This window comes from Pseudoliparis swirei, chromosome 7 (genome assembly GCF_029220125.1).
Source record: "Pseudoliparis swirei isolate HS2019 ecotype Mariana Trench chromosome 7, NWPU_hadal_v1, whole genome shotgun sequence".
Lineage (NCBI taxonomy): Eukaryota > Metazoa > Chordata > Actinopteri > Perciformes > Liparidae > Pseudoliparis > Pseudoliparis swirei.
The window spans coordinates 20695195-20837653 of NC_079394.1; the positions used below are offsets into that span (position 1 = coordinate 20695195).

The 142459-nt window shown below is 43.1% G+C and overlaps 8 protein-coding genes and 2 long non-coding RNA genes across 22 annotated transcripts in view; 7 read left to right on the top strand and 3 right to left on the bottom strand.

Annotated features, from left to right (window-relative positions):
• The first annotated feature begins 15537 nt into the window (after window positions 1-15537).
• Window positions 15538-29106, top strand: LOC130197036 (excitatory amino acid transporter 1-like). Of its 3 annotated transcripts, none has more exons than XR_008832361.1 (10): window positions 15539-15688; window positions 16208-16537; window positions 17543-17680; window positions 24045-24249; window positions 24339-24381; window positions 24964-25232; window positions 25328-25561; window positions 25842-26036; window positions 26412-26575; window positions 27143-27232. XR_008832361.1 is itself a non-coding variant. In XM_056419500.1 (10 exons), the coding sequence occupies exons 2-10, from the start codon at window positions 16354-16356 to the stop codon at window positions 27348-27350; spliced, it is 1611 nt and encodes a 536-aa protein (XP_056275475.1). In that variant the 5' UTR covers window positions 15542-15688; window positions 16208-16353; the 3' UTR covers window positions 27351-29106. The 3 variants fall into 3 exon arrangements, 2 of the variants coding, with proteins under 2 accessions (XP_056275476.1, XP_056275475.1); XM_056419500.1 differs by having other exon boundaries at window positions 15542-15688; window positions 26441-26575; window positions 27143-29106; XM_056419501.1 differs by lacking the exons at window positions 25842-26036; window positions 26412-26575; window positions 27143-27232 and having other exon boundaries at window positions 15538-15688; window positions 25308-25442.
• Window positions 29107-42101: 12995 nt separating this feature from the next.
• Window positions 42102-43682, bottom strand: LOC130197081 (uncharacterized). Its single transcript, XR_008832375.1, has 2 exons — window positions 43485-43682; window positions 42102-42915 (listed from the first exon to the last, which is right to left on the bottom strand). It is a non-coding gene; the product is annotated as an uncharacterized LOC130197081 (long non-coding RNA).
• Window positions 43683-45351: 1669 nt separating this feature from the next.
• LOC130197080 (uncharacterized) lies at window positions 45352-48360 on the top strand. Of its 3 annotated transcripts, none has more exons than XR_008832374.1 (3): window positions 45352-45989; window positions 48010-48084; window positions 48203-48360. XR_008832374.1 is itself a non-coding variant. In XM_056419579.1 (2 exons), the coding sequence occupies exons 1-2, from the start codon at window positions 47127-47129 to the stop codon at window positions 48080-48082; spliced, it is 687 nt and encodes a 228-aa protein (XP_056275554.1). In that variant the 5' UTR covers window positions 47029-47126; the 3' UTR covers window positions 48083-48360. The 3 variants fall into 3 exon arrangements, 1 of the variants encoding a protein (XP_056275554.1); XR_008832373.1 differs by lacking the exon at window positions 45352-45989 and adding an exon at window positions 47029-47740; XM_056419579.1 differs by lacking the exon at window positions 45352-45989 and adding an exon at window positions 47029-47740 and having other exon boundaries at window positions 48010-48360.
• Window positions 48361-49643: 1283 nt separating this feature from the next.
• Window positions 49644-50924, top strand: LOC130196107 (phospholipase A2-like). Its single transcript, XM_056417970.1, has 3 exons — window positions 49644-49692; window positions 49807-49954; window positions 50744-50924. Exons 1-3 carry the CDS (start codon window positions 49644-49646, stop codon window positions 50922-50924), a joined length of 378 nt encoding a protein of 125 aa, XP_056273945.1.
• Window positions 50789-57485, top strand: LOC130197079 (kelch-like protein 10). Of its 3 annotated transcripts, XM_056419578.1 has the most exons (6): window positions 50859-50877; window positions 52823-52980; window positions 53721-54204; window positions 54310-54942; window positions 55506-55655; window positions 55762-57485. In XM_056419578.1, exons 2-6 carry the CDS (start codon window positions 52832-52834, stop codon window positions 56113-56115), a joined length of 1770 nt encoding a protein of 589 aa, XP_056275553.1. In that variant the 5' UTR covers window positions 50859-50877; window positions 52823-52831; the 3' UTR covers window positions 56116-57485. The 3 variants fall into 3 exon arrangements, with proteins under 3 accessions (XP_056275552.1, XP_056275553.1, XP_056275551.1); XM_056419577.1 differs by lacking the exon at window positions 52823-52980 and having other exon boundaries at window positions 50789-50877; XM_056419576.1 differs by lacking the exon at window positions 50859-50877 and having other exon boundaries at window positions 52696-52980.
• Window positions 57486-58352: 867 nt separating this feature from the next.
• Window positions 58353-60437, bottom strand: LOC130196816 (uncharacterized). Its single transcript, XR_008832327.1, has 2 exons — window positions 59651-60437; window positions 58353-59526 (listed from the first exon to the last, which is right to left on the bottom strand). It is a non-coding gene; the product is annotated as an uncharacterized LOC130196816 (long non-coding RNA).
• A 4482-nt stretch (window positions 60438-64919) lies between these two features.
• LOC130196411 (nipped-B-like protein A) lies at window positions 64920-93641 on the top strand. 4 transcript variants are annotated; one of them, XM_056418510.1, is made up of 50 exons: window positions 64920-65263; window positions 66818-66891; window positions 67165-67201; window positions 68493-68642; window positions 68927-69092; window positions 69772-69872; window positions 69987-70098; window positions 70397-70557; window positions 71067-71215; window positions 73212-73302; window positions 73513-73734; window positions 73928-74170; window positions 75219-75964; window positions 77438-77651; window positions 77799-77981; window positions 78215-78388; window positions 78560-78721; window positions 78844-78953; window positions 79052-79138; window positions 79396-79624; window positions 80253-80404; window positions 80516-80596; window positions 80731-80831; window positions 81056-81185; window positions 81313-81395; window positions 81887-82019; window positions 82397-82540; window positions 82652-82738; window positions 83072-83292; window positions 83384-83486; window positions 83686-83784; window positions 83959-84105; window positions 85098-85232; window positions 85393-85491; window positions 85881-85934; window positions 86032-86140; window positions 86297-86427; window positions 86891-87031; window positions 87159-87252; window positions 87490-87644; window positions 87861-87951; window positions 88175-88348; window positions 88490-88680; window positions 89026-89133; window positions 89620-89820; window positions 90197-90343; window positions 90434-90795; window positions 90924-91098; window positions 92090-92287; window positions 92387-93641. In XM_056418510.1, exons 4-50 carry the CDS (start codon window positions 68579-68581, stop codon window positions 92732-92734), a joined length of 7608 nt encoding a protein of 2535 aa, XP_056274485.1. In that variant the 5' UTR covers window positions 64920-65263; window positions 66818-66891; window positions 67165-67201; window positions 68493-68578; the 3' UTR covers window positions 92735-93641. The 4 variants fall into 4 exon arrangements, with proteins under 4 accessions (XP_056274485.1, XP_056274484.1, XP_056274486.1 ...); XM_056418509.1 differs by lacking the exon at window positions 67165-67201; XM_056418512.1 differs by lacking the exon at window positions 67165-67201 and having other exon boundaries at window positions 64921-65263; window positions 75219-75394.
• A 666-nt stretch (window positions 93642-94307) lies between these two features.
• On the top strand, window positions 94308-109088 carry ndc80 (NDC80 kinetochore complex component). The gene is made up of 17 exons (XM_056419901.1): window positions 94308-94453; window positions 94901-95002; window positions 95758-95841; window positions 96394-96520; window positions 96915-97087; window positions 97334-97436; window positions 97572-97661; window positions 97791-97884; window positions 98038-98138; window positions 102787-102931; window positions 104571-104776; window positions 105438-105587; window positions 105823-105912; window positions 106014-106106; window positions 107139-107269; window positions 107469-107571; window positions 108518-109088. Exons 1-17 carry the CDS (start codon window positions 94446-94448, stop codon window positions 108644-108646), a joined length of 1929 nt encoding a protein of 642 aa, XP_056275876.1. The 5' UTR covers window positions 94308-94445; the 3' UTR covers window positions 108647-109088.
• A 14396-nt stretch (window positions 109089-123484) lies between these two features.
• On the bottom strand, window positions 123485-125247 carry LOC130197140 (glial cell line-derived neurotrophic factor-like). The gene is made up of 2 exons (XM_056419653.1): window positions 125013-125247; window positions 123485-124178 (listed from the first exon to the last, which is right to left on the bottom strand). Exons 1-2 carry the CDS (start codon window positions 125245-125247, stop codon window positions 123622-123624), a joined length of 792 nt encoding a protein of 263 aa, XP_056275628.1. The 3' UTR covers window positions 123485-123621.
• Window positions 125248-132266: 7019 nt separating this feature from the next.
• The window catches only part of LOC130196663 (pikachurin), a 25552-nt gene continuing 15359 nt past the window's right edge, over window positions 132267-142459 (top strand). For 2 of the 4 annotated variants that reach the window (XM_056418968.1, XM_056418969.1), the window contains exons 1-6: window positions 132267-132766; window positions 137409-137518; window positions 139057-139143; window positions 139950-139976; window positions 140163-140280; window positions 140380-140515. In XM_056418968.1, coding sequence (XP_056274943.1) covers window positions 132661-132766; window positions 137409-137518; window positions 139057-139143; window positions 139950-139976; window positions 140163-140280; window positions 140380-140515 — 584 coding nt within the window. In that variant the 5' untranslated portion in view covers window positions 132267-132660. Of the gene's footprint in view, window positions 132767-137408; window positions 137519-139056; window positions 139144-139949; window positions 139977-140088; window positions 140291-140379; window positions 140516-142459 lie in introns of those variants that run through there. The other 2 variants (XM_056418972.1, XM_056418970.1) reach the window with 2 other exon arrangements.

The window sequence follows — 142459 nt, forward strand, 5'->3', positions numbered from 1 at the left end:
CTTTTATTATTATTTGATATGGGTCATTCCTAGCATTCAGTGCCATTTAGGTCCCCAACACATTATATCATATATTTTGCATGTAAAAGGTCAAATGCTTATTTTTAAAAGCTTGGTTTTACATGTTTATTCCCCTCTACTATAAAACATCAATGTTATTTTCCCAGGATATTCAAAATGCTAAATAATTACTCTGATTTTAGCACAAGTAGGCCAAATTGCTGTGTCCCAAATCATGTTTGCTCAACTTCTCTAACGGATATAAACAAAGAAATCAAACAAATACAAACAAATTCTACATTTGTGTCACTGTTATGTAACCCTTTTATTGATATTCATCACAAAATAAAAAATAAAAATGGTAATTCATTTTTATTGATTAAAGTTTTTTAAAAAGTGTGTGTCCCCTGTTTTAATGTCCCCCCTGTTACTGTGATTTGAATCCCTCTGGACACGCCCCTTTACTATGCTACTATTTGTATGACTCAAGAAGAAGGATACATTTTAGGCGGGAAAATCATCTTCAAGAAGCAGAGTAAGTATGCACTCTTCCTTCAACAATTTTTTAATGTTTTTTACTAACTTAACTGTTGCGGTAAAGCATAACATGTCCACCCTGTTATGCTCATTTTTTGTGGAAACTGATCAAAATGTTTACATTTAGAAAAAAATGTGAATAAAGCTATCAAATATCTTTCTCTGATGTCACAAGTGCTAGCTTGATCATCATCAGACATGTAGCAATAGCCAAGTTTAGCATACAATGTCCACCCTGTTACCGTCCACCCTGTTACTATGTTTCACAGTAACAGGGTGGACATACAGAGGGTTGTTAAAAGCCTAGATGATTAACTATTTCCAGCATGTGCTGTTATGTATTGTTTGTTTAATATGCATATATGTTATATATATATATATATATATATATATATATATATATATATATATATATATATATATTAAATTATATGATATCTAATGGTATGAATGTATTTATCAGGAAATGGCAGCGTTGTCTAATGCAGAAAAGCAGCGACGCTACAGGGCACGAAGGGATTCAGACAATGAAAGAAGGAAGCAGTACCTGGATAAAGAGAAGGCAAAGTGGAAGAAAGACAGAGAAGAAGGGAAAAAAAAGAAAGTGTCAGACCTCAGTGAAAGAGAAAGGAGAGAACAGAGAAAGAAGTGGCAAGAAAAGAAGAAAAAGCTTAGGGATAAAGCAAGAGCCAGCGTAATGACCACTCCACCTCGAAGTCGAGACAATGCAGCACAACAAGGGCCCTCAAGGTTAGAATAAAGTTATGGGTTAAATGATTTGCAGATTGTGTGTATCTGGATTTGAATTATCTTACATGATAAAGCAAACCATTTTGTGTTTCAGTGATTGTAAATTGTGACAATAAACTTTTTTTTGTGTTATAGGCAATACGTTGTTGGACGGAACAATGTCAGAAGGGGAGAAGGAGGCTCCAGAACCAGATTGAAAAACTGGAGGCCACATTGAAGAGAGAAATTAGAAAAATGTACAAATACAAAAAGAGAGACCAGCGTTTGGCTGGGAGAACAAATCTCGGTCTAGGGTGAATTACCTGCTTCGCAATCAAATAGTTAAGGACACAATTAGAAAAGATTGTTATTGCAGGAAGCCATAATTGAAGACATCAGAAATAAATACAAAAACACCCGGAAGGAACGAGAGAAACAAATAATTGCTAAAACAACAATAGGAAAGATTATCGAGAAATACAGGCTGCAGAGGATGCACAGAAAATTCTTGGCTTTTCAAAAGCGAGGTCAAAGACCAGATGGAGCGCTGTTGACATTTGAAAGAAAAGTGAGCAACAGATTACCTGCTGAATGCAAAGCAAAAGTAAAAGCATTCTATTTGAGAGATGACGTCAGCCGGATGACAACGGGACGAAAACAAACTGTCACTCAAAAGAAGACGAAAAATCAAAAACGTTTGCTAACTGACACGATGAAAAATCTGCACCAGAAATTCCTTTCTGAGCATCAACATCGGGTCTCTTACTCGTGTTTCTGCACCTTGAGACCATTTTGGGTTGTGGTGCCAACAGAAGCTGATCGAGAAACCTGTCAGTGTAAAACTCATGAGAACCTACAGTTCATGGCCAACACTCTAAACAGCCAAGGCATGTCAGCTACAAAAAATATTGAGGAAATGGTAGATGCAACCATGTGCAATCCAAAATCCAAACTCTGTGCATACGGCGAGTGTAAAGACTGTGTTTACACAACACATAAAATGCTGAGAGCTCCTGAAAACATAGAGGTAGGTATTACCCAGTGGTCTTTGGAAGCCAACATCCATAATGGAGAGGAGCCAGGGAAAAGGTCAACAATCACTGTCAAGAAAAATGTGATGACAACAGAGGATGGACTTGCATGTGACTTTCATGACCGACTGTTCAGATTTAGAAGGCACATATTTAACATTCGGTGGCAGTATGGAGCCTATAGACAACTAAGGGAAAACTTGAGGAGCAATGAATGTCTAATTCATGTAGATTTCAGTGAAAATTACTCCTGTAAGTACTCTAAGGAAATTCAATCTGTCCATTTTGGAGGTTCCCACCAGCAAGCAACCCTGCACACTGTAGTGCTTTACACAGCAGCTGAACTGTCTCCAGTGACTTTCACCACCATTTCACCTTCCAGACGCCACGATCCCCCAGCCATCTGGGCCCATCTTGACCCTGTTTTGGACATGGTGAGGGAGAGACACCCTGATATCAATCGCCTGCATGTTTTCAGTGACGGCCCAGCAACTCAGTACAAACAGAAGGGTAACTTTTACCTACTATCTCAAGAGCCGTTCAAAAAAGGCTTTCAAGCCGTCAGCTGGAACTTTTTTGAGGCCAGCCATGGAAAGGGTGCTCCAGATGGTGTTGGGGGTACCCTTAAAAGATCTGCTGACAGAATTGTCAAACATGGAGAAGATATCCCCAATGCGGAAACCATGTTCCACGAGTTAAAAAAGTCGGGCACTTCAGTGGAGCTTTTTCTCGTGGGAGAAGAAGTTGAGAAAAAAGGGCAGGAAATGTTGGATGGGCCGCAGCTTGTGCCTGTGAAAGGAACTATGAAAATTCACCAAGTCATTTGCCTCTCCAGGGATTATCAAATACAGGGACATAACCTGTCTTTGCCAGGCTGACAAGGGCAAACTGGACTGTCCGTGCTATGGGCTGAAGGAGGTGAGCTTGGTAGAAGGGCCGATTCAAGAATGCACCAGAGAACCAACCCGGCCTGAGGTCCTCACTAAAGAAGAAATTGGGCAGTGGTGCATCATTAAGTATGATGGTGAACCCTTCCCAGGAATCATCCTGGAGGTGGAAGAAGACCTGAAGATCAAGTGTATGCATAGAAATGGCATTAACAAATTTTACTGGCCCAGTCCACGAGAAGACGTCAGTTGGTACAGAGATGACCAGATTGTATGCCTCATTACAGAGCCGCAACCAATCAATAAGAGGTCTGTCCAGCTGGAAAAGTCTGTTTGGAGTTTCTTAGAGAAGCAACTGGGTTGCTGGCTAATGGAATAGATCGGTTGATGTATAGATGGAGAATGTTGGTACTACATATGTATTAACTGTTGAATATGTTCATGAATATTGTATTGGGTGGACTTTTATGGTTGAAGTTTGGAGTATACGTATTTGTCAGGGCCTGGGAGATGCAGGGCGGGTGGGCTGTTATTGTTAATTATAATAATTCTTGTTAGTATTCTTGGTAAAATGAAATGTAATTAAATAATATATAATATAACATTTTGACACCATTAATTAAATGTAGCCTAATGTTTAAGGATTTATGTTCTTAATTAAATATGTTATTGTATTCACTGATACAAGTCCTCCTGTTACGTCCGTTTCTCTTGTGTCCACCCTGTTACCTGTGTTTCTTTTATAATAATTAAATGAAATGAACAAATATGACCCATGTCTTTGTAGTCCTTTGCAGGGAATGATTTGACAAAATTAATTTACTAAAACATGCGGCCACATTCCAATTAAATTATGTTTTATTCTAAAACAAATGGGTTGAACTTACATTGTGCCTCAAAATAGTAGTATTTTTCGAAATAATGCATTTTTTTAAAAATGTTTTGTTAAATTATTTTTGACAGGTTAAGTAAGGAACATTTCAGCTGTTAGATAATTAACATTTATAATGATTGTGTAGTCAAAACACTTTTTCATAGACATGACAATGTCTGTAACAGGGTGGACGTTTTGCCTCGTTTGCATCCGATTATTAGGTCACAATTATTTAAACATAATATCCTGAGCTTGACCAAAACCTTTTTCTTATACTTTAACAAGCCATCATTCAGATTAAATAGAAAAAAACATGGAAAATTATGTTTTTTTATTTTTGATCAACCTAGCTGAAATGGCACCGAATGCTAGGAATGACTCATATGTTACTTTCTCAGTTCAGCTTATTGCTACAAAGTATAAACATCAAATTAACTATGATGTAATATACATGAATGATACTTTGTTAAACCCAAATATGATATTCACAAGCAAGCAACCCAGCAGAGTATAGAGTAATATGTATTTCCATGTTCGTCTTCCACCACTGCATTTACATATGGCAACATGTATGTACAATCACAATTAGTTTTCATAAATGCAAAAATATATAGAACATAATAATAATAATAATAATAATAATAATATATACCTAATAGATGTCCAGCTGTAACACATTGTACACATATTATTCTTGCATTACATTTTTATATAACTACAAAGCCAACACTAATTTCAGGATTTAACTTTTGTTGGCAGATTTTATGCCATCATATTTTTTTGCTATGAAACAAAATACTGTTTCTCATCTCATTCAGATTCCCTCATTTTTTATCGTGACACTCCACAATTATGCAGAAAGCTTTTCAGCAGTATGATGTTTTGTGAGTCACACACACGATACACATTATATCCGGGGATGATCTAAAAATTTGATTTCGGTTTAGATAAAAATGGATTTTCTTCCAGCAATCAGGGGCAGCCTATAGACAAACGGATGGTTGTCTTAATGAAATTAGATGATCACGGCAGTTTCACATCAAATCAAATCATCATCATATACTATAAATGAATGACGTTTCTGAAAAAGCTGAAGAGGCTACTGAATTAAAAATGTGTTTTATGTTTTCAATTATTCAAGGTTAACCACAAAGCAGCCGGTAATGAGAAGAATATCCAATCTCAGAGGAGATGTTGCCTCAGTTCTGTGTATCTTCCTCTCCTTTCAACATGTCGTCCATCGAGGCCACATGTCTACCAGCGTGTGACAAATAAAAGCAGCCGTCTGAACGTGCAGCACAATAACACACTTTTATAGAATCTTTAGTTATATATTCAAAGCAAGAAATTACCCCATTAGTGGATGTCAGAATAATATACACTACATACTCCAGTACGGTAGGTGGCGCTCTTCGCTTAGAAAATGGACTCCATATGTGAACAAACACTCTCCGTTTCTGATTCTGAGCAGGTCTCCTCATGTGTGGAAAAGTTAAAGTGAGATGAAATGATGTGCATTTCACTCTCCACTGCTTGGAAGTCTTAAATGGCCTTAAACTCCCCATGCATGCAGCGCCCCTAACATGATGAGTGCACCTGTGGAGGTGATCAGTGGATGCTGTGGCTCCTGTCAGGGTTTGAGAATGGTACCCTCCATCTGGCTTGAAGGAAACTGCCACCTCATCATGAAAGTCTTCCCCAGGATGTAAGTCATGTGCAAAGAGGCCCTTGCCTTGCCGTTAGGTATTTACATGCATTCATTCCTGCAGTCACATCAACAGCAAATGCAAGATGCCACACGGTTTCCATCCGAGAGCTCTGGGACGTCCTCGCCCTTCTTCTCTCAAACCTCTTGAATCTCTGCTCTCAGGTTTCATGCTCATTAGAGCACCTTGTCCAGGCTGAGCCTCGCGGACGTACGGAGATAGAGAAAGAAAGCATCAATAGTCGCCTGTAAAATAAAAGCAATGCAGCTGTATTCCGTCTATGATTACTCACACTACTTGACATTTTATTCCAAATTTCCCGTTGACGTCCCGTGGGCCGGTTATGGCCCGGGGGCCGTAGGATGTCTCATCCCAGATGTAGTGGAATTTGTAACAGTTCTGATTGGAAACTTTACAACTTCCTGCAATTAAAGACAAATACGACTTGGTAATTAGTCCTGATCATATTTCTATGTCACACCCGCCACTCCAGCACCACTAACAACATTCGCAAAACACTCAGCTTTAAATGTTTGGAGTTTGGGGATGTGGGACAGCCACGGGCAAAAGTAAAGTATCTTGTATCACACTGTTTTTTCTTCCCAGTACTGTTCACTTCCTGTTACATTTAGTCTGTTTCTCTTCTCTGACGCCTCCATGCAAAGCCTTAAGTAGGGTCTGTCGCGGCGGCCCATGAACGTTGTTCGTTGTCAAGCCGATAAAGAGCTGCAGACTGACCTCCTTTTCGCACGTGATTTACAGGAGATCGATTAACTCTTTTCCCTTTATCTTTATTTCATGCAGCAAAGGGTTAACTAAATACACAAATCATAAACTCTCTCACGCGATATACACACTGTATACTGCATTGCCGATAATGCAGCTCTTTGTTTTGCACCTGCTGCCGTCATCACAGCTTTACATCATGTGCCTTTCAATATTTTTTATAAATCTTGGTTCCTGCCCAATGAGCATAATTTAGAAATTAAATTATTAATATTAAAACAATGCCAATTAACCGATATTAACTTTAAGAGCCATTGTTTGGTTTTTGTGTGTGTTTAACCTCCCACCACTAGGGGGCGTAGCGCCAATGTCAATTAACCCTTGTGTTGCCTTCGGGTCAATTTGACCCGATTCAATGTTTCACCCTCCTGTCGCCTTCGGGTCAATATGACCCGATTCAATTTAATCCTCCTGTTACCTTTATATTTACTAACATATTTTACCCTTGAGGTCAATCCAGCTATTAAAATCTCCAAAATTATTAGAATTAATATTGTTTTCCAAGTTTAAGTGTGAGGTACTTTATGTTGTTTGTTGACTCGAGAAAGAACGACATTAAACATTGAAGGTCAAATTGACCCGGGTTAATATTGAATCGGGTCAAAATGACCCGAAGGCAACACAAGGGTTAAGACAGAGGCCAATATAATCAGGAGTGGACCAGGGCCAGGTTTTGCTAAATTGGCAGGAGCACACAGTGTTTTGACTGTGTGAGAACAGGCGACAATGTGTTTTGATTTATTTCATCTTTTGGGAACAGACAAATGGGTTTGGAAAATGAATGTATATTGTGGTTTGTGTTGGAAACCATACAACTTTAGAAATAAATAACCTTTGACATTACAAACTGGACATTGCATTGCACGTGTTGAAACTAAACCTCCAAGCAACCATAGTGACTTTTTTTTAAGGCATACTACATTAACCAAAGAGTAAAGCACACTGTGGAAGTGGGCATGGTCTGTGCTCAGCTGCAGGTCAGCGGTCTGTGAGAGTGGTTCAGGTGAACAGTGCCAGGGTTGCTGATGATCCCTCATTCCTTTTAGCAGAAGCAGGCTGGAATTTTTATATTTATAGAACATCATGTCATTTGTGTCCAGCTGTGTAGTGGAGGAGAAGTGTTGTTCAGGTACACCATGACATCCTCATCTCCATCGTGTCTTTTATCTGAGAGACAAACAAATCAGATCCTTAAATGGGTTTCAATGTCAGCTTCAGGTATTCTGAACATCAGAGACAATGATAATCTGTCTAAATCACACTTAATGGTGACTAAATGTCCATATCTATAAAACACCATGAACAGAGGTTGTACAATGAGAATGACAGAACATCTTTGATGGAGAGCTATGGATGTACCTCAAGGTTTGAATGCTTTCTAGCCGACATAGTTGGGGTAAAAAAGAAGATCTTTGATCCTTTTCAGTTGTAGAGAAACATCCACACATACGGGTCGTCGGCGTACAGAGGGCCCATGTTGAAGCACACAGCTCGGTGCTCCAGTAAAATGTCCATCTGGCTCATCAGGTCCAGACACAGATGTTCTACAAGATTCAGACAAACAGACCAGTCTACGAACCCTCTGGACACACCGAGTGCCTCCAACCAAACTGACCCAAAAATATCCAGAGATTGTGGCCAGTCCAGTAGAAGATTGTCCATCAACTCCATCTGGTTCATAAATCGGTATTATAATGCTCGGTGTGGATCAGCGCTTGACTTCAGGGACTCTGTTGTCACATTACGCGTTGCCTCCGTAAGAGTGCAGATGCAACCTGACTGCATTGGCAGGTACTTAGTGGGGCCATCTGTCAACCTACTTTCTCACTTTAACCCCTTATATCGCTCTCTTTCTCGCTCTGGGATTAGTGGGATAAGCTGTGTGACCATTTAGACCCTAATGCCCTAATTTTATCCTCAGCGTTCTCTGTGATACAAACGTGTGAGTGAGATTTAACGCCAATGTATAATGATCCTATTTTTCTGAGATTGTCACAATTCTGAATTGGGCTTAATTTATATTGATCACACAAACTACACTCGAACACACATTCTCACATCCAACACAAAGACAGACAGGTGTGCTCTCATCTTCATACTCTGAAATAGTCTCTGTTTAACTACCGATCATAGTGCCACTGACTTAAAAGAACCTATAGAATCAGTGAACTGTAACAATAATTTCCACCACTAGATGGAGGTAATGAATGTTTCTTTTAACATCTTCGGCATCACACAAAGACAACACAGATTTCTTCATTGTTATTTGTTAAAATGCTGCAGCAGAATCTTACAAATAACTAACTAACATCAACATGCACTAACTCTAGAATGATGAATACTCAAACCATTGCTCCCAATGCAAGTGTGCTACTGCTGCTGCTGATTGTGTGGATTCGTCATCGTCATGATTATGAATGAAAACCGGAGTTCACGGTGTCATGCATTCGAGGAAAACAATAATGATACTAGAATTCAACCAAAAAGACAAAACAACTAAATGAGTTCAGAGCCAGAGCTGAGAAGTGAGCCTGAAACCGAATTGTGATACGGTGAGATAATAGCTGCTCTCTTTCAAGCTATTGTCTGCTCTTTATTCTATCGCCATTGAGCACTTTCATCTCATATTGTCAAAAAGATGGGCTTCTTTGGCTAGTTGTTTACAAAAAAGGAGGGTGTCATACTTCAATCGTTGAGAGCCTCAAACACAAATCTCGGTCATGTTTCTGGTAACTCCCCTTGGCATCACGGGGCACCGATTATTTCTGAAACTCAAACCTTGTTCAAACCAAAACCGTGTCCTTTCCCAGATGCAGTGCTAATAGGACAGAGCAGAGTTCAACGTTTCAGCCTTTAGAGCGAGTACTTACAGAAAAGACACAGCTGAACCTGATTGAGGTCATTAACACTGCACCTGGCACGACAATCAGACATTTCTACAGCAACCAATCAACATTTAGCACTCGAACACTGAAGAAGGTAAAGATCTCCTAATATCCGGAGAGTTAAAATCATTAAAAGACTATATTGGGCACACATTAAAGATAAGGTGGGATTTTTGCGAAGTAGATGCGATGGCACACTGATGAACTTTGTCCCTGCATGTGACAGTTCTGAACTTCTATTTGTGACACTGCAGAGAACATTTTTGTTTTCTAGATTTTCTCAAAGAGTAATGATCCTATTAACCCATGATTCTCTGTTATTTTGTGATTTCAAAGTGAGCTCATTTTGCTCTTGTGTCACATCAGTAGTGTGGAACAGCAGAAGTTCCTTGTGAGCAAAGGGGGAAGCTTGTTTTCCTGTGTGGTAAAGTCGCTGAGCCCCTTCCACTGCCCTCTGTCTCTCTCTCCCTCACTCTCTCCCCCCTCGTAGTTCAGTCAAAGTTATTTTTAATCAACGCGTCTCTACCCCCGACGAGCCACCGGGACAACGTCCAGCACGGCCTCATTCAGGTCAGTGAGAAGCGGTGTGTGAACAGCCTCGTCTCCCATCGTGCCCATTGAACAACTGCTATGAGTGCGCTGAGACCCCTGGGTCTGAAGTCTGTGACACTTGATCCATGGGAAACCCTTGTGCACAATGATGCCGTTGAACAAAGTGGCCTCAGTTCTATATGTCCCTTGAGGGCCACTGTAGACCACAGATCTTATAACCTGTCCTGGATACAGCACTCCCCTGGGAGTGGATCTCTCCCATTGGAAACAAGTGGCCTGGTGGAGCAGCCTGGGACAGCTAAAGTTGCACACACTCAGTGATGCTGAAATGGAGGGTTTGACCTGTGTGTATTTGGGTATAAATTGTGTGTGTGTGTGTATGTGAAGGGGAAAGTTTGTGCCTTTTTAAAGTAAGCCTACAGTAGAATGCTGACGGTGTTGTTTACCGTAGTTAAAGCACAAAAGCAGTTGATTAGAAGATGCAATTGTCAAACTATCAGCTTCATTTTCTTCACTTTCTAGAAAAAGAAAAGTGCCTGTCTCTAAACGTTCATACAATTTTGATGAAGGATTTCAGAACAAGGCAAACACTATTTTCTTTTTACCCGAGAGGCTGAAACACACGCAAGTCCTTATTTGAATCTTTTCAGGCATCATGTCTGTCATGATCTGAGTCTCCACTTTTATCCCTTTTTAAAGTAAATCCCTAGAACATGTAATACCGATGGCACATGGCTCCTGTAGCCGACAATGAACCATGCGACTGTTGCATCAGGATGGGAAAACAGAAACCCATTTTTTTCCACATTCCTCCTGTGATCTATTTAGCAGAACTCAAACCAGGATTCTTCTTGAAGTATTTTAGACACTGCGCTCTTGGTAACGTTTTATGTAAGAGCAGGGAAGTTGTTTCATCCGTGGTAAAGTGTGGGTGAGAGAAAAGTGTATAATCTCTGTGACCAATAAAAATATCATCTCGAGATATTAGGGAGATTGATTTACTTTCTTTCCTTGGAGAATAACCTTAACTTTGACCATAACCACCCTAATATCACACATTTAAGACTCTACTTTGAATGCTAAATTGTATCCAACATTTTTTTCCCTCAATAACTTCAATTACTTGTCCCTTGTTTTTTTTTTTTTTTTTGTCACTTACATTTTTTATTTGTTTAGTGATATAAACATAAAAATGTCAGACATATATATACACCCATATACATACCCATACACACACATACACACAGACATACATTCATATACACGCATACATACACACACATACAGGACTGTCTCAGAAAATTAGAATATTGTGATAAAGTTCTTTATTTTCTGTAATGCAATTAAAAACAAAATGTCATGCATTCTGGATTCATTACAAATCAACTGAAATATTGCAAGCCTTTTATTCTTTTAATATTGCTGATTATGGCTTACAGCTTAAGAAAACTCTAAAATCCTATCTGATAAAATTTGAATATTTCCTCAGACCAAGTTAAAAAAAAGATTTATAACAGCAAAACAAAATCAAACATTTGAAAATGTGTTTCCAGGTGTTTCGAGTTAATTAGACGATTCAAGTGATTTGTTTAATACCCTACTAGTATACTTTTTCATGATATTCTAATATTTAGAGATAGGATATTTGAGTTTTCTTAAGCTGTAAGCCATAATCAGCAATATTAAAAGAATAAAAGGCTTGCAATATTTCAGTTGATTTGTAATGAATCCAGAATGCATGACATTTTTGTTTTTTTAATTGCATTACAGAAAATAAAGAACTTTATCACAATATTCTAATTTTCTGAGACAGTCCTGTATATACACACACACACCCTCCCCTCCTCCAAAACAAAACACAAACAACAACAACAATAAAAAAAGAACAAAACAAACAAACAAAAAGACAACAACAACAACAAACAACCCCGGCACAGCCTTAATTATCTTTTACTTGTAAGTGTGTATACACCACCCTGCATCTGTATTTGCAATCCCCTCCAAATCCAAATCTTACCCCTGAGTATTTGACCCCTCCTCCTTGTCCCTTGTTGTCGTTTCTACACACAATGCTTTGTACAGATTAAACAAACTCAATATAACGTATTAATTAGTGAGCTTTAGTGGTGCCAGTAGACATATGTTGTTCCCTTAGAGAAACTCACCCTCAGCAGATGAATGTGAAAACGGTCTTCTAATGTCACTCAATAAGCAAAATACAATATTGATTGCAGGGGGACTTAAACTTTGTGGGGACGAACTGTTTCTTGTCCACAAAAGGGCGGTGGGTCTCCACGATGAACCCCATCTGCGTCCCCCACAGAGTGATTCATTCTATACGTGAACTCACTCCAGAGGCGACACATTTTCTACCCAGCGTCCATGGCAATGTGTACCATTCACCTGTTTCTCCGTTGTGTTTGTGCGTTTTACAACAGGAGGCCCGAGGCTCTCCTCCTTTCTTCGGTTTACAAGTTCTGCTCTTCAGCTGACCCCATCAGCCGATCCCTCGCTCTGCACGGGGACAGCGAGACAAAGGGGCCTGTTGCCTGCTGTTGCTTGTTGGGATAGCTGTGCGACGGGATGCCATGTGGGTCGCTGCGGTGAGGAATGACGAGGTGCTTATTTAAGACTTTTCAGATGAGCTGATGTTCAATGATGGGAGAGACAGGAATTTGGTCCCCCAGTATTGCACACGCAATGGTCAGGAATCATTTTGCTTGATGATGGACATTATTATGAAAAACTTGTTGAAGCAATAACATCTAATCATTATTTTAGTCCTCTGACCAAATTGGATGATGGATGATAGAAAGGAGTAGTGTAGTAGTACTTTTTTTTGTTTTCACTGCACCATAAAAAGGTGTGTAAGAGGGAAAAATCTTCTTTACTTTTTACTAGAAATAACAACTGGTGATGGTGCAGAAGAGAACGCTGCAATAACAGCGACTAACTCCATCCTTGCTGCTATTTTTGTAGCATTGTTCGCCCTTTTAGATCTGGTGATGGGAAGAGCGAGCGAGTGTTTCTAAATCCTACACATTTCACGGGGGACATTCAAGACCTGACGTTCTCCACCTGTCCACAATATTTGACTCGGACTGGCCCACCAATCCCGATCACCAGCGACGTGGTTTCAGTCGCTGCCTGTTCACGATCAGCTGGCCCGCCCCTCTGATTTGTTTGCGTGTCTGCAAAGCCTGTTAATTTTAACATAGGTCCTTTTGTTTTCTGCCCTAGTGTCTACATTTGGGTCCTCAATGCCGATACAAACTGGCCTAACGTGGTCCCAGCCGGTCAGAAAACTACCAGGATGAAGCAGAAGGATTGTGTTCAGCTGCTCTAGTCCGGCCCGGTTGATCTCCTTTGTCCAGGCCCCCCCATGTCTTCCCTCTTTTCTGCATGATAACTGATACCCCTGTTTTGCCCTGCTGGTGTAGCGAAGACCTTTTATTTCCACTTTGCTTCGCCTCATTGTCTGCAAGTGGGCTCTCAATCCTCTTGCCTTGTAACCAAACTATTAACTTTAACCTCGTCGTGAACATAGTTGAATTTATTACTGTAGACTGCATCTGTATCTAATTTGGTGGCCAGGGAGAGTACATTGTCTTCATTAATATATGAGTTAGTGAATGATGGTCCAGATTTAACCGCAGCAGAAGTAACAGGAGCGAAGCCGCTGACAATGACAGTTGGTCTGTGCACTAATAGGCCAGAGACTGAAGTGTTGAGGGGAGCTGCTCACTGTCTCTGAGGCCCAGGGGAAGACGGAGGAAGACAGAAACACACATTCTCTCACACTGCAATTGAATCAGTAATTGCCCGTTTATTCAAAGCTAAATAAGGGTTATCGAAGAGTCTCCGAGGAACTCTGTGTTTTTCTTTGTTGCGCCACTATGTTATGAATAATGATTACAGTCTGAAAGTATTTACTCTCTGATTGGAAACATTTTGATCTGCTGAATGTGTGTGTGCGTTTGTTTTCAGACTTAAAAGGATAGTTTAAATATAATACCATGTTTCATTTTAGACCAAAGACTACGGAGATACCTTCTTTTTTTTTACATTGTCACTAAATCAAGTTTGTTTCAGTTTAGTTTGCCTAAATTTGGCTTTGGCTCAATCCGTGGTAGTTGCATGTGCACTGCGGTGTCGACCACTAAAGTAAAAGTCAAAGGAGCAAAGAGAAACATGTTCTACAGACATTTCTTACAATAATCCACATACCTTTTGACATTTATATGTATTGCTACAAGCTATTTATATCTAAAAGTAAAGCAGCAGCCCACAACACTGTCTGTGGATTATTGTGAGTAACTGTATCCTTATGCGTTGCTGCTGAATTTAAATATTTGGCGCTTTGAATAACTTGATTTAAATGACTATGTTTACTGTCTTGAAATAATCTGCACTTCTGATCTCCACATCAAAATGAATCCTGGATGAATTCTGACAATTATGGATGAGCGAAAAAATGCTTTATTGCCATTTTGAGTGAACTTTCCCGTACACAGTCATGCAAAGTGTAACTCAGTTTATATAGTCTAAACTTTTTCAAGTTATTATCTTTGGAAATTATTTGAAATTTTTAATTGCATAAAAGACACATGCCAAAGTCAGAGGTTATATGGTTTCCTTTGGTATGAGTAAGAAAGTCTTTATTTTTCCAGACATTTGCACAAATGGACGCACACACACACACACACATATTTCCGTATGCGTTCATCACATTCCAAACTGTGAATTCCTGAATTTTGCTGCCAAAACAAACTCCATCAGCCTGCTTGTGTTTGGATCATCCTCAGTGGAAGTGTTTATTTCCCGGCCTCTGTTTCTCCTGTGTCTGACCCAGGTAGTCGTTCCGTTTAATGGGCACACACGCAGCTAGTCACACAGTAGTGAGTTTCCAAAGAACATCCCAATTTCAAATGCGTGTCACTGCTTACTCAGATTGTTTGTGTGAAAGTTACAAGTTGCACTGGCGCGTGCTAAACATTTACCACGCTCTGTTTAGCTTAGCCAACGAAAGACTCCACTGTCTTTCATGAAAACAAAGAAGACCTTTGTCTGGTGTCAATGTTTAATGAACTAAAATGCACAAAACAAGTCAGATTAATTGATCAGTGTGTCGGTTGGAGATGTGTCAAAAAATAAATGTATGAATGGCTAATCTGATTCCAGTTTTTTTTTTGGAGGGATGGAGGACTTTTATTCCTCAATTGAATCACCACTCCACAGGAATCTGCAGTCAGGCCGAACTTATCAAGCGTGAAATGTATTTCTTTGAAAAGACGGCTGAGAGAGACAGAAGAAAACAAGAAGGTCCTTTCTCTTTTTCCTGCTGAGGAAGCTCATTATTCCTCAAGCTCCCCTCTGTCTGAAAAGCACCCCCACCCTCTCCTCTAAATTACTTCACTTTTTTTGTTCCCGCCTCACCTCCCCACAGGCCCACACTGTGTGAGTGACTAGCTCTAGTTTTTCTTCTACTATAGCACCGCCTCCATTTTCTCACTGGCTCTTTTATGTCCTCCTCCCCTCTCTTCGTTTTCTCCTGTTTCTCTTCATTGCTGATTACTCACACCAACCAGCTCACAGCCAAAGAGCTCCTCGGTCCCTGCCACGCCGATCGCGCTTTAAACCACAACTTTCCCCCTGAAAAGAAACTGAGATTACCAGAGGAATTCTTTGCTCAAGTTTAAAGGTACAACTTTTTTTTTCTTTCTCAGTATACTGTATATTCCCATTTCATATGTCTTTAGATGAATGTTTACCATTTGACCAGTAGCTGTATCTGTGTGTGTCTGCATGTGCGTGAATCAATATTTGTATAATGACACGTGTGCTGAAGTTACTCGGAGGACGTCTGAATGCCCTCAAGGTTGTGGGAGCAACACATGTGTTATTCATTTATGGACACAGCCTTTTATTGACAGAAGAGTTTCATTATATGACGTTTTGTAATACATTTCTGCAGGGTTTACGGGATTATTACTTTATCTACTTTGTATGTGCTGTATATAGTTTTTTTAAGTGACAGTTGCTATGGATTGTAGCAAAGTCATGATACACAGCACAACCGTAAAACATTTTAAAGTTACAAACCTTTTATTATCTGACTGAACTAAAAGTGTGACAGAGTGGTTGACTACTGTTCCGTGCTGGTTCATGTGCTCGAATATCAAATTCTAACTGTGACAATACATTATTCCCTTTGTATCAGGACACTCATAAGCCTTGAGCCCAAAAAGAGGCTTGACAGAGAGGAAGAGCTTTGATCCAACATTTTGACGGTGTTTCCATCAAAGCTGACCGTCGAGTTCAAGTTCCTGCAAGTTTATAACAGATCTAAAGACTCCAGAGGCAGCAATGACTCAGAGCAACGGGGAGAACCCACAAAGGAACCGGAGGGGTCCCCACCAGATCCGGTCCGTGATCCAGGCCCGATCCCTGCTGGCCAGGAAGAGAGTGCAGAGCATCAAGAAGGAGGATGTGAAAGCGTTCTTCATGAGGAATGCCTTCGTGCTCTTCACCGTCACTGCTGTAATTCTCGGTAAGTGTGAATCTTTTCTCCGTCCCGTAAGACGCTGTTCAGACGCTGTTCAGACACTGCACTCTATTTGTTATTTTGTCGACTTAAAACAGGATAATGTTGGAGACTGTTTGCTTCTCCCCTTTCATCACTTTACCCCTCCTCTATTCAAACGTGTTAAGAAGAGGCAGCTCATGTTCCGTCTCCCCAAAACAATCCATCAATCTGGTGTGACCGACACAAGTGTAGCAGTGCGGAAGAAGGAAAAGAATAGAAACAAAACCCAGCGGATGAGAGAATAGACATACCTCAGACTAACTGAGCAGACAGGCCTTTATCTGACCCTGCAGCTGACCCTTGACCTCTCGCCACTAACCTTTGAATCTGACTCTGTAGGAAGTGAGCCAGGCCCACCCACCGCATGCACATCTGCAGCCCGTCTGAATTTGCCCCATGTCGTGACGAACCCATGTGACCTGTTGATTCGTTGAATTCAGCGTATTCTTCGCTTCGGTCAGCTGGGTCAGCCACCTGGAGCCCGGTTGGTGGGGGTGAATGGCTCTTTGAGCGAATAGAGTTAACTGATACTGAATAAAACAACTACTGCACACATGTTCACAGGAAAATCAAGTTTAAAAAAGACCACAGTAGAAGTGCCTGTCCCATTTAAGATAGCAGCATATTCTATGCCAATTACAATGACAACAAACACCTCACATGCTTTAACATTTTAACATTACACCCCACCTCTCTTTCATTCAGATTAAAAACAAATTGTTTGCACATTAAACCTAATTGGAAATGATCCGGCATCCGATTTGGGAATGTTCCAGCTTTCAGGTTTTAATTTGGGACTCTGAAAAGTATTACTATTGTGAATATCCTTTCATAAATATACAACATGTTCCTGTAATATGATTATATCCAACTAGGTGTCAAATGTGGGTCTCTCTTTGGCTCTAATCATGTTAACACAATGTGCTGATAAGGTTTTGATGTTTCTTCCACATCTGATCCACATTGTAGGCATCGGACTTGGATTTGCCCTGCGACCTTATAATCTCTCTTACCGGGAGGTGAGATACTTCTCGTTCCCCGGAGAGCTGCTGATGAGAATGCTTCAGATGCTCGTGATGCCCCTGCTGGTTTCCAGCCTCATCACAGGTACGAACACCAGGTGATTCTAGTGCCATCATCTCTTCCTCTTCGATTCACTTGAAAAGGAGAGATCTTGAAATAACAGTATTCCTGCTTTTTGAAATCATTTTCAAACAAAGTAAAAAAGCATTTGTTATTTTTCGTTCAAAAGTACCTCAGATGTCTAAAGTAAGCACACATTACTAAGACGGTTCAAACCAGAGTGACACTTTTTGGTTCTATATTGATATCAAAGAACACATTTTCCACGCGCAGCCCTCTACTTTATCGCCTAAAACCACACAAACCCTCACATTGTATTTGCTCTGCACATCTGTATCTGTGAGCCTGTGCGCTCAGCTTTCTGACAACCATTGTGGAGATAGCCCACCACCAAACAGAAACCCATCCACCTCCGACCTTCTCGTCTGAAGGGACGCTACAGCACAGCATGTATGGAAGAAGTCAGAGGATACACTGACTCTGGTTGGGGAGAGATTTTAGTTCTAATTCACAGGTCATAATGTTGGTTGTTATGTGGCTACATGGACCAACATGTGGCTCATGAGTGGCAGAGTGAGCACATTGAGAGATGTGCTTTGTACTTGCGCTACTATATCTCATGGCCGGCCTTTGATACAATGGGGCCCTGGGTACAGACATGCAAAAGGCCCCACTACCACTCCTAAAGGAGCAAGGCACACTTCATTTGTATCTGTGGTTGCTCTGCCCCTTTTAGGAGTTGTTTTGTGTCTCTTCGTGGTCATCTTGAGCCTCTTTGTCTTGATCTTGATACAGCATAGCCATAGTCATGCCATATATATAGTGTTTTCCTTAAATAAGCAATTCAGGATTTGTGGGCTTGATTACTTTGTGGTTTCAGTACATTTGACCTGCTGCAGCTCATGTGGATTTGAGTGTATGCTTGAGAAAAACACAAACATGAGATGGATGTAACGAGTTGATTCGTCACTGTTGACATGGTTCATGCACTCAGTCAGACAGAGGCAAAGGCCTGTGGGTTTGTGTCTGAGCTGAGCCTCCACTTGTTATTGAAGTAAAAGAATAGACTTTCCAAAAACACTGGTCAGCAGCACTGACTGATAAAGCGAGGCGGGACATACTGAGACTAAATGTCCAATCTTTGAGCAGTGATTGAGATGGCAAGAGGCCCATTTCATGAAGGGATGACAGAGACACGTCCGGTAATAACCTGCTTTGTGCTGCGGCGAGGCATAACGACAGCATCCTCTGACATCATGTCACATGACAGCAGCTAAAACTTGTGGAAACCAACAAAGAGTACTGTTCTGTTGTCAACCAGCACACGGATCCTTTCTCATGTGTGTGTCCGTGTGCCACATGACATTTATCTTTACAAGTCAAAATAAAACACATAATGCTTTGGGGTTTTTTTGTATCTTATTTTGTACTTATTATTATGGTTATTAGTATAAATACTAATTGATTACTCCTACTGTTGTTTTGTTTTCACAACTTCTAGAAAATCATCAATGACATGGAATATCATTTTAAATTGGATTATTTTTTGAAATCATTGAATATTGGGCTAATTTGGTTGTGCAACATGATTTTGAAAGTCTACACTGCCTTTCCACACACGAATACAATACATGTTCTGTGCAACACAAGCACCAGTTTGAACAGTTTATCTGCATCAGCCACACAGGTGCCATGTACGGGTTTTAACCCAATAGGCGCACATAGAAAGCTACATGTCTAACAATACTCTAAAATGTAAATTACAAAAAAATCTAGTCCAAAATGCAAATTAGATACAATTACTGTGATCTTCCAAGATCACCGACTATCCCCTCATCCAATCCACGTGTAATTCTGAATGGCACAACTGATTCCTGGTCTTCCTAATTTAATCTGGCTTTAGTAGATTGTCATTCCAGATGATCAGTTTATCTGCAACAAATCAAAACCAATTGATTTGCTGGTAAAGTAGCACTAACGGTGTTAGTTATGTCACATGTCATCCCAATGGTTTGACTTCCCTGTGAACAAAACAAGGATGTCCTGATATTCATCCATACAGCTTTACAAGTGAATGATAATAATGATAATAAAATATATGAAATCACAATGTTTGACTTTGTATTATTTGACAATTGAAGCCACTCAAACTATAAAGATCCAAACCAAAACCAATTGTGTGCTTTTGGGTATGAAGGAACTGGTTCCACCCAGTAAGAATGTAAGCTCACGGACCACGATGATACTTTTACAGTCCGATATCATCGGCTAGCTGTCAGGAGGTCAGAGGTCACATCAACACATCCAGGAAAAAAACTAAGTTTTTTTGTAATTGTGGAAAGTAACCGTTTCAGTAAACCCTACACACACACACACACACACACACACACACACACACACACACACACACACACACACACAAACACATACACAGATACACACAGGACATGCTAACATTATAATAAATTGAAGAAATAGGTTATTTATGTTTGATCAACCTTCCTTTAAGAACCAACAACCTTCTGCCTGAATGTATTTAAGCTCTATTTCTTTAGTATCCATAGGAGAACCAATGGATTATGAGAGACTTTAAACAAACTACTCAACATTTCTTTCCATTAAATAATATTGTTTTCAGGTTTTTCAATGAGAGCTAAAATCCCATCACATAGTAGTAATAATATTACTATTTATTACCTTCGCATTGAAAATGCCGGAAGGTTATGTTTTGATCACCGTGTATTTATTTATTTATTTATTTATTTGTATGCGTGTTATTCGCAAAACTCAAAAAGTATTGAACCGAATCGCATGAAATTTGGTGGGATGATTGTTTATTATCCGGGGACCAGTTGATTAGATTTTGGGATCGATCGGGTCAAAGGTCAAGGTCAAAGGTCATGAACAGGTCAAAATCTTCGCAGAACTCAAACGTATTGAACCGAATCACATGAAATTTGGTGGGATGATTGTTTATTATCCGGGGACCAGTTGATTAGATTTTGGGATCGATCGGGTCAAAGGTCAAGGTCAAAGGTCATGAACAGGTCAAAATCTTCGCAGAACTCATAAAGTATTGAACCGAATCGCATGAAATTTGGTGGGATGATTGTTTATTATTCGGGACCAGTTGATTAGATTTTGGGATCGATCGGGTCAAAGGTCAAAGGTCATGAACAGGTCAAAATCTTTCAGAACTCAAAAGTATTGAACTGAATCGCATGAAATTTGGTGGGATGATTGTTTATTATTCGGGACCAGTTGATTAGATTTTGGGATCGATCGGGTCAAAGGTCAAGGTCAAAGGTCATGAACAGGTCAAATCTTCTTGAATCACATGGAATTTGGTGGGATGATTGGTTATTATCCGGGGACCATTTGATTAGATTTTGGGATCAATCGGGTCAAAGGTCAAGGTCAAGGTCATGGAAAGGTCAAAATCTTTTTTTACCATAGCACGATACATTTTTGTCCAATTGGCATGCAACTAATGCCAAAATGTTCATAAGTCAATGCCCAAGCTTGTGATATGCGAAGGTATGCGCTCTACCGAGTGCCCATTCTAGTTTATTTATTTATTTGTATGCGTGTTATTCGCAAAACTCAAAAAGTATTGAACCGAATCGCATGCAATTTGGCGGGATGATTGTTTATTATCCGGGGACCAGTTGATTAGATTTTGGGATCGATCGGGTCAAAGGTCAAGGTCAAAGGTCATGAACAGGTCAAAATCTTTCACAGAACTCAAAAAGTATTGAACCGAATCGCATGAAATTTGTTGGGATGATTGTTTATTATCCGGGGACCAGTTGATTAGATTTTGGGATCGATCGGGTCAAAGGTCAAAGGTCATGAACAGGTCAAAATCTTTCGCAGAACTCAAAAAGTATTGAACCGAATCGCATGAAATTTGGTGGGATGATTGTTTATTATCCGGGACCAGTTGATTAGATTTTGGGATCGATCGGGTCAAAGGTCAAGGTCAAAGGTCATGAACAGGTCAAATCTTCTTGAATCACATGGAATTTGGTGGGATGATTGGTTATTATCCGGGGACCATTTGATTAGATTTTGGGATCAATCGGGTCAAAGGTCAAGGTCAAGGTCATGGAAAGGTCAAAATCTTTTTTTTACCATAGCACGATACATTTTTGTCCAATTGGCATGCAACTAATGCCAAAATGTTCATAATTCAATGCCCAATCTTGTGATATGCGAAGGTATGCGCTCTACCGAGTGCCCGTTCTAGTTATACAGGACTGTCTCAGAAAATTAGAATATTGTGATAAAGTTCTTTATTTTCTGTAATGCAATTAAAAAAACAAAAATGTCATGCATTCTGGATTCATTACAAATCAACTGAAATATTGCAAGCCTTTTATTCTTTTAATATTGCTGATTATGGCTTACAGCTTAAGAAAACTCTAAAATCCTATCTCATAAAATTTTAATATTTCCTCAGACCAAGTAAAAAAAAAGATTTATAACAGCTGAGTGTTTGTCAAGGCTCAGGAAACCCTTGCAGGTGTTTCAAGTTAATTAGACAATTCAAGTGATTTGTTTAATACCCTACTAGTATACTTTTTCATGATATTCTAATATTTAGAAATAGGATATTTGAGTTTTCTTAAGCTGTAAACCATAATCAGCAATAAATCAGAATAAAAGGCTTGCAATATTTCAGTTGATTTGTAATGAATCCAGAATGCATGACATTTTTGTTTTTTTAATTGCATTACAGAAAATAAAGAACTTCATCACAATATTCTAATTTTCTGAGACAGTCCTGTATATGTTCCACCATATTTTCTGAATGTAAGCCTGCAGGAAAGGTTTTCTTCGAGCTGTGGAGTCAATCTTAGCCCAGTATCAGTGGATGTTAATTGCCCTCTTTGTAAGACCTCTTGCAGTACACCCCCCCCCCCCCCTACTTTTGTGTTCGAGGAACATTCCCCGTATAAAAAAAAGAAAGTCATTCGGCTCTCCTTCAATCTCGATTCTTTCGTTCTTTTGAAAGGATGGAATTGGTGAGATCCGCTGTTGCCCGGACAACAGGCAGGGGATCATTGTGTGCGTGCAGGGCTGACTAAGTCAACAAGTTTTCCCAGGGCCGTCCGAAAAGGAATTGGAGGAGAGCAGGAGAATTGGGGTGGGGGGTAAGGGGTAGGAGAGATCGGGGGTAAATGAAAGGACTAAGATCGGCAGGCAAGAAAGAAAAAGAGAAGAGAGAGGCAAAGATGTGGGGGTGGAAGAGCAGGGGAGGGCTGCCACGGGGGCACCCTGAAACGAGAGGTGGGGTGGCTGGGAGAGGAGGTGAAGAATTTGGGGGAAGAGAATCCAAAGAAGAGGATAAAAGCCGTAGTCCTGGGCAGGTTGCGAACAGAGGAAGAGAGAGGGCCAATAGGTACATGCACACACACGAACACACACACACACACACACACAGCGTCAAAGTGTCACACATGACCGCTCTGAATCAAGATAATGGCCATACTAGAACCTGACACTTTTCGTGCCCATCGCGGCGGCTCGTCTGTTTCCAAATCCATTTCTCTGGATGGCTGTATTTATTTTGAGCACCATTCATGTTGCATTAAATGTCGCTCTGTTGGTATTTTCTCACATATTCAGTCGAGGGCTGATTGTTAGTCCACGTCTAATCTCTGTGTGAACAGTAAACTAACGTCACACTTTGGCCCGTGCAGCGCTGTTGTATGATCAAATAGAACAGGATAGTTTAATGATGCTAACTACTGTGGGGCGAAAACCTTTTGCTCAACTAGCAAAAGCCCCAAAATCACAATTTGAGAACTTCATCTCTGGCGTGTTTTCAAAGAGTTTTGGCCTGCAGCTATATTATCTGTATATATTGGATGTACAGGATGGAAACCGATTGTGTGCATTTGATCTGGGTGCTGTACAGTAGGTGTTGTTTTCCCATCGATAAAGGTCAGAGTCAGATTGTGTTTCCTGCCGCTCTTTGTTATCATAGATAGCTAGGCAGATAATCCAGATATGTGTATTTGACCCATAATTGCAGAACCTTTTCCCAGGCTAACTTTATGCTCACAGAAGCAGAAGTCAGTGACGCATCATGCAAACTTAATGTCACGCAGCAGCACGACTAAAACAGTGAAAGGGAACTTTTTTTTTCCGTGCACAGTAACATCAGTTGAACTTGATTCTGAGATGATTGCCCTGTATTTGAAATATGCCTGCACTCTAGTAATGCAACTATACAGTATAGGAAAATTTTTATCTTCATTTTGTTTGAGTTCATGCGACTGAAAGCTATTTGTGTGTGATTGTAAATGAATGAAACTAGAGAAGCTCTTGAGAGGATGAACCCCTTTGTACTGCAATTGATTCATTTATATGTCCTTTTCAGGGATGGCCGCCCTGGACGGCCGTGCTTCTGGAAGAATGGGGTTGAGAGCGGTGATCTACTACACCACCACTACCGTTATTGCTGTGTTCATCGGTATCGTCTTGGTTCTCATTATTCACCCTGGAAAAGGATCAAAGGATGAGTTCTCCAAACCGGTGCAGATACAGGAGATCAACCCATCTGATGCCTTCCTGGATCTCATCCGGTACTGAGACAAACATGTATGCACGTGTTTAATCTGTCAATAAGGTGTTCACCCTAACACAAATGTCCCTCTTTCGCTGTTTTTTCTAGAAACATGTTTCCTCCGAACCTTGTGGAGGCTTGCACCAAACAGGTGACTCTCTCTTTTTTTTGTCCCGCAGTCACATGAAATATTGTATTCCTTAATTGTCTCACTTTAGCATAGAGTGCACATTTTGCATTGTTTAAAACCTCTCCAGTACTTTTCTTCTATGTGTGCATGATGCCGTTGTCGTTCCTGTGGACGTTCAACGAGTTAGTGGAGATCTCTGTTCCACAGGAAATTTAATTCCTCAGCAATTTTTTGTAAATTAGCTTTCCACGCTTTTACATCTGCCTCCGCTGTGTCAGTGCCACTTTCACTTCCTTGTTCCAACTCATTTTAGGCAGACGGGAGTACTTGTGACATTTTGTGTACCAGATGGTAATATAGGAAGTTAAAACATGACATGTAATGTTATGTAAAAACCACAAACACATAAATACATCCAAATCTATTTGTTTTTGTCTAGAGAATTGATATTGCCTGGAAATCGTATAATGGCAAAGCCACATTTTCACCAATCTAAATGCACTTGGTAGATCTTAAACGACCCGAATATTATTGACGAAATGTATTTATGAAGAATTGCGTTGCTCCAGGAATTGATCGCTCTTCAACTCATCCTCTTTGCAGTTCAAGACGCAGTATGCCAAGAGAGAAGTCTACGTTACGATTACAGTGAATGACAGCCTGGTCTCAGTCAACGGCAGCCAGCGGATCACCCAGGAGGAGCTGATCCCAGTGCCGGGCTTGGTTAATGGCTTCAATGCTCTCGGCATGGTGGTATTCTCTGTCTGCTTCGGTCTGATCATCGGGAGCATGAAGGAACAGGGGCAGCCTCTCAAGGACTTCTTCGACTGTCTCAATGAAGCCATTATGAGGCTGGTCGCTATAATCATGTGGTAAGTACCGGCTGATTGATGAACGGATGCAGAGGGACAACGTAGAATGAAGTGTTGGATGTTCTGTAACAACAGTACCACTCAACGAACCTCAGGTATGCCCCTGTCGGCATCCTGTTCCTGATTGCTGGTAAGATCGTGGAGATGGACGACATCACAGCCATGGGTGGCCAGCTGGGAATGTACACAGTGACGGTCGTTTGCGGCCTGCTCATCCACGCCTTAATTGTCCTGCCAACGCTCTACTTCGTCGTCACCAAGAAGAACCCCTTCGTTTTCATTGGCGGGATTTTGCAGGCCCTCATCACTGCCCTGGGAACATCATCAAGGTATGCGATTGGATTTTGACTCAAAATCTAAGACTCATAAAAAAGGTCATGGTTGAATGTATATCGTCATTCACATATACATATTCAGTGCACGAGGAAATGAAATTGCTGCATTGTTGCATTTTAAAATCATCGCTGATTCATCGTGAGTGGTTTTACACTTTGGTTCAGAGTGGATGCAACAGATGATGACTCAGCATCTTACAATCATTTCGAGGAGACTGGGTTGATATTTATGTCTCTGTTGTTTCACGCTTCCCCTCCCTCTCTCCTCGGTCAGTTCTGCCACACTGCCCATCACTTTTAAATGCCTGGAGGAAAACAACAAGGTGGACAAGCGCGTGACCCGCTTCGTGCTCCCAGTCGGCGCCACCATAAACATGGATGGCACAGCTTTATATGAAGCCCTGGCTGCCATCTTTATTGCTCAGGTCAATGACTATGACCTTAACTTTGGACAGATTCTCACCATCAGGTATGTGATATATAGTTCTTAAAATATTCCTCAATGTCATTCATTCAATGATTAAAAAAGGACCCGAAAGGAAACAGAATTGGCCTGCTCAAAGAATTTAATCAATTTGGGATTTACCGGAGATTATTTATATTACGCTTGTCTTCATCATGGCAAAACATACAGCCTAACCCAAGTTTAAAACCGTTCCTGCTTTATTAATGACTTTCCACTATTGTGCTTTTTTCCTAGCAGTAGATGGGAGATTGTATTTGAACCAATGGAATTCATTCTAAGTGACCCTCTTCAATGCTAGGAATGATTGATAGGTCAATACAGGGAAATGTCACAGTTTTACTGCAATGAAAGATTTTTAAGCACCAAAAATGTCTGCAGCTGCTTTTTTTCTGCACTCTTCCCATCAGTATCACAGCCACAGCAGCCAGTATTGGTGCAGCTGGAATCCCTCAGGCAGGACTGGTCACCATGATGATAGTGCTAACGTCTGTAGGCCTGCCCACTGATGACATCTCACTCATCATTGCAGTTGATTGGTTTCTGTAAGTAATGGCTGGATGTAAAATCTTATATTATTCGCTGAAAATGTTTGAGTTAACAAAACACGATATAATCAGGATTGATTTCTCCAGTAGCACCAGCACTCTGGACCAACTGGAACATGAGAGACATGTAGAGGGTTATGTCAAGATGAAATATAGTTATAATATAGTAGTATGCATTCGGCTCTACTCAGGGGGATTTTAATGGGTTAAAAGGCATCAACCTGGTGTGCACTCTTGAGCAGCTTCCAGAGACACTCCCTTAACATTCCTTATCCACCCATCTGGTTTTTATTCAGTCGGCATCAGAGCCACAGTGCAAGCTGTGTTTCATGGGTTTCGAAATAATTGTCCGCAACGATTAAAACTATGCCTGCGGTTTATTAACGATACTCTTTTATGCAAATACATTGACAGAAACTCCATGTTTATTTCATTTTTAGTGACTTCAACTAAATAGTTTAATATTCATTGTCTCATTTAGTCTATTTCTTCTTCTTTTGTTGTCTTTTTTTGACTTGTCTTCTTCATGTCTTCCGTCCTTACCTGTTCTCTGTCTGTCCTCAGGGACCGATTACGCACCGTAACCAACGTCCTTGGAGACTCCATCGGTGCAGGTATAGTGGAACACCTGTCTCGCCACGAGTTGCAGAAGAAGGACCCCGAGATGAGCAACTCGGTGGTGGAGGAGGCCAACAAGAAGCCGTACCAGCTCATCTGCCAGGAGAATGAGTACGATACCGAGAGGCCTGCTCACAGCGAGACAAAAATGTAGATGTTTGCCCGAGGTTGCTTACATTCCTCGGAAAAACCATTGCACTGCATTGAGCCGCGCTTTCAAACTATGCTCTTCTTCATTTGAAAACCTTCCTGTCGCAAGATTGGAGGTTTTTGAAATCAATCGATCTACAGCTAGGATATTTTTCCGCCAAGATGTGTGAGATGTAGTGTGGTCTTTCCTGAAACACTGTGACTTCAAGTGGTTTGCTGTTGCGTTGTCTTTCTTAAGGTCTGTGGTATGATGCTGAGTACTATAATTGCCATCGAAGGGCAGCTGTTTACTATTAAGACGGAACTACTTTAGAGCCTGATGGTCCCTGCACGTCATATCCAACCTCTCTCAGAACTGTGATGACTAATCTCCCCCACTAGAGGTCAGTATTGCTGTGAGTCTCCACGCTGCAGCAGGTACTCATACAGACCATACAGATACAGCCCAAACTTGCAGAGACCTGGCATTAAGGTTGTTGTTTTTGGTTTGTTTGAGCGGTGTTTCATGTGAAAATGTAAGAGAAATGGTTGTCAAATTCTGTCTGGAAACTGATATGAAAAGTGTTGTATGTCATGTACATACACTGGGTGTCTGGGCCAGTTTGTCAGTGTGGGGGGAGGACGGCTGCTTATTTGACCAACTTCTGTATGGACTTTATTTGGTATGATTTGGTGCATCTTCATCTGACTGAGTGAGTGATGTAATTTACTCATAGGCACACATCACTTTGTCTCGTACTTGTCCAAACCAGAAAGTGCTGTCAATATATCTTGCCTTTTCCCCCCACACACATTCCTGAAGCCAATCATTCCAATCATGAAGACTAAAGAACCAAAATCACTCACTGTGTTTTTACCCTTACATTTTATCAGCTGAGAATTTGAAAACGTAATCAAATCAGAATTTCAAGCCATTATATATCAACCAATAAAGCACCAACAATACTTTCCAAATTTCTCTATAGTTTATTTCAATTATATCTGCTCATACCTAAACGTATTACTAACCTGCCCAATAATACAGTACTGCTTCAATGAGGAGCTAGATTATTTCTGATGCTGAGTGTGAGCTAATCCTAGGCCCTCTAACACGGGCATGAACTAAAAAAAAAAAATGTTTAAACATTCACTTGGCAGTATGAAATATTTCTTTTATACTAAATTAGTAGTCCGTTTTTACCTTTAATTAGTCTTTTCTCAATTCAGATTTTTTTTTAGATAATACACTAATGTTTATTTCATTCGATTTATTATGGATGGATGTTTTAAAGTAACACATTTCAGTGAATTCCCATTTCTTTTTTTTTTAGCTAGCTTTTACTATTCACTTAAGATAACAATGCATAAGTGGCTTTGTACAGAATGTTTTTTTTTAATATACTGTACTTGTGTAGATAGATGTAGATAAATGTGTACATTAATTATGGATTTAAAATTTTAAAAAGTTACTTGAGGATTGCATCTGTTTGTTTGACCTTGTTCTAAGTAACCAACCGTATGATCAAACTAACAATACCTCAAGTTACTTTTACAAATGCAAAACCGGCTGATTTATTAAAGGACCAAATATTGTTCTCCTTTACACACTTGAGGAAATGGAATAGTTCCTTTGTTTACAGTTGCGGGTGTTTCTCTTGATATGATGTTTCCCTCATGAATTCACATGTGACTGCACACACACACACAAACACACACACGATTGAATAATAATTTTAGTTTTGATCTTGCATGGATTTTTATGAATTAAAAAAATAAACCTAGTTGTTGTGTATTTATTATTTTATCATGGACATCAGAAAGACCACACATGTAATATGTGAGCTCTAAGCAAAGCCTCTATAGACATTTGTATTAAGTAGATGTATCTTAATATTTTACATCCTTGTTTTGTCCTCACTTGACATCCTTCTGGATCTATATTCTTTTTTTATGTTTGCCTTTAATCCATAATGTTATCATCCTTATTGTCTAGTATTCACTTTTATTTAATCCATGTAATCTATACAACAACTTCTATTGCTTATATCTTACCCTGTTAAAGTTTTCTTTTAGACAGTTTTTCCTGATCCGAATCAATATATAGGGTGCAGATTGTAAATCCATGTGGCAAATTATTAATATCGAGCTCTATATAATTGACTTGTCTTGAGCTAGTTTGGAGATACATGTTTTAGGCAGTGTGCAAACTACACATATTCATAGCTGTCCAGAGGGATGTAATGAACAGATACCGAATAGCTTAGCAAGTGTGAAGGTTGCAGCCTCTGGTGGTTGCTGAGACTGGAGTGGAGAGCTCTTATCATTTCCTTCACCAATTATGATTGTCCTCGCTGGAATTACTGTTCCAAACCAAGATGCCTTATACAGTAGTATATGCATCTCTAACAAATACAGCATTTTCATAATACTAATTACCTTCATATTTAACAAATGCCAATGCTGACACCTTGAGATCAAACAGTGATTTCCTTCAAAACCTTGTGTTTTACACTACCTGAAAAGAATTTTTTATTTAAAATTCAAAAAAATTACCACATTTCTGCAAATTGAGCACGTGTGTATATATATATTGCAGAAATGTGGTACATTTTTTAACTTTTAAATATATATATATATATATATATATATTACACAATTCGGTCAAAAGTAAAAAGACACCATGAGTTGAACATTAAAGTGTAATTAAAACATTAAGTTATGAATCTTAACCCTCAGTCAAACTGATGTAACGTTATCTGTGAATAAATAATAAACTCTTTGTGCTCGTTAGATCCTCCGAACCGAATTATATCTCATGTGTAACCGCTACGGAGACGTCAGAGCCAGCGGGTTTGTTTAATGGGATTTTCTTTTGTCCTGTGTACATTTTCTCATGATAAAGTTCTCAGGTACTCTGTGTGCTTGAGTGGTCACAATGTGTCCCTCACTCACTCAGAGGCCACTGAAGTCCTCCATGTGAATTTGGGGGTTCATGCATTATTCCGTGGTGGTCTGCCTGGCTGCTGAGACGTATTGTGAGCTCCTTCAAGTGGTGGTGGTGCGTTTGCAGCCATGTTGCCGACAGTTTGTTCACATGTCCGTAGTCTGAGATAGTCTCGGTGTCGGTACTTCTCTGAGACTTAGATCGGAGGGTGACGGGATGTGAGCAAGGGTGTAGGTTTGCATATGGTCCATAGGGACTAGTCACAACAAAAGTTTTGGGAAAGACAATTGTCCCCTCCAATATGTTGTTAATTTTGATTGCCCGTTAGAAAAAGTAATTGTGCACAATATATTTGCAAACTCTGTTCGAACTATGTGCGTTACCCAGAAGAGTAAAAACTACATTTCCTAGTTTTCCATGACTTCCCAAAACCTTTGGGATTGAATTTTTTTCAAGGACTTCCAGGCATGGAAATCATCCGATTACAAAAATGACAAAACGGAAGTGCTTGAAATGAATGTCAAAATAAAAGCCAGCGATAGAGGGAGACGCAGTTTATCTTCCAAGCAACAACAACAAAAAGAAATGCCATGAAAAAAGAAAAGAGATATCCAAAGTCTGTTCACCTCCCAGAGGGTCGTTATTAGCTAGCTATTAGCAGGCTAACTACCCACACAGTTCAAACCTGCATCAGTTTTAAATGCATTCAGGAAACTTGTTAATTAGGCTACCATGCATTAGCAATGAAACTGAAACACGTTTTGGGAATCTGACCTCACGTCAGCCCTTTTGGATTGTAAAGGATGTGATGTGGAATAAAAAAACAAGGCTGCTCCATTAAACCTGAACCTAAATATTCTAAATTGCTTTCAAAATAAATACATATTCATATATAAGGTCTACATTCATTTATTCAGGCATTATTTTGAATGCATTCATAAACCTTAGAAATTAGTTTGAGGAGCAGGAGGCAAAGTTATTATGGGACAGTCATTTAAAATGTTGTAATTTCTTTTTTTAAGACACAACTGGTAAAAGTTGTTTTTTGGATATACTGTAGAATATGCCGTTACTGTATATTGGCATTTTAGCAGAACTTTTCTGATTCATTTATTTCTTATTTTTCGTGTGCAGAATACTGTTTTGTATTTGAACTATAAGGTTTTATTACAGCAAATAAATCAGTTCCAAGTTGCACAAATGTTATTATATTTGAATAAAATGTGCCTGTTCAACATAATAGCAACTACTGCTTGGACCATCAGAGGGTCTGTTTTGTCAGGACCCAAATGCAGACACGGGGACAACAAGGTTGGTTGAAGGTAAAGAGTTTATGAGATGGTACAACAGGAGGGGAATGCAGACAGAACGGTCAGGGGGGATGAGGGGTGGTGAGGTGGGATGAGGGGGGATGAGGGAGGGTGGGGGTAGTGAGGGGGGGTTGATGACTTGATTGAAGACCGGTGCTGGAGATGACGTGCAGGTGTGGAGATGAGGCCAGGTGCCGGAAGTCACGCCGATGACTCACACGTAACAAGAGAGAGAGAGAGACATGGAAAAAGAAAAGAAAAAAGTCACAAATATAATATAATAAAGAATATAAAAAAGCAGATGGAAATAAACTACGTCCTTTGTGCTGGCGGGGACGGGACCCTCCTCGTCCTCTCGGCTGGTGGGCGGGTGGTGTTGGGGTGGAGGGGCCGGGAGGACCTTACTCCCTGGGTCTCGGACTCTGGGGTGCTGAGAGGGGTTCAGGGGGGTCGGTTGACATCAACCCTCAGCTTCCCTCCATCAGGTCCTGTGGTCCTCCGTCCTTCTCATCTGGTCCTGGTCCTCCATCCTTGATGCTGCTTCTTGTGCTACGGCCATCGAAACCTGAGTAAAAATGACTTGGAGACTTTTCTTCACGTTAGTAGTTTTTTACAACACATCTGTCGGGTTCAGCCACCTTCACCTAACTCTAAGAAATAACCAGAGAGCCAAATGAACACAGGGAACAAATCTCATTTATTGCAGAGAATACAAACACAGTCGTACAGAGACATGACAGCCCGGCACCCCATAATCTCGCAGCACCCCCCCCCCCCCCCCACAATTTCAAGAATCACAGCAGCGGTGCACATCAGAGTATTAATAGAAAATAAATATAAAACACAAAACTAATACTAAATATACAGGGGGAAAACAGAGTAAAGTGCCGAGTTTGCCAGGATCTCCAGCGATCGACTGCAGTGTGTTGTGCAGCCTGACAGCAGAAGGAAGGAAGGACTAGTGGTTCCTCTCCCTCAGACACCGGGGAGGAATCAGCCGGTGGCTGAAGGAGCTATGCAGAGTCCAGGCGACGTTACTAAAGTCTGAAAGCTGAAAATTTCCCATACTTACCGATTATTTTAGGCGACAAGTTTTTTAGGTTTCAAATCTGTGGTCGGTTCATCAAGATTAAGCCTCCTTAAAATAGTGTTCCGACGATTTGGTGGTTTGATGGTAAAAATGCTTCGCAATGAAGATCCGGAGTGAACTCATTCGCAAGAACTGCTGAGGTGATGATGTCACCAAGTGAGTTGCTGTTCTGATTGCAGAATGAATCCCGTCCCTGGGAGTCTGGACTCCAAAGGAGTCCAAAGTACACAAATACAAACTTGGTGTGCATGGTATTGAGAAACCTCCTCCCTCCTCTTCTTCGTGAAGTGGAGGGTGGAGATCGTGGTCGTTTCTCAAAATGTGTTCTCGTCTGTACTTGTGAAACATCATAGGTCTGTAAAGTGTTTCCAATTCCAAGTCCCCATATAGCCAACCAAGGTCCAGATGCCCGGATGGGACTTGCTCCACTATACCGAATGCAGAATGCATTTCCCACCAGCATCAGGGAACAATATGGAGGAGGACAAAACACAACTGGAAAATAAAAACTTGAAATGGTATTTTCTTGAGGTGAGATGTGAGCATCTGGTCGGGTTGTCAGGTGGTCGTTGTCAAGAATAAGCCCTGAGGTACATGGATCTGGATGTGATGATGTGGTCTAAGTGAGCTGCTGGTAATTGCGCAGGATGACCGTACTGCATCCTCCAGCATACATCTTCAAGCAGCTTCAGGATGTCAGGATGATCCAGGATGATCAAATCCACTGAAACCTATTTCACCACCCCCACCCCGGCGGTGCGTGAGGGAAGGCTGTCTGGTGCTTTTGTCCAGTCAAGGGGAACAAAAAGGTTTAAAAATCCAAGTAGACAGGCTGAACCGAGTCGCCGTCCTCTATCTGCGCCCCACGTGTGTTCTGTTTGTTCTGTGGAGGGGAGAAGGCCTGAAGTGTGGAGATCTCGGAGTCTCATCTCAACTCATGTGAAACTTCTGAACTTGTGAAACATCTTAAGTCTGCAGTTCCAAGTTGTTCTGAAGTTCCTATATTTAAAGTGAGAGTGTGACTCCTTGGACAATTTGGTGGTGTGATGGTAAACATATTTCACTGTAAAGAACCAGAGTAAACTCTTTCGCAAGAACAGCTGATGTGATGATGTCATCAAGTGAGCTGCTGTTCTAACTGCTGAATGAATCCTGTCCCTGGGAGTCTGAAAGACTACTTTAGGTTGTTCTTCAGGTGAGACGTTGTTTAGGCATCACATCGGTGGTCGGTGTGTCAAGACTAAGCATCCATAAAAATGGATCTGAGGTGAAGATTTCTTCAAGTGAGCTGCTGGTCTAATTGCAAAATGATCGTTCTGAGTCGGACCCGGGGACTCCAAAGTACACAACTGAGGGCGGAGCTTCTTCGGGATGTTCCGCACCAAAACCTTTGCTACAGGATGATACCTATTGCCATGTTACGCCTCCTGGTGGCTCGAGGTGGGGCGCAACATAAGGGCAGCAGGTTTGCTTATGTGAGGATGCAGTCACACCAGTTGAGGACACGGAAAGTTATATAAAAAAGGGTTTATTAACAAGCAGCAACACAGGGACCAACAAGGACTGTCAGTGGCACCAAAGAAAAGAACATATCAAAACCCACGTCCCCCCCTTTACAGGTGCTGTGCACCCAAAAGTACAGAGGGGGGTGCTCACTCTAACCTGGGGTATTAACAACAAGTAAACCTACATGTATGTAGAATGTAAACCCTGGGGTATCTCACCTGTCCTCATTGACCCTGTGCGCACAACAAAAAGGAATTAACCAAGACACTCCAAAAGTAGGCTGCTACCAATTTAAACAGTAGAGGTGGTCACAAAAGCTCCACAGCAACCAAAGACCAACCCCCACTCTGAACAAACACAGGACTATTTAAAAGGGAATGGTTGATGGGTGATCAGGAACAGGTGTGATGATTTGATGACTGGAACCAGGTGTGCATGTCTGTGAAGTATGAGAATGACAACAGGAGGGGGAGACAAAGCAACAAGACCAAAACGGAACACAATACAAGTAGACCAGTGTACGTAACACTCCCCCCCATAAAGAGTCGGCCCATGGCTGACGATACCTCAAACAATCTCATAACCCAAAATCAACAATTGCCCCCAATAACTACTGACCCATAATACTTACACACGAGACAGTGCGTCTGCAAACACATTTTCTGTGCCCTTTTTGTGGCGGATTACCAGGTTGTAATCCTCAATGATCAACGACCAACGCATTAGTCGCTGGTTGTGGTTGTGCATCCGATGTAAAAACACTAGCGGATTGTGGTCTGTGTAAACCATCACAGGCTCCGCACTAGACCCAACATAAACTTCGAAAAATTGGAGCGCGAGCAGCAAAGCCAGCGTCTCCTGTTCTATGGTCGAGTAGCGCATCTGGCTACTATTGAATTTCTTTGAAAAGAATCCTACAGGGTGGACCAAACTCTCAGAATCCATCTGTGTTAGAACTGCACCAGCACCAATACAGCTCGCATCGACTTCAATGGAAAACGGTGTAGTAAAGTCAGGAGCACTTAGTACTGGGGCAGTACACAACAGTGCTTTACAGCACTCAAAGGCGATTTGACACCTATCTGACCAGACAAACTTTACCAATGGACTGACCAAGTCAGTCATTGGGGCTGCAACAGAAGAGAAGTTCCTACAGAACCCTCTGTAGTAACCCGTCATTCCGAGGAATCGGCGTAACTCCCGACGAGTGGTGGGTACTGGGAAAGACATGATAGCTGCGATCTTGGCCTCCAAGGGACGCACTTGGCCTCCGCCCACCTGTTTACCCAAGTAGGTCACAGTCGCCTTCCCAAACTCACATTTCGCGAGGTTCAGTGTCAGAGACGCATCAGCCATTCGCTGAAACACAGTTCTTAGAGAGTTCACATGAGCAGGCCACTCTGATGAGTGTATTACCACATCATCCAAATATGCAGTACAGTTTGGCACACCATCGAACACAATATTCACCAACCTCTGGAAAGTGGCCGGAGCGTTTCCATCACGGAATACTGTAAAAAATTGTCAGGAGTCACAAAAGCACTGATGGCAGAAGCCCGTGGTGAAAGGGGAACTTGCCAAAAACCTTTCAATAGATCTAGCTTTGTGACATAGCGAGCCGATCCTATGGTATCCACGCAATCATCTACGCGGGGCATAGGAAATGAGTCAGGCACCGTGACATGGTTGACCTTTCGAAAATCTGTGCAGAATCGGACAGTAACGTCAGGTTTTGGAACCAATAAGCACGGAGAACTCCATGGACTGGAACTGGGCTGTGCTAAATTATTCTCCAGTAAGTAATCAACCTCTTGTTTCATCAGAGACCTTTTGTATGCATTTACTCTGTATGGGTGCTGTTTAATAGGTCTGGACTCACCCACATCGATGTCGTGTTCTAGAACCGTAGTGCGGGTAGGCACATCTCCAAACAGGCACGGGAACTCGGAGATAAGGCCGAGTAGGTCAGCTTCCTGCTCCTCGCTTAAATGATGCATTAAGGATGGAAGTTTCAACAACATTTCTGAGTTTGCCAACCGAGGGGTCTGTTGCTGGGCATTACGCAAGCTCAGGCCATCCTCATCACTCACTGCAGTAGGGCTCACCGCTACCGACACCGCAGCCGCAACAGTGGCTACAAGAGGCACATTGCGTGTCTCAGACTGGACGTCGCCTCTAGGGTAATAGTTTTTCAACATGTTTATATGACATACTCTGGTTTTTCGCCTTCTATCAGGGGTCCTGACAACATAGTCAGTATCACTCAACCTCCTGTCAATAGTGTAAGGTCCTGAAAAACGAGCACGCATGGAAGTACCTGGAATGGGCAGCAACACTAACACCAAGTCACCCGTTTGAAGAGAACGTGGAAGTGTTTTTCTATCGAACTGCCGCTTCATACCTTGTTGGGCAACAGAGAGACTCTCCTTAGCAATACGGCAAGCCTCGTGCAGTCGCTCTCGGAAGTGACTCACGTAGGTCAGCACATTTCGCTGGGTGGGCGAACTCTCGCCTGTTAGCTGATCCTTTAAAACTCTTAAAGGACCTCTAACTGTGTGACCAAATACTAGCTCTGCTGGACTAAAACCTAGTGACTCTTGCACTATTTCCCTAACTGCAAATAGAGCCAAAGGGACTCCCTCATCCCATTCCCTACCGCTTTCCATGACATATTTGCGCAACACAGACTTTAAAGTCTGATGCCATCTTTCAAGTGCCCCCTGAGACTCCGGGTGATAAGCACTCGAGATTCTGTGTGCTATCGACAGTGATGTTAACACCTGCTCGAAAATACCTGAAAGGAAGTTGGTACCTTGATCGGTCTGCACGATCTTAGGAAGGCCAAAAGTAGAAAAGAACTTGATCAGGGCCCTAACTACTGACTGAGCTGTTATACTCCTAAGAGGAATAGCTTCAGGGTACCGAGTAGCAACACACATGATGGTCAACAGGTACTGGTTACCAGACTTCGTTTTTGGCAGAGGGCCAACACAATCCACCAAGACATGCTCAAACGGCTCCCCTATAGCCGGAACTGGGTGAAGCGGTGCAGGCTTAATAACCTGATTAGGCTTCCCCGTGACCTGACATACATGGCATGTACGGCAAAACAAAGATACATCTCGCTTCAAACCTGGCCAGAAGAAATGTCGCAGTACTCTGTCATAGGTCTTTGTAATTCCAAGATGACCAGACCAGAGATGTTCATGAGCCAGAGACAAAACGGACTGTCGGTACGGTATAGGCACAACAATTTGAACAACAGTACTCCACTCGTTATTCAAATCAGCGCGAGATTTCCATCTCCGCATCAGGAGATCATTTTCCATAAAATACTCCATGTCTTTATTCTTAGTGCTCTCTGGAGCAAGAGTTGCAGCAAAACATTTGGCTAAACTTACATCCGCCTTCTGAGCAGCAATAAGATTGCTTCGAACCATAGGCAACCTACTTGTCTCTAACGTGGACGTATCGCTCTGAACTTTAAGCGGGACACTCGGCTCGACCATAGACTTATTAACCACAGGTGGGGAAACAGGCTGGTCAGTCAACTCAGTCGCGAACAGAGTATCTGACAAGTCAACTGTTTCACCCAAACTATGTGCTTGAGCACGGGTGACCACACACACAGGGAACACTTCAGGAAAGTCCTGAGCCAACACGTCAGGCTGCAAAATCTCGGGTCGTTCTAGCACTTCTAAAACTGGCATAACTTTTCCACCAGCGATGTCATTCCCTAACAGAAATGTGATGCCTCTAATTGGTAAAGATGGGCGCACGCCCACTTTAAACACTCCAGTTGCTAGGCCGCAGGATAAGTGTACCACATGGAGAGGCACAGACACAAAACCCATTTCAATGCCTTGCGCAAGCACACTAGAGCCACTGAAAGAGTCATCACAAAACGGTAACACATCCGACAGTATAAAAGACTGAGAGGCGCCAGTATCCCTGAGGATGCGCACTGGACACTGGTTCAACGTATTTGCGCTAAGAGAAACCAGACCGTCTAACATAAATGGTTTATAACAGGGTTCCAAAGTATCACCCTCCATCTCCGGGGCTAGTGACACTGGACCCACCACCGTTCGCACAAAACCAACCTCTTTTGGTCGTTCGCTTGGCTGTGACAGCTTGCCTTTCAACAGAAAACAGTCACTCTTTATGTGACCCGTTTGGTGACAATAGAAACACTCCCGTTCCTCCATGGAGCGGAGTGGCAATGGACGTGGCGGACTAGACTGCATTCTAGCCGAGGCAGATGGAGTAAAAGACCTACTCTCATATCGGGGAGTCCCAAAAGTTTGTTTGTGTGATAATACAAACTCATCAGCAAGCACAGCAGCCTGCGCTAAAGTCCCTACCTTTTGCTCACTGAGATACGTCACTATTCGATCAGGCAGACTATTCTTGAACTCTTCGACGAGAACTAATTGTGACAGAGTGTCAAAATTAGTCACGTTGCTTGCCTTGCACCATCTATTAAACAGCGTCTCCTTCTCACGTGCGAACTCAACAAATGTTTTGTTGGATAGTTTTCTATAATTCCTGAACTTTTGTCTATATGCCTCAGGCACTAGTTCGTAGGCACGAAGCACAGCTGTCTTAATAGTTTCATAACACATACTATCTTCAAAAGAGAGTGCAGCTAAAACTTCCTGGGCTTTCCCTGTCAGTTTACACTGAAGCAGTATTGACCAGACCTCTTCTGGCCATTTCAGTGAGGTGGCAACTCGTTCAAAAGCAGTAAAATAAGCATCGACCTCCGCCTCACGAAATTGAGGTACCAACACTATATTTCTGCTCACATCAAAACCTTTAGTAGGCGCGGAGTGATCAGAAGGTATGGACCTAGGACTAAGAGACTGAGCTGAACTCACAGCAGCAGCTTCCAGTTCTAGACGCCTTAGCTTCACCTCTTTTTCTGCTGCTATCTCTATCTCTATTCTATGGTTAGACGCCTCCATGTCTAACTCCATCTTACGAATAGCCAACTTGTGACTGTATTCGGCATCTCTCTCTTTTTCCTGAGCCTCCAGTTGTAAACGCGCTAAGCGTAGCCTAAGGCGGGCATCGTCGCTTACCCTAGGTAAGGAAAAGGGAGAAAACCGGGGCACAGTACAAGTAGGCTTCAGCTCCCCATTAGCGGGAACTGACTCAACCAGCCCTCCCTCAACTACCTCTTCATCCCTGCTGTCATTTGCGCTAGAGAATAAGGGTTGGGGTGAAATAGCAGGCTCACTAGCTGTTGCACTGCTGCCCGAACCAAGCACTTTCTCATGTACCAATAGACGTACAACCACTTCTTTCAATTCTGCTTTTAGCAGATTTGGTGAGACCTCAAATTCAAAATGTGCCGCGATGGCATACAAATCCTTCTTTTTACAGCGATCTATCTGTTCCACAGAAGGATCGCAAAGAAAACCAGCAATATCAAAAGTGCTCATTATTGCTTAAACAGCCTTAAGCCGAACCACAACCAAGCTACACAATCCTATCAGCCTACTTGACATGTGCACTGCACACCAACACTCAGCAAACCGTTTGCCTTGAAAAGGATCAAGGATCCCGGACGAGCCCCCAATTTATGTTACGCCTCCTGGTGGCTCGAGGTGGGGCGCAACATAAGGGCAGCAGGTTTGCTTATGTGAGGATGCAGTCACACCAGTTGAGGACATGGAAAGTTATATAAAAAAGGGTTTATTAACAAGCAGCAACACAGGGACCAACAAGGACTGTCAGTGGCACCAAAGAAAAGAACATAACAAAACCCACGTCCCCCCCTTTACAGGTGCTGTGCACCCAAAAGTACAGAGGGTGGTGCTCACTCTAACCTGGGGTATTAACAACAAGTAGACATAGAGTCGTAGCCGGAGTCCTCCTGGCTGTCCCAGTTGTCCTCGCTGTCCCAGTCCTGCTCCACGTCCGAGTCCCCCTCGCTGTCCAAGGCGTAGTCCTCTTCCTCGTCGCCATCAAAAAAGTCCTGGGGACGCAACCCACCGCGACCCCACCACCCACCGCGACCCCAATCTACAGGTGCAATCCCAGCCTCACCTTGATTACCTTCGTCGTCAAGGGCGATGAAGTCCACCGCAGGGAGCAGAATCATGATGTTCACACCAGCGAAGAGGCAAAGGTTCAAACTGTAAGGATCATAACAATACATATTTATGGTTTACATTGAGCAATAATATATTATTATCATAAACATTTTTAAAAACGACAGCATGAACCTTAAACTAACAACGACAAATAAAAGGAAGTGCCTTTAGACATGTAACAGACATGTATATATCAAACATAGTGCAGTTCTGCCTCTGTAGCTTAAACAGATGAGGGAATCAGAATCAAGTAATGTTAAACATTGTTGTTAATAAATGTTGTAAATATTTTTAAATCATTTTTACAAAGATGGACATGTTGACTATATAATATAGATTTATTCCACTGGCAATAATAATAATAATAATAATAATAATAAAAGTAATACAAATAATAATAATTATTATTATTATGATGATTATTATTATTATCACCATTAATATTTTCAGCAGCACTTGTATTTTTCCCAAACAACAAACTGGGGTTCATAATTAATAGTTCAACGTTAAAGATTAATTAAAATATTAAGTTATGAATCTTAACCCTCAGTCAAACTAATGTAACGTTATCTGTGAATAAATAATACGCTCTTTGTGCTCGTTAGATCCTCCAAACCGAATTATATCTCATGTTAAACCGCTACGAGACGTCAGAGCCAGCGGAGCATTTAAAAAAGTCCTGCCGAGATCAGGCTGCTGTCGGCGGCCACACAGCGCGCTGACCGCCCGGCGCTGCAGAGCAGAGCCTCAAATCTACGGCGCAGATCTTTATTGAGCTGAATCATAACAAACCGACCACAGATTTGATTTTTAAACTACTAACTTCTCGCCTGAAAACATCATAAAATTACATTCCGTGACTCAACAGTAGTATTTAGAAAAAGTCAAGTCTCCTCTGATGCATCCTCCGGAAAGTGGGAGGATCAAGTCACATCCGGGCATTTTGACCGTGCTTTGCGAGAAGCGAACTTTGAATTGGAACATGTACTCGGGCTGAGACTGATGACGTTTCACAAGAACTCGGGAAAGTGCTCACGCCGACACAGGTTCGTCAGCTAGCGCTAGCTAAGCGAACATTAGCCTCGTTTCTTTGTTAGCTTAAAATACCTTGCGGCCATCACTATTATTTATATTTCATTATTATTATGAAGCACTGCTTTTGCAATTCATATTTGGGCTTCGGCCTGTTCTACAAACAATGAGGCTGTGTCTACTACCGCGCACTTAACGAAGTACACTGCAATGCAGTGCACTGCAATTCAGTGCACTGCATTGCAGTGTACTGCGTCGCTGATGAAGTGCTGTCTCAAATGGAACACTTAACCGTTAACCACTTGGCGGAAGTGACGGACGCAAATCTGTTCACGGCACCCGCGAAATTAAGCCGGGAGTGACATATGCAAATCTTCTTGCGATCCCGTAACCCTTAAAGTGACAAAATGAATGCACTTCTTGCCCTCTTGTTGTCCCTTGTTTACCTTTCTCCACCCCATGTGGAAACTGCGATACCTCCACAATCGCGGCAGGAGCCTCCGCCTTCTGGCTGAAGTCGAGATGGTATATGTAAATTTAATTGTGATTTTGCCTTACCTTCACAGCATAGCTTCATGTAGTAGTTGCAATTAAATTCTCCTCGCTAGGTATGCTAAATTCTCAATTATCTTTGTCAGAAGTAGCATTCTTCTTTGCAATCCACATACACACCATATGGAAATAAAACATGACAAATCTGTACATGTTTGTCCCTAGATTCTAATTAGTTTTAAGAATTATCCACTGAAATGATAGGCATCATCTGGGTGAATTCACACAGTAATAGGCCTACTTTGACTGACTGTACTTTTATACACATCTCTGTTGTAGTGAAGTTCACCCTGATACAGGAATCAATGAGCAATTGAACACACAGGCATATTAATTATTGTTACAAACATGCATCAATTCTAATATAAATCAGAAAACGCAATAAAAGACAACAAAACCTCAATGACAACATTTTATTGATAAAATGACTTACATATTAATATAATCTTCCCTTCCCCTCCCACACTCTACAGCAGCCACCCAGTCCCAGGCGGCGCTGCCGTATCAATGCTGCAATGCCACTGCTGGCGTTGTATTTTGATGGCCACAGTGACATGAGGGTGGACTTCAGGCTCACCGAGAGTCATTCAACGCCCTCATGGCTGTGCTGGGCACTGACTGACCACGGTTGGGGCCCGAGATCTCCTGTCTAGTTTTTATTTTTTGGCTTGCCAGCGTCACCTCCTATCGGGTGGTGGCCAGGGCCTTCGACAGGCCCCGGGCTCAGTGCATGATGCCAGGGTCCTGAATAACAGCCCCATCTTCTATGAGCAGTCATACCCTCCACCAGGATACTGTATCCTTGGGGATGGTGGCTCCCCCTGCCTGTCCCAACCCATCTGCCTCATGACCCCCTTCAGGCAGCCTGTCCACCTCCAAGCTACAACTGCTGCCTGTCAAAGGCCAGGTGTGTTGTGGAGAGGTCCTTCGGGATCCTGAAGACGCGATGGCGGTCCATCTTCTTAAAGGCCCTGGAGGTGGATGTGAGGTGCCAGAGGTCATTGGAGCCAGATGTCGGGAGGGCAGCAGAGGACCAGCACCTCCAGGAAACGTCTCTGGGGCAGGAAACAGAAAGAGGATAGCCATTCAGTGCTCTGTCCCAGACCACGATTACATTTAAATTAATACATACACGACATTAAAAAAACAACACACAACGATGATTGAAAGCTACAATTATTTCAAGAAGGACAAGCTTAGATAGCTATCGTAACGGTATTAATTATCGGGCGGCGTGTATGCAAACGTTCGCGGTGTCACGTTAACCCGTTATTAAACTGAGCATATCCATTGTTAATCCATTATTAAAATTGCTATTTCGATTGTTTAACAGAACAGCCGTTGTTTAACACTGTCCGATGACTGACATAGCTATCTGTCGTCGGACTTGCCGCTGGAGAAGCGCCTGGAGCCGACCTGCCCCCGCTCGTCAAGCAGAAAGTGTCCGATAAAAGTGCACCTTCGTCGGACTGGCCGGGTGGTGGATTACCCAGCTAGTTTATCATAACTGCCATGCAGATCCAATGGCATCTAATGCTACCTAGGTATGCTCACTAATCTGAGAATGGCATGTTAGTAGTACATTGTAATACCAGTACAATGTGTAATAACTGCTGATACTTACATTTACGGTCTGTAGCTTCGTGGTCTACCGCTTGTGCTGTCCGCCATTGTTTTAGAAATAAAATGAAAAGCTGGCGAAAGGGCTCCTCCTCTTCCGGTACGTAGCCAAGATGGCGGCCGCTTAGTGCGAGTAGTGTCCATCGTTTTACACTACATTTTTGGCCCGTTTGCAGTGCACCATCCGGGTACTTTCAGTGCACTGCATTTTGCTGGTATTGTCAGTGTGGCGCACTTCGAGCACTTCGAGCACTGAAAGTCAGTGCTCGAAGTGCTCAAGTGCGCGGTAGTAGACACAGCCTGAGTGTCTGTAGTTTTTAAGAGGTGGATATTCACGCCCCTCGCGGTGGGAGGGTGACAGCGCAGCCGTCAACCGGTTGTAAAACATGTCAACGCCTGCAGGTGCAGAGTCGACCCATTAACTTCTCGCGGGATTTGCCTGAGATCTCGCCATGTGTCCACGAATCTCGCGAGATGTAAGGCGAAGTCCCATAGAGCGGTTCGAGATCTGGATCTAATTCCCCAAGCCATGTGGATCTGTCTAACTCATGAACTTCTTCTCCAAGGTAGGTTTACTTTATTAAATATGACTTAGCTCATTAGATGTGCTCTTACTCTAAACACACGTGGGTTGCAACTGTAGCAAAAACCGTTTCTCCGTTATTAAGATGGTACTACTTTGTATGACAAGTTCGCTAGCTGCTCATGCTAGCTATAGTAGCTATCAGTTGAGTTCTCGGGCTGTCCCATGTACAGACGAGATCAGAAGCTCCCTCGCGTCCCCAAACCTCCGCGATACACGTAAGAAATCTATATATTGTTCACGTGTTTCCCGTTTTATGTCGGCGGGTTGTATCTGTGAAACTATAGCTCTGTTTACGTAACTGCTGCGGTCTCACGGCGGCAATTTACTTCCGGTTTGAGATCGGCGAAGAAGAGCGGATATAACGGGCTGACTCGCGTCTCAAACCTTCGTGATGCACGTAAGAAAGTGGTATATTGTTAACGTGTTTCCCGTTTTAATTCGGCGGGTTATCAGGGTTTTTCCTGGGTCAAAATGGGTCTTCGGTGCTCCCCAAAAAAATGTTGGCGTGCTGCGCGCGCACCATCTATTCATGCACGTCGGGCTGTTGAGTGAGTGATCAGCAGCTGGCCGCTCTGTCAAGTCGCGCACCTCACAGTTGCGTATTGATCAGACAAGAAGACACGCTTATCAACTCCAGTGTTTCCCCTACCATTATAACAGGGTGAAATCTGACCACCCGTCACCCTGTAATTTTAGTCTACCCCCCCCCCTCTGTTAATATCTCTGTTGAGCCTCTAATAATAATACAACATATATATATATATATAGTTATGACTTCTGTTCTTCCTGACTATCAAACTAAATACGCTCTAAACTGGAAAGAAGAAAGTGTGTGTGTTAGTGTGAAGTGTGTTTAAAGTTGTGTCTCCTGACTTTCATCCTCAGCAGCCGGAAGAGAGAGGACCACGCTGCGCTGCAGGAAGCGTCACAAAGGCGCCACCAACCCAACGTGTCCATCAAAGGTTGGTGGAGATGTTCAGCGGTCGCTTTGGAGGCATTTATTAATGTGTTCATCTGTTATTAACTGAGGTCCACCCCTCACGGCATGGCTGAGCAGGAAGTGGCGGTACGTTGCTTTAAACGCAAACCTTCTCGGCCGAGTGAGCCGGCGTCCAGCAAGTACCGTGTGGAAGAAAAACGTCTAACTCGGGGACGCTTGGTCCGACGGTCGCAGACACTCGGCCGAGTGAACCCACGACCGGCAACTACGTTCGAAGCCTAACCCCCCCTCCCCCACACACACACTCACACTCACACACCCCAACCTCATATCACGGTTGCTCTGGGATTTTCCATGCCTCTGTACATGTGGCGGAACATGTCTGCAGTGGGTCCCATGTTCATCTGAAGATTGGACACGTTGCTGTCCTGCTCGATGGTCAGTGTTGTGCACGAACGCGTTCAATGAACGATCGTTCATGAACGCGCTCTTTTTTTGCCCGAACGGGAACTGAACGTTTCATTTTACCGATTGATGAACGTTTAGAGAACGCGTTCGTTCTGGTGCTCTTGAACGCCGCTCATTCATAGTTCATATTCGTTCACGAGGTTGCCAGATTTTCTCAGAACCCCCCAGGCGAAAACCAGTTAAAACTCACCGTAAACACGTCTGAAAATGTAGGATGAAAACAACCCAAACTGGCCACCCACTCTCATACCTGTCGCACTAACAAATACGTCATCAAATCGCGTCACATAGATGGAGTTAGCACGGATGAAAATGGATGAAGACAGCGCCTGCGACGCTTACGCCTATTTAAAAGACTTTTATACAAAAATCGGAACTGACCCAGACAACAAAAACTTAACGTTTGCTTGTAAACAATGCCCGCCTGGTTTACAGAAGAGAGTGAGGACATCGACGTCATCCACAGCAAACCTCAAGCGGCACATTGAGCTAAAGCACCCGGCTAGCCTAGCAAGGTACGTGCGTGTTTATAAAAAAAACACAACAGCAACTGCGAGCCAGAGCAGTTCTAATGTCCCCACACAGATGGCATTAACCGCATTCAGTAGCGGCTCCGGTTTCTGTGTCACCCAACCGCAGCTGGACAACTTGGTGATGCAGTATATTATCGGAGACCTGCAGCCTTTGAGCAAAGTTGAGCGGACAGCTTTCATCAACTTAATTAAGGGGTTGCAGCCATCCAAAAAGGTGCCATCAAGAAAAAAAGTACAGACACTGTTGAACAAGAAATATAAAGAAAACATATGTGAACTTAAGGCTAAACTCTCTGACGTCGAAGTTGTGTGCACAACAGCAGATTGCTGGTCAGCTGTGAATAAATCATTCATGGGCATCACTATCCACTGGTTAAACAAATATGATGTTTCTGAGAGACACTCTGCAGTACTGGCATGCCGGCGGATTAAAGGAGCACATACACATGATGTATTGGCAAAAGTATTGTCAGATGTCAACAAAGAATTTAAAATACACAACAAGGTTGTGTGTACAGTAACAGACAATGCTGCAAATTTTGTCAAGGCGTTCAACTGTTTTGGGATGGATGTTGTTCATGACACTGAAGAGCCAGAGACTGTTGGAAGTGAAGATAGTGAACCAGAGTCAGCTGCTGCTGCTGCCAGTGAGAGCTCAGGCGAAGATGACCAGATGGAGCCTGAGCCTCTCTCAGATCTGAATCATCCTTCTCTCCCCTCACAGAAGGTGCATGGCTCACACCCTGAATCTAGTGGCCAAAGATACCGAAAAGGTAACTGAAAACGCTACAAAGCAATGTCAAGGGCTGTTTTGAAAGCATCTGCTCTGTGGAACAGGGTTAAGCGGAGTCCAAAGGCTTCTGATACTGTGGAGGAAAAGATTGGGATTGGCTTTGTTGTGCCAAATGACACAAGATGGAACTCTGTATTTCTGGCCATGGAGCGACTGTCTCGCATTGCAACATTAACTACGAAGGCAGAAATGAATGTGGCTGTCACCTCTGCAAATGATGCAACTCCCTACATGAAGAGCTGATCCTGCACACTGTGAGTGATGAGTTTGGCTTTCGTCGATTCTCACCAGATGAAGTCAACTTCATACACAATTTTGTAGATGTGATGAGGCCTTTGGCACTCGCACTGAACATCCTCCAAGCAGAGAAGAACATCTATCTTGGGTACCTGGCTCCAACCATTGTACAACTGCAATGTCATATGAATGACCTGTTGGATGAGAGCATGAAACCCACTGCTGCAGAAGGTCTCATTACATGCCGTCCCCTTATAAAGAGCATCTTGCAGTCACTGAGCACAAGGCTGGCAGGTCTTCTCGAGAAGAGGGAGCACATACTGTCTGCTATGCTGATGCCAAGATTCAAGGGAGACTGGGTCCAAGATGAGGAGAAAAGGATACAGTACAGATTGATGCTGAAACGAGAATTTCAAAGCTTCCACTCTGATGACTCCGATGCAAGAGACTCAGGTCAATCCCCATCCAGTGGTGAAAGTGACAAGAAAGATCCTGCAGTTTCATTCTTTACGTTTAACAAACACGCTCTGCAGGTTTCTCGGAAAACTGAAGTGGACACTTATTTGGATGCCCCAACCACAGATGGGTTGGACGAATACATGACATTTCCAAAACTGAAAAGGCTGTTCCTAAAATACAACACTGCACTGCCCTCAAGTGCACCAGTAGAGCGACTCTTCAGCATCGGTGGTCAAATATTCAGGTAGGGATGAACTGTGATTATATTCCATAATTACTATGCTTTAGTAATAATAATAACAGTAAATATCCATCCTCAGTCAGTCATTGTTCTGTCTTGGTGATATCATTCTAAAGCTTATGCAGCAAATAGTAATTGTGGTTTTCAATATAAAATGTCAGCCAAATTATTGTAGTGATTGCATCAGTACACAATTCCTTTAATACATATTACTGTTACTATTTTTGCCACAATAATGATGATGTTAAAAATTCTTATTTAATCTCATTCAGACCCAGGAGAAACCGGCTGGGAGATGCAAACTTTGAGAGGCAGCTGATCTTGAATGCTAACAAAAAGATTTGAAGGTATTTGTTGTGACCTGTTTTTTGGGCTATAGAAGTACAATGTATTGCCAATGGAGATGTGTATATGGATGTGCAGAGGCTAGCTGCATACAAATAACAGCCTTTCTTGTTTTTGCAGGAAGAAAGAAACCGCAGATCCACCATTGCTTTCTTTAGGTCACTTTTCAGTATAACTGAAATGGAATTTGGAAAATGATTTGAAATGAAAAAACATTTGCATCTTAAAGGACTATAGTCTTGTTTTTGTTTTCATAATAAAGACCATTCAAGCAGCAAGTTTTTCCTCACGTTTTTGAGAATATACAGTAGGGCTGAAAGCTGCAGGTGCCATTAATGTGGACTGAATGGGTGGCAACAAAGCGTTAGGGAAATGACAGTATTTTGAGGGCTGTCGCTCAATGCTAATATAAACCCTGGTTAGATAAGGATTCAAAATTGGATACGAATATGAATCTGACACATAGTTTCAATGTTAAAACTGATAAACAATAATTGCTGTCTGTGGTTCTCTACGGCCGTGGCGGCAATAATGTGGACAAATAATAGCTCCCAGCAAAATGTTAAAAAAAAGAACTAAAAATAACTAAATAGTTCATTTTTGAAACCATGAACTTTAGTTCATATTTTTGAAATATGAACTATGAACTGAACTAGTTCATTTTAAAATGTGTGAACTGAACTTTGAACTAGTTCATTTTCTACGTGAACTTTCCCAACACTGTCGATGGTCACGTATGGAAGGCCAGGGGACAGAACACATTCACAGGCATGGTGTATTACAGTGAGGAGGGGAGGCTAGAACCACGGTTGAGGTGGAGCTCATTCTAACTATGACTTGTATGGGGCTGCAACTGATGATTATGTAAATGGTGGATTAATAAGATTTAAAAAAAGTTTTTTATGGATTCGTAGTTTGTAGAAATTCTGGAAATAGTGAAAAAGGCCATCACAATTACCCAGAGACCAAAATCACAAAAAAATTATAAAGAATGAAAAGGCCATTTCACTAACTGTAACCGTGAAATGTTTGGCATTTTTGCACAAATGAAGTTACTTTTAACCGTTATTGAAATCGTTCTTCCAGCCGATTGATTGACAGATCGTGTCAGCTGTAATTGTTTTTAAAAAGATAAAGTAGCCACTAATTGCAGGAGAGGGGGTGGGGGGGGAGGCAAGAAGCAAAGTATTTCCCTATGAGCTAACGTGGAGTGGAAGCATAAAGTGGTCACAAAAAAAGGAAATATTCAAGTATAGCACAAGTGCCTTAGATGTGTACTTGACTGTACTCCAGTGAGAGTACTTTCCACCGCTCGTACATTATGTGAGCACAGGGTTGAGGCCGTTCAGGGAGCGTGGGAATTCTTACCTGCTTTTACACATGCTGGTTTTTTTGTGAATCTCAGTCCATACGTTGTGCAGCATGAACAGCTGACAGAGCAGGTCCCAAGGTCCCATACGATATATATATATATATATATATACACAGTGTATACACACACACGAAGAGGTGGCCGATGTTTGAGTGAGAGCTACTTGACTGGACCCTCCCGACATACACGATGAACACCCTCCAGGCGCTGCTGGTCTCGGCCACGGTTCTCTCAGTTGGTGAGTACGACTCGATGAAGAGCTCTTCATCTGCACACATTGTATGAAAAAAAAACGGGTGATCTAGTGGAGTGTTTATGGGAGTTCTGACGATGCCTGCTTGTCGTGCCTCAGCCCACTCGATGGACTCCAAGGCCCTGAACCAGTTCAGAAGGATGATCCTGTGCGTGATGCCCGACAGCTGGCCCGCTCTCGACTACGCCGACTACGGCTGCTACTGCGGCAAGGGAGGCTCCGGCACACCCGTGGATGATCTAGATAGGTAATAATGATTCACTCTGCTTCATACTTTTCAATTCAATTCAGTTTATTTCATATAGCCCAAAATCACAAATGACAAATTTGCCTGAGAGGGCTTTGCAGTCTGCACACATACGACATCCCTGTCCCAGGACCTCACATCGGATCAGGAAAAACTTCCAAAAAAACAGAAAATATCCTTTCACAGGGAAAAAAGGGAAGAAACCTTCAGGAGAGCAACAGAGGAGGATCCCTCTCCAGGAAGGAGAGAAGCAATAGATGTCATGTGTACAGAAGGAACAGCGTTACAGAGTTATACCATGTAGTACGCAAACTACATACTACTTTCTTTTTTAGTCTGGTTGAAAATTCACAGCCCGTTCTCATTCCCCGTAGTCCTTTAGCATCTGTATGAGACGCACCGGGTTTTCAATATAAACACATCAGCTTCATTGTTAGATGCTCAGAGAAAATTCTGCGTCAGTGTGATGACGTAGTATAACTGTAAAGGCCAAAAATAGTCAAACGAACACAGGAGAACTGTCTTTAAAGTTATTTTTTAAGGTGCATGTTTACTATTCTTATGTCAATTTGGTTACTTTTTTGTTTACCTGTTTATTTAATGGCCAACTGTGCATTTTTCCTCAACTTGGCGAAGTGGTTTTCATTTTTATTCACGTTAACCCCGTGTTTACTGCGACCGTGCGCTGGGGGGTCCGACCAATCGTCGCCATGTGACCAGCTGCAATGACGACGTGTTGAAATTCACCTTGTTTAAAACTTATTTTTCTTCTTCTTTTTTTACCTGTAGGTGCTGCAAAGTGCATGACGATTGTTACAGGCAATCCATGCAGCACGATGCGTGCTGGCCCATCCTGGACAATCCCTACACCGAGCTGTATCACTACAGTTGTGACGAGAAAAACAAGAAGGTCTCCTGTGACCGTGAGTACGCCGAGTCAAAGGGGACTCCCCCGCTCTTCATCGTATGAATCTGTTCATTTGCTCATAATACCTGCAGCCACATTGTCTCCATTGCCTGGCTTCACTTTCAGTGACTGGTTAAGACTCTAAGGGCTCGATCACACCAAATGCGTCGCTAGCAAAACCATTGATTCCCTATGGTACGGCCTTTTAAATGCACGTTTTTCTCGCGTTCTTTAGGCGTGCTTCAAAGTTAAAATATTCCCAACTTTAAGCGCGAGGCACGGAGGCGCACCGCTCATCAATGTCACACTCGGCCAAGGCAGCCAATCGGATCAAACGAGAGGCGGGCTTTCCTTCCTGTTTTCCCGACGAGACAATCATATTTGCGGTATTTAATTTCGAAGAGCTTTGTAATTCTAAATGGAAACACTACTCCAACTGACTCCTGCTCAGCCGGAAGCGCAACTGAAAGCGCTCGTCATCGAGACACAATTCGCGGAATAGATTGTGGTATTCGTCGTACTCTGTCCTTTTTTCGTGAACCCCAAATCGTATTGGGGGCTTTTTCCTCCTCCTCATACCACAACACAGCAAGAACGCAACGTCTGCTTGAATCCATTTCGTAAATTAAGTTTTATCGCCCGGTTGCGCACGTAGGCGCTCCGCGCGGTTTTTCCCGGTGCGTTTTTGAAGCGGCTACGCTTTTAAAAGTCGCGTTGTGCGTGATCGTGCCCTAAAGATGGTATAACTCGTGGTGCAACGGATCATAAAAGCAAATTTACAAAACGGTCTGGTGCAAATTTGCAAAAAGAAAATGTGCCGTCTTTTAGCATGTATTTAAACGGGGCTGTATCTACTATAATATAGATTTCTCTTCTATTCGATGCAAATAAGCCTCATTGTAAAACAGTCCAATTCACAAAGACCAGTGCGAGTAGCCGCCATTGAAAGCATTAGCGTCATTGTTTTTTTGCATCTCAAGTCCGATATTGAAAGAGTTGGTGTCACGCTTGGGTTTTGGGCTTGTGAGCGCCGCGGAGCATGTCGGGCGATATTCTCACAAGAACTCAAATAAATTCCCCGTCAGATATCAAAACACATTTGGGGGGAATTGATGACAGAGAGAGTAACTTTTATCCTTAAATACTTATTAATGAAGAAACAATGTGTCTCCAGCAGAAAGGGCACTCCTCATCCAGGGGAAAAGGGGAGGAGCTTGAGCACCACTAGGGGTCTACCTGTATGGATTGAATTGTATTTGCCCTCCTGACATTAACATTCGGGGGCCGGTGTGTTGGAGCCTAAAGGTAGTTCTGTTGTTTTCTGCTATCTTTGAAGGAAACACTGGGTGAACTGGGACATGAAGTTCCTACATTTGAATCTGTCTTTCTGTACACATGACATCTATTGCATCTGTCCATCCTGGAGAGGGATCCTCCTCTGTTGCTCTCCTGAAGGTTTCTTCCATTTTTTTCCCCCTGAAGGGTTATTTGGGAGTTTTTCCTGGTCCGATGTGAGGTTTTGGGGCAGGGATGTCTATGTGTACAGATTGTAAAGCACTCCGAGACAAATTTGTAATTTGTGAAATTGGGCTATACAAATAAACTGAATTGAAACTGAATTGAACACAGGATGACACGGTAACATTAAAAAGGCCTTCAGGTAAGTTCTCTGATGAGAACAGGTGTGGATGGGAGGCATACCGCTTTGGACCGTGGCCGTGTTGACGTGGTCCACAGGATCCTGTGTTGTGTGTAATGTTTTGCAATTGTATTCAACGCGCGTCCCAACATGTTCTCCCGTGCGCCCCCTGTGGCTTCAATATTTAAATGACGTCAGTTGGTCGGTGATGAGATATGAATCCATTCTAGAATTCTTGCTCCTTCACATTATCTCCATGGACTCAAAACACCTCTCGGGACCCAAGAGACCAGTCGACCTTCAAGAAACTCTCGTACTCCAGGAACTCGAGATGAGCGACCAGGCCGAACCTTCGCCCAGGCGCTCCGTGTTCAACGACCTCCGTCTGGAGGGACAGTTTTGCGACGCGGTCATCAACGTGGAGAACGTGGCGTTTGACGTCCACAGGGTCATCCTGTGTAAATGCAGCGAATACTTCATGTGAGTTGTATCTGAAGCTTGTGAACGTCTAATCAACAATAATTATTAACTTCCATGAAGTGTTGTATGCTACATTGATTGCAGAGTGCAGTTATTTATGATTATTATTGTATTATTATTATTATTTGAATGCTACAGTGCTCCCTCAGTTCCATAGCAACTAGATTTGCAGATCAACACAGTAGCATTGAGGATTTTGTGTGTTCAGAAAAGTGACCAGATTACTTTAATGCAACTTGAGATGCTCGACTCAACGCACAACGGAGAAGCTGCACAACACGGAGATGAATTGAGATCACAAAACAAAATTAAACACAAAATGTAACATGAAATATTTGAGACATTCTTACTGCGAGTTACACTCTGATTCCCCTTTAATACTAAACGGGGTCGTGTGTCGATTTTATTGGAGGGAAATTCATCTAGCTGTAGATGTATTATATGACGGAGGTATGTGCTTCTGTGTGAGCTGGGTTGTGTTGACTTGAGTCTTAGTTTTGGTTTTATTCATGCTGTGATTTTGTTTTTCTTTTTTTAAATATTGTCTGTCACTGTTTTATGTTGTATTGTATGGAACTTTGTGTGACGTGCTGCTGCTGCTGTCTTGGCCAGGACACTCTTGTAAAGGAGATTTTTAATCTCAATGAGGCATTTCCTGGTTAAATAAATTTAAAATAAAATAAAAAATTCAAAGATCTGAAGTCTGTTTCCAACTCTTTGCTTCTATGTTTCACCCTCAGTACTCTCTTCGGACGCTGTTGCCCAGCAGACACGAAGGTCTTCGTCATACCGGGAGTGTCTCCCGACGCCATGCGGCTCATCATTGAGTTTGCGCACACCGGCTCCGTTTCAGTGACTGCAGAAAACGTGCGGGAGCTGCTGCTGGCGGCTGACCGGCTCAACGTGATGGCCGTCATGCAGACTTGCTGCGACTTCCTCGGGGAGCGGCTCAGAGCGGACAACTGCATCGGGACCTTTCAGCTCACCGACATCGTCTTCTGCCCCGAACTGCAGCGCAGGGCCTACCGCTACATGGTGGAGCACTTCGAGGAGGTGGCTCACCACGAAGAGTTCCTGCAGCTGCCCCTGCAGCGACTCATCGACATCCTCGAAAGAGACGACCTCAACGTGAGGAACGAGAGCGTTGCCTTCGAGGCCGTCCTTCGCTGGATCGACCACACGCCCGAAACACGGAAAGCACACGTGGCGGTGCTCTTTTCAAAGGTATGATAACCTTCGGTCACTTCGTTTGGACTTGCACCTTCAGCATTTGGCTGATGGTGTTGACCAGATTCAATTCAACACTCCTGTCCCTTTCTCTCTGCGTAGGTGCGACTGGCCTTGACGAGTTTGAACTACATGCGGCTCAAGGTTCTGTCCAATGAGCTGGTGAGCACCAGCACTGAGTGCCTGTCAATGGCCCAGAGTGTCCTTGAGGCCATCGGTCACATCCGGACCAGCAGGCCCTCTGTTGCTCAGCTCAGCAACCCTCTCCTCCGCCCTCGCCTCCCGAACGCCGTCCTGTTGGCCATCGGAGGCTGGAGCGGCGGCGATCCAACCAACGGCAATGCAACCAACGGCATCGAGGCGTACGACTTCCGCGCCGACCACTGGATGAACATGACAAACAATTGCGAGCGTCCCCGCGCCTCCCACGGCACCGCCGTCCTCAACGGGAGCCTCTACTGCATCGGCGGCTTCGACCGGGCCGAGTTTTTTAACAGCGTGCGCAGATTCGACCTGAGCACGCGCGTCTGGCACGAGGCCGCCCCCATGTGCCACCGCCGCTGCTTCGTGAGCGTCACCGCGCTGGACGGGTGCATCTATGCCATGGGAGGCTTCGACGGGCACTCGTGGCTCTGCACCGCCGAGCGCTACAGGCCCGAGGCCAACCAGTGGAGTCTCATCGCGCCGATGCGAGAGCGCCGGAGCGACGCCAGCAGCACGACGCTGGACAACAAGGTGTTGTGGTGGGGGAAAGTGTCTGGGAGTTATTTAAGGGCAACAGAGTAAATGTGTACCTGTAGTTTACCTTGTTTCCATGGGACCTGGTGCAGTTGTCTTGAGGTGCATTGAGTCATTGGCCAGAGGGAAGTGTGTCAGACTGAAGGTCTTCAGAGACCTATGGGCTCTCTAGAGAATGTGTGATGTTGTGTGCATGGAAGTGAAAAGAGGTGCATGAGTGAGTTAGTGTGTGTGTGTGTCACTATTGCACACTGTGGTTAATTTGTATGTGGATGGTCAAGTAGAAAGAAAACATGTAAACACTTATTATCTGGATGGCACTGACATAAACAAGAATCCCCTTTCTTTTTTAGACAGTTTGATTGTAGCTTGTCTCAGGTTTGTAATCATGATTTAAAGAAACTTTAGTAAGATGATGCAACGTATTAGATATTAGAGACCAACACCAATAGTTGGACGATGGGAATCATCCTGCTAGAGTAGAAAGATCTCAGTATAATTTATAAGGAGTTGAAGCCGGAAGAAGTGATTCTTTACTGAACCCCTCCTGTTCTCCCCAGCTTTACATCTGTGGGGGCTTCAATGGGACGGAGTACCTGCAGACGGCTGAGTGCTACGTCCCGGAGGCCGACCAGTGGACGATGATCGCCTCCATGTTCAGGCTGTGCAGCGGAACTGGCACCGCTGCATATGGAGGTCTCGTGTATGCAGTAAGTTCACATGAAACTCGTGTGACGTTCAGTCAACAGATGAATCAGAAGGAGTTGAGTGTGAGTTTCTTTTCTTTCACCATATATGTCACTTGCTGTCCCAAAGGTTGGCGGCTTTGATGGCAACAACTGTCTGAACACTGCAGAGGCGTACGACCCCGTGAACAACAGCTGGCAGGAAGTGACGCCCATGGCGACGCCCCGCAGCAACTTTGGCATCGAAGTGCTGGACGATCGTCTCTTTGTTGTCGGGGGCTTCAACCGCAACACCACCTGCTGCAACGTGGAGAGCTACGACGAGACGACCGCTGAGTGGACGGAGGCTTGTGACATGGGCATTTCCCGCAGTGGCCTGAGCTGCTGCGTGGTGTCCGGGCTCCCCAACATGGCCGACTACGCTGTTCCCCGGGACGCCCTGCCGCTGATACACGAGGATGCAGACTCGGACGAACACTCCTGAACCGGCACATCATCCACACGGTTTTAGGACCTAAAACTACAAAAGAGAAATAAAATGTCTTTGTGCGTTAATCTGCTGTCACTCCAGATAACCCGGCTGCTAGCTGCCGGCAGACACAAAGAATACACACATCCAGAGGTGTTGGCTCATTTCAGACCTCTAACCCCACTTCCTCTCTAAGGTCCTTGAGGAAGTGGTCTCACACCAGTTGTGTGACTTTCTACATCATATTAGTTCATTTGAGGAGTTTCAGTCAGGATTTAGAAAACTGCAACTCTTTATTATCAGGCTGCTCTAATAAGTAGAGACAGATGGTCGGCGTTTCTCAATATGCGTTCTTGTGCGTACTTTTTTCCAGTGGTGTAGTGGTCCCTGGAGAAGTGGGTATACTCTTAATTTTGCAATTTTTTTAAGCAGCCCATACAGCAGGGCTCTTCAATTAGATTGGAGCTGGGGCCGGTTCTTGAAATTGAGGCAAAGTCAGGGGCCGGAGGATATGAGTAATCACAGTCAGGGTTTTACTGGAGCGCAGCTCGGGGACCGGATTCGGCCCGCGGGCCGCCTATTGAAGAGCCCTGCCATACAGCAAAGGATAAACGCCCTGTTTTATAAATAATGCGCACCAGGCACCAGCGGTGATTGAGAAGTGGGTATACGCAATGCCGACTGAAAAATAAGTGGGTATACGCCGTATACCTGCGTATACCCTGGACTACACCACTGAGTTCACAGCCCGGTCGCTTCGGCAGGGGCTGGTTCTCGGTTCCCGGTCGTCGGTCGTCGGAGGGCCTTTTTCAGGGTCTCTGGGTCTCTCGATTGTCCGGATCTCGTGAGTTCGGTTCGCCAACAAGTTTCTTTTCCACAAAAAGTCCAAAGCAGTTCAAAATCTCAGGGTTTACTTCACAGGTTTGGGTTCACAGGAGAGTTCTCAGGAGGGTTGCGCTCGTGTCAAAGTGCAAAGTGCAAAGGGGAGAATCAGAACCTCCGCGGCCTTTAAATAACCTCGGTCCGGTTTCCATGGCACCGGCTGACCACGCGCTTATGTGCGATTGAGCAATACAGAGAGATATTTATTATTCCCCCCATATTTTTTAAATATACATTTGATTCATACTAAACTCATTATTACTATTATTATTATTATTATTTTTGTATTTCTCACTCATCTGTTGCTACTCAGTGCAGCTATGAGCTGTAAAGCCAAACTGGATGCTAAATGAAATATACTTTGTTATCGTGCAATACATCATAATAATCTAGATTATAATGGTGATATCGTTGTAATTAATCACGCAGCATATGGAGCATTATTAGGCTATGTGCTTTACTTTGTTGCAGATCTACTTCTTTCTTGATGATTAGTAGATGTATATGAGAAATAAATGACGGGCTATCAAGTGTCTTCCGACTAAACTTCATTTATTTGACAGATAAAATACTTTGCAGATTATGTCTTGAAACTTTTAGAGGTGTAAAAGTATTACTGCCATTTTTATTTATTTTTACCAGCAACAAACTATTTGTTCTTCTTTTTATGTTGAGTAGTCAACCTATTCTAATACATGAGACTTTGGGGAAAGAAGACAAAGCTGAACATCAGAAATCGGATATTGTTGTCAAATGTTTTCTCCTTTCGTCTCATTTTACAACAGGCACATCTCCGGCTCGAGGATTATTTCCCAGGGACGCTCATGTACTCCGCGTTACGGGAAGAAAAGTCACTTTGGCGGAGCTAAAGAACACGTGCGTGTCTTCTTGACTGTGTTTTTGGCTGCAGCGTGCACGAGCTGCGCGGACACAGCTACCCGGTGACCGGTGCGCTGCTCAGACCCTCCAACCACCTGCAGGTCGTCCCACCTCACCGGTTGGGTTTCCATCACCTGTGTCGACAGCTACTCGAGTAAAACCACGAAAGTAAATAACATACGGTCGTCTGAGTACCATAATGCATTCAATTAGTTAACCAATGTGTTTGTACATTACAAACGAAATAATAGACTATACTTCGATATACATTACATATAATGCATATATATAGTCAGTTTCCACAGAAAATGCTGATATTGTTAGAATGTGAGTGACAATAATCTATTCATCACACCTTATTTTTAACTTTGCCAGCTCCAATGAAGTAGCAGATAATCCTGTCTATTTTCACTCACACACACACACACACACACACACGAGGGAAACAGCTTTACATCACAGGGATGTTATCGACATTAAAGGACACCATCCGTAATTGATTTTTTAATTTGTATAAATGGTCCAAGTGAAATTGGGTTTTTTTACATTTTGTGATTTGAACATAACTTGCCCCACATTTCATTTAGAGTCATTTGTTTATTCTTGTAAATGACTAACACGTTGGTTGTTATAACAGAAACAGCTCTGACTGACTGGTTGTTATAACACACATACCTCTGACTGGTTGTTATAACACATACCTCTGACTGACTGGTTGTTATAACACACATACCTGACTGGTTGTTATACACACATACCTCTGACTGGTTGTTATACACACATACCTCTGACTGGTTGTTATAACACACATACCTCTGACTGACTGGTTGTTATAAAACACATAGCTCTGACTGGTTGTTATACACACATACCTGACTGGTTGTTATAACACACATACCTGACTGGTTGTTATAACACACATACCTCTGACTGGTTGTTATACACACATACCTCTGACTGGTTGTTATACACACATACCTGACAGGTTGTTATACACACATACCTCTGACTGGTTGTTATACACACATAGCTCTAAATATATAAACATACCACTAACCCGTTTGAAAACCCATTCATGCAGCACTCTTAAGCAAAAAGGACGCCAGTCATAGATTTTTGTGTTTGTTGTTGTAATACTCATATTGACCACAAGCACCTTGTGTACACCATATTTAAAATATTTTGAAATAAAAGCATTCATGTTTTCTTCCAGTTGAGTATTTAATCTCTGCACACTTTAAACACATTGTTCATATATTATCTGTTGGCAGATTTATTTTTGTCAAGAAATGTATCCCAGTCTGCCGTTAGGGAACTTTTTGTTAAAATGAGAATCTCAACTATACACAAAATAAATGATCCTGTTATAAAGTCCTAAATACAGAAAAGAAAACTATTTAGATTAAACTTTTTTTTAAATAGATCCCCCAGACTTCTTTTCCCCTGCCACTTTCTTCACAGGATTTTGTATCATTCTCACTCTGAAGTAAAAATGTTACGTTTTTTTGTTTTGTTTGTTTGTGTGTTGTTGGTTTGCTTGTGGGAGGGCACATAGAGGAAGACGATGGTGAACACATACAGGTTCCACATGCCATAGACCCCCGTGAGGAAAGCACTGTGGACCTGGAGCCTGTAGTCCCCCCAGTGCCAGGGACCCTCACTGACCTGGTGACACATGCAGGACACGTGGAATACAACTGTTCACAGCAGGAAATAATAACTAATACATAAAATACATGACAGAATATTGTTAATTAGATATGAAATTTAAATAAACAAAAAATCCAACCTCATAATGCATTCTCCGAGCCTTCGGCTAAGTGAGACTTCGTAGTCCACTCGGACGTCAGAGCGTCCCCGTACGCCAAGCCAGCGTCGATAGTGACGAGGACATCGCCATCTTCTGCAGACGAGATTCCGTTTTATTAAGACTTCTGCAGCAAGAAGACGAGGAGCCTCGGGCTTGTATCGTTTTTTGTTGTTAAAAAAGGTACGACCGCCGCGCCGCGCTGCCCTTACCAATCTGATTGATCATCTTGAGCGCGATGTCAAACTGCAGCACAGCCAGCATGTACTGGAACCAGGGACTCATCTCGGCACCGGGGGGAGGCGCGTGCACGGCGAAGACGACAAGAATACAACTCCGTAGCAGAGGCGAGCGAATGTGTATCACAACTAGGTTACTTGTCTTTACGCTGAGGATTGACCAGTCACAATGCAAATGTTTGATACTGCACCCGAAGAGAGGGGGAATAACAAATTCAGCCTGGATATCAAAGCATCTTACAAATTCAAAGGTTAATAATCCTTAACATTTTTCAGACTGACCCGGAGTCAGCAGCAAGAATCACCTCAGCATCTACACAAAAAGAAAAGAATAAGAAGAAAAAAACACCAACTGTGGGCTGCGAGTCTCCTCCATCTCTTCTATCTTTGGTTCTCTGAGACAAAAATATAGATTTTCTGAAACATGTAGCTAATTAGCAATACTGCGGGTGGTTCATGAAAGAAAAATGAAACATTAAGCATCAGAAAGAGCTAAAATCAACCAAAATGTCCATTTAACTCTCTACTTCACGAAAAATAAAGAGGAAAAGAAATATTCCTATATTCACAACTCCTCTGATGAACACATGTATCAAGAGGGGGGGGGGGGGGGGGGTAGAGATAACCCTTTCTGTTATAGTGACCATCAAACCACAAGAAAGGAGAAACCGACTGCTCTGAAATGATTCTAAAGCAGTTCTCCGAAACCACCGAACATGATCTAGTACAACGGATAACGTGACGAAGCGATCCGGTGCAGCGCCTGCCTTGTTGCAACTTCACCAAAATTCACCGACATATTCCGGGCAATGCCCTCAGCGTCCACAACCCATCCAGAAATCTACAAATCACAAAATATCAAGATATAATTAAACAGAAGCATCTGGGGGAGGAAAAGAGGGAGAGGCTCATCGAAACCTCTGCAGCCTCTCGATCCAAATTATTTTCAGGTTCCGGTGCCTGAACGCGAGCGAGGCCGCCTTGAACACCACAGTCATCTTTCTCTTCAGTGTCCAGTCCGATGTGCATTATCCATGTTACACGGATGTATGCCGGCGGTCAAACCCGCATCACGTCTCTGCCAATGACAGCGCCGAGGGAGTCGTGTGCCAGCGGGGTCCCAAGAGGGGGATCCTGGTGGAGTGGAGTCCTGGGAATCACAGGTCATCCTCCTCGTCTTCGTCCTGAGAGGAGCCGGCCTGCTGGGCGGCCTGCTGCATCTGGAGCCACTCTTGCTGGGCGAGCTCCGCCTGCTGCTGCCGCGCCTGCAGGGAGACAGAGGAAACCAAAAAAGAGACTTGATGTGAGGGAAGGCTCCCCCACCCATGACCTGACTATCACCTTCAACAGCTCTGTGTTGGCCCCTACCCTGACTGCCAGGAACCTCGGGGCGACACTAGACAGTCAACTCTCACTGACGGCCAACATCACTGTGACGACGCGTTCCTGTAGGTACATGCTGCACAACATCAGGAGAATACGTCCTCTTCTTACTCAGAAGGCGGCGCAGGTTCTGATCCAGGCTCTGGTCATCTCACGCCTAGACTACTGCAACTCCCTCCTGGCTGGTCTACCTGCTAAGGCCATCCGACCTCTGCAGCTCGTCCAGAATGCAGCAGCTTGACTGGTCTTCAGCCTCCCGAAGTTCACCCACACCACTCCGCTCCTCCGCTCTCTCCACTGGTTACCGGTGGCTGCCCGCATCCGCTTCAAAACAATGGTTCTGGCGTACCGAGCTCTAAACGGATCGGGCCCCATCTACATCCGGGATATGGTCACACCGTACACCCCGGCACGTTCGCTCCGCTCGGCAACAGCCAACCAACTTGTGACTCCTGCACTTCGAGCTAATCACTCTACATCCAGACTGTTTGCTGTCCTGGCTCCTCAGTGGTGGAACGAGCTCCCCACTGACACCAGGACAGCAGAAAGTCTTTACAGCTTCCGCCGGAAACTAAAAACACATCTTTTCCGACTATATCTGGATTAAAACACAGATTTGCACTTCAGTGGCTCTTATTATGGGACTTTTGTAGTTCGACTATGTTGAGAAAACGTTACTTTCTGTATTCTTGTTGTTCTTAGTTTGTACTCTAGGTTGAATGCACTTATTGTAAGTCGCTTTGGATAAAAGCGTCTGCTAAATGACATGTAATGTAATATTTGGAAAAATACCAGTACTTTCTCTAGCAAAAAAACAAGTGAAAACAGTTGATGTTGCTTGAAGTACAGTCTCAGTCTCTTTAAACTGATTTAAACATAATTAGTGTTATCAAACCTTAGTTTAAATACAAAACCGTATTCTGCACTAAATATATAAGAAATGAATAAGAAATAGAGTAACAGTATATATTATATATCCTACTCAACACAGTGTAGTGCAGCCATGGATACCGACTACACCACTTTGCCTGAAACAGTAACTTATTGTGCTGAAGTTGCTGACGGTCACTGTGGCCAGACTGTTCCCTAAAGAGCAAAGGAAACTTAGCCTAGCCTGCACACAGGGATGGATTAACCAACGGGCCTACCGGGCCCAGGCCCAGGGGCCCATGAGCTCAGGGGGCCCCTGGGCCTGAGCCTCCGCGCGTGACGTCGCTGTGATTAACATTGTATTGATATGAATATGATGATATGATACGATGCGCCGTAGCCGGTATATGCTAGGCTTAAGTCATTCATGTCAGTAACAGGGCCCCAATAGTCCTACTCAGGGATGGATTACCGAACGAGCCTACCGGCACCAGGGGCCCATGAGCTCAGGGGGCCCCTAAGCCAGAGCCTCTGCATGAAGTCGCTTTTATTAACTTTGTATTACTATTGATATGATGATATGACACGATGCGCCATAGCCGGTAGGCCTATATGCTAGGCTTAAGTCATTCATGTCATGGTCATATAATTCGCGTTATGTTGTCTGCTCAGCTCCGGTATCGTTGTTCCATACGGACTGTTTTGTTTGCGATGTTTAAAAAAAAAAAATTCTTTTTTTCTTTTTTACATTTGTTGGTCTTTTTTTGTTTTGTTGCGGGGGGGGCTTGACACGTCACAAGTCACGGCCCGAGTCAAGTCCGGCCGGGGGCATCTCGCCGGCGTCCCCGACCGGCATCGCGTCTCGCCGGCATCGCGTCTCGCTGCCCCCCATGTGTATATATATATACTGTATTTAATTCCTTTTTTATTCATTTCATTTGTTTTATATTATTTCTTTTTTTCACTTTAGAATTAAGCCATTCTATGAATCGGCCAAACCTCCCTTCCCAGGGGGGGGTGTGAGGGATTCTTATGGTAGAGACACACGAGGTGAATCAAACCGACCCCCCCCCCCCCCCACACCTGCAGAAGGTGTAGGCGATTCTACACCCGGGAAAGTTTAGGAAATTTGCCTACAAACCCCCCCACGTGTGTGGGCAATGGCCGACACTCAGGGGAGGGCAGGCAAATCCCTAGAACTTTCTCCTACTGCCTCCTACGGACTCACAGATCCGTGCCGCCTGCTAGAAATCACTAGTATTACATAGTCTGATTCGCTGCTCCGTGACGTCACAGGCGACTTCAAAGCACAGAACCAGTTAGAACTGGTGGGTTGAGTGACGTCACAATGCTCGCTTCAAAGACGTCTCTATGGTAGTTCCGATGCGATATATCTTTGGCCACAAGTCTTTGGGGGCGCTGTTTCCCCCCTGGACACGAGGCAAAGAGACCCCGTATGTTCCCCTTTGAGTGAGAGACGACCAGTGTTGCCAGGTCCGCGGTTTTCCCGCGGAATTGGGCTACTTTTGAAGTGTTGCCGCGGGTTGAATTTTTTGTCCGCTGGTTCGGTCCTCGCTCATCTGCGCCGGCCGGGGGCGTCTCGCCGACGTCGTGTCTCGCCGGCATCGCGTCTCGCCGGCGTCCCCGGCCGGCGTCTCGCCGGCATCGCGTCTCGCCGGCATCGCGTCTCGCCGGCGTCTCGCTGCCCCCCCCATATGTATATATATATATATATATATATATATATATATATATATATATACTGTATTTAATTCCTTTTTTATTCATTTCATTTGTTTTATATTATTTCTTTTTTTCATTTTAGAATTAAGCCATTCTGTGAATCGGCCAAACCTCCCTTCCCAGGGGAGGGGTGTGACTGCACATGCATGTTTTTACATAATAATAATAATAATTCACATTAAACAGGTAGGCGATATTAACAATGTCAAGCATAATAATACACATCAACACAGAACCAATGTAACACCTCACCTGAAGCTCTGATGGTCCAGCTGCTGCTCCCTCAGCCTGATTTGAGTTTCCTGAATGGGTTTCAAAATGAATTGATGTCGACCTTGTATACAACAAGTAGTATACGTATTTATTTTGATAGCAATTTAGAATACTTAGGCAATAGGTTCAGGTTTTATGGATAAGCCTTGTTTTTTTCAACAATCCTTCTCGGCTCGCGCGCGACTCTGACTAGCACCCCCCCCCCCCCCCCCTCCGTCGGCCCCGCTCGCCACACGTCTGCTGGTTCTCTTGGCTCGCTGGCTTCTCCAGCATTTCTGTCAATAGTGAACTTATTCTTAACACGTGAACATCTGGTACAATAACACATGTACATTAAAATGTTTACTCCAATTAAAAAAATTAAGTTATCAGCAGAATGTTTTATAAAGTAAAGGAACGTCTTACTATAAAACAGAATACATTGTAACTTTAAGTGTGCCACCACGTATGTATGAGATAGTTACTTCGAAGGCAAGAATATATTGTAGAATATGTATATTGTTGGTAACTCCATGGCCTGTTTCATCACCAGAACATAATGTTTGTCGGCTTTATAATATATTTATTTAGCTGTTTGATTGAGTAAAGGTAGTGTAGGCTGCGGAGCGGGTAAGGCTGACTGGCAGCGCCATCTAGCGGCTCTCCACGAAACGTCGCATGGCATTTTGTTTGGCGCCGATGGAGGGAGTCACTCCTGAGATCTTTGGTCAGTCAGACGGCAGAACTTCCGGTCGGCATTTTGTTCTACGAGAGGAGAGCCTCTCGATGATCGCAACAATCGTCATATTTCTCGTTTGCTTTATAAATTGGCTGCACTCACTGTTTATGTCGGTGCAGACCGACTGAAACTCCGACGAGCGAATGTTTCCCCGTAAATGTACGTTGAAACATTCACCCTCGAGTGGCGGAAAAAGAGCGAATCGGTCCGACCCGGATTATTGTTGATAGCTTAGCAAGCTAGCTAACCAGCTAGCTGACAAGCCAGTCGAGTTCCTCCTGGAGGATCTGCGCGAGAGAAGAAAGGGGGAGCTAGAGACGCGGACACGGACCGAGCACATTCCGCTCCTTTTGGACGCCCCATCCGAAGGTAAATAAAACTGCCCCGTCCATCGCCATGCAATGGAGTTTTCAAATTGCGATTATTAACAGTAGCGTCAATAAAACCGCTCCGGCGCGCGACCACCTATGGCGCCGTTAACCGTTGAGTAACGGAAGCTAGCGAATTAGCTAGCAAAGCTAGCTAGGTGTGTTTTTTTTTTTTTTTTGCAGATCGCTCGGCCTCAAACTGGATGTCATTCGTCGAGTATCGGGCCGTTGCCAACGAAATTGGAATTGATACCGTTGCTGTTACATCTACTTACACTTAACCCGTCGCATTTTCTAGAGCACAGGGGGCTAACACGTAACTGTTCGCCATATCTCCCGACAAGCGCCCCTTGTAACACATGAAAAGCACTGTTTTATTTGAACAGCGTTAGGAGCGAAACCACAACAGTTGGCGCTAGTTAGCATCACTAGCTCGCCGCTAAAAAACGACTACTGTTGTGAGCGGTTGTCAGGAGGCGTTAACGACATATACGCTCGAGTGAAAGGTAACTCCGGCTCAGAGGTCGGAAGACCCGGGCAGTAAACTTCTGAGCGCTGTGACGTGAAGTTGCCGCTGGTGGGTTCGTGCAGCTCGCGGTTTCAGCTCGCTGAGATATAAACAGTTTAATGTGCACGTCAACGTCCACTGTGCTTCAGCCCGTCGTTGTTGTCATCACGTTTGTGTGACTTTTGCTTGGCTAGAGCCGTTTGACAGGTGCTGACGTTGGCGTTGCTACTCCTGTTTTGAAACGTTGCGAGGGACTTCAGTTCCCGACTGAACACCCGCTGCGTCGCCTCACGCCAAACTAACACGTTGTCTGTGCGGTTTGACATGTTGATGTTGGCGGGAATCTCGCGTCTGTTCGCTTCTCGACAACAACAAATGCAGTTTGATCGCTTTTCTGCAGTCGGTCAGTTGCAGACCCCACTCGGTGGCTGTCGGCTACTGGAGGACGCAGCCCCCCCCCCCCACCCCTTACTGCCGCCACCATCACAGTGCATCTGTTCCTTTGTGCTGCCTCCTGCCTGTCAGTCTCACAGCTGTCAGCCTAGCCCCTGCGTACTAGAGGAAGAGCACATAAACCGATCATGCTATCGCTCCAGCTAGCTCATGCAATGTTTACAATATCCATCTGTTGATCCTCCCAGTGCTATACGCAGAAGCTGTTGCACGTATTTACTACCCGATGACCTCAGCAATCGGCTTGCACGGCTTGGAAGTCCGTTTGCACCGGTATATTTACAGATTGACGTGGCGTCACTATTCGGCAGGAGTTGTCACCAGTGTTGCACTTCCTTAGCAGCAGTGGAGAAGGTTTCACCATAAGGTCAGGATTGCTGTTGCATTCTAGGTTTGTAGTTTGTGGAGCAGTGATCCAATTGTGGTTGCACACATGATACACTTGGATTCTGTGATGCTTCTGTATCTGGAATTACTTTTGCTGTTTTGTTTTTATTAGTTTAACTGCTATCGACCAAACTTGACATACAACTGTCCCCATAGAAAAATGCATTTTTATGTCAAAGTCTGATGCAGGCCCATGTTCTCTTTCAGATTAAAGGAGTGGAACTTTTTTTATCTGAAATGTCAGTGAGTCCACCCGAGACTGCACAGAGTTCTTCAAAAAGGTATTATTACAATGGTTTGAGCCATTTATCATTTCATTGACTTATAATTATCATCAGCAATAGTAATGCCGGCTTACTATTACTTGATAAGACAACTCGGCATATTAACATGTTTAGGGAGAGTTTGTGGTATCAATGTCTTTTTTATTTTGATGTCTAATAATCCTGGTGAGGAAACGCATTAAAACAAGAGGGTTTGGTGCTGGCAACCAGGTTTATACACAACGCCTAGGCTGATATTTTCCTTCTGCTTTTCGTTGACCTCCTTTGCAGTCTTACTTGAGAGGTCAAGGACACCTAGCAAGAAAAGGTATACAACCAATTAAGTACATCATGTAGTTGTAATTTGTGAACATCTATCCGTATAAACTGAGGGTGAAGTGCCCTGTGGTTTGACATTAGTGAAGGGAAACAGACTGGTATGGCATTAACATCAAGATTGACATTTGAAGACTAATTCGGTTTCAAAGTAGTAGTGATATTAAGTGTAGGATATAGAGGTTTCTAGTATCTACTGTATGAACAGGGACACTCACAATGTCACGGCTTATTCACTGGAGTGCATTATCACTCAAGTGGTAGAAGTATAATGCATGACTAAGTAAGCTCCCCCCCACACACACACACACACACAAAGGCCCTTTCTTTTATTCAACCTAATGAGCCACTTGTGGTCTTAATATTGTGCAGTTGTGTTTACAACTGTTTTACATTTATTTACCGTACAGCGAATGCATTGGTTTCTACTTTTAAAGAAGCCACCAAGATGTTTGTATAGTGATCTTATTTTCTCCTAAGGGGAAGCTAAGTAAAGTCATCTGACATTCAATTTAAATGACTCATAATAAGCATCAGTCAGTAAACTAAGGCTAAAACCATGACATAGCAATACAATAACAAAATAGCAATAATTAAAACATTTTATTCATTGGTACTTTATTAGTTGTTGATTTGTTGCTGCTTATAGCCGATGCCAGTACAATAATAGGACCGAGCGGCAGGACCGTCTAACGGTGCTTTAGTGACATCTGAGAACTGGATTCAATCCTAAAACACAGAGCCTGCACTCCTGGTAATGGCATGACTTTTTTGATCCTGTGTCCCTGCTATAACCTAAAGAGTGCAGAGACCACTGAAGACCCCCCCCCCCCCCGTATGGATTAATAATACAAATAATACTCGATCTATGAGTAAAAAGGAGAATATCTGTGCCCGTTTATCTTTATTGACAGGATCTAATCAGACACATTTTGTTGTGGCTGACAGGTGATGCAGCCGATACCCTTTTTCCCTCCCAAAATATAATCTCAGCGTCAAGGCAGACGCAGCAGTATTTATGTAGCACATCATTGTTCAAGCAATGCATTTGATTCCATGTTTTTGATGTGTCTGAACTCTGAATAACACATTAACACTATTAATTTAATTATTTAATTTGTGTACGTATTTTTATCCCCTTTCTTCTGTCTCGGCTTCTTGTGAATCCTTGACTTTTCTCCTCCGCTTACTCTTGCCCTCTTTCGTCTTATTTCTCCTGTCGGCACTCGTGCTGTTTTTCTCTCTCTCTTGCTCCCTCCCCGACTAACCTCTTTCTCTCCTAGGAGTCGGGAGATGTGAGGACGGGTGTCGTTCATCGGCCCCCTGATCTACCTGTGTATAAACACACACCCCCACCCTCACCTTCAGCATGAATGGGGATATGCCTCATGTTCCCATCACCACTCTTGCTGGGATCGCTAGCCTCACCGACTGTGAGTGACACACAGCCGTTCTTCAAACTCACCATCACAGATTGTGTTGTCTCTCCTCTTCCAGTAAAAATCTGTTAAAATCTGAAATATTAACAGATGTAAATTGGCAAATGTGATGGTATATTCTGTCGCTTGTCATGTTTTGTTTTCCTTCTCTCTACTTTTCTACAACTACGTGTCCTCTATTGCTGATGTTTGTTTATCACCCTGTCTGTCTCTTTTTCACATCTCTATTTCTTTACCTTCCCATCTCTATACCTTCCATCATCTATCTCTTGTTTCAGTGTTGAACCAGCTGCCCCTCCCTTCCCCTCTCCCCGCCACCACCACTAAGAGCCTCCTATACAATGGGAGGATCGCAGAGGAAGTTACCTGCCTACTGGGCTGTCGGGATGAGAATCTGGCCTCCCAGCTGGCCCATGGCCTCAACCAGGTGTCCACAGAGCACATGTGAGTCTATAAGTGAAAGTGTGTGCATGTCAACATTGTGTCAGGACCCTACCCTGATTTGAGGCATTGGATTTGAATACATAGGAGCTTAGGATGTCAGATAACTTTACAAATGATCTTTGAGAACAGGCAACAGAAGAAATGCCACCGACTAGAAATTATGAGATTGTGCTGCATGCAAATATTAAATACACATTTAAAAAATAAAAATGTCAAAATGTATTAAATTCATAGCTTCATTTATCATTTTTTGTGTCATGGCACGAAATTAGACATTTCTAATAGGCAATATACAATAATAGTGCTTATTACTTAATGGTGTGCAATGAGACCGCATATATATTATGTTACTTGTCATCTTATATTGAGGTAATGATCTTTGTTCACATGAAACCACTGAAAGTACCAGACAAACCAAATCAATTTAAGTAATTTTGAAGATTCTATAAATCTTAAAAATGTAAAGCCATTTGCTCATTGATTTTCAACATTGTCTATATGTTTCAAAAACAAGCAATTGATAGCTACCGTCTCATAGAAGACAGTGCCGTGTTCACTTTCCCAACTCAAAATTGTAGGCTACATGGTCATACATATTAAAAAATGCAATTCATATTTGCATTCATACACACGTTTATAGTTTTAAACATTATTCACTTTTTTTTACGTGTGTTTTCAGAGAGCTGAAGGACAACCTGGGAAGCGATGAGCCAGAGGGAGATGCACCACTGCTGCTGCAGACCATGCTGGCCAGGAACCCTGGCATCTTCAGGGAGAAAAGTATGGGCATGGCTACCTGTTGCACATTAAGAAATGAAAGCATGCAACTATAAAGACTGGCTTAATGTTGATATTTATAAACAAATATACTGGTTTCTTTTCATTTCTGAGCAGATGTTATGCAGCAGCCAATGGTACCAACGTACAAGATCACCCAAAATTCCTTGCATAGCCCGGCCCAACCTGCAAACTTCCAGCCGGCTGCAATGTCTCCTAACCCACCAAGGTGAGTCAGGCTGCAGGATTCAGCAGACCCCTATGGACCATTTCTAAGAACGGTAACCATGGAACTGTTGGGAACATATATTATCCTGTTTTAAATTGCGTATCCCAGTTGCATCACAACATTTTATTTGATCTAGTTTCATGGATGACTTGCTGTATGTAGTATCATTAAATTATTGATAGCTAATACAACTATATTTTAAGTTCTGTAATGTTTGTTCTACTGTTGTTGACATGTAACTTCCTTCCATGTGTTTGCTCACTTGCTTCCTCCCTGTGTTCTTCTCCACTTTGTCCAGTCGGTTTGTTGCTCCCCAGACTGGTTCCAGTAGTCGGTACATGGGCCAGAACAGTCCAGTACCCAGCCCCTACACTCCCCAGAGCCCTACCCCTGGTTACATACAGCCGTATCCCCATCAACAACCACCCAGCTATAACCAACACCAACAGATACAACAAGGTGAGAGTATGTGTGTGTGTTGCGTGTTCATGTGCATGCATCAGGAGGCATTTCTTGAAGTGCGTTTGTCTGTCTGTCTGGCTGATGTATATAATCTGTATGATTTATTGAAAGACATAAGCGAGTAATCTGAGGTAACCATGCTAGCAGCGCAGCATTAGACAATCTTGTCATGGAAGAGGAACAGGTTTGTGTTTCGTGTCAACAGGTGTCTGCTTCCCAAATAAGTTTGCTGCTGAGAGCCAAAATAACACAATTTGCTAATTACTTTTTGTGGCTCATAAAACTCTGACTCCTGGAAGAACTGAAGCCACATTTATGCAGTTAAACACAATACATTTTTTATGAATTCTATGGTCTACTAAGTGCTTATTTACTGTATTTCACCAACTCTGTTTTGGCACATCTCACCTTTTTAATAGATATTTTCTCTCATGATCAACAGTGTTCTAATTGCCTCACTCGTGGATCATTAACCAAAAGGACCTCTTTTTTCTTTTCTTTGGCAGTGTCTGTGGCCAGTCCCATGGGTCCAGGTGGCATACGAAATATCCACGAGGGCAAAGTATCGGGGCAGATGGCCAACGCTGCCAACCACCTCTCGGACAGACATGGCACGGAGGACTACATGAACATTGTACACCGACTGGGCAATGAGGTACAACTCAGTCTACAATGAGCGTTGAATAATGCTATTCTTAGACATTTGCCGTGAGGTTTTGGAAGTTTTGTTCCGTGAGCCAAAAATATATTTTCTCTAATCTTGATGTTGAGGGCATGCATGTGATGTCACTGTACTTAACAGTTCCGCCTATCACTGCTCATGTAGGAAATGGGTAACAGGGCATTCAGATGGAAAACTCTGCACACGCCGATTTATAATGAATTCAGGCACAATATTTTGCCTCAGGTGTGGTTATATATTTTTTATTTTTAGTTCTGTATAGGTTTTAACAACTGTTACAACTACCACTGCTACTGAGTGAGAAGCTGTGGGTGGTCGGTGTCGACGCGTCCACCATCTCCTGGATCACTGACTACCTCACAGGCAGACCACAGTTTGTCAGAATGGGGTGTGTGCTGTCTGGAACGGTGGTCAGTGATGTTGGAGCCCCACAGGGAACTGTTCTGTCTCCCTTCCTCTTCACCCTGTACACCAGTGACTTCCAGTACAACACGGAGTCATGCCAGCTGCAGAAGTACTCTGATGACTCTGCAGTGGTCGGGTGTATTAGGGATGGACGGGAGGAGGAGTACAGGGCAGTGGTGAGTGACTTTGTAAAGTGGGCCGATGAGAATCACCTTGACTGAACGTGGCCAAGACCAGAGAGATGGTGGTGGACTTCAGGAGGAGCGACAGCTCCTCCACCTCTGAGTGTCCTGGGAGTGGACGTGGACATGGTGGAGGAGTACAAGTACCTGGGCGTCTCCATCGACAGCCGACTGAACTGGAAGGCCAACATCAACGCTGTGTACAAGAAGGGGATGAGTCGACTCTTTTCCTGAGAAAGCTTCGATCCTTCAACGTGTGCAGCAAGATGCTGGAGTTATTCTACCAGTCGGTTGTCGCCAGTGTGCTGCACTTTGCCATTGTCTGCTGGGGAGCAGCATCGGAGCCGGTGACACCAGCCGTCTCAACAAACTGGTTAGGAAGGCTGGCTCCATCATCGGCTGCCAGCTGGAGCACCTGGAACAGGTGGTGGAGAGGAGGACGTTGAAGAAACTTGTGTCCATATTGGACAACCCGGACCACCCTCTCCACCACCTCCTACAGGGACAGAGGAGGACTTTCTCCAGACGTCTCCTCACGCTCCGCTGCCACAAGGACAGATACAGGAGAACATTCCTGCCGACGGCTATGAGGCTCTACAACAGATCACCTCTTGCCAGATCCTAGTGCAATAATAACTTAATATTTACACTATGTTGATCTGCACTTCACACATTTCATTTGTTTGCACTACACACATACACACACATTTCATTTCATCTGCACATATACACACTCTTTGCTTTTTGCACACTGTCTATATTTTTGTATTTTATTTGATTTGTCATTGGTGTTGTGTGTTGTGTATGCATGTGTGTTGTATATGTACATATATATATTTTGTTTTGTTTTTGTATTTTACTTTGTATACTTCTATATCTTTCATCCCTGTTTCTTATATTTTGTGTTTTGTTTTTTATTCTTGTGTGTTTAGTTTATTGGTGCTGCTACTGTCACGACAAATTTCCCCTTGGGGATTAATAAAGTATATATCTATCTATCTATCAAACTAGAAATGCCATGCCCTCAATCTTTTAATGGATTCAGATTTATCTTCTAGGAATTTTATATATGGACACCGGTTTTGATGTGGACTTTTAATATTGTTTCCCCCATTATTATTATTACGCTATATTTTAAATTAAATCAACATTATGGATTTGAATTGCTGGAAATAATATGTTCATAATGTTTTGGTCATCCAAATACATTTGCAAACATAATGGACACTTTAGTCAATAGTCCATCATTCAAATATTTCTATTTGTGACAATTTGACAAAAGGTGGACTTGCTGTCAACAGCGTTGAGATATGTTTGGTTGAAATTCCAGTGTAAAGCTGATACCTGGTAGGTTACATCTGTCTTTTCTGTGTGTTGCCTAGGAGGGTGACTCCGCCATGAGAAATCCTTCTTTCTCTCTGAGGTCTCCACAGTCCGGCTGCTCCCCAGCAGGGAGTGAAGGAACACCCAAATGTAAGACCACTAGAAGAGGAAAGGAGAAGCTACAGTGCCTACAGAATGGTTTGAGGCCGGTCTCTCAGTGACACAAGGCCAGTGTGACCGTTTCAGTCGCGGAGGATGCCTCATTGTACATCATTAGTGTCAGTTGTAACAACAGTGCACTTTGTTATTACTTGCCTTTTGAGGGTAACTTCAACTCTTTTTGGGGTTGCTTCGTTACAGCAGGTTCTCGTCCCCCGCTGATTCTGCAGTCACCACCTCCCTATGCGCCCTCACCGAGGGAGGGAGGCCCTGCCCAGAACCTGCAGCTCCAGCAAAGGAAGAAGGGGCCCGCTGTGAAAGAGGAGAAAGATTTGTACGACATAGTGAGCTCTCCAAACAAGGACTCTTCAAAACTCACCCTCAAATTGTCCAGGGTCAAGTCAAATGAGTCCGATACCCCAGGTAAGGAAGGTTTTGGAACAGCCCAATCTTAGCTGGGTCCCCGTGTTTTTGTTGTGTGGTTTCCTACATCTCTATTTCAATGTTTCACGGCATTAAAATGAATGAGCTGTAATAATAATACGTCTGTGAGTGGCGATCATTCAAAGCCCTTTTTTAAAATACAACCATGTAAAGGTGATTTTGTTTATCTCAGGTGATACTCTGCCGGGAATGGACGAGAACTCTGACAATATGGAGGCGGAACTGGGCTTTCAGCAGGTGCCTGTCCTCCAGCAAAATCTAGCTCGGCTGCAACAGCAGCAAGCTTGTGGTGCGAGTGGTCTCCAGCCTCCCAGTTCCCCGTACGACGAGGCAGAGTTGGATGCCCTCGCTGAAATTGAAAGGATAGAACGAGAGGCGGCGAGTGAGAAGTGCTCCAAGGAGGTTCAAGATAAAGGTATGTGGAATAGCATGAAATGGCTATGTGGATACATGCTAGAGATGCACCGATCAGGTTTTTTGGTGCCGATCACTGAAATCAGTACCTGCCGATCCGATATCACCGATCATGGTGTTGATTGAAGCATTCTATTTATTGTCTAGCATTATTGCCTATGACTATGAGGAAATACATATATAAAGCACCTCAAACATTAAAGACATTACCGATTTCTTTAAACATTTAGGACTTTTACTTTGAAAAATGTCATCATTGATACATTAAAATTGATTGATTGCCAGTGATGGGGATTTCAGATATGTATGGAACACATCTGCATCATTCATTTCCTGAAACTCTTGGGGAAATCTATATACAGGACTTTTTTTAACACACAAAAGTCTGACTTATTTTTATAAACTCTTCCTTAGTACAGTAAAAATGTTTTAATGTTAGCATAATTTAAGCTAAATCTCAGAAACGATCTATAAAGATACAAAATCAGTTCATTGTTTACTTTTATATGTTATTTAGTGTATGATTTGTCGACATCTTATTTTGAAAAACGGATGTTGTTTCACGTGGTTCTTTCCGTTAACTTTGCAAAACCGGATGTTGTCACGTAAATCCTTCCGCTAACTTTATCAAAACCCTCGCGCGCTCCCGATCGAATGCGTTTACCGTGAACATCAGTCTGTAGGGGCTCAGAGCCTCAGACATGTGAGAGTCGGCTGAGTCGACCCAGTGATTCAACTCGGGGGACGGGGACGCCGCTCGGTGGTGAGGATCCCCTCGTGGACCTCTCACTCTGCCGGGCGCATCGTCTCCGTTGCGATGCGCTGCGATTGAAACGTCTGATAGTTCTCGCAGATTTTATGTCATCTGATCGGCCAAGTTTGATCGGCCGTTTTGAGAACGCCGATCAAAACCGATAATGGGAATATCGGCCGATATGGATCGGCGCCGATCAGATCGGTGCATCCCTAATACATGCTGAACAAATGGTTGTGAATAACTTCAGAGGTTTTGCAAGTTTGGTTTATCTTCATCTCGTTCCACTTTCCAGACAAGCCACTGAAGAAGAGAAAACAGGACTCCTTTCCCCTGGAGCCAGGCGCAGGGGGACCAGGTGGCCCCACAGGTGCCCCAGGCAGTGGATCAACAGGAGGGGGCAATGCTGGCAAACTGACCCCGCAAGAGGCCACCGCAGCTGGGAACGGTGCCAGCCGCCCTCCCCTCATGGTGAGCATCGACCTCCAGCAGGCTGGCCGAGCTGATGGCCAGCTCGACCCCTGTCTGGCCGCCCCTATGCCAGCCCTTGAGGCCCAACGCTGGCCTGAAGAACCAGCTAGTGGGCCGGCTGCAGTGGAGGGTTCTGACACGGCGTTGCGGTTGAAACCAGATGGGCGACCCGAAGTCATCAAGAACAGGGTCGATCAACATGACAGCAGGAGAGACGGTCGGGAGTCATCACAGCACCGACACGACGAGAAGTCCTCTGACAGACGGGGAGAGATGCCAAAGTCCTCGAACCGAGGCGATCACGGACGAGACAGGGACCGAGAAGCTGACAAAGATAGGAGGCATCGAAGCGAGACAGGCGGCCGAGACCGACGCTCCCCTGACTCGCGCTGTCGAAGTGACAGAGATAGGTACCGGGCTCCTTCCACTGGGGAGCCGGGTCGGAGCGGCAGTCGGCATGATGGTTCCAAACCGGCGGCCTCTGCCTCTGGTGCTAAACTTCCAGATTGTTTCCCTGCTCAGCTCCTTGGAGGGCATAGTGGCGCGCTGAAGAACTTCCAGATCCCTAAGGTGATCTGGGCTGACCCAAGCCAAATGTCTACCCACCTTCCAATCATTCAACTTTCACTGCCTGCAATCTCACAACAAAACGCCGCCGTTCACTTTCGTTTACATCTTTGTTGTCTCATTTGTAAGCCTTTTGTTTATTCCTCGGGGAAAAAAACAGGAAATTAATGAACCCGCACCTAACTCTCTGCCTGAAGTAGAAGAGTTTATTAAATTGTTAGCCCGATGTGTAAACAAAAGCAAGTCCCTTTTTCAGATTTGCTCCAATTCTGTTTCTCATGTTTCTGAGTAAAAAAAAAAAAGAGCCTGTTTCCTCTTTACAATCGAGCTTCTATTTGTTTCATCCCTCCTCACATCTCCTGTCAATGCAGTGTTGAGAGATGCAAGCCCCAGCCACATGCACACATGCACATTTAAAAAATCTGATAGTTTTTGTGTGGTTGCATACAATAGCTTCTTTAACGCTACGAGAAAGGATCAGCTGTGTCAAGCAACAAACAACCATCGTTCCTTCTAGCAGCCACCGTTCGGGAGCCCGAGCAAACAAGACCACGCTGCCAGTGGATTCATGTTACTGTTACACTCCCAATTGGCTGGTGGTCGCCCACACGGCACACCGACAATGATCGTCATGCTCACGGAGAGCGGTGTAACGGGTTAAGAGTCGCCATGCAGCTGCTGAAGGATAGAGACATAGTTCAAACCGATCGGTCATGAGGCCACTTGGTCAGGAAGATGAAACGGGATCCCAGTATTGATCTGAGTCGTCTCGTTAGAGCTGCACGCTGTTCTGTTCTTCTCCGTAAGCCTCGGCAGTGCTTTGACTTAATTTACGATGCATGTCAGTCACTGGTAGCGTTTGCGATGGGAAGCAGTGTTTAGCATTGGCTCGTGAGTTAAGGCTTGGTGGGATTGAGTCATAGTCTGAGAAATGTATCTACAAATGAACAATGTTCAGCATAGAGATGGATTCTAAAAATCAACTACAGTGTGCTGATGAATCAATTTGCTGATGAAACAGAATGTCTTAATCTCTTTATTTATGAAATATATATACATTGGCACATTCTCGCCATTTACAAATTAATTTCTTTCAGCCAGGTAGGAATGATTGGATATTGTACGAGGGAAAACCTTTAAAAACAAAATCTCTTGTGGCCTGGGGACGTTGCTGCCTTGGCACTGCATTGATGACGATGTCCCATGTCTGATTGACCATTACTCATCCCATTTAAGACATGGACATTATGTTAGGAAAACAGGGAATTGTTCTTTGGTATCAAACCTATACTGGAACCGAACATCAATATCACGTATCTCATGTCAACCACTTTGTTCTATTTTGTACATTTTATTATCTGACGTGATTATAATTTTTTTCTCAAAACAAAGCTCATACTTTTCTGTCCAAATTGTTTAAGTGTGTATTTTTAACCCTAAACTTGACACGGGCTGACTCCTTTTTTTTTCCTGCAGATCAAACGTGATAAGGACGACAGTGGGCCAAACGAAAGTCAGATGTGGGGACAGCCCAAGGTTAAACTGGAGAGGCTCGGTTTGGTGCAGGACTTTGAGAAAAGGCCCAAGCCTGTAGTGGTTCTGAAAAAGCTGTCCGTGGACCAGATCCAGAGGATCATCAGACACAGCAAGTCTGGAAAGAACCGGATCTCTTCAGTGAGGTCCAGTAAAGGTAAAGACAAGAAGCTGAGTAACTGCAAGTGGTTTTGCTCTAACTTCACAGCATGTGTCCTCTCTGTGTCCATTTTTATTTTGCCATAATTTTAAACAAGAAAACAGAACTCCCTTTTTAAATGACTTTTAATGTGATTTGCCAAAGCTTCAGGGGGTATGGACCCGGATGTTCTGAAGGAGCTGCCACCAGAGTTGCTGGCCGAGATTGAGTCAACCATGCCCCTGTGTGAAAGGGTCAAGGTGAACAAGAGGAAACGAAGCACTGTAAATGAGAAGCCCAAATATGCTGAGGTCAGCTCGGATGAAGACTACGACGCAAATGGAGAGTGTGAGTAAAATGATTTGCTGTTCGTCAGTTCTCGCCGCGAGTCTTTTCTCAAGGTTTGATCGTTTGCTTTGGGAAAACTTCTTAAAATTTAATTAACCTAAATGAGCTCAACATTTCTTCATATAATTACTTTAATATTTTAATACCAATACATTGTAAAGGGTTAGTGTACTTTGGTATATTTTTTTCTTTTAGATCTTAGGGCCTGATTACTTTATGCCCAATCTCTACAGCTGCAAAGAAGCGCCAGCGCAGAGACAAAGACAGGTCCTGGGACGTGGAAGAAAGAGACCGACGGGGTTCAGGGGAACATCGGAAAAGTGGGAACCGGGACAGCCGACGAGGCTCAGGGAGCCGCTACCGAGACTCCTCCGATGAACACTCGCCGCCACCCAGCATGACTGAAAGTCTGTATTAAAGTCACCTTTCACCCCATATCCAATTATGATCTTTTTATTTGTGTGTATGACATTGATTTCAAATAATGCACTTGTTGACAGAGTGTTTGGTGTCTAGCACACACAATAAAAAACGACAACAAGAAGCACACAAAATTAAATGAAATATCTTCTGCTCAGTTGCCAGAAAAATGAAGATAAAGGAGAAGCAGAAGAAACGGAAAGCATATGAACCCAAGCTCACCCAGGAAGAGCTGATGGACTCGTCCACATTCAAGAGGTTCTTGAACAGTATTGACAACATACTGGAGAATCTGGAGGATCTGGATTTCACTGCCATTGGTAAATGTGCCCACTGCGGGACTTCTAAAGGATTATCTGTTGAGAGGGCTGACTGTCTCTTTGAAAATCCAAATGCAGAAACCTCATAGTGTTTTGTTCCGCTTTGGTTTTGTGTTTTCCAGCAGCGCAAGATGATGATGAGATACCTCAAGAATTTCTGCTTGGCAAACACCAACTGAGTGAACTGGGCAGCGAGTCCGCCAAGATAAAGGCCATGGGCATCTCCAGCAGGGTACTGTGTATAGTAGTTAACCACTATCACGAGAGGTGGACTGTTGTGTGTGGCGCTGTTTCAGTTGGAGGTCTAAATAACTGTCTCTGTTGTTGTAGATCCCGTCCGAGAAGCTGGTGAAACTGCTGAACATACTAGAAAAGAATATCCTGGATGGGTCCAAGCTCTCCACCATGATGAGCCATGTGGGTGCCCTCCCTCCCCCTCCTCTCTGTTGAATATACTTTGGAGTGGTGTTTATCTAACTTTAGAATTTTATGATATTCTGAAACCCATACATTGTTTATGTTGAAAAATACTAACCGCCTGCAGTTATTAATTAATAACTGCAAATTAATTTGTTAAAATGCTGCAAACAATCTTTATATATATTAAAAAAAACATTGGAGAGTAGTTTATTTCTGTAAAACGCATTCATGTTACTCTTTGTTTCCAACCTCAGGACCACGATGCGGAAGATGAGGAGAAACTTTGGCGAGACCTGATAATGGAGAGAGTCACGCAGTCAGCGGACGCCTGTCTGACAGCTCTGCACATCATGACCTCCGGGCACATGCCGAAGGCCGTCTACATCGAAGACGTCATCGAGAGGGTGCTGCAATACACCAAGTTCCATCTCCAGAACACACTGTATCCACAATACGACCCCGTCTACAGGGTGGACCATGGAGGTGAGGATGAAGACACAAATGCTCTGTTTCTTTCAAATTTGCATATGCGACGGAGCCTCTGGAGCAGGGGTGTCAAACTCATGTTCACCTGAGCATCATGGCTGCCTTCAAAGGGTTGTAGATGAAACGTATAAACTACTGCCGAACATATTGGTAAACAACTCTCTTTGCATTTGATTATTGTTATATGAGAGTAGAAATATTGTACTTACGAATTCTTCTCTAATATTTGACCATAAATCCATTTAATTTTAAACTTTCAAAATAAAAGCACGGGATATTTTTCTCTTTCAAGCCGTCAGGGTCTCATACAATGACGCGGTGGGCCGGATTCGGCCCGCGGGCCTTGTGTTTGACACCTGTGCTCTGGAGTGAAAGCTTTTGAATGTGGCTGATCAATATCTTCCATCACTTTTGTTCACAAAACTATACGATAACTGCTGCTATACTCCTCCTGCATGGCAGTTTATACCTTAAGCACACACGGTATGACCTGTTGAGGACATTACAGCTGTCCCCAACTCTAGCATCTCACCTCAAGCGGCCAGAGCCACTTGACTGAACATCAGGCTTCATGATCAAAAACACTTTGCAAAGGATTTACGAGGGTTTCTTGGTGTCCATGCAGGTGGCCTGTTAAGCTCCAGGGCAAAGCGTGCAAAGTGCTCCACGCACAAGCAGCGCGTGATTGTCATGTTGTACAATAAAGTGTGCGACATTGTCAGCAACATCGCAGAGCTCCTGGAGATCCAGCTTCTTACAGACACCACCATCCTCCAGGTAAAAACCAAGAGCTCTTGATGAAACGATGTTAGATTGCAGTCATCTGTTTATCAAGTCAAACTATTTTATTGCAAGCCAGATGATGATTTATGCCATTCACTTTTTCAGGTTTCTTCTATGGGAATCACTCCGTTCTTTGTGGAGAATGTCAGTGAGCTGCAGTTGTGTGCCATTAAACTAGTTACAGCAGTAAGTTAGTTTTTCTTGACACTCCATTGCAGTTTTTTTTTTGTTGCAGTTAAAAACCTCTTGACATTATTTTTTACTTTACTTCAAAACCCTGAAGGGAGAGACTCACCACCTTTCTTATTTTCTGCCTCCAGGTGTTCTCGCGTTATGAGAAGCATCGACAGTTGATCTTGGAGGAGATTTTTACCTCTCTGGCCAGACTGCCCACCAGCAAGCGCTCTCTTAGGAATTTCAGGTACATTTTTTTCGATAACTTTGACATTGATTTATGCCCTCGAGGTATTTGCAGGGATAAAGCATCACATTCTTATTGTCTGGACATTAATGTAGCAGAAAAATCAGTGAGGTGAAGATTTCCTGATGTAAAAGTGTGTTTATTACACCACCAATTCCATTTTCTTCCTGGATATTACCACATAGTAGTCGCTTACTGTGTATCTTTGCCCCCTGTGTCCTCAGGCTGAACAGCTCGGACCAGGATGGAGAGCCATTGTACATCCAAATGGTGACGGCTCTGGTGCTGCAGCTGATCCAGTGTGTGGTCCACCTCCCCTACGACAAAGACATTTTCGACGAGTACGAGAGCAAGGTAGGAGCGCAAGCGGACACACAACTACCACACACCAAGCTACAATGTACAATTTCTACAAATACAGACACACATTCAGACACAGAATTTATTCACGAGTTCTTTTTGTCCTTTTTTATTTTTTTAGGTGGATCAAGATGTGTTGATAACCAACTCGTATGAGACGGCAATGAGAACAGCACAAAACTTCCTCTCAGTCTTCCTCAAAAAGTAATTACCACTCCAGTCTGTACTGCCTTCAAATAGGCTTTATACTTTTGTGCTTATAGTTGTAAACTTGCACTGTACTAAAGTCCTAAGTATTTATTGACATGAGCACAGTGAAGACAAACGCACGAGAAAAAGGCTGGAGAGTCACTACCTTTTCTTTTCCACATGTGTTCCTGTCACCGTTTGTTCTGGCCTCTGGTCACTATAAATGTGAATTAAACCACCACCATCCTCATGGTGTGCATGTTTCCCCATGTGCATGCTGGGTATTGCACAAGATGCCTACGATTCAGGGATCTACTTGTTTCACTTCCTTATGTTTGGTCGAAGTAGTCTAACGGCTATTTAGGCCTCGCATCAATTTACCGTTTTCAATTTCCAGTTGCTTTATTTTCTGACCCTCGGCCCCTGATTTCAATGTGCTACCATTAATTCTCTCTGATTTTTCTTTCTGTGGCCCTTTTCTCTCTTTTCTTTCCCTCTTCCTCAAGATGTGGCAGCAAGCAGGCAGAAGAAGATTACCGGCCATTGTTTGAGAACTTTGTCCAGGACCTGCTCTCGACAGTAAACAAACCCGAGTGGCCTGCAGCAGAGCTGCTGCTCAGTCTGCTGGGTCGACTACTGGTTAGTATGACGGAGCGCTTTCTTTGGACTGGAAATGCAGCTGTTTGTGCTAAAGTGATTTCAGGAATAGAAGATCCAGATTGAGAGCAGAGGACATATTTACCTTCCTTTGACAAAAAGGAAACCTTTCAACACTGAGACTTGGACTTAGGAGGTTGCAACTCATTGTGTGTAAATAACTGATTATTTTATGTCAACATAATAATTATATATTTATATATATTTTTCAGTCTAGTATACTATGTAAGGAAGCATTTAAAATAGAAAGTTATTCATCTTGAATGCAACGATAAGATTGTTTCTTTTTCTTTTACGGTTAAAGTAAAAGTCAATCTTGGTCTAAAGTGTAACACTCTTTTTTCCCCTGCTCCCATCAGGTCCACCAGTTCAGTAACAAGCAGACGGAGATGGCTCTGAGAGTGGCATCCCTGGACTACCTGGGCACGGTGGCTGCCCGCTTGAGGAAGGATGGCGTCACCAGCAAGATGGACCAGAGATCAATTGATCGAATCCTGCAAGAGGTAGAAGAACACTGTCGCATTTGATGTCCTCACTGTCTCCTTATAGTGACAAAGATAAGTTCAGCGGAACAAGCAAAAAATGTATTATGGGCTCTCTCTCTGATTATATAGTCTCAAGGTAGTGACGAGACCCAGAAGCTGCAGAAGGCCCTACTGGACTACATGGAGGAGAATGCTGAGACCGATGCCTCCCTGGTGGTGGGTTGACGTTAGACTGGCGGTGAAGTGGTGACTTCAAACACTGTTGGAGCTTTAGACACCGGAGAATCACCTTGACTTCTAATTTATTCCATTAACTGGCCTCAATAAAAATCTACTTCTGTCAGTAACTAAAACACTGATACACGAAAAAGAAAACAATTCTTAGCCCCAAATCTATCTGCTCAAATTTATTCTTTAGAAATAAATATCTCCGTTAAAGGCTCACATAATAAAACGGACTCACAGTATCTCTGACATGTGTCGATGGAATTTTTCTCTCTGATTTAATTGCTCTAAATACATCATATTGAGACGTTCAATGTCCTCTAGTTTGCCAGAAAGTTCTACGTTGCCCAGTGGTTTCGGGACGCCACCACAGAAGCTGAGAAGTCCATGAGGAACCAGAACTCCAAGGATGACGACTCATCGGACGGACCCCAACATGCCAAGGAGATGGAGGCCACGGGCGACATTCTGCAGCGTGCCGAGAAGCGCAAGAAGTTCCTGCGCAACATCATCAAGGCGACGCCGGCTCATTTTGCCACACTGAAGTAAAGATTTCTTTATTTCTTTCAGTTACTACATCTCTGTCGGTTGACTGTATAATCCTGTAACATTCGTCCTCTTTGCCCGTCTCCCCAGAATGAACTCTGACACTGTGGATTATGAGGACTCCTGTCTGATTGTGCGTTATTTGGCCTCCATGAGGCCGTTCGCCCAGAGCTTTGATATTTATTTAACACAGGTAAGATTTGAGTATTACTTTAAGTATCTCTGTCTTTTGAATGAATCACTGCAGCGACGTATGATAATAAATCAAAGTTGTTCAAACGGTACAGGTGATATTAGGGTTCACTGGTTTGTTTGTTTTTCAACTGTTTGAATGGAAAAAGATCAGTTTGTGTAATCAGGCTGGTGCATTTATTTATTTATTTATTTTACAGATCTTGCGAGTCCTTGGGGAGAGTGCCATTGCTGTCAGAACTAAAGCCATGAAATGTCTGTCTGAGGTTGTGGCTGTGGACCCCAGCATACTGGCACGGGTATGTTAGAGCTGTGTTTTCTCTAATGTCCCAATAGCACCTACGGTTCACATACGGTCCTAATCTCTGTTGTAGTCAACATGTACTTTCTTATTCTACCGCTGTCTCTGTTGTGTATGCAAGTTATCTCCTTGTCGTCTCGCTGTATACCGACACACTCTTCCCCCTCTGTAGTCCGACATGCAGCGTGGTGTCCACGGTCGTTTGATGGACAACTCTACCAGTGTGAGAGAGGCAGCTGTGGAGCTGCTGGGCAAGTTTGTGCTGAGCAGACCGCAACTCACCGAGCAGTACTATGACATGCTCATAGAGAGGATACTGGTACGTTGCCCAGTCAGACTCTTTGGAGACTCATTATTGCGTTGTCAGGTCTTACGTTCCCAGTATGAACTCAACACATGATATTTGTTTGGCTTGTTTACAATCATGTAATGTATGTATGCATGTCGTTAATGTGCCAGATCAATGCTCTCCCACCCCCATCAACCTGCATGGTTATATGCATGTGCAAAATACATTGTGGGTCTATTGTCTCGTGCTGTTTACGCCACACTCTGATTCTGACTTTTTGATGCTGCAGTTGGAACTCTGATTTATCAGAACAGATCATGATGGGGACATCACAGTCCATTCATAAGCTGAGAGTCATATGACACCGTTTACTTTTTCTTTGCACTCTCCTATTCTATTGTGATCTTATACATCGTGCTGTGAACTGGCAGTTTGTTGTTATGGCCCAACCCAACTTATATTACTTTACTATATTATATAGTGTTGCATTTTACTCCTGTGCATTACACTGTAGTCTTAGTTGTGTGTGTGTGCTTGTATGTATAGAAGAGCTTAAAGTTATTGTTGTGGGGCTCAGGCGGAAAATATGGCAGACTTTGTCGAGCCGGACTCGGGCTTTAAGTTCATCCCATTCAGGACTCTGAAATAGCAGAGCAATGCTTAAAATGAGCTTAAAATGCTCATCTGGATGTTTCAAGTCTGCTATTACTTGTGTAAAATTACAACATGATCATCGTCTTGGCCGTGGTAACATACAACACACAAGCTTTGGGCTCCTTCTTTGTCCTCCGCGGCTGAGAGGTGAACCCATTGAAATTGTTGTGCCTGTTGTCATGGAAATGCTCAAGAGGGTTCATGGGAAGTTCACTCTTCATTACGGTCTTATACTGCCACCTATTGTCAGCGAAGTGCGAGCACACCCCATGCAGATGTTTCGTTTGTATGAATGAAAACACGAGCATTGTTGATGCTTGCAGAACCAAGCCTGAATGATTTTTCTAAAGTAAGTTTTTGGTGCACAGGACACTGGTATCAGTGTAAGAAAGCGGGTGATCAAGATCCTCAGAGACATCTGTCTGGAGCAGCCAACCTTCAACAAGATTACTGAGATGTGTGTGAGGATGATCCGCAGGGTCAATGATGAGGAAGGTATCAAGGTACGGATCGGCTGCACCTTCGTACCGCCACTATTTCTGTCCACAATTGTTGTGAGATGTAACTCCCATTCTTTCATCACGCCTCTTTTAAGATGAACGTTTCTCGTGTCATAAATCTATCCCCAAAAAGGAATGACACGTGAACTTGTGCCGTTTATAGAAACTGGTGAATGAGACATTCCAGAAGTTGTGGTTTACTCCGACTCTAAATCAAGACAAAGAGACCATGACCAGAAAGATCCTCAACATCACTGATGTGGTAAGTTTAAAAGTCAGGTTGCTGGATCCAATAATGTCAACTCTTTCATCCGCCTTCACTCTGTATCAACACTTAAGGCATTATGTTTTTGGGTTCGTGTTGCCGTAGTCCCGTCTGTACGTTCGTCCCATTCTCGGGAACACCGGAGGAGATGTTGTCCAGTTGGTCACAAACGTACACGGGGACTCGAGGTTGAATCGATTCGAATCTGGTGGCCAAAGATCAACGTTACCTCCCAAAACATAACTCAAGAATGAATATGATGAATAAAAATGAAATCACGACGTGGTTTTAAACTGCAACGTGACTGGCCGGCGGAGGCATACACCCACCTGATCGGCTTGATGGTGAAGTTTGGCCAGAGTCATTTAAATTCTCTCTCTTTTCAGGTTGCGGCATGTCGAGACACCGGCTACGACTGGTTTGAGCAGCTTCTTTCGAATGTAAGTCTGGGATTGTATGTCAGGACTTCGTCACCTGCTGGAGAATATGTCAAAGTTTCCAAAAAAAGTGACATGACGATTGTCTCTCTGACTTTAGCTTCTCAAGTCTGAAGAGGATGCGTCGTACAAGCCGGCCAAGAAAGCCTGCATTCAGCTCGTGGACAATCTGGTGGAACACATACTCAAATACGAGGAGACGCTTTCGGGTTTGCAATTTTTATTATTTGACAAAAACTTAAACTGTGCTGTAATGCAGCAGTTTACTTACCACTGTCTGTACTTCTCGTTGAGTTAATCAATGTTCTATTACAAGATGGATTTCGTAGAATAACGTATTAATTGACGTCCCCATTCCTCTGTAGAGAACAAAGGTGTCAACTCAACACGGCTTGTGGCGTGCATCACCACCTTGTACTTATTCAGCAAGATCAGGGCCCAGCTCATGGTCAAACACGCCATGACCATGCAACCCTACCTGACCACCAAGTGTAACGTAAGTTGTCTCTACCCAATCCATCTAGTTATTGCTTAATTATTTAGAATATACGCTCTTAATGTAATTAACGATCCTTCATATCAGCGTGGGGAAATTAACACAAAGGACCCCCGATCTAGTCAATATGGCTGCGTGATGCATCGGGCTCGCTCCTCTCCAAGAGTCTCACGTTGTCCAACCTGTTGAAGCAGAGGGCCGATGTTTTTCTATGTGATGAAAGCCTGAACCACTATTTCCAGTCCAAGCCGATGGATTTGCACGCACAAGACAATAGTTTGATCGTATCTCATTCATTTGTGTCATTTAAGGAATACTGTAATTTTAATTCTCGTTGTTAGTTTAAATACTACATTTCAAATGCTCACTTTTTCATGTACACACCGAGATTTCACAAAATGTTTGGTCATGGAAATTTGGTCAAAATGTGTATGAACCCCGTGTTCTGCCGTCTAACCGACAGACTGCCAACGACTTCATGGTCATCTGCAACGTGGCAAAGATCTTGGAGCTTGTGGTTCCTCTGATGGAGCACCCCAGTGAAACTTACCTGGCCACGATCGAAGAAGACCTCATGAAGCTGATTATCAAATACGGCATGACGGTGCGTGGCAGTAGCTTGTGGTTCGGAAGTGCTCATTGGATGATACATTTTAGGGCCACGCTTGCTCTGTGAGATGTAATCTGTGTTGTCATGGAGATGAGATGATGTCTTCCTTCCTATCCTCCAGGTGGTCCAGCACTGTGTGAGCTGTCTTGGAGCTGTTGTCAACAAAGTCACGCACAACTATAAGTTTGTCTGGGCGTGCTTCAACAGATTCTATGGTGAGATGTACACGGTTAGCAACTTTGATCTCGTGGGCTCCGTTTTATAGTCTGCAGTCAAATTGTCACTTTTACACATTCCAAGAAAAGAAATTATAACTTGCACTTCAACAATGTATTAATTTAGAAAAGCGTAGATACCGGAGTTGTATAAATTAGTAAATAAAACGCAAAGAATTAGGATACACTAATGATTCAAGCTAGAAGTAACTTCAAATGTATGATGTAACTCCTCAGGTGCACTTAACAAGCTGAAGGTTCAGCATCACGAGGATCCCAACAGCACCACGTTGGTAGCAAACAAGCCTTTCCTGCTGCGATCGCTCTTCACTGTGGGAGCCCTGGCCCGGCATTTTGATTTTGACCTGGAGAAGTTCAAGGGCACAAACAAGGTAGGATTGCATTTCAACCTTGTGAACTTACGCTGTGGAAAGCTATTTATTGCAACAGTAAGTTCAAATATTAGTTTGGTGCTTTGCTGCAAGTAAACGAAAGTTGGGGGAAATTACCTTTGATGTGAAACGAAAGCCATTGCTCTACCAGCTTTTCAAAAGAAATAATTACATCTACACTATCTCACAACGATGTGTTTTGTGTGTTGTGTTCAGGTTGTTATCAAGGAGAAAGTTCTCGAGCTGCTGGTATACTTCACTAAACATGAGGACGAGGAGGTCAAGACCAAAGCCATCATCGGCTTAGGCAAGAACACCGTTTTTTAAATATTATTCGGTTTGACTAATGTAAAGGTCACCATATTTATATGTATTCAGTGCGAGTATTAGTGTTCAGAAGGACTGGCATTGTGGGATGTTGTGTGTCTGAGTGCAGATCTCCATTCCCCAGCAGGTGGAGATGAGGGCGATGGAGATGCGTTGCTTACTTGTTCTACATGACGTGGCTCTTTGCTATTCTCTCCCCTCAGGCTTCCTTGTGATCATGCATCCCAGCCAGATGTTTATGCCTGAGGTGAAGACCTTGTACAACGGCATCCTGGCTGACAGGGCCTCCTCAATCAACCTCAAAATCCAGGTCCTCAAAAACCTCCAGACGTACCTTCAGGAGGAAGACACGCGGATGCAGGCGGCAGACAGAGAATGTAAGTGAAGCTGTTGCTCTACTTGGATTCAGCACTCCGGTGTTACAGCCTCTGTTGTCATACAGAGTCTGGTGTACAACGGGATTAATACATTATTTAGTTTTTACGTCGTTGTGACTCATCCCATTTGTGTCCCTGCAGGGAAGAAACTGTCCAAACAGGAGGATCTGAAGGAGATGGGCGACATCTCTTCAGGGATGAGCAGCTCCATCATGCAGCTGTATCTGAAGCAGGTGCTGGAGGTCTTCTTCCACACCCAGGCCAGTGTACGGCACTTTGCTCTCAACGTCATCGCGCTCACACTCAACCAGGGTCTCATCCATCCGGTGCAGGTAAGAGCCAGAAGCCGTCCAAACACCCCGCCTCCAAAATAATGAAATCCCATTTTGATAACACATGGTTAGAATTTGGCTCATAGATTTAGGCGATATTTTTTATATAATATTAATATCAAACAATAATTGTTCTTTGTTTGGTCATCATGTGCATATTTGTATTCTGATCCATTAGTTTGTGATTGTGTTTTTGTGTCAGCATCTTAAATCCTAAAAATAACCAAGATCTATTTTTCTCTATTATAATTAAACCCTCATTTACTTTAATTTGAATTGTTTGATGAACAGAAATATGAAGGCATGCATGTGCACGTCACATCTTTTGTTGTCCCGTCTGTGCAGTGTGTACCCTACCTCATTGCAATGGCAACAGACCCGGAGCTCAGCATGAGGAACAAATCTGACCAGCAGTTGGTGGAGATTGACAAGAAGTACACAGGATTCATCCATGTGAGTTTGTGTTCAGCTAATTATGGAATTCCAACTTCGCCTTTCGGTTCTCCCCTTCAGTATAAAATGACCAACAGACGATCCCGTAATCCTCCACAACATCTCAGCACCGTTGGTAGAACGTTGGTGATCCGAGAGGATCTCCATGACGATATAAAATACCGGCAAACAGTTGTAGATCACTTCAGCAACAATCATACTTTTATAGCTGCTTTACTGCGGAACTTTATTCTTCCATTAACGGCCTGCAGACAAACCTCTGGGAACAAACACGCATGTTAAAAGCTTTCCAGCCAGATTCTATATTCAATCGTTTTTTGTTCTGTATTCCCGGTGTGGATTGAGCTTTTGTAGTTGCGGAGAAATACTGTAAGACAAATGTGAGTGTTGTTATTTTATTGGCCCAGATGGTCATGACAGCAGCTGTCTCAACCGTTCTGACATACTGAGTTTTTAACACTTCTCTTTCAACATATTCTCTCACAGATGAAGGCCGTGGCTGGGATGAAGATGTCATACAACCTGCAGCAGGCCATCGAGTCGTCTCGTCGGACCATCATAAGAGGCTTCCGCCAGGACGAGACGCACACGGCCCTCTGCGCCCACCTCTTCTCGATGATCCGGGGGAACCGGTCGCACCGGAGGGCTTTCCTCATCTCGCTGCTGAACCTCTTCGATGACAGTTCTGTGAGTACACCGGCACACATCTTGGCACTGCTCACTGGAAAGCATTTCCTCTAACAGCATGCCAAGGCAAAATGTCTCTTTTTTTTTTTTCAACGCGTCTTTGCAAGACATGAAATAAAATGTGCACGTTAAATATGAGTCTTGGGGATATCGACAAAAAAAAGAGGTTTAAAAAAAAAAAAAATCAAAAGTGAAGAGATGACAAACACTATTGTGTAGAAAGATGTTGAATCCAAATATTTTACAGTATTGCACATTTTAGAAGTGTCGGTTGTTTTGGCCATGAATGTATTTCACATGTAAATAAACAAACACTGCCGTTGTTTCAGGCGCTCACTCTCGATCGTGCTTTCCCCTCTTTTTTTTCTTCGTGCAGAGGACGGAAGTAAACATGCTGCTGTTCGTAGCAGACAACATGGCCTGTTTCCCCTACCAGAGCCAGGAGGAGCCTCTTTTCATCATGCACCACATAGACATCACCCTGTCGGTCTCCGGTAGCAACCTTTTGCAAACCTTCAAAGAGGTAGGGACGAACACATCTTTAAATGCATCCATGTTCATTCCTTGGAGTTATTTCGCTATTGACATGGAGTTTTGTACGTGTTCTGTCCAGCTTCTGCTGAAGGAGCCGAGGCGTAAGGAGAAGAAGGTAAAGGTGTGGAAGAACCCGTCGGATGGAGAGAATGAAGAGGAAAGAATGAACTGCGATTCTCCTCGGAGCGATGGGGAAGAAAACAGCGACAACGACGGCGTGGTACGGCAGCCCAAAAAGGCCAGACAACCTGTGGTTGACCCGGAGAGCTCAGAGTCCGAATCCGATCTGGACGATTTGGATCTCCAGGACGTGGAAAAAGTGATGCGGCTCGTCCCGGACAATCCCATCGGGCTCTTGGACTTTGCTAACGCTGTTCAAGGCATCCTGTTGCTGCTGGTGCTCAAACAGCACCTGAAGAACCAATATGGATTCTCTGACGGGTAAGATCTAGATAATATAACAATAGATTAATATATCATTTTTTAAGTGTGGATTAGTTTGACCATTTCAAACCGTCGAGCACTTTGGGAACTCCCTCTAACTCTTTTATTGTGTTTGTCTTCCACAGTAAAATTCAGAAGTACTGTCCGACAGAGTCGGCCAAGGTGTACGATAAGGCAGTGAACAAGAAAAGCACAGTGATCTTCCACCCACGACAAACCATCGACTTCATCGCCAACAACATGGCTCGCGCCACGCTGTCAACGGAAGTGAAGAAGCGGATCGTCAGACAGTACCTAGACGTAAGGAATACAGTCTCACTGTGTTACCGAGGCCGACATCACCGATTGACAGTGAATCTGCTTTTTTGGGTCTCACTAGTTACATCAGCAGCATTTAGATACAAATATTTTTTTAAACTGTAGAAAGTTAACAGTACACAGTCATATGTGAACATGTTGGCAGTGTTCATGTGAAACTGGAACAAGGCCCCGCAGTGGTTTCAGGCCGGGCCTTACTAATTCTACTCTTTACCTCATCCTGACCTAATTCATCTTCAAGCTGGCTGCTTTCACTTCTTTCATCTCCAGTCCTTTCATGTATTACATACATTTAGTATGTATTAATTAATGACTGTTTGACTTATGCAATGTTAAATGCAGGGTTCGTTCATGGAAAACCTGGAAAAGTCATGGAATTTTAAAATGGTCATTTCCAGGTCATGGAAAAAACTTAAATCATAAAAGTTTTGGAAAAGTCATGGAAATTTGTTATAATCACATGTTCATTTACGCCGAGTTTGAAATATTTAATATGTTTTTTTTAAAGAAAGACGCTCAAAATATAAGCCGGCGTACGCTCTCAATACGCACAATTTTCTACATTTTTCATGTTTATACTGAGATTTCAGTTTGGTCTTGGAAATGTGGTTTAAAGTCATGGAAAAGTCCTGGAAATCCATTGGTCAGAATGTGTAAGAACCCTGTAAATTGCTGATCACATTCACCAGAAGGACACTTGTTTTGAAATCATTTCTTGGAAACTTTTTTTTCTAAGTCAGGTCTTACTAGCTCTTGCCGTAAAGTCGAGTGTAGACACGTACCACAAGACAAAGCGGTGGCTTGTCTTTTTTTTGTTGAAGTGGAGCCTGGCATCTTCCGTTAGTGTCACACCTCAGGGCGTATAACTTTGCTTTAGCGCTTCACTTCTTGCGCCGTCTCGAGCTTTTATTCTGGTGGCTTGAAAGACATTGCATATCTCAAGGTCAGTTTCTTGTCTCTTCACTCCAAACAGTTCAAGGTTCTGATGGAACATCTGGACCCAGATGAGGACGATGAGGAGGGAGAAGCGTCCGCCAGCGCCAACATCAGAAACAAAGCCATAAGCGCCCTACTGGGGTGCTCTGGCCCCATGTCAGGACCCTGTCCGCGCACTCAGGCCGGCCCAGAGACCGATGACGATTATAGTGACGGAGACGAAAGGACGCCAGGGGTGAGAGAAATTGAAACGCACACGACTTCATGAAATACATTTTAAAAATGTGCGTGAAAATAGTGCAATCTTCTTGTTTTTCTTCCGTCCTCCCTGCAGTCCTCTCGACGGTCAAGGCGAGCAGGTGACTCCATGAACGAGACAGTGGAATCGATGGATGTGATTGCCCTGTCCTGCCCCAAATACAAGGATCGGCCGCAAATAGCGCGCGTCATCCAGAAGACCTCCCACGGGTACAGCATCCACTGGATGGCCGGCTCCTACTCGGGGCCGTGGGCAGAGGCCAAGAAACGCGACGGCCGCAAACTGGTGCCTTGGGTGGACACTATTAAGGAATCGGACATCATTTACAAGAAGATTGCCTTGACCAGCAACCACAAACTGAGCAACAAAATAGTGCAGACTTTACGCTCACTGTATGCAGCGCGGGAAGGAGGAGCTAGCTAATGGCTCCCGTGTGGTGGGTTTTTTTCCTCTTTTTTTTTTAATCCCCCTTCTCCATTTCTACTTTCTCAAAATCCCCCTCTTCCCTGCTCCTACTCCTCCTCAACCTGCCACCTCCAACAACACAGCCAAACTTCACTGGATTCCTCCCCTGCTCCTCTCCTTCCTCATTTTTGTAAGAAAACACAGGAGGGCAAGAATATTTGACACTACATACTTTTACATGAGTTATTCTTGCAAAAATGATACAAAACATTAGACTTATTATATTAGAGGGACTGCTCACGTTTTGTTGGTGTACAAGTGCAGAGGATAGAATCCGGAAGGCATTAAAGGAATAATTCACCCCAATTATCCCTTAAAAAGGCTATCAGAAAGAGACCTGGAGGGAAATGTTTTGTCAACATTGTTGTGGGAGCTCCTTCGCTGTTGTGCAGCAGATTCTAGTCGCTCATTTCTACTCCCACTGTATCATAGTTTAACACAACAAAAACCTAAAATGTTTATATCTCTGAAGACAAAAAAGCTGTAAAAAAAAGAATAAAACCTTAAGTGAATGTTGGAAATTAGTCTTTTTGATGTTCTTATTAAAGTGTTTTTGGAGTTTATTATATACTAGCACCCTGATGGTTTTTTCCTTTTAGCTTTTAGATATTTGAAGGAAAAAGAAAAAAATATGAATTTTTATTTTTGTTCACTTTTATTTGTCCATGCTGTACAATGGCAGAGTCCTCTGAACATAATTTATTCTATTTCGAACTACGCATGCAGTATATGTGGCCTATTGCAGGAGGATATTTTGTAAATGTAGATTTTGCTGTATTAGGTCACCCTATTAATAAGAGGAAAGGGGATTCATACCCTTTTGGTGGAACAAATACTGCAATAAATTTTCTACTTCTCTTTGTCACTTGTCTGCTCAAAGCGTTAATCTGATCTATTCATTTTATAAATGAAGAAAAGTGTATCGCCTGCATACTGCTAAGACAGACAGGCCTGAAAGGAAACTTCATCTTTATGAGGGAGAGCCTTCAAAATGATGCCAGACAAACCATTTTTACTTTTGTCTATATATTTAAAAACAAACGCAACCAAACTTAACATCATATTTTGTAGTATTTTAATGTACCATGATTTCAATCGGTAATATTTATTTTCGGGGGTGTTACTAAATTTGCCCTTTTGGAGAATCATGCTCAGCCATGATGGAAGTCATCAGTGACTACCTGGCTAACTATATTGTTTTACTTTATATTTGTATACCAGGTGCATTTAGTTTATAAAGCATGATCACTGAAGTCAAATCTGTCAAGACTTTTGGATCATTAGTCATTCATAAGACAATCCAAAAAAACTTCTCAATTGGAGAACTTCGCCAACATGTTGAATATTCTTTTCATACAGCAGGACGTTATTAACCCATTTTCATGTTAGCTTTTTAGATAATTTTCGGTAGTTAAATATGAAACTGCTCTTCCACTGTTCTCTGATGGGACGGTCTGGATGGTTTATAATGTGTGTGCGTGCGACGCTGTGGACAAGTCCTATTTGTAAAGTGCGTGACGAAGCCTTCTTGGACCAAGTGGCTTTCCGTACTTTGGTGACGTAACTGCCATCCAATATTTGTATTTTTTGGCGGGGTTTGTTGCAGTCTTAGTCCGTTCAGACAGATGCTCGATTCTTTTTGGAAACATTAACTTTGCAACGTTACAATATGGAGCGGTACGTTTTTAATTTACTAAAATAAGCACTTTCAGTCGTGTTGTGATTTGTTTTCTTGTTTAACATTACGCCCGCCGCTCTTATTGTGGCTTGGTTGTTTAGCTAAAGTTAGCAAATGTTACCGTTAATTTAACCGATGTTACCAACCGTCAAATAAATGTTACGTTACGCGAGCTGAACTTCGTAACGACGCGTATTATATTTAGTTAGTGCACGACTAATCCGGCGTGATACTAGGTAACCGAACGAGGAACGTTCGCTAACTAACCTAACGTGAGTGGTCTTTAGCTAGCGTTGATCAAGCGACTTGACTACGTTCGTCAGCCTGTTGGGGACACATCTAAGGCTACGGCATTCATTTAAAAATGTGTCGCATACGAGCACTCTGATATCTATGTGTCTGTACTTTGTATGTGCTCTGTTTATTTGTCTGTTACTTGTGTCCAGTGGAAGGATGAGTCGAGGGACGATCGGCCGACCCTCGGATCTGGCTGTCTTGAGAGTGCAAGACAGCAACAGGATGAGCATGGGGTACGCAACGCCCAAGAGGTGCGTGGGAAGTCATACACAAGTCATACGTTTGACTTTGATAGTAAGCAGAGATGTTGCTTTCAGGGTTCGTACGGTCATGGAAAATCTGGAAAAGTCATGGCATTTTAAAATGGTCATTTCCAGGCCTGGAAAAGTCATGGAAAAAAACTTATCATAAAAGTTTTGGAAAAGTCATGGAAATTTGTTAAAATCACATGTTCATTCACGCCGAGTTTGAAATCATTAATATATATTTTTAAAGAAAGACGCTCAAAATATAAGCCAGCAATAGCTCTCAATACGCAAAATGTTCTTCAGTTTTCATGTTTATACCGAGATTTCAGTTTGGTCATGGAAATTTGGTTTAAAGTCCTGGAAATCCATTGGTCAAAATTTGTAAGAACCCTGTGCTTTGATGATGATAGTCTGCTCTTTCAATAGGTACACATGATGTGTTGGTCACAACAACAACACAGCTAACGACATACACTTTAGTCTTTGACTCAGTCTCGTACTACTTTTGATCCAACATTACGTAGATATCTCAGTTTGAAATGTACTGCAGACATGGTAAGATATTGGGTTTAGTTTCATAATACTTAATGTTCCTGTTATGGCAAACTGGGACACAAACACTAGGTCGTTATTACATTAGAGGCTTCATTGTTTGTACTTTTTTTGGGGTGAAATTGTGACATTTGTTGTGACCCTGTCACGACTCAAAGTCAGAAAGGAAAGTACGACCATGTGTTTACGCTGTTCCGTCTTTACAGTAAACAGCCTTCCTTTGGAAAGCTGAACATCCCCAAACCGCAGTCTGTGACCTCTGAAAGACGAACCAGCTTCTTTGGTGGCCGGTAAGTAAATAATATTTGAGAAATATACACATTACCATGACCATGTACTTTATATTAAAGTGTAAAGAACAACTAAAAGACTGAGAAGATACAGTTTGTAAAGCAATATAAACAAATTCTGTAGCAGTACAATTACAATAGTAGATAAAGATACGAGTGGTCAACATGTATAGTCTTTTACTTCCACGGTGTAGAAGGAAAGCTTTGTATATAGATATCCTGTGTGAATAATCTCAAAGAGAGTAACGCCTCTGTCAGAACTTCTGCTGACTGAGCCTCCAGTTACTTTCTAGATTTAAACAAGTGTCACAAACACAAATTAGCAGAACTAATGTGGTGAAAGGGTTATGTAATGAGTAATGAGTAACGGAGGAGGACACAAGTACAAGTCTCCATCGACAGCCGACTGAACTGGATCAACGCTGTGTACAAGAGCAGCAAGATGCTTAAAGAAGGCTTCCATATCTTACTCCTAAGGTAAAATCAGTCTGATTAAATATTTCTGCTGATGAATGATATTTGATATTGTGGTGGTGTGTTACTGTTCTGCAGGACTCTCGGAGCCAGCATGCCTCGCAACAGCACCATCTCACGGTTCGGAGGAACGGATAAGATCAGGGACACCAGACCTCTGCACGACAAATCCTTCGTTCAGCAATGTATCAGACAGCTGCATGAGGTTAAAACACTTTATTTCTCAGCCCATATAATGTATACACATGCAGATTTCCCCCTTAGTTGTAACTGGAATGTCACATTGGCAGCCAGCAACATACACTTAATGTCCTTTCTGACACGCCTGATGGACACAGCTACCACACAGAGGTCTGAAGGGCTCCAGCACCATCAGTCCTACAGTGGTTCTCTTCCCGCCATATTAGCATAACATCAATATATTAGACTTGTGTTTTAAGTTATTTATTTGTATTGCTTTATTGGTACATATTGCTGAAGATATGCGAGTGTGAAATCAAATTGTCGCTCAACTTTGTTTTGCACCGTGTTGGTCAATATGAGTGGGAATCTTCATTCTTCACTGGTGCTGCCTGACATTCTTTCTCGTGTCTTTCCAGTTCTTGACTGAGCAGGGTTACCCGGGCACTCTGTCAGCCAAGACCCTCCAGTCTCCCTCCACCAAGGAGTTTGTGAAGGTGTTTGAGTTTGTCTACCGTCAGCTCGACCTGAGCTTCGAGATGCCAAACTCAAAAGTTGAGGAGGAGGTTCCAGCTATCCTGAAAGCCCTGAAGTAATTTTCATCATAAAAAAGCACTCGTTTGCCGAGCTATCTGTATTCAGAAGGTTTAGTTCCACTGGACTTTAATGGCCGGGGTGATATTAAAAAATGATTTTTAATAAACGACAGAGAGAAACTCTTACAGCAATGGATACAGCATATAACAAAATACTGGAACAAGTTGATGTCTCCCGTTCTACCATTTCAGCAACAGTGCTGATTGGCCGTCTCTGTTTCTCTCCCTGTGTCTGTTTCAAGCTATCCATTTGTTCTCTCCAAGTCTTCAATGTTTTCGGTTGGAGCTCCCCACACCTGGCCTCTGGCACTCGCTGCTCTCACGTGGCTTATTGACCAAATCACGGTAAGAAGAAAAAATATCAATTTCTGCCGAATAAACCCAGGTTATTTTGCATCGCATGCAGCATGAACTAAACTTGTGCAATTTGTGTTCAATTAAAGTTGTTTAAACCCGTGTTTGCGCTTGTTCTTGGGTCAGATCACCTGGTACCTGAGTAAGCAGGAGCTGCTGTTCAGTGACTTCTGTGAAGACGAGGATAATATTGAGGATGGGGCCGAGTATAACAAGGTACTCTAAACCACGAAGGTGTTTCCTCGGCCAACAGAACTGAACATGATACGGTTCCTCCTATTTGGTTTTAAATCTAAAACGTTTGCTTCTTTAAAAAATCTATATGTTTGACGTTATTCTGTGCAGCTCGTCCAGGACTACACCGTTGAGGCATACTCCAAGTTCATGCAGGGCGAAGACACATTTGATGATTTGGATGAATTGTTCCTCAGTAAACTAAGTAAGCACAGCATCGCTTGTGAAATGTGTCTTTTTAAAATAATAAATAGCTTTGTTTGTATATTCAAGCATAATGTTAATTGTTAGTGTCAATTTAGATTTTGGGTCCCACTGAAAACGTTTCTGAAAAATTCCCAAAACTGTGTCTTCACAGAGAAACTGTACAACGTTGACGAGGCACTGCTGGCCTCCATGGAGGAGAAGTACAGAATACTCAGTGAAGAGGTCGAACGACTGGAGAAGGAGAGCCAGGCGGTGAGGAGACCTTTTTAAAATGTTGATATTTACCAGTGAAATACATTGGACTATAATAGTTCTAAGTGGTAAAGGTGAACATCAGCATCAAAATAATAATGCCGAAAAGAAAAGGGAATATTAAGTTGTAGCCAGGATACTGTGGGTTGTTTTTGGTTGTGCAGTCGGTAATATGAAACATCTTGAGTGTGAGTAACAATAAATCAGACGTATCATTTTTCTCTCTCCCTGGACAGGACCACCTGATGACCAAGAGAGTGGAAAGGGTGACGCTGCAGGCGGACATCAAGAAGCTCCAGAGTTACCGAAGCAGCCTGGAGTCCTTTAAAGCCAACCAGGAGACCAGAGCTTCAGAACTGAGCGATGAGCTGGAGACCGCTGGTAAACAAATATAGCCACTTAGCCACTTAGCCAGTGCTTTCCTAGGATTCATTGGGTCTTCTTTGCATCCGATATGTCTGGATGTTGGTATTAAGTAGGGATGCACCGATCTGATCGGCGCCGATCCATATCGGCCGATATTCCCATTATCGGTTTTGATCGGCGTTCTCAAAACGGCCGATCAGATGACGTAACATCTGCGAGAACTATCAGACGTTTTAATCGCCGCGCACCGCAACGGAGACGATGCGCCCGGCAAGGGCCGCAGAGTGAGAGGTCCACGAGAGGATCCTCACCACCGAGCGGCGTCCCCGTCCCCCGAGTTGAATCTCTGGGTCAACTCAGCCGACTCTCACATGTCTGAGGCTCTGAGCCCCGATAGACTGATGCTCACGGTAAAAGCATTTGATCGGGAGCGCACGAGGGTTTTGATAAAGTTAGCGGAAGGATTTAAGTGACAACATCCGGTTTTGCTAAGTTAGCGGAAAGAACCACGTGAAACAACATCCGTTTTTCAAAATAAGATGTCGACAAATCATATACTAACATATAAAAGTAAACAATGAACTGATTTTGTATCTTTATAGATCGTTTCTGAGATTTAGCTTAAATTATGCTAACATTAAAACATTTTTACTGTACCAAGGAAGAGTTTATAAAAATAAGTCAGACTTTTGTATGTTAAAAAAAGTCCTGTAAATAGATTTCCCCAAGAGTTCCAGGAAATGAATGATGCAGATGTGTTCCATACATATCTGAAATCCCCTACAATAGCAATCAAACAATTTTAATGTATCAATTAGGCCATTTTACAAAGTAAAAGTCATAAATGTTTAAAGAAATCTGTAATTTCTTTAATGTTTGAATTGCTTTATATATGTATTTCCTCATAGTCCGAGGCAATAATGCTACACAATAAATAGAATGCTTCAATCGACACTGATCGGTGATCGGTATTATCGGATCGGCAGATACTGATTTCAGTGATCGGTGATCGGCACCAAAAACCTGATCGGTGCATCTCTAGTATTAAGTCACAAGAGAAACGTCGGAATTACTACTGTGGTAACATTTTAGTTCTCAGTTTTAGTCCTCTGTATAAAACATTCCTGTTTTTAATGAATAAGCATCAGAGATCATACTTTACAGTGTTATCAAAACTGCATTCAGTAAAGCGTGCAACGGTCTCATCATTCAGTGCAAAGAAAGCTCCCACCAAGTCGTAACGACAGTATTCAGGGTCAAATTAGCACATGGTTACCGATGTGTTTTAAACGGTGTCATGTGGGCTGTTACATGTGTTCTGTCACATGTGGGCTGTCGCATGTGGGCTGTCGCATGTGGGCTGTCGCATGTGGGCTGTCGCATGTGGGCTGTCGCATGTGGGCTATCGCATGTGGGCTATCGCATGTGGGCTGTCACATGTGGCTGTAACATGTGTTCTCTTACATGTGGGCTGTTACATGTGTCCTGTTACACGTGTTCTCTTACATGTGGGCTGTTACATGTGTCCTGTTGCATGTGTCCTGTTGCATGTGTTCTGTTACATGTGGGCGTGACCGGTCTTCTACAAAAGTTCTGACTGTCTCTCCAATCAGAACTCAGGTTTGGGTATGATTTTGCTTGAATGTCTTTTAAATCTTTGCAGGCAGTCACATGGAGTCTCTGAAACACGAGCAAAACGAGCTGCAGCTCCTCCTGCAGAAGCAGAAGTTCACTCCAGCGGACGTGGAGAGGATCAACCGAGAGAAGAGTGAACTCCAACAGACCAGCAACGGCCTCCGGAAGTCTCTGGAAGAGGCTGAACAGCACAAGTGGAACGAGGAGATTGCTCTGGCCAAAGTGAAAGAGAAGGTGCTGCGTGGAGCTCTCCTGTTGTGTGTGTGTGTGTGCAGGGTTTTTCCTGCATAGAAAACATTTGGGCGCGCGCCTAAGCCGTTTTCCCGAGCGCCTATGACAAATCCCGAGCGCCTAAGGCAAAAAAAAGTCTGCTATGGAAAAAAAAAAAAAAAAAACTGTTCATCAATATATGTTCTCAATAGTATGTTTCAAGGAGGCTACAGCCGAACCCTCGTTCTGTTTTGATCAATAGTAATCGAGTTCAGTGTTTCCCCTAGGTTTACAGCTTCAGGGGGGCGGGACTGTTGGTGCCCTGAGCTGGACCGAATGGACCGAGCGGACAGGTGCTGATCACTCACTCAACAGCCCGACGTGCACGAACAGACGCTGACATTTTTTTTTTGGGAGCACCGAAGACCCATTTTGACCCAGGAAAAACCCTTGTGTGTGTGTGTGGAATAATACACTGTTTTAAAGATGTGAAATATGACTCAGACTTCTGAATGTTTGAGATTAAACTTGTCTGTGTTTTGCTACTCATTTGTAGTCTGTATATAGATTGATAACGGCCAATGTTTTTCATCCAGTCGCACACATTTTGACCGTTACATTTTTTTTTCCCTTGCTTCCTTGCCCGTCGTATCCTGGTCACCCAGATGGAGTTGAAGGAAGCCGAGTACCACAAGGTGGCACGCAAACTGAAGCTGATCCCGCTGTCGGCAGAGAATGCCTTTGGTCATGATTTTGACATCAAGCCATTTGGATGTGGATCCGGCAACGTGGTGCAGCACGAGACGCAGATAAAGGTACCGCCAGCTGAGCACCGGGGAGTTGAAGCCGTACCAGAACCAGACTTTTGGATTGTGATGGATTTTAATTCAAGTCAGTATGAACAAGTCTAGGTTGCTTTCCCAATGCTTAGGTTAGTTCCAGTTATTTGTTGCTTTGGACATAATAAATGTAAATGTGCCCCGTTGTAGTCCTTGGAAATAATACAAAATATATTGTGATGTTGCTTTTGAAAATGGATGCCGTGTGTTGAAGATGCTCCTGAGGAAGCTGGCCAGTGATATGGATGAAGAGAGCAGTCGATTTGCCAACATGAAATTCAATTTGGAGGGGTCTAACGATCAGGTAACGGAACATTTTACCGTACTGAGGCAATAAACCAAAGTGCTCTTCAAATATATATATTTGTATCACGTTTGTTATATTTAAATGTGTGTGTCTTTAAGGTGAATTCTAACATCTTGGACAAGTCCAACGACCTAAAGCAGCTGAGAGAGCATATTCGCAAGCTGGATGAACGATTGGGTTTTGACGTGCAGGTAAAGTTCATCCTGCTTCATGTTGGTAGAAACACCGTACGGCCTCCACCACATGGCGACGAGATCACTTTCATACCTGCAAACTTGTCACCTTTCGGCGAAATTCGCTGTTTTCAAATCAAGCTAGGTCATCCACGTGAATCGTGTAGATCCGAAGAGTTTTTGTTTTGAGGTGGGGGGGGGGGGGGTCAACTGACCGGCCGGCGTTTATGAGATTGCAGTGAGACACGGAGAAAATGTGATGTGGTGCTCTTCGCAATAAAACATCTTTGATGGGACACGTCGCGTTTTGGCCAATCGGCGTTAAGATGTCGAGAGCGTCTGGGGGGTTTAGGTTAGCTTGAATGTCAGCCGCTACATCTGCTGCTGTCACGCTGCACGGTGTATCGATACTAACAAAGTACCCGTACGTTAAACACGATATGATTTAGCAACTGTGAGGTGCGCGACTTGTCTGAGCGGCCAGCTGCTGATCACTCACCCAACAGCCCGACGTGCATGAATAGATGGTGCGCGCACACATTTTTTTTGGGAGCACCGAAGACCCATTTTGACCCAGGAAAAACCCTGCTGTGTGCGCGGATGTGTCGGTGCGCATCACGGCAGACAGAGCGATGCGACCCGAGAAGTGTTAACGGGGGGGGGGGGGTGCTGAGCGATTAAATATATCTCTTGTTCTGCCTGTTTTGTGATATCAGGCATGAGAATCCCTCACCTTGGCGAAAACGTTTCTGAAAAATTCCCAAAACTGTGTCTTCACAGAGAAACTGTACAACGTTGATTTAGGCACTGCTGGCCTCCATGGAGGAGAAGTACAGAATACTCAGTGAAGAGGTCGAACGACTGGAGAAGGAGAGCCAGGCGGTGAGGAGACCTTTTTAAAATGTTGATATTTACCAGTGAAATACATTGGACTATAATAGTTCTAAGTGGTAAAGGTGAACATCAGCATCAAAATAATAATGCCGAAAAGAAAAGGGAATATTAAGTTGTAGCCAGGATACTGTGGGTTGTTTTTGGTTGTGCAGTCGGTAATATGAAACATCTTGAGTGTGAGTAACAATAAATCAGACGTATCATTTTTCTCTCTCCCTGGACAGGACCACCTGATGACCAAGAGAATGGAAAGGGTGACGCTGCAGGCGGACATCAAGAAGCTCCAGAGTTACCGAAGCAGCCTGGAGTCCTTTAAAGCCAACCAGGAGACCAGAGCTTCAGAACTGAGCGACGAGCTGGAGACCGCTGGTAAACAAATATAGCCACTTAGCCACTTAGCCAGTGCTTTCCTAGGATTCATTGGGTCTTCTTTGCATCCGATATGTCTGGATGTTGGTATTAAGTAGGGATGCACCGATCTGATCGGCGCCGATCCATATCGGCCGATATTCCCATTATCGGTTTTGATCGGCGTTCTCAAACGCCGATCAGATGACGTAACATCTGCGAGAACTATCAGACGTTTTAATCGCGCGCAACGGAGACGATGCGACCGGCGAGGGCCGCAGAGTGAGAGGACCACGAGGGGATCCTCACCACCGAGCGGCGTCCCCGTCCCCCGAGTTGAATCTCTGGGTCAACTCAGCCGACACTCACATGTCTGAGGCTCTGAGCCCCGATAGACTGATGCTCACGGTAAAAGCATTTGATCGGGAGTGCACGAGGGTTTTGATAAAGTTAGCGGAAGGATTTAAGTGACAACATCCGGTTTTGCTAAGTTAGCGGAAAGAACCACGTGAAACAACATCCGTTTTTCAAAATAAGATGTCGACAAATCATATACTAACATATAAAAGTAAACAATGAACTGATTTTGTATCTTTATAGATCGTTTCTGAGATTTAGCTTAAATTATGCTAACATTAAAACATTTTTACTGTACCAAGGAAGAGTTTATAAAAATAAGTCAGACTTTTGTATGTTAAGAAAAGTCCTGTAAATAGATTTCCCCAAGAGTTCCAGGAAATGAATGATGCAGATGTGTTCCATACATATCTGAAATCCCCTACAATAGCAATCAAACAATTTTAATGTATCAATTAGGCCATTTTACAAAGTAAAAGTCATAAATGTTTAAAGAAATCTGTAATTTCTTTAATGTTTGAATTGCTTTATATATGTATTTCCTCATAGTCCGAGGCAATAATGCTACACAATAAATAGAATGCTTCAATCGACACTGATCGGTGATCGGTATTATCGGATCGGCAGATACTGATTTCAGTGATCGGTGATCGGCACCAAAAACCTGATCGGTGCATCTCTAGTATTAAGTCACAAGAGAAACGCGGAATTACTACTGTGGTAACATTTTAGTTCTCAGTTTTAGTCCTCTGTATAAAACATTCCTGTTTTTAATGAATAAGCATCAGAGATCATACTTTACAGTGTTATCAAAACTGCATTCAGTAAAGCGTGCAACGGTCTCATCATTCAGTGCAAAGAAAGCTCCCACCAAGTCGTAACGACAGTATTCAGGGTCAAATTAGCACATGGTTACCGATGTGTTTTAAACGGTGTCATGTGGGCTGTTACATGTGTTCTGTCGCATGTGGGCTGTCGCATGTGGGCTGTCGCATGTGGGCTGTTGCATGTGGGCTGTCGCATGTGTTCTGTCGCATGTGAGCTGTCACATGTGAGCTGTTACATGTGTTCTCTTACATGTGGCTGTAACATGTGTTCTCTTACATGTGGGCTGTTACATGTGTCCTGTTACACGTGTTCTCTTACATGTGGGCTGTTACATGTGTCCTGTTGCATGTGTCCTGTTGCATGTGTCCTGTTACATGTGGGCGTGACCGGTCTTCTACAAAAGTTCTGACTGTCTCTCCAATCAGAACTCAGGTTTGGGTATGATTTTGCTTGAATGTCTTTTAAATCTTTGCAGGCAGTCACATGGAGTCTCTGAAACACGAGCAAAACGAGCTGCAGCTCCTCCTGCAGAAGCAGAAGTTCACTCCAGCGGACGTGGAGAGGATCAACCGAGAGAAGAGTGAACTCCAACAGACCAGCAACGGCCTCCGGAAGTCTCTGGAAGAGGCTGAACAGCACAAGTGGAACGAGGAGATTGCTCTGGCCAAAGTGAAAGAGAAGGTGCTGCGTGGAGCTCTCCTGTTGTGTGTGTGTGTGTGTGTGTGTGCAGGGTTTTTCCTGCATAGAAAACATTTGGGCGCGCACCTAAGCCGTTTTCCCGAGCGCCTATGACAAATCCCGAGCGCCTAAGGCAAAAAAAAGTCTGCGATGGAAAAAAAAAAAAAAAAACTGTTCATCAATATATGTTCTCAATAGTATGTTTCAAGGAGGCTACAGCCGAACCCTCGTTCTGTTTGGATCAATAGTAATCGAGTTCAGTGTTTCCCCTAGGTTTACAGCTTCAGGGGGGCGGGACTAGTGCCGCTAGCCATGTTGGTGCCCTGAGCTGGACCGAATGGACCGAGCGGACAGCTGCTGATCACTCACTCAACAGCCCGACGTGCACGAACAGACGCTGACATTTTTTTTTTGGGAGCACCGAAGACCCATTTTGACCCAGGAAAAACCCGTGTGTGTGTGTGGAATAATACACTGTTTTAAAGATGTGAAATATGACTCAGTCTTCTGAATGTTTGAGATTAAACTTGTCTGTGTTTTGCTACTCATTTGTAGTCTGTATATAGATTGATAACGGCCAATGTTTTTCATCCAGTCGCACACATTTTGACCGTTACATTTTTTTTTCCCTTGCTTGCTTGCCCGTCGTATCCTGGTCACCCAGATGGAGTTGAAGGAAGCCGAGTACCACAAGGTGGCACGCAAACTGAAGCTGATCCCGCTGTCGGCAGAGAATGCCTTTGGTCATGATTTTGACATCAAGCCATTTGGATGTGGATCCGGCAACGTGGTGCAGCACGAGACGCAGATAAAGGTACCGCCAGCTGAGCACCGGGGAGTTGAAGCCGTACCAGAACCAGACTTTTGGATTGTGATGGATTTTAATTCAAGTCAGTATGAACAAGTCTAGGTTGCTTTCCCAATGCTTAGGTTAGTTCCAGTTATTTGTTGCTTTGGACATAATAAATGTAAATGTGCCCTGTAGTCCTTGGAAATAATACAAAATATATTGTGATGTTGCTTTTGAAAATGGATGCCGTGTGTTGAAGATGCTCCTGAGGAAGCTGGCCAGTGATATGGATGAAGAGAGCAGTCGATTTGCCAACATGAAATTCAATTTGGAGGGGTCTAACGATCAGGTAACGGAACATTTTACCGTACTGAGGCAATAAACCAAAGTGCTCTTCAAATATATATATTTGTATCACGTTTGTTATATTTAAATGTGTGTGTCTTTAAGGTGAATTCTAACATCTTGGACAAGTCCAACGACCTAAAGCAGCTGAGAGAGCATATTCGCAAGCTGGATGAACGATTGGGTTTTGACGTGCAGGTAAAGTTCATCCTGCTTCATGTTGGTAGAAACACCGTACGGCCTCCACCACATGGCGACGAGATCACTTTCATACCTGCAAACTTGTCACCTTTCGGCGAAATTCGCTGGTGTGAAATCAAAATAGGTCATCCACGTGAATCGTGGAGATCCGAAGAGTTTTTGTTTTGGGGTGGGGTGGGGGGTCAACTGACCGGCCGGCGTTTATGAGATTGGAGTGAGACACGGAGAAAATGTGAAGTGGTGCTCTTCGCAATAAAACATCTTTGATGGGACGTGTCGCGTCTCGGCCAATCGGCGTTCAGATGTCGACAGCGTTTACGGGGTTTAGGTTAGCTTGAATGTCAGCCGCTACATCTACTGCTGTCACGCTGCACGGTGTATCGATGCTAACAAAGTACCCGTACCTTAAACACGATGTGATTGAGCATATTTTAAGTATCGATACTTCATTAAGAGAGCGATCAGAGCGCACTGCTCCGCTCCGTTTAATGCTGTCTGCACGCAATGCGCTGCGCTCACAGCGACTGACGTTAAGTTGTGGAGCTTTTGAGACCGTCTTCGGCTTTAAATAATGTTTATTTTATTTTATTACTACTGTAGATAAATATACCAGTATCGTATTTATTGTATTGAATTCTGGTATCGGGTATCATGATATTTATGGCAGGTATCGTATAGAAGGAATAATTTTAGGATTGTGACAACCAGATAGAGGAAGGAACAGAATCACGGAACAGACTCACGGAATGACTCAAAATGTTTCTTATAATTATTTAGATCTGCGGTCAGAACAATAAAAAAACCGTAGTTATAAAAGCTTTGAGGTGTCATCAAACAACGTGGATGTGGTGTGGCGACAAAAAAACAAAAAAGTCTTCAGTTTGTGCCAGTTGAGCACTGAACTGTTCGTCTGCTCAGCTGAGAAACGGGTATACGGAAACATTTGTAACCTGTTGGGAACACGCAGCGTGCACAGGTGCATCCTTCGTGTAGTAACGATACGTTTCCTGTGTGTTTGTGCCTGTGAAGGAACTCAACCAAGAGGAACAGGACTGGGCAGTGGAGGTGGAGTCAGTGGATAACCATCTTAACATTCTTGAGAAGAAGGTTAATTGCGGTTACGACGAGTCCGTGCAAGAACTGAAGGCAGCGCAACAACAGTGAGTGATTTATTTATTCATCATCAAGATTCATGTCTTCCGGATTCCTTCATCCTGCTGGAGTCTCTGAACCCTACAGAACACAGCATTGTCCAATGGCCACCAGTTATTCCACTCTTCATGAGAGGGCTTGATGCGTGAGCTTTTTGTTCCCGTCTTTTGTCTCCGAGTGAAACCTTGGTGGTCGTCTCCTCCTCAGGTACCACCTGGTGCTGCAGGAGACGAATGAGGAGAGACGGACAGTCGCCAACAACCTCGCGTCAATCTTCGCCACAGCTACTAACCACATGTCGATCACAGAGGTAACTTTCTTACTCTACACCATCTTTTTCTTTGCTCCGCCCCGATGCGCGCACACGCCGGCATCGGAACTCTGCGGCGCGCGAGACGGCGAGCCGAGAAGTGTTAACGCGACACGTAGAGACAGAATGACATGCTGCTGTGTGGAGACGATCAATAACAGACGTTTAGTTTCATAAAAGAACAAAGACGTCTTTAAGAAAAGGACCTTAAATTACTTCTTCTGTAATCTGGCGCGATAGAGAAAATTACAGGGGGGCGGGCGGAGTTTTTTTTTTCCCAACTCAAAATTGTCTGGGAACCGTATGTCGTCACCGGAAGAGCCATATATGCACTGCACCAATAATCTGTATCTCCAGCATTCTTCAGTTTAGTTTTACCAAGCGAAGGAGTAATGTGTCCAAACAAATCCATAAGAACATTGAGTCCAAGCTAACTAATTTTTGAAATGGAAAAAAAATGCAACACAATGTATTTGGGCACAGAGGTTTTCTATGAAGTGTCCTGAATAACATACTTCGTCATTTTTGTAAGAAATTACTGCTGCTGGAATGGGTAAAATATGCAAAAATGCAAGATGGCCACCGTAAATCTATAATGTCTTATATCTCCACTATCAAGAGAGATATTTGAATAATTAAAAATGCTATAATATGCTTTTTGGACATACAGAATCATTTCGAATATGTAACGACTTGATTAGATGCAGTGGTCATGGAAGAAAATCCAATGTGGCCACCAAAAATCCATTTCTTACATATATTTTTACTGATATACGACATTTCATTGAATGAAATTGCATAATATAAAGATTTTTTCCATTTTTAATGGTTAAGTTGGCTCGATTGCCTGGACTAATTTGTGAGTCGGTAACTGGTTTACCCGTCCATGCATATTGGTTTCATTGTAACGCATTAATGTGTAATGTAACCCGTTCTTGGACAACAGAAGAGCCTCGACGATCTGCACAGCCGAGTCCAACGGATCTGCTCTAAGGATGTGGAAGAGGATGAAGCTGCTGTCCTGAAGCTGAGGGAAACTTTTAAGAGCTTCAAGTCCAAGGCCAACTGCCTGTAGTCAGGTGGGAGGGGGAGGGTGGAGGCCTTTCAGAGACGGGAAGTGTGGGGGAGTTCCCCTGTTATCCAGTCATTTTTAATTAGTTTCCATCTTGAAAAAAAGAAACTTACTTTATTTGTTCTGAAGAAGTTGTGGAAATGTATCGTATGACTTACTATGAACCATGGATTAACAAAAATGTCAGTTTTCTCTGTATAAATTATTCAGCGGTGTGTTTTTTTGCCAACACGGATACATTTCAAGACACGGCGGTTGCATCAAGATGGAGGTTTTGAAGTCTTAACGCCTTTTAGGTGTCGTGTAACTTGTTTTGTGTAATTTGTCGACACTTTTCGTTTTTTGCTATTTATGAACATTCATGTGTCTACTCTTCACAAGACCCCGGAGGAAAAATCATTCAATGTTTTTCACTGTATACACTGAAATAAAATGTCATCAATTATTGTTTTTCATACCAAAAATATATATATATATATTGCAAAGAAAAATATAGTTTAACGGTTGAGCTTATGTTGTTTGTAAAGTCCGTCCCTGTGTGTGTTCATACTGCACTTTGTCAAGTAGCGGTGTTGGACTGACGCCACTAGGAGGCGGCACACGCCTCTGGCTGCCAGAACAAGTGTTCTGGTTGCCATATATTTACACATTTTCTTCTTGGTTAATCTTAATGTTGCAGTTCCTTCCATATCTACTTGGTTTATTAACGTATTCAGACATGAACAAAAGCCTTTTAACATCTCTTGACCCAAGTAAGCACCTGCTATGTTTACGAGTACGGTGTTTTTTGAACGTTGAATCTTCTGCTTACCTTCTGGATTGCAGTGGAAGTCGACAGCTGCTGATGCCGCCTCGTGTTAAAGGTTCAATGCAAACACTGGAGGTAATTCAACCGACGAGAGGAAGTGTATGTATAAGCATGGTGGGAACTAGGAGGAGATTACTGTTCAAGTTGATATCAAATGAAGTAGAATAATTAGGTTTCCAAAGAGCAGTAAAATACAACAGCGTTTAACTCTTATGAGAATCCATCAATAGTTTGAGTTATTTTTAAGCATTCACTTGTCTCAGTTTTCTAGATGGGAAAAACTGGCTGTTTTAAAACTTGAAACAGACCGTTTCTGTATTTCTTGTTGACACAAAATACGTCAAATCATCAGATATATCGATTCTGAAATACTGAATTGCAAAATATAACCCAACATGCTTGACCTATACAGTGCATCCGGAAAGTATTCACAGCGCTTCATTTTTTCCACATTTTGTTATGTTACAGCCTTATTCCAAAATGGATTAAATTCATTATTTTCCTCAACATTCTACACACAAAAACCCATAATGACAAAGTGAAAACTGTTTTTTGCACATTTATTAAAAATAAAGAACGAAAACACAACATGTACATAAGTATTCACAGCCTTTGCTCAATACTTTGTTGAAGCACCTTTGGCAGCAATTACAGCCTCAAGTCTTCTTGGGTCTGATTCCACAAGCGTGGCACACCTATTTCTGGGCAGTTTCTCCCGTTGTGCTTTGCAGAACCTCTCAAGTTCCATCAGGTTGGATGGGGAGCGTCGGTGCACAGCCATTTTCAGATTTCTCCAGAGATGTTCAATCGGGTTCAAGTCGGGGCTCTGGCTGGGCCGCTCCAGGACCTTCACAGAGTCGTCCTGAAGCCACTCCTTTGTTATCTTGGCTGTGTGCTTCGGGGCGTTGTCCTGTTGGAAGATGAACCGTCGCCCCAGTCTGAGGTCCAGAGCGCTTTGGAGCATGTTTTCATCCAGGATGTCTCTGTACATTGCTGCATTCATCTTTCCCTCAATCCTGACTCGTCTCCCAGTTCCTCCCGATGAAAAACATCCCCACAGCATGAAGCTGCCCCCACCGTGCTTCACTGTAGGGATGGTATTGGCCAGGTGATGAGCAGTGCCTGGTTTCCTCCAGACATGACGCTTGGCATTCAGGCCAGAGTTCAATCTTTGTTTCATCAGACCAGAGAATTTGGTTTCTCATGGTCTGAGAGTCCTTCAGGTGCTTTTTTGCAAACTCTAGGCGGGCTGTCATGTGCTTGTTACTGAGGAGTGGCTTCCGTCTGGCCACTCTACCAAACAGGCCTGATTTGTGGAGTGCTGCAGAGATGGTTGTCCTTCTGGAAGGTTCTCCTCTCTTCAGAGAACAACGCTGGAGCTCTGTCAGAGTGACCATCGGGTTCCTGGTCACCTCCCTGACTAAGGCCCTTCTCCCCCCATCGCTCAGTCTGGCTGGGCGGCCAACTCTAGGAAGAGTCCTGGTGGTTCCAAACTTCTTCCATGTCCGGATGATGGAGGCCACTGTGCTCATTGGGACTTTAAATGCTGCAGAAATCTTTCTGTACCCTTCGCCAGATCTGTGCCTCGATACAATTCTGTCTCGGAGGTCTATAGATAATTCCTTGAACTTCATGGCTTGGTTTATGCTCTGATATGCACTGTCAACTGTGTGTGCCTTTCTCAATCATGTCCAATCAACTGAATTTAGCACAGGTGGACTCCAATCAAACATCTCAAGGATGATCAGTGGAAACAGGATGCACCTGAGCTACTTTGAGTGTCATGGCAAAGGCTGTGAATACTTATGTACATGTTATGTTTTCGTTCTTTATTTTTAACAGATTTGCACAAATTTGCAAAACACAGTTTTCACTTTGTCATGATGGGTTGTTGTGTGTAGAAAAACAGGGCAGATGGATTTGTGGGGGGGGGGGGGGGGCTGACCCTATAAGTCCACATTGTGTCATTACAGTAAAGTGGAGGAAGTTTTTTTACAACGCTTGAAAACCGTCGGGGCTGCGAGCGTGAGAGAAATGTTTTGGCAGACGTGATGAGGAAAGATGAGGTGATTGTGAGCGGCTCCATGGAGCCAGGGAATGAAACACGTGATGGATAACTTCCACCACTAGCGGAGACAACCCCCGTGTGTGTGTGTGTGTGTGTGTGTGTGTGTGTGTGTGTGTGTGTGTGTGTGTGTGTGTGTGTGTGTGTGTGTGTGTGTGTGTGTGTGTGTGTGTGTGTGTGTGTGTGTGTGTGTGTGTGTGTGTGTGTGTGTGTGTGTGTGTGTGTGTGTTGGATGGCGTATGCAGGAAGTCAAAGCAAAGAAGAAAGGCTGGTGCATGTGATACTACGGAGACTTAATTCAACCAAACAGGACGGACAGTGGTGTGTTTATCGGATCCCATATGGACAGGTGGTATCCATAAATGCCATTTTACAAGACTGAGAGTGCGTGTGAGAAAATGAACGTCATAATTGTGTGTGTCATACTTCTTTATGCGTGTGTGTTGTCCCGTGTTGCCTGCATGGACCTAGTCGTTCATGGATCATTATTCTGTGATCTAATAGAGCTTCATAATAGAAATATATGATAACGAATCCTTTGAACTGGATCCATAATTAGGGATGCCACATATGTTCACGTAAAGCATCTTGTGTTCTGTTGTCCATTCACCATGTGTAGTTATTCTGGATGTTTTATATTTAGTTTCCTGGGGTGACAGTGAGGTCTACTTGTAAATCCCTGTCTTTCCTCACTCGCAACATGTATTTAATTGTGGCCTTATTTATGCTTTCGATCCTGCATTTCATTCATCATTGTAATTCATCGGCAACTAAATCAAAGTTTTATGAACTTCCTCCTCAACAAACTGCTCTTGCTCCGAGAAGGAGATGCAGCAGCGAGCTCGGGTGAGGATCATAAATCTGATGAAAACATTACGCAGGCTGGTGTTAAAATGTAACTGACAGTAAGTACTCGTTCCTTATCTCACACACATCTGTAGTCTAAACTCGTTCCGAATGAGAAAACACTGCAGCCTGCCAAAAACTGACAGAGCACCAACGCATGTGTGTTTACATGGACGTACAGCCCGTCAGGCTCTGATTACCTTTGCATTGAAAAATGCGGAAGGTTATGTTTTGATCGCCGTGTATTTATTTATTTATTTATTTGTATGCGTGTTACTCGCATAACTCAAAAAGTATTAAACCGAATCGCATGAAAATTGGTGGGATGATTGGTTATTATCCGGGGACCATTTGATTATATTTTGGGATCGATCGGGTCAAAGGTCAAGGTCATGAAAAGGTCAAAAATCTTCTATGAAATTTGGTGGGATGATTGGTTATTATCCGGGGACCATTTGATTAGATTTTGGGATTGATCGGGTCAAAGGTCAAGGTCATGAAAAGGTCAAAATCTTCTTTTTACCATAGCACGGTCAGTTTCTATCCAATTGGCATGCAACTAATGCCAACATGTTCATAATTCAATGCCCAATCTTGTGATATGCGAAGGTATGCGCTCTACCGAGTGCCCGTTCTAGTTCAGTATGTGCTTCTCAAGCGAGCCTTCCTCTGTGATCACTGCAGCACTGCTTCCTCTTCTTCGTCCTTCCTAACAGCACGGAAACACACATCTAGTTACATACCGTTTTAAGCCGTCGAAAAAATATTTACACCTCAATGAAATCAAAATATTTGAATTTTACTCTTAAGAGCATGATCATAGTCTTTAAAGTTCAGCTTCAGACGGACAGCGCTGTGACCGCACATCCAGATCGGCCCAGTGGTCCAGGAGGGAGCGGGGGAACTGATAAGGCAAGTGAAGAAATGCGTCAAAACAACATCAGACACTCATGAGCAACAAGCGGTAGTCGTCCAATGGAATGTGAATTCTGTGAAAGAACATTTCGTGTTGCAGTTATTAGCTCCTGATCAAACGCCAAACAGACGTGTGTAAGATCCCAAAAATACCTACACGAGTATTTACAAGCCTGTGATCCCCTCACAGACATCTGTTTCCCCCCTGAGGTGAACGGACCCTGAAATGGATCCTGCTAAGCCAGAGAATGACTCACAGAGCAACAGCAGGGAGCAAACAGTTCAAACCTCTGACTCTCAGCCCCTTTATAACCCCTCTATAACCTCTCATAGTCTAGACTGACCTTCTTATGACCCCTCGTCCGAGTGAGCAGAGACAGAACTGAAGGAAATGTGATACCTCGTGCTCAGTTGGCCTGGAACACACATCATCTCGCTCCGACAGAACTCCAGAGTCCGACTGCAAGCGTTTACAACAGTCAACACATCACACACACACACACACACACACACACACACACACACACACACACACACATCTCTCACACACACAGTGACCGACATCTAACGGGTTTAAGGCTACTCGTTACCGTGACCTTGCAAAAAGGTGGCAAGCAGAAGTCAGATAATAGCACGGCAGGCTTATTTGCCCTTTTAATTTATTTAAGTTATGCCACATGGGGGAAAGTTCACAAAGACACATTTTTCACATAGATTACCACAAGAGGAAACACAACGTTGACCTCTGGTGTTTCTGCCATGCTGTTACCTCGGAGCTACACAGAACAACAGCTCCGATCCACTCTGGATGGAAACACAAAATCCCGACTACAGGCTACTTTGGGTACGAGTCGAGGTAATAACTACTTCTTTCAGCCTTTTCCAACCCGTTTTTCTTGCACTCTCCAAAAGACACTTTACGTTTTGCTTATTTTAGGTGTTTACTGAGATTTTGGTGAGAAGATGGATACCACCTTTTTGTCCTGTACGTAAGCTCGTTAGCTTAGCTTAGCATAAAGACGAGACTGGAAGCCAGTGAGAAGATGACGTTGAGTTGCATCATGTCGGTTTCTAGTCTGTCGCTCACATGTCCATTAATTAAACCAAAGTGTAACACTAAAACAACTGGAGCTCACCATGAAAAAGACTGAAGCCCTTGGAATTCTTCTAAATACTTATTTTTAATAGAAACCAGAAAACCGACTTTCAATATCAAGGAGAGTTCAACTTGTTTTATACAATATGGTTTAGCATTTTATTATGTTTAGTATATTGTATTTCCAAGCCTGTGAATATTTCACTTGACTGAAACATCAATTTATATTTGGGTACAAATAGGGAGGACTGGGGTCAAGTAGTATATTATCTCTATATTAAAATTAGCTTTATGCAAGTAAACAAAAAAGATGCTCCAATCCCAAGTGAAAGAAAAGCCCCACCTGTAAAGTCCGAGTAGGTTTCCAGCTGCTTTTTCTTATTTTTTTGTGGATCTTTAAGTGACTGTGGCATCACCGTGGGACTTCCTGTCTTGTTTTATGGCTAAATCTGTAGATTTGGTGAATAAATTGTCCTGACACAAAAGAATAACATTGAAGAAACTGTTATGTTTCATGCCTGCGCTGAGTTATGAGCGAGCTGAAACGGAAACAAACCTGCTGTGTACCGGTCGCTCACTGAATCTATTATTCAACAAAAGATAGCCTGATTACAGCTGAGGCTGAACACACACGTCAAACAGGACGCGGCTTTAATGTCAACGCAGCCCGCTGTGATGGAGGGACTCAAAACCAGAAGCTAGCTGGCTTCACACACACACACACACACACACACACACACACACACACACACACACACACACACACACACACACACACACACACACACACACACACACACACACACACACACACACACACACACACACACACACACACACACACACACACACACACGACAGAAGTAACCCCTGAGCTTGTCTACTCTTTCCAGCTCTATTGTGACCTTTTGTCAGTCTCATTCTCGTCTCATATCAATAACCAGCTGCACATATGACGCTTCATCATTGCTGTGTAGAGCAGACTTCCTGAATACTAATATCGGGATACTCCAGCGAGTTAGTATTGCATTTCCATAAAGTCGGGGGTCTCACAAGAGACAGCTTGGGAAAAAGAATAATCCAACTCAAAAGCAGCTGAGGCCCAGATGTCCTGACCTTCATACCCGATAATTGATTGCGACAATTCCCATAATGCAATCAGATCGCACGCAACCCGTTTGCAATTTAGATTGTCTACACGACATGTATGGCCTCTAAGCCCTGATGACATCATCAGGGTCATTTTCTTCGTTTCACAAAGCAAAATAGCAGCAGGCAGCTGGCTGAGTAATACTCCCCATGAAGACCACACTGGTCCTTCGATGGCTGAATGGGCCGTTGTGATTGTGGTGAGGAAGTCCAGAATCCAGTAGCCAGTGGATGTGGGCAGACTGATATCAGCTGGTTTTAGGACCGGCTCAGGGGGCCGGATGGTGTCGGAGGCAGAGCTATACGGTCCAACAAGTGTCCAACAAGCGGGCACACGGAGGTGAGAGACGGGAAGCATCGAATCTCTTTGTTGCTCCAAAGTCCGGGGAAAACTCCCAAAAACACCTTTCAGACTTAGTCAAGACTGTTTATTCATACTTTATTCCGCCAGGATTGAACACTTAAAAGCATCTCCACACAAATAACCTGTAAAATACAAATAATATGTCTTGATGCACATGAAACTAACTGTAACACCCTGTTCTGTTTCTCCTGTGTTCCATGTCGCTGTCTCCTCTGTGTCTTCTCTCTCTTAATTGTTTAATTCCCCTCACCTGCCCTCAGCCACTCTTGTCTCGTTACTGTCTCATGCCGTACACCTGTTTCCCCCCCTATATATTGTGTCAGTCTTTCCCTTGTCTTCTGTCGGATTGTCGTCTAAAGTTCTGTGTCCTTTCCCTGTCGTCCTGTCCGTGTTCCTGGTTCTGCCTGTTGACCCTGCCTGCCCCGAACCTGGATTCTCTGCCTGCCCCTTTTGGACCTTGTTTTTTGTTTTGTAAACTGTTTTGCCTCATTAAAGAGTGCTTTTTTTGTTATTCGTATTGCGTCCAGCCTGTCTCTCTGTGCCTGAGCCTCACCCCGTCACAAGAACCTGACACTAACTAAATAATATTGGACTTAACATCCGGACCAGAGAAAAGAAAACATGACGGAGAGACAAAATAAAACAAGTCGATCTCAGTGTCAAAGAAGCATACGCTCTCATGTAACAGATGTAACGCTTCCTCTCTGGGTCTGTGAGTGATCCTCTATAATTCATGAGGCTAAGCACGCGTTGCCGAGTCTCCAGCACACAGATAATAAACTAACCAAGACTCTGCCGCTAGAAACCTGCACACATGTTTTATTTCACATCGGCTAAAACAAGCAAACACTGCACATGGTATTTAACCGCCACAAAAGGATGCATCATTATTTAATTTGAGTTATCGTTATTGACGGCTGAGTCGAGACGTCAACAATTGTCTGACGGTAACATTTCTCAAATCTGAATCTTGTTACTACAGTTGTGTCATGTCTCGTGTGTCTGAGCCACAGCTCAGAGCAGACGTTGATGTGTCTTCTAAATCTGGAGGCCATTAGCTGCTGGAGCAGAAATGAAAATGCCAAAGACAGTCATGATGTCGGTGTAAGGAAGACAGACTTCAGCCACACAGTGGGAATTTGACAGGTAGACCGAAAAAACTAGAGCATGGAGGTATAATACGAAGCTCCCTTTGTCTCTGCTCTCATTTCCCACATCTATGGAACAGATCATCTGTGGACGGGTGAGATTAACCCCTAATAAGACTCCACATTAACACCTCACCGCGAGCATGTCTGGCTGTCTCCGGTATGACAGATGAGCTGCTGAAAGCCTCGTGGTGCACAGTGGAGCAACAACACAAACCTTCTCCGGGTCACGGAGCAAGATAACCTTTGAATTTTACCTTTTTTTAAACGTCTACATCTCTGTCTCATGTGGACTCCACGCATCCACACCGTCACATCCCGCCTCCTTACATCTCCCTTCTATTAGAGGCCCCATGAGAAACTACACACACACACACAAGGAGAAAAGTCCTGAGTTCATTCACAAAAGAGAACAAGAAAACAGGAGGGGAGAGTGCAGGGGACATTAATAGATGAAGCTAAGGGACATCAAAACGCAGGGGGTTGGAGGAAGAGGAAGGTGGGAGGGTTTAGTGAAAGATAGAAGGATGGAGGGATAGACCAAGACTGAGAAATGGAGGTCTGCTGTTTCCCCATGAGAGGAGAATGATAGTGAGTTAATGGTCTGGTTTACCTCCTGTGGTTTTAGACACACACACACACACACTGTGTTTACAAAGTGGATTAGACAGTTCCACCCTGTACCCTGAGGTGCTTCATAGCCAGATGTATTGACAATGCATGCTATAAACATTTTGTAATATTTCAAACCCTTCTCCCCCTGAGGGAACAGCTGTAGGGGCCTATACATGTTGTCATGCAACTCCCAAATCGTGGCTGTTTAAAGTTGTTTGGTTGATGTTTATCATAATTGCCATTTTTAGGGATTTACCGACCACAGCAGCAGATCAACGAACCTAGAAACCTTCCTCAATTTGTACAGATAATGTATATTTCTACCCCCCTCCTAACACCGTATCATAATGTCCTGCTTCATGCCTCCTCTTTGTTTCATTCATTTAATTCATGTCCAGTGCTTCCTGTTTTATTTTGCTACTCATCTTCCCTCTCGATTCAGAGCGCTTACCTTTCAGTGTTTTCCTGCCAGTTTTGAATGTCTGCACCCCTCTAATTAGTTTCACCTGTCCCTCGTTAGCCCTGCACTCACCAGGCCATGTTAGGCAGCGACTATTCATACTCTTCTTCTTTTTCTTTTTCTGTTTCTGTTTCTTTTCCCTTTTTTCTTTTATATCTGCTTTTGGGTCCTCCTGCAGTATTTCAGTTCAGTACTTAAACGTTTGTTCAGGTTAGATCTGAGAAACAAGTGGTAGGCGGTCTCAGACAAAACATAATAACAATGGCACTAAACTGTTCATGCGTTTGTCAATCTGGAGTCAAAAGCAAGTGCATTATCGAAGCCGCTGAGCTGAAAGCAGTCCAATGTTGGCTCAATCCAAAGACAACTTCAACTCTGCGTGTCTTTCGGGTTGCCATTCAGGATCACACCCTTTTCAAGTAGGCCGTCACATCCTCTCAGCAGTTTCCTCTTCGCTTGATGCGGTGTGTCACATTGGAGCGGACAGCTTCCACTCCGCTCCTGTCCAGTCGGCCTGTGAGCTGTTTCTTATCATTAAACTTGAACAACACAGAGAGAAGTGGACGTCAGAAAGCTTCCTGTCAAAACCTTTGGCTTTGTCTCTGCGCTGCGAGGGCATCCATTCAAACAAGGTTTTAACACTCAGGCAGTCCCAAGAGCATTTGAAGCAACTTCTATTTTTACGTTAGCCTACTGTTGGGGTGGAAGGCAACACAGTCACAGACTGTTTCATTGCAACTTCTGGCCTTTAAAATACATTGAAATGGCAACATTTTACAATTAATATCTCTTCAAACTGGCCCTCTGCCACAACACTCGAAGAGAGATTCAAACTTCCTGCATGAATAAACACACACACACACACACACACACACACACACACACACACACACACAGGTGTGAGGTTGAGACAGAGCCCCGTAATCCTCAGGAATTCACCTGAAAATTTAACCGAACTCCTCTCACACATCAACACATAAGTAAGTTTTTCATTCACACCGCCTGACTTTTCAAAGTAAAATGTCAAAAAAGTGCATCCACCAAAGGCGCATCTGTGTCTTAGCACGTCGGGAGTTTACTGACGTTCAAATGTTTCATGTCACTTAAATTAAACAATATCAAGTACTTGCATCATACGTATAAGTACTTCTTACATCTCAGCACAATCACCCTCCTTCAAGCACACAACATATTTCAACATAAAATGCAATAGATATTCCAGAGAAGCGGACATTTTAAAAATAGAAGGTAAATATCAAGCCACAGTCCTCATGGTGTTTTACGATGGCGTCGATAGTTTTTTCTTCTTCTTTTTTGCTGGCCATTGGGTGAATGAGTCTATATTCGGTCGGCAGTTTACTATAGCAATGACTGTGTGTGTGTGTGTGTGTGTGTGTGTGGTACTAGTGATGAGTGGGGAGCCTTTGGCTGGTGGTCCAGACTGGGGGCTTGGCGATAGGCCAGTTGACGATGATCAGTGCAGGGCTGTTAGGGCTCCGTGGTAATCCCCTCTGCCTCTGCTTTGTGTTGCAGGCAGTCTAAAGACAGCAGTGTAACCTGTGGCTCAGAGCCTGTTTCTTGTATGAATCACTTAAATACCAGATTGTTTTTACAATCTAATATAATTTAGCCAAACCTTGGTGCCAAAACCCTTAGACCTCCCTTCGCTTTTTATCATTTATCTTTTTATCTTTCTGTTTAAATTTCAGATTAAAAGACTCACAAAAGACAACCTACTTAATTTGACTGTGAGTATGAGAAGATAACAGACCTTGGAGTCTCTTTTGATCTTCAGGGTGAGACAGCATCAGTATTGTGCTGTCGTCATAGGTCTTGACTTAACTGTATTGTTTCCATCTGTGATGCCTCCTTCTGTGGTTGTCTTCATAATTGACTCGTCATAAAGCTTCAGTCACACTGACAGATTCCAGTGCAGTGGCACAAAGAGCTTCTTGTGGTTTGACATCTCTCATGAAGCCCCGAGACATGTCTGATATCACCGTGGTTACACTGGTTATCATTAGTATCTTTTCCCACGCCAGCTGGCACAGCGGCTTGGGAACAAGGCTGCACTCACAATGTCTTCCTCTTGAAAACCAGCTGGTCTCTGATTTAAATGCTATGTTTTGATGATTTGAGCGGCGTTGATCTTCTAAAGTAAATCTTGAAACCATCATGGTGAGACGCCAAGGAAGCTGTTTTTTCTCCTTAAATTTAGAAAGGTCGACTTTTAACAGACTGGTCTGGAAATCATGGGAACTTCACGTTCCCTATTTAGCAACTACAAAAGGCCTTTGGCTGCTTAGCTGCTCTTGCAGGTGCAGAATAAAAATATCCTATGAAAAATGGGATTAGTTAAATTCAACTACAATTGAGTTTTTCTCAAAGCAGCGCTCTGGTTATTCTGGATAACCCACAGACCAATCACATGCAGGGAGGAGAGAAACCATATTGTAATTTAGGTGAACCAACCCCGTTCTAATGTAACATGAGTGTGTCAACACGTACAGCCCTGCCAGTATTTAGCACCTGTTTGCAACACCATCCTCTTAACCGCTAACACTTGTGTTGTGTTACACTCTGGTGGAACAGTATCCTTCATTACAGGCTCCTCTGACACATGGACAAAAGAGCATTGGACTCATCTGACTAACGACACTATCCTCTGACGGCCAGAGAGCTCTGATGGTTTCCTTTGTTGTCCACAGCTAAAACTGATGACGCTTCGAGAGGGTTGGCACTGCCATGGTTAACTCAGGAATATCTTTAAATTGGTCCTATAAGCTAATTGGCCAAGACGAGCTGTGTTATGGTCAGAATTTTTTTTAGGTTTTATACTTCCGTCAGTACTGGACCATCGGTGACTTGTGAACTAAATTAATAAGTGGGTGAAATGAAAGGAAGTGTTTACTGGTTCTATATGAACTTCATTTCTAGGTTCATTTTATGAAAATATTGGTATTGCGAGTGACCTGCAGATTTTAAGAGTCATGTCATCCTGGTGATATGTTCAACATCCAATAAATCAAAATGCAAAGCACAGGGACGTAAACATCTTCAAGAAGACGTTTCTTAGTGCCTGCAGAGCAGAGCTGGAGAACTAAACACGTCCAACAGTAAAACCTCAGCTGTCAAACAGTATTAATCACCGGCTCAGGAGCTTCACTGGTGCATCAGCTCTGGTTGCAAAATGTCTCACAGAGAACCACAGCGTCGTTAATAGAGACAACGAGTTGCATCACAAACACAAGAGACTTTTACCTGAAGTTGATGAACCAGATTGACTCACAGAGGAGGAAGGGCTGTGAAACGTGAGAGAGCAGGGCTGGATCCCATATCGACCACACACATTAAGCAAGACACATCATCTCTTCTCATGTTCTCTAACTACTTCATCATTGTCTTCATTTTCATTATCCTCCCTCAGCCAACATATAATTTAGCTCCCAACCCCATGGCTCATCCTTACATGTTGTGTTCTTTGAGTTGTAACACTCACCTTTCATCCATCTATCTCCCATCCCTCACTGTTTGTCTCACCTTCCTTATGCTACAGGTACAATACTATATTATACTGTGGGTACCGATACTCCATCCTCCCCTGGGTGTAATTCCTGTTCTTGTCATTTAATCACATCAGAGTATGTTATTCCTCTATATATTACAAAGGTACATCCCCGATGCCCCATCGCTCTTGTTCCTCTCCGTCTTTACACAAAAAGTGACACAAATACAACAATTAATTTCTGGTATGTAAAACTGTTTCGTGTAATGTTGGACTTTTTTTTAGCAAAACCTGTCTTGTTGTCTGCTACACTCATCCACATAAGGCCACACCACAAAATCTCACATGTAAGAAATGCAGACAGAATACACTACACTGTGTAGAATACATTTATTAATAATTAAAAGAGACAATTTAAAAGTAAATACTGTATAAAAATAAAGCTGTAGTTATGTTAATAAAGTAAAGGAAATCTTGTTTCACTTAAACATCACTTAATCTGAGGGGAGGACATGAAATAAGCAGTCGAGAAACAATTACAATTGTTGATATCATGAGGACGAAATGTTTTAAAAATAGATTCTCTGTCCACATAATTAAAAAAACAAAACAGAAAACAATGTAGTCAAATTAAACTATTGGAACATTGGAAACACTAAGATACTGAGGAAGGTTTACCAGTGATGTGTTTGACCACTAGTAGTGCTAATGAGTTATGTTTGAGTTTGTTTGTATTGAATAAGCAGGCGGGCGATGCATGCAGTTCACCGTCCTGCTACCGGGTTCAGGTATTCCACTGATCGACAACAGGTGCCGGTAACAAGCCAAGTAGCAATGCAACTGTAACAACAAAGAAGAAAACAAAGAAGAAGACAAAGAAGAAGACCAAGAAGAAGTCAAAGAAGATGACCAAGAAGAAGACAAAGAAGAAGTCAAAGAATATGACCAAGAAGAAGACAAAGAAGAAGACAAAGAAGAGGACAAAGAAGACCAAGAAGAAGACAAAGAAGACCAAGAAGAAGACAAAGAAGAAGACAAAGAAGAGGACAAAGAAGACCAAGAAGAAGACAAAGAAGACAAAGAAGAAGACCAAGAAGAAGTCAAAGAAGATGACCAAGAAGAAGACAAAGAAGAAGACCAAAAAAATGACCAAGAAAAAGATCAAGAAGACAAAGAAGATGATCAAGAAGAAGACCAAGAAGAAGACCAAGAAAAAGACAAAGAAGAAGACTAAGAAGAAGACCAAGAAAAAGAAAAAGACAAAGAAGACCAAGAAAAGAACAAAGAAGACCAAGAAGAAGACCAGGAAGAAGTAAACCGCAAGCGTTTGAACATGGATGTGAACAATTCTTAATTACAAAATATTTTTAAAAGAAATCCTTTTTTAAATGTTTTATGAGAAGTAAAAGATATTAAACTCTTTTGTTATTCATCAAGAATACAACATGTATTTTGATGAAGGACTGAATGCACTTTGATTGTTTACAAGACAACTCCACATGGCACCTCAAACATACTTTTGGAATGTAAACCACCCGCTATTTTACTGCTTTAATATATATAAACCTTTGGCACACTCTGAGATATCATGCTACAGTAATAAATAACATGTATTCCTTTTATAAAAAAACTAAATAAATATCAATAAGTTAATAAATTCAAGATTTCATAAATACATTTCATATGTGTATAACGTTTTCCATACAGTAGACGGGACTACGTCTGCCGAAGCATCCATTAGGTCTGATAGATTTCAGGCGTTTAGGTTGAGTCTCCATGGAAAGATTTAAAATCTCTCTAAACATATGATGACATAGGTGTAAACTGTTGTAGCTATATTGGAGAAATAAGAGGTTGATTGCTTCGGAGTAAAATCTGTGGCCTCGTCAAGTCCCATATGGCCCCACGTTGCCTGAATGTTTCCCCACAGTGAGATGAGTCAGTCGAAAAACACGCAACAACGTAGCGGTGAATGTGAAACTACAGCCTGACAGGAGCTCACGCTCCCTACACACAACCACACTTCCTGGCAGAATGCTTCCTCACGGTGTGGTAGACGAGGTTGTCGTCCAGAAACGAGAGGTCATCGTCAAACGCTGTTGGTCGACAGCAAGTCTCAGGGGGTGTGTCTTTAGGGGGAAGCCTCTTGTTGTGGACGAGGTTGTAAAGGATTTTGTCGTAGTTGGTCTCTGACTTCCTGCAGGGTCCGGAGCAGTACCTGAATATCATTTCCTCGCTGGAGCGGTAGCCCAGGCCGAGGTCCGTCACATTGAGGTGGATCTGTTTGAGCACACAGCCTTGGCCTCCTCCCTTGGCCTTTCTCCCTGCCCCCCATCCTCTGGCTCTTCCTCTAAGCCCTCCTCTCGACTGGCTCGCCCCCTTCTTCCTCCCCCTTCTGTGTCGAGTCCTGCTCCTCGGTTCTTCTTTCGGGGGGGACGAGGAGGTGGTGGAGGAGGTAGATGAGGACACGGTGGATGAGGAGGAGCGACGCATTCTCCTGATGGTCACTTTGAGGAAGTCCACCATGTCTTCAAACTCGTACGGGGACGGTTCCTCCATGGTGTCTGAAACGCATCAAGAAATGGCACTCTAACAAAGGCGTATCATATTAGGCAGCACATGTTGTTTCTCTCTTTCTCATCACTCACTCTGTCTCTGGAACAGTGCTCTGTCAGAAACTACACGCGTGGAAATGGAACACATTGTTTTGTTTTTGAACTTACACACACATCCCATTCTTATGTATGCAACACGCTGTTGTGTATGAGTGGAATAGTTGCATTAAAGGTGTCGTTATCGAGCCTCATGGCGAATACCACTACAGAGCTAATAGTGGTTTAACAGGAAATTATTTGACAACTATTACCATTTTCTTAATAGTATTACATCTAAATATTCATTTTTTCTATCAGGTGTGAAGATTTACTATATTTCTTTGTCCTTTGTAAGGAATAAGTTGAGTACAATGAGGTTTCTCGTTTGTCAGAAACGAGTCATTTAAAGATGTCACTCACCATTAAGTTATTGATAATACAAATAATTGTTATTTGCTACCCTCCATATCATTACTTAATTATGTCCAAAGCTTATAAGCATGTGTTCTACACAGTGGGAAATGTGTGAATAATACCATCTGAATCCACTAAAAAGGTTAGAGGCCACATTTGCACATATTTCAGTTACTGGATCATGCACTCTACAATGCATACATACATAGTTTAGTATCACATTTAGACCAAACACTGTTTTTAATGTAGCAGTCATTTTTTTGGTATTTGACTCAGAAAACTATATAACTATTTGTTCTAGGAATAAATGAAAGCCTGCTGCTGTGTGTAAATTAAATGCATGTTTGTTTGGGCACTTTGGACACTCCATACACAAACACGGGCTCTTACGTTGTTCTCCTCCAGCCAGCGTCTCTTCCCAGTCCGCCGCACCCGCCTCAGCGCGGCCGATGCCCGGGGAAGTGACAGACAGGCGGATCTGAACCGGCGGGAGCTCCAGGGGAATCTCGGGGGCGCGCCCGTTACTCTCGGTGGACGTGGGCTGCGGTCGGCTCCGGAACAGCCGGCTGGCGTGAACGGCGCTCAGCAGTATCAAACAAGTGGTCAGGCTATCCCATAACTTCATTGTCCAGCTCAGTCCGACAGAAGAACATGGCGCAATGAAAAATCAAGCAGGTATCATCGGGCAAACGCGTTTAACAGCATATTGAAGACGAGCGATAGTTGTAGAGGAAAAGGGTGGCGCGCGCTCATCGGCTCGGGGTTCCTGCCACTGAAAACAAGACGAGGATCAACGTGTTGCTGCTCGCGCAGCCTGCTGTGAACTGCACGCGATCACTCGCATGCCAACTGGCAAACGCTGTGCAGCGTGGCGCAACATCCAGGGAGGCTCGAAACCAAAGGCAGAGGCGCAAAAGGCAAAGCAAAGACTTCCTCCCCTGAAGTTTGCCAGTCCAACGCCGCTTGAAAGACAACAATAACTCCCAGTTCACATTCGGTTTGCTATTGCTCAATGCAGACACTCCTGCGCATCCCAAAAGTCACCCATCAGTCCTGACTGAGCCGCGAGGAGGAGAAGGAGAGGTCTAACGGGAGCGATGGGAGGTGGTGGTGACGTCTGATGGTCCATCCTCTCCCTCTGCATGGGTGGAGACAGGCAGAGGCAGAGGATGGATCATGGAGGCCACAACCTGCACGAGTGAACCTCAAGGCCAGAGTTGGTGAGGTTAGAGGAGTTGAGTTCTGTTATGGAAGAGGCTCAGTCTGTGTACTCAGATGTCTGAGGAGGAGAGAGGAGTTTCACACTTCCCAATAACAATAATCCCAATTCCACATCCGGCCTCGTGTGTTTGGTTGAGATTGGACAGGGAATATGTTTCTAATCAGCCAGTCAAAACAGATTGGCTGCTTATAGACACAGTGCTCGTATAATCAAGCTGTTTTGCAGTTTATGAGCAGATGACATTTAACATGGAGGGAGTGTGAACTGATATCCCTTATGGCAACTGGGTGTTTAACTGGGAATTAGCTGGAAAGTAGAATTTCCTATAATGGTTTGGTTCAACATAATCTGAAGTAAACTGTCATTTAATGTATTTATTTATCATTTAAAATCTTAAGATTTTTATAAGCGAGCACCTGAGTTATGTATATAATATTCTTCATATATACAGTAATAGCCATTGAAATAACTTTGTTTAGGTGTCCACATACCTTTGTCTAATACAAGCTATTGATACCAAACCAAGCTAAAACTACAAATACATAATTATTCAAATTTCTACAGATAAGGCTTCACATTTCACTGTCATAATGAGCAGAACATCGTGTCATAGTGTGATAGTTGAGTCAACTAACTGCTTCTCAACTCTAACATCAAGGAGTAAGATCCATCGTATGGAAATCTACATTTTTGTTATTGAACATTTTTTTTCTCAAGCGGTCTCAGGTTGTTCTGGGGTCATGGGGAGTCAGTCCGGGTACATGCTGCTGATCTGAATCTATAAAGCAAAAATAATCTCCTCTTAAAAATGAATAAATAAAAATGAAGTTATCTTTGTTGGTCATCAATAGCAAATCAATCATTTGAAAACACCTGAGCATTTCATTAATCAACATTGTGCCTGTTTAGTACGACTTCGTCGCGGCTTAAAGCAATAACGGGTTATTTAGTGTCACATCAACTTTCAAACAACCACAATTCAAGTTTTAATAGCAGATAAATACATAACAATATTTACATTACAATATTTTTGAGCAAAACGAGGAGCGAATTATCAATTAGAATATAATATAATAGTCAAAAAGATGACTTGACCCCTCAGGGCCAGCAGGTCAAGGAGAGGAAAGGGGATATGGCTGCAGAGTAAAGAAGGAGTAAACGGGGAGAGAAAGAAAGCCAGAGTGAGTACAGATGGAGAGAAACTAAACAGAAAAGAGAGAAACAGAAACAGATTGAGCTTCTTTCACATGCGGTATCTATCTCTATAAACAAGGATAACAAGAGTTAGAAGTTGTTTATTTCACTTTAGTCATCGCAACAGTAAAACTAATTACGCTCACACAGCTGCAATGTGTTAAGTCTTTTTTTTCCGGGTACATTATCTCTGATAATTATTCCACATGATCATATCTGATTCCAAGTCCAGATGGACCACGGTCCAGTTCAGTTGTATGAAGATGACCAAGATGACTCTGGTTCAAGTGCTAAGACACTTTAAACACTTGTAAGCAGCCAAATGCTTCACTTCCTCTCTTCTGTTACCTTTTGCTCCCCAGCAGAACTGAATAAAACGGTTTCCTCTGAGCTACTTTAACTTTACAAGGTCAATGTGAAAAACGTACCGTACACATCCGCGTGGATACAGTAGGGCCTTGTGTGAATGTGGACACACACACGCAGCGCCATGCGCCCTTGAAGCGCAGTGTTTCATGGTGATGAATCACGTCTGTCAGCCACACTGTATTGTAATCACTTGCCTGCACTGAACATGCAAAAAAACATCTGAGCATCCAAAGATGCTGCAACTGTAAAGTCATCCGGAATAGCATGTTGTCTGTGGCCGCTTGTGTTTTTAGAAGTCTGACTACTAATCACTCAGAGGAGGCTCTTCTCTTTCCCCTGACCCGCTCGCCTAACTGTATGGGAATACCTCCTCAAGCAATTACACCCTCGCAGGCGGCGGCAAATACACCAAACAGATGTCATTTCTCCTTCTCGAGGGCTTATCAGGGGCCGATCTGCAATTGAATTTGTGATTTGTCAGCCATGCCTTGGGCTCAGTTTGACTCGCGTGCAACAGGGCTAATTACGCAGGTCATTTCACCCGCCATTATCGGCCAACTTGAAACTGCAGCTGTGGCGTGGCTTATGGGAGCGAGGAGCTGACAGCTGGAATGAATGGGGACACTGCTGCCGGTGTGATTAGCGGGAGAACAAAATTAATACTCTGACTCTCCACACTGGCAGGAAGGGAGGGGAGATTGGTCCTCGTGTGTGCTGTTTTCTACATTCACACGTCTCAGATGAGAATCTGCGCTTGTGTCTAGGGATGGCGACGTCGGAGGGTCGGCCCAGACTATTATACGTGTTGTTGTTGCTTTGAAATGCAGTACAAGACGTTCATGGTCCCCAAATGATGAACCCCGAGTGACTTTGGTGACAACTTGACTTTTATCAAAGTTTGGGTTTTTCACTTATCCAGAGAAATATCTCAACATCATCATTAATGATGGTTCCCAGGTGGTGAATCCTAAAGACTTTAGTGATGCTCTTAGTTTTCATCTTGTGCCACCGTTTGTGCTTTTGAATGAAATTTCTCAAGAGATGTGAGAAGGATTGACACGAAATGTGGAACACACACTTATGTCCCTCTCAGGATGAATGGAAATGACGTTGGTGATTTCGTACCTTTTCTTCTGGTGCCATTATCGGGTTGACGTGCTCATTTCTCCAACACTTTAATGTATGTGAAAATAACTGTAAAATGACATTCCCGTCAGCCACAGCTTTTTGTTTTTAGCGTCAAATAGCAAATGTTATGCATGTTAAAATGTGAAGATAATCCCAGCATGTTAGCATTACGAGTGATTATGAGCACGTTGGCATGCTGACATGACACGAGCATGGCTGCAGACCTTTAGTCTGGTTTATGCCAGGTAGGTGTACAATATCAGCCGGCTCGTTCATTTCACCTGCCAATGCTTATGGTTCATCGCTCTGGGGAAGGAGAAACTGATCACCTTTAACCCCATGGTGGACCCTTTGGATTCACTGAAGGACGAGGACGTGCATCACATACACATTTAGAATGGGAAGTTGCCAAAAATAAAACGATTGTCCAGTAAGTCAACTGATCTACAACCTTGATTTTCCTAGACATGTTACTTGTAGGACAAACAAGGTTTTTTTTTATAGATGAAGTAAAGAGAAAGTAAGAAGTTCCCTTGCTGATGATTGTATCACTCGTCATGCACTGGATGCTGGTTGGATCATTGTGGGGAGCCACAGCGGTGCTTAGAGAGTAATCCACACCGTGTGTACTCTGGGGCCTCGGGCCTCAGGCCATCAGGCTACGGGAGCTGTGAGAGCGGTGAGCTGACCCACTGGGAGTTGTTTCTGAAATGTTAAGATGAGGTCAAATACCATTTACTTCTTGTTGGTCTCCGGTTTGGCAACGAGAGAGACATTATTGCCCGCTGGCTGGCTGTGTGGAACCTCACCGTCTGACTTCAGGAGGAGAACATCACAATCAGTGATTCCCAACGCCACGTTATAAACACTGACTGCTCAAACACACGGGCCTGTAGGACTTAAATGCTGCCACACGTGGACACTGTTTACCACCGCTACTATCAATGTGTTACACATTTACTACATGAAACCGCTCTTCAGTGGCGCTCACACAAAACAGTAATCTTTTCGGCTTCTCCTTTCTTTACCTGAAAAAGAAAAGTTTTTGAATACAGAGACTTACATACTTATTTTTGTATTCATGACTATGATTATTATACTTGTGCAATGTCGTGATATGGTAACCTAAAACTGAGTTTTGTAGTGTGACAGCATAACAAAAGTGTGTGAAAGGACAAAACCGCTGATGTAAATAAAGACTAAAATCCATTTTTCTTCATATTTGTAATGATCTTTGAAGTGTGGTGAGAAAGAACAAATGAGTTTACGAAACACCCGACACACCACTTCTCATGCCTTTGAAATACAAGCTGCTGTTTTCTAAACCAGCAGTCTGGTTGATTTGCTTGTTTTTTATTGAATTAATAAGTAACACTTGATTGAGGAAGAGATGAATATGAAAGCTGTTGTGTTCCCTCTTGGTTTGAGTCAGCTTGATTCCAATAAAGAGACACAGACGGACTGGTTGTTTCTGTAACAACGTTATGTAAATACTTGTAGCTTGGCTTGGACCTTGGCCGGGTCATCGGTTTCTCTTTCTGTAATTGTTTCTCCTCAGTCACTCTGCAATGTCCCGAGTGAGTTTGTGTTTGTCCAGAAGATGGAACCAGTGAGCCCCCCATGCAGCATCGTGACCATCATCACGGACCGCTGCTTATTATCTCACTGAACCTTCGCCACTGGCCACGATCAGCCTCGGTCGTTACATTATGGAGATCCCCAGAGCCACGCTGCTGGTGTGACGGAGTTTCTGAAAGTCAGATCCAAAGAGGAAATCCACTTTTTAAAATGTGGTGCTTCAGTTCATAGGATCAGTTAAGATGTGTGAGAAACTACACTTAGATGTAAGATATTATAACGGGATCCTATACTCAATTTAAACCATCTTTTTGTCGAAATGTATGTCTCGAGCTCCACCATCTGACCCTGGACCTGCCTGAAAAAGAAAAGAGGGTGTTTTATGAGTCTGTTGACCTTATTTCCTGTCACATAATTGAGATCCATATGGTATCCCGCTATGTAGAAAGAAAATGTAAAAGATGTGGGGTTATCTTTGCACAAAGCGTGCTTCCTTTTGTCCTGAAACAGTGATGATACATCTCACTCATTGTATCTGACATCCTTTGAATAGAAATCAAGGTGCACTGTATGTGTACTTTGATTGGTGGTGTGATTTTCTTTTCTATTTACTTTTCTTTACTGATAGCTGCATTTTGTCCTGCAAATCATAAAATGCGGTCCACATTTACATATATCATAAAGGAGGACCAACACCATGAATCAGACAGCCAAATATAAATAAAATGTTTATTATTATTATTATAAATACTTTGAACATATGACGTATGACATTAGCATTTCATTGTTTGTCTATAAGGCAGTTAACTGACTTGTTACATAATTTGTCAACAAGCTTTTCCTCTGAAGACGTTTAATAATATCTGCCTGAATATTATACTATCATTGGATTGTTGTTGATGACCTGTTAAGACCTCTACCATACACACTACCAGAGGGGTTTTGATCAAGGAGTGCTACTATTGGTCCTATGCAGTGGCAGCTGGTGGAATTTATTTTTGGTAGGGCCATCCAATCAATTTCAACAAACATCTCAGTATGATTCAATGCAAAACAAGTATCAAACACGCATTTCCACTTCCTGTTCCACTTCCCTTTCAGCCAGTTGATTGTCTTAATAAGTCTGGTTGTTCTGGCCACAGCTGTTTCACCTGTAGTTTCTCCGCCAAAGTTCTTCTCTCAAACGGGTCTTGGAGGAGAGATTTTAGCGGGTCGTGTCTTTTCAGAAGAGAAGTCTGGCACTGCGATATCATTATAAACTCAACATTCTTTTGTTGAGTTTACCAGGCTACCGACTTGATTTCAAGACGGGGTTAGGCGTTCCTGCCCTGGTGAAGTATCCATCTCTTCGCACTGGTTGATTGATCCTTTTCAGGAAGTGGACCGACTAGACATGTGGGTTGAGAGGCTCGATGATACTACTGGGTTTCCAAACAGGTCATTCTAAAAAATGACAATAATGAACATGTGCAAACATGAGGTGTCAGCCGGGGTAAACATCTTAAATCAGAATTATATTAAAGTATTTTCGACAATATTCTGTGCAAAATGAAGGCCAGAGTAATTACTGGATTGCACATATCCTTTTCAAATGAAAGTAGAAAATGCCCGACTGAAACGTCCTAGAAATGAGTTTATCAGCCTGTTACCATGGCTGCTGGTCGTTTTTAACATTAACGTGATCAATGCTAAACGTCTTCTCTTTCTTCGGCCTCGTTGACAAGAAGAATGCGTCTGATGATTTGTCTGAGCTCTTCTGCAATCACTGCTCTCTCTGTACACACACACGCACACGCACGCATGCACGAACGTGCACACTGTGACCTGCAGATTGTTGCCACGCGCTCACACACCTCCTCTCCTTCACACTTCGCGTCTTTGTGTCAGGTTGAGACAACACAGAGCCCTTAATCAGTCGGGCAGTTGTAGTCACACACATTAATGGATTCATTGTTTTGTTTGCTGGTCACTGTTGAACACGCGCGCGCGCTCGCACGCACACAGTAGTATCTGTCGGCTCGGCTCCCCCTTGCTTCCTCGTGAAGAAATGCTCTCCATCTGTGTCCAGTGTGCGGATTAGAGGCTCGTTATCCTCTTAGCTCTAAATGGCCCCGCAGTCCATCTCATGTGCCGTGTAAGACGCGGACCGCGCCGTGACGCGGAGGTTAGATTCATGCGTAAAAATGATCGTGTCCACCATTCCGTTGTTTTAGTCGCATTACGCGCGAATCCCTCTCCATCGTCTGTCAGCGCGCCTGTCGGGACACAGTAGCTGCCTGTCTGTCCCTCAACGGGTCCATGTGTCCAACCCACTGATCTTTTGCGGACTGTAATCTTATCAGCGTCAACCCGTCGCTGCCCTCTTCTCTCGGCCAGTGTCCGCTTGTCTTCGGATGGCATTTGCGCTCAAATCTGGATAAGGGATTTTTTTTTATCAGTGAAAACTTTTATCAACAAAGGGGTTTGCTACATTTAAAGTCAGAGGGGCGATTGGATGTGTAATAAAATGATAATTTGACCGTTTTCAACTTTGGACCAGAGGAAGACATGGCATCTACATATCAAGAAAGGAGTATTTTATACTTACTTCTCTTTGCAATATGCACAGCCAGCGTTTGCTTTTGTTCAAGAAGATCAAATGCTCGGAGATCTGGTGAGTTTATTTATTTTTTACTAGATTGTAAAAATGTGTAATACTAGAAACAATGAGAATCCTTTATGTTGAAACATTGTGGGTGGGGGCATATAGCCTGTCCTTATCTTTCTATTTGATTACAGTATCATAAAGACAGCTTTAAAATGTGTCATATTTGAGCATGCATTAACAACAATCAAAGTAACTTTAAAAGTCCTTTTAGATTATGGCGATAAGTGCTGGAAAATATAAACTTTGGTTATTAGAAAGCACTCATCATGTGATCTCCACACCCCTTTTCAAATAGAAGTGATTATTCTACACTACAGCAAAAGCTCCGAGCAGCATGTTACTGAGACTGTTCATAAGGTCCCCATCCCTGTCTCTGCAAGGTGCTTTTGAGTCCCTGTACACACAGCTGCACATTAATGATAAGTATTCAAAATATATAATGTATATATTATTCTAAATATATGTCAAAGGAAGGAAGCAATACATGTATATTTTAAACTGCTGATCATCAACAACTATGACAATGTGCTCTTTTGGGCAGAAAAAACCTGGATGTGGATTGTGTCAACAAGTCAGTGTCCTGTGTCCTCTCTCTCTCTCTCTCCTTCTCTCTCTCTCTCATCTTTGATATCCTATCACTCAGAACACTTTCCCCATCCAACTTTTCTCCTTCTACCTCCTCTTTCCACCTTTCATTCATTTCTATTTTCTCTCGCTGTCAGTCTCTCTGGCTCTCTGTCGTATTTCTCCCAAACTCTTTCGGACCCACAGGCTATATCAGGATGACCTTTACTTTGTCTGTCAGCACAGATAACTCCCAACAGTTGGGAGCCACACAGAGGACACATGTAGTTCTGTCTTTATGACTTTTCTTTTAGTTTTGAGGACTTTCAGGCTTCATTCAGAGGGAGGGGGAGATGTCAACAGGGCTCGATGACGTCCAGATAATTCACATCAGCCTTTTATACAGCACAAATTGTTATACTAAAAAGGAATTACGTTTGATTGACATCTTTCCCCAAGGTGGTCTTACTTTTTCAGGATTTTGAAAGCTTTCTCCCCAGTCAGATTACACTGTTGAATTATTTATAGAATCCTTCAGTAACTACACTTACTGTAATGTCGATCTAGACGTATTACCTTGTCATGAAAATCATGCCTTTTAAATTAAGCCCTTTCTGTCACATGTTTGGTGAAAGTCATGGACAATTTAACCAATATGAGATACAGTTTTGATTTTTTCAGGAGATGACATTTCACAGTTTATCCCTTCAGTGTCAGTGTTTATATATCATTCCCGAAGACATCCTGGAGAGCGGCACAACAGCATGTGTCTTCGGTGTCAGCCACTCGTGGATGACTCAGACCTGGAAAGAGCAGCGCTCTCTTTGACTCAGTGCGTTTACATGATGGTATAATTCGAATCTTGCTTTAGTCGGACTATGCTATCTTTTGGGGGATCTGCTATTATCCCAATATACATGGCAGTGAGTAATTCGAATCATTGGCCAAAAGCATGTCATATCCGATACGATAGGTGGCGCTGTTTTCATTACAACTCGTGGTGATACAGCCATTTCCGCTTGACCGCTTCACCACTACCAACAACAACCAACAACATCAACATTTCGAGAAAGATGGCGAACAGAGAGCAAGGCGAAGCTACATCCCTCTACTATTCTTGCATGATGTTAATAGGAGTACAGCGAATGCAAATGGTGCTATTGGCGTTGTTTGTTTGTCTTCTGCCGGCCGGGCTCCCGGCAGTGACAATTTATCGTCTCTTTCGACTTCCGGGTCACAACATGGGAGGGAGGGAGGGAGGGCGGCGGGATCTCAAGCATGCGCAAAGACACAAAGTCCAGTTCCTAATCCATTTCACCGTTACATGCCGCGATAGTCGAATTATCAAATGGATCGGATCGAGTTATCCAGGGGTGTTAATCGGATCATAGTCGGACTGCACATAGTCGAACAAAGGTGTTTACATGAAACGGATAATTCGATTTCAGTCCGACTAAGCCAGTTATTCGAATGCATGTAAACACGGTGACTGACTCTCAAAGTGGAGGTATAGAATCAAAGCAATAGAGCAGGTGTGTGTCTGATAGAAGACTACCTTTTGGGCTAGTGTTGATCAAGTGCAAGCAAGTATTATTCCTTTAATTTTTGGGCAGATTGGTATAACATTCTCCAAAGTATTGAAATCCCAACATCCCTTTGACACCCCAATGACAGTTGAAACAAGGCCCGATACTTGCATGTTTTAAACTGACGAACTGAATTGTGTCGGTGCCGTAAAACTAGACCGATATTAGCTTCTTGCAGATGCATTGGTATCAGTCTATATGTCATCAAATAAGTAATCAGAAATTACTGTAGAAAAATGGCAACAAATGTGTTTGAGTTATTGGAGAAGAAGGATGTTGATTGCAAAATCCGCCCGTTTTGTTGTTATGGGATTTCTGTTAAAATGTCAACATTTAAAACATTGGTATTTGCCTGCAAATATATTGTAAGTCCAGCTTCTACTTGGACGATACTTTAAACTTATATTATGTCCCTTTGTATTTTTATCTTGTTTTACTCGTTGAGTGTTTTTTTTCCTGGGCCAGTTGTGATTGTCGCCCCTGTGCTGATTGGGACCACCTGTCCCTCGTTAGCCCTGCACTCACCAGGCCTCCTGCTCACCTGTTCCCACTTCCCCATTAGTCAGTCACTATTTATAGCAGCCCAGCTTCTTGTCAGGTTGTCTGTGGTGGCATGCTGTTTGGGTGTCTTTCACGGTCTCTAGATTGTTACCTGCCTTACTTCATTGCCTGTAAAGTGCGATTTCTAATAAATAATAAAAACTGCACCAGGCCGCTGATCCTCATGTGTTTGGGTTCTTTGCGTGCTGCCTGTCATCCTCTCCGAGACCTTTAGAGAGTAATGAGTAGTTTCAAAGGAAACATCACAGAATGGTTGAAGTAGGTAATTATGGCATTTTGCTAATCTGGCAAGGTCGATATGTGCTGTTTAAGTTCTGAGTGAGCTGTGTTGCTTCGTTTATATTTCATGATGGCATGATGGCATGGTTTCCTGAGACTGGGCCTCTTGTGGCCTTGTTCTTAACAGTGGTCTTCAGTGTATTCCAGAAGTTTCCACCGCTCACCTGGGAACTCTGGCCTCACCTGTATTGATTGGGCAAAGTTTCCCTCTTTCTGCTCTAATTCTGTGAGTTCAGCTCAGCTGTACCCGCACCCCTGGGGAGATATGGATGATCGGTGAAGTCAGCTGACATATTGAATTACCCGCTCGAATGGAAGAGGGCTGGGAGAAGGGTAAAAAAAGAAGAAGCAGCATAGATGCTAAAAGCATTCTCGAGGTCGGCATGGGAAGCTGAAGATGGGAGTCAAGAGAGAAAAAAGAAAGTGGAAAAGAAAAGCATTGTAGCTACATGAGATTTCCATTTACAGAGATCTGCCTTGCTACTTTAATCTTTTGTTTAATCCCCATGTCAGTGTATACAAGCGAACTATGTCCACCTAGACCAGATCAGGCTATATAAGAATATACTCTTAAGTGTAGTCACATATAAAGTCTTGAATAATATGAATCTATAATACATCATCTTTATTTGCCTTAGTTTGTTATTCAGCAATTCTTTAAAGAGCTTCTTTATGGTCTTGATGTGACACTCGTCTCTACTTTGTGTAAATGTTATGACAGACGATGCACGTCTATTACTCTCTAAGGGTCCTTGTCTGCTCATGTTCCTTCATTAAAGCCAGGTGATGAATATACAGCAGGCCGCGTTGATGAGCTACATCTCCAGAGCTCTTTCGGTTTCGTCTATAAGAGCCTTTTTGAGCCACAGTTGGACACTGGAGGTGCAATCACAATTTCTTGAAGTGTCACAGAAGCACCCAGGATTTAACAATGAAAATAATGAGCTTTGAAGTCAGTCAGTTGATGTTCGACCAGCCGTGTATGCCATTTTAAATGCCCCCCTTGTCCCTCTTCAAATAGACTATGAGGTGAAATACAGAGTAGATTATCATATTATCATTGGATGTTTGGGATATTTGTTGAAACCTTATTTACATAAATTAGGGAGGCAATTATCTTCCTTTCTTATTCTGAACAACTAGAATTTATATACTTTATTTAAAAATCATCTTCACAATGAAAGAGTCTTCCATCTTTATTAAAAAACACCTCTATTTGGCTTTAAAGTGCTCTTTGGTGCTATTACTGGGTTTTGAGAGTCCCCTACTGCTGTTAAGAAACCAGGCTGATGAGAGGGAACTAAAATTATGGCCAAGACAAACCAAACCGAGCTAAACGGTGCTAAAATGCTAAAAAGCCACACCTTTACATTTGAGCTGTAACTTCAACATGTGTGTGTCATATAAGTTGTATTCGGTTGAATTAGCATTACATCGTGTGCCGATCTAAATGTAAAATGTTACTATGCTAAAGAATCTTATACCATTGTTCATATTGTTCCTAAGCCGCCATGTAAATGTAACATTAATCATCTCTGGTTCTGTAATTCATCAGAGCTATTAATTAAAATGAAGAGTAGTTACAGTGACTCTTTTTTCCTTTCATATCTTCTGTTGCCCTCACTGATCATCTCTGTGTGTGTGCTCGTACAAACCAGATCGCCTGAGTCCTCCGCTAGACATCCAGCTGGAGACCGTCAACTGCACCGCCTTTAGTGTACGATGGAAGATGCCCCGGAGACATGTTAGCACCATCACTGGATACAAGGTAGCACACACTGGGACTTTTACACAGAAATAGCAATAATGTATGTATTATTTTGAGAAAATATGTGTGGTAAAAAGATGTTTAGATGTTTAGCACCATGATCTTTCTCTCACACATGTAATGGGTTTCACATATATGTTCCATTTCCTCCATTATGTAACACATTGTGTACGATAGACTTACGGGGAGATGCTCCATACAGTTTGCATCCAGGTTTGCCAGCAGCCGTGCCTGTGTGGTGGCTTTCTGCCATCACATGCGTATTTAAAGAAATCTAAGTCAGCACCAGAAACGTTGAAAATCACAAAAAAAAAAAAACAGCGGGCTTAAAATACGGCTCTTTATCAAAAACCAATAGAAAGCCTTTCAACCTGGTAAACAGAAGAAATAATTCTCTGGTATGTCCGAAGCCGTATTTCGGATGCCCTCAGCAAGCCGATGCGCTGGTTAAGCCCCCCATCCTCCCCCCCCCACCCCCCCCCCCAGCTTTTAAAGTGCCATTCAAATGCACTGTGCAGCAAGATGTCCTTGAGGGCTCGATTGACGCAACAACATTTGTGGTGTTTTGACGGAAAAACCTTTCACTGCCACATGCCACATGCCGCATGCGATGAGGGGCAATACAGCTCTGAAGGTCACACATCTTTATTTTAGTGTTTTGATGTTGAGTCTTGCTCTCAGCTGTGCTTTGGATGTGCTATTCTTGAGAGAAATATAGTAAACGTACATTTATTGATATGCAAAGGCTGATTTTTACTCTAGATATTGTGTATTGTTGCTGCTGAATAAAGAAATGAGTCCAACTCACTTTATATGAATCATAATGTCTAAGGATTGGAGTACAGGTACACATGCAACGAAATGTATTCTCTGCATTTAACCCATCCTTAGTTATTCAGGAGCAGTGGGCTGCAGTGATGCGCCTGGGGAGCAACTGGGGGTTCAGTGACTTGCTCAAGGACACTTTGACTTGCAACTAATGAGGGGAGCGGGGATCGAACCGACGACCTTGGGGTTGCAGGACGACCCCCTTACCCCACTGAGCTACAGCCGCCCATGCTTTTTGATTGTCCACTTATTTATTCATTTAATGTTTCTCGAATGAGATGTGAAGCCTTACCATAACCCAGTTTCCTCCTTTACTTCCTTCCTTCCTTCCTTCCCACCTTCCTCTCTTTTGTTTGTTTTGAGTCAAACATGAACAAAGTGAGGATCAGTATGAGCGTACCCTGCTTATGGCCATATGTCTGCAGTAAGAGGATTAGTCGGCTATTTTAGCTTCCCCGCGACTCGTTGATAAGCATGTGTGTTCATTTGGCCTATCACTTTAGAAGTTCATGAATAATCTTGTTTCCTCATCGTATTTACTCCTAATTATGCCGTGTTTACATTGCCACAGCCTCGACTTGATCATGGAAGGTAAAAGCTAAAGGGATTGTTTTATTTTTCCTGCCAAATTAAGCTTAGATTTTGAATAAATTCATCGAAGGCTTTTTCATTTCAACATGTATGAGTCTTTCTGTGTGTACATTTTTTAGGTCTTCTACACCGAGATGAGGAATGGCCATTCAATGGGGACAGAGTCTTTAATGGAGGTGCCTCTCAGCTTGGACATGCTGACCACTGTGAGTCGACGGGCTTCAAACTGCGCTCCTTTATGTTTGAAATCCGAGGTTATATTATGATGACCACTTAAAATTGTACCTGCAATTTTGAGATTGAGGGAAATTTCCGCTGTGACAGGAAACCCAATCTTCTCAGTGCGGATTCTTTGTTGCACAGAGAAGCAGCCATTACCCTGAAAAAAAGAAAAGAAAAAATCACATTTAGAAGATGAGGCTGACAATCTCCACATTGGTTATAGTAAACAAATCCCATGAGATGACGAAAACTTTATTCATCGTACTAATAACTTTTGTCTGAGTCGTCAAAGCCAGATATATTTTATTCCATTGTTTTTTAAAGATAAAATATGATGATTATGATGTTGTTTCTGGGCCTTGTAGTATTTAAAGTTGATCCCACATGCACCGTCTTGCTGCCTCTATCCCATCGCACCAAATGTGTATTACTCCGTGGCTGAAAATAGTCCTATGAAAATATACAACACCTGTTTTGATAATGTACTTTAAAACTACAGAGCCCAGCTTTTTTAGGGAAATATTTACAAATTTGTAACCTTTTACATTTTTTAAATTAAAAGATCTATTTTTTTAAACAAATCGACACAGGGGACTGTTGATGCTTTTGATATTTTCATTGGAAAATAAGATGATACAGAATACCTAGAGCCTTTACCATATGGTTACAATGGTCATTAAATGTATCATCCAATCTATTAGATCAAAATCCCTTTTTACTTTCAATAGAAATGTCAAACTACGTCACTAACATTATGTTGATTTAACATTCATGGCTATTTTCTCAAAAGGGGCAATTTGATGGACGAGCAAGCTTTGTGAGTATCATCTATCCTTGTTTTTACTGAATTTAAACCATGTCGTTGCTTTCTTATAATGTTGACATCTACAAGTGACTCTTCTTCTCCCACCATCTTTTCTGCTTCTCAGGTTGCTTCTTGTCTTTTTTTCTCCCTCTAACAATTCTTTACCATTGCCCCCCATCCACACATGCTGTCTTCTAGGAAGTGGACATTGTTAACCGTCGAGTGAACACTAAGTACAGAGTCACTGTCGGGGCGTACGGTCGGGCCGGGGAGGGGAGACCCAGCATGCCCCGAGACATCGGCACTGCATCACATGGTAAGAATATGTGAGTCGTAGGAATCCATCTGATGGCGGATGCTATTGTCTCTAACGAGGTATTGCTATTATCTTTAAGTTTTTTTCCTGTGCCATTAGACATGTGCATGCCCCCATCGCCCCCCACTCAGCCTGTTGTCATGGCGGTATCTGACACAGAACTGGCGTTGTCATGGCAGCAAGGAGAGACCGAAGGAAGTGCACCTGTCCTTCACTTCCTGGTGGCTTACATCAGGTCAGTGATCAACCCCAAGTCAGCAGTTAATGAAGTTTAAGGTTTATAAAACTGGCCTTTTGTGACCTCACCATGGTTAATGTTACTGCTACCACTCAGGCTCATATTTATAGGTCTATATATTTGTAGTAAAATACACCCGGGTCACTCAGATACTGAATGCCATCAACCCCGCCCATAGGGACACTTAGCAGGCGAAGAGCCGTCTGAAGGGGCCTCATCACAGGGAAATAAATGAAAAGTGGAGTTTCATCAGAGGCTTTGAGAGCAAGGCAGAAAGGCTCACTGCTTTTATCTTCCTGCTCAATCTCCTAATTTACAAGCCGTCTGTCTTTGGAAGAACTGGAAGAGGTGGACAATTCAGACAGCTTTTACCTGGCACACTACTCCCTCGTCTTCTAGGGCCACCCAGGTGGCTTGATGGGTCAATGATTACACATGTGTGTTGAGGGGCCGAGCATTGACCGAGCCCAAGTCACCGTCAACATGCCGAGATTTAGAAAGAAAGGTTTGTTGCAAACATGATGCACAAGACGAGCAGAGTTTCAGACTTAAGTAAATAAGGGTGACAAAGAAAACGTTTGGGAACATGGGAAATACACTTACACCCTTGCTAAGCATAAAACATGCAAAAATGAAATATGCCAAGCATTGCCTGAAAGCTCACCGACAAACAGCTTATACCTTGTTTGATGACTGTATACAAACTGAAGCATGGAGTTGTGTACTGGAACCTTAGGGGTGCTAGTCAGTATGCTTTTGGACATCTGGAGTGAGCCAGGGTGTTTCTCCTTGCTTCCAGTATTTATGTGAAGCTAAGCCCCATGACTCCTGGCTTCAGCTCCAAACGTGATAAACAAATATGACAGTGCCATCTAACATTTAGCAAGTAAGCCAATAAAGTCTATTTCCCAAAATGTTGAACTAATTCTTTTGATTTTAGCATTTACATTTACAAGCAGAAGCAATCACCCACATGGTGGCTACACTTATTGACACACATGTACACATGTGCGTCAATGGGTACGCATCGCTGCACAATCAGCCTCCCTCATCACAACGCCGGTCTGCTTAATCTAACCATTTGTGTTGTGACACGAGGATCACTGGAGACACGAGGAAAGAAGGAATTTCATTCTCTGTCCGGCCTCTCTCTCTCACACACACACACACACACACACACACACACACAAAGGACCTCTATTGTCTCGACGAGTCTTCAGCTACAATGTCAAGGAAGTCTGATTTAATTTGAGTCCGCTGATCGTGTCTGACATGAATTCAAAAAGGCAGATGGAATTTAAAAAATGACCTAAGACATAATGACATTAGAATTGGTAAAAAGGAAGAAAACGGAGGAAAGAGAGAGAGAGGAAACACGCTTTGTGGTGCGGAGTTAACATCCTGGGACTGAGCAGAGAGAGACAAAGAGAAAGAGACGGAGGCAGAGAAACTGTCACGAACTGTGACAGAGTCGACATGAATCGGAGTCTGTTTTTGCATGCAGGGGCATTTAGCACACAAAAGGGGCATCTCAGAGGAAAATATTTATACCCTTACATCAAAAGCGGCTTTTCTGAAAGAGACATTGATCGGTTGGGAAGATGACTCTATTCACAGTTGTGGCTCCAGGCGTCCAGAATCAGCACATTAACGTGGCAGCTGGAGATGATGGGCAGAATGAAAAGGAAGTTCAGGAGTTCATCATTTAGTTTTCAAAATAACACTCTGATGAAAAGCAGAACATAATACTTTTAAGACTTGAAGGGCCTCAAAAATAGAAACATAGAAACAATGAAAAACACACACACATCTCAATCGGTTGTTTTGGTTTGTTGGTAAGTTATTCTGCATTTTTGTGACTTTTAATTATTCAGAGCTCTCTAGTAATTGCTTTTAGACATTTGCAGGGACATAGAACACATCACCGTCCTCGAAATATTT

Excerpts from the sequence above, each read along its gene's own strand:
- LOC130197036 (XM_056419500.1), top strand. The coding sequence starts at position 16,354 with ATGACTCAGAGCAACGGGGAGAACCCACAAAGGAACCGGAGGGGTCCC. Across the intron at positions 16,538-17,542 it reads CGTCACTGCTGTAATTCTCG|GCATCGGACTTGGATTTGCC; the intron begins GTAAGTGTGAAT and ends TCCACATTGTAG. Across the intron at positions 26,576-27,142 it reads ATTGCAGTTGATTGGTTTCT|GGACCGATTACGCACCGTAA; the intron begins GTAAGTAATGGC and ends GTCTGTCCTCAG.
- LOC130197080 (XM_056419579.1), top strand. The coding sequence starts at position 47,127 with ATGAGGCCTTTGGCACTCGCACTGAACATCCTCCAAGCAGAGAAGAAC. Across the intron at positions 47,741-48,009 it reads ATCGGTGGTCAAATATTCAG|ACCCAGGAGAAACCGGCTGG; the intron begins GTAGGGATGAAC and ends AATCTCATTCAG.
- LOC130196107 (XM_056417970.1), top strand. The coding sequence starts at position 49,644 with ATGAACACCCTCCAGGCGCTGCTGGTCTCGGCCACGGTTCTCTCAGTT. Across the intron at positions 49,693-49,806 it reads GGCCACGGTTCTCTCAGTTG|CCCACTCGATGGACTCCAAG; the intron begins GTGAGTACGACT and ends GTCGTGCCTCAG. Across the intron at positions 49,955-50,743 it reads CCCGTGGATGATCTAGATAG|GTGCTGCAAAGTGCATGACG; the intron begins GTAATAATGATT and ends TTTTACCTGTAG.
- LOC130197079 (XM_056419576.1), top strand. The coding sequence starts at position 52,709 with ATGAGATATGAATCCATTCTAGAATTCTTGCTCCTTCACATTATCTCC. Across the intron at positions 52,981-53,720 it reads AAATGCAGCGAATACTTCAT|TACTCTCTTCGGACGCTGTT; the intron begins GTGAGTTGTATC and ends TTTCACCCTCAG. Across the intron at positions 54,205-54,309 it reads TGGCGGTGCTCTTTTCAAAG|GTGCGACTGGCCTTGACGAG; the intron begins GTATGATAACCT and ends CTCTCTGCGTAG.
- LOC130196411 (XM_056418510.1), top strand. The coding sequence starts at position 68,579 with ATGAATGGGGATATGCCTCATGTTCCCATCACCACTCTTGCTGGGATC. Across the intron at positions 73,735-73,927 it reads AAATGAGTCCGATACCCCAG|GTGATACTCTGCCGGGAATG; the intron begins GTAAGGAAGGTT and ends TGTTTATCTCAG. Across the intron at positions 83,293-83,383 it reads GCTCATTTTGCCACACTGAA|AATGAACTCTGACACTGTGG; the intron begins GTAAAGATTTCT and ends CCGTCTCCCCAG.
- ndc80 (XM_056419901.1), top strand. Across the intron at positions 98,139-102,786 it reads TGGAGAAGGAGAGCCAGGCG|GACCACCTGATGACCAAGAG; the intron begins GTGAGGAGACCT and ends CTCCCTGGACAG. Across the intron at positions 105,913-106,013 it reads TGGAGGGGTCTAACGATCAG|GTGAATTCTAACATCTTGGA; the intron begins GTAACGGAACAT and ends TGTGTCTTTAAG.
- LOC130197140 (XM_056419653.1), bottom strand. The coding sequence starts at position 125,247 with ATGAAGTTATGGGATAGCCTGACCACTTGTTTGATACTGCTGAGCGCC. Across the intron at positions 124,179-125,012 it reads GCTGGCTGGAGGAGAACAAC|ACACCATGGAGGAACCGTCC; the intron begins GTAAGAGCCCGT and ends GATGCGTTTCAG.